Source organism: Theropithecus gelada, chromosome 8, assembly GCF_003255815.1.
Source record: "Theropithecus gelada isolate Dixy chromosome 8, Tgel_1.0, whole genome shotgun sequence".
Classification (NCBI taxonomy): domain Eukaryota; kingdom Metazoa; phylum Chordata; class Mammalia; order Primates; family Cercopithecidae; genus Theropithecus; species Theropithecus gelada.
Window position 1 is genome coordinate 3,401,952 of NC_037676.1, and position 144,179 is coordinate 3,546,130.

The window sequence follows — 144,179 nt, forward strand, 5'->3', positions numbered from 1 at the left end:
CACATCATGGGTAAAACTTGAAAGGAGTCTGAATGAAAGGCATACGGGGGCTGGGTATGGTGGCTCATGCCTGTAATCCCAGCACTTTGGGAGGCTGAGATGGGAGGATCGCTTGAGGCCAGGAGTTCGAGACCAGCCTGGTCAACATAGCAAGACCCCATCTCTACAAAAGAAAAAAAAAATTATAAATTAAAAAAAGGAAAAGAAAGAAAGGCATACAGGAGTTTTTTTGTAGTAGTCTTGCAACTTCTCTATACATTTGAAATTGTTTCAAAGTAATCTTTTTAAAGTTGAGACAGATTAATAATTATAGATTACATCTTATAGATTATAAAGATGATGTAAGTATATGTCAAGTACATTTCAGAGTGCCTCAAAGTGCAGTCTGTAGACAGATGTTGGTCTGCAAACGGTTACCCTGCCACATCAAGAGGAGAAGCTTGCACCATAAAGTGTGTGAACCGCCTCACCAAGCACACTGTAGTTTGGCAGACAGGATTTTAGTGCTTGAGTTTCTCCATGAAGAAAGCAGTATGTTGATTTACAGCTTGCACCAAGCTCCTCAAGCATCAGAGACCCACACTTTGAGTAGCGCTGGTGTAAACGACAATTAATCATGAGTTGAACTTCATAAAGGGGCATGTTAAATTGGAGCATTCTCTCCGGTGAGAGTCACAGTTAAAAAATAGTCCTAATCGTATGACCCTCAGGATCCCAGTTCAGAACATACTCATGAAGGCATTTTGAATGAAAAAGATGGACTTGGCATGCACATGACCCAGAATGGACCACAAATCAGCCCAATAACCTCGTGGACCTTTTTGTTCAAGATTATTTCTATCTATCGGCATCTTTACAGTCCTCAGAGGAGGAGGATGCCTCCCACACTCCCTTAGTTCATCGCTGATTCTTCACCAAATGAACACCAGTGAGACTCTTGCAATAGAGAAGAAAAAGTAATTAAGACTCATTAATGTTTAAATGAGTTAGTACAGAGGAAAAGCTGTTTCACACAACTTCAGGAAAATATCTCTTCGTCCTAAAAGAGATATTTCTTCAAGTGCTGGTGCCCAGCAAACTGGAAAACAAATGTCAGCACATAATTTTTTTTTTTTTTTTTTAGAGCTGGGGTCTTGCTATGTCACCTAGGCTGGAGTATAGTGACTATTCACAGGCATGATCATCACACACTACAGTGTTAAACTCTGGGCTTAAGCCATCCTCCTGCCTCAGTCTCCCAAGTAGCTGGGACCACAGGCACATGCCACCATGCCTGGCTTGTACTTGATTTTTTTTTAAAGTTCTTGGCCATGTGTTTCTTAACAATTATCTTTGAAAATAATCATTGTTGGCACGTTCTTCTCATGCAATTGGAGACAGTTCTTCCTGCTAGTTTCACATTTTACCTTTCTGGTGGGTTCTATTTGCCCATTCCACACTGACATAAGCATTTTTTCCCCTTTCCTTTTTTTATTTTTATTTTTTTAACTTCCTGTGTTATGCACCAAACCATACTGCTCTGCTCCTGTTGCCAAGAACTTATGTCGCCAGCGTGAATAAGATCACCTGCTCTGTGCGTTGCAGTTCAGAGTGGCAGGGAGTTCAAGATCCAGTGGCTTCGGGGTAGCACTCCAGGCTGGTATATATGGCCTTTGGGACCATCCGAGTCTACCAGCAGGAAGGAAGATTAAAGAAATTGGCAGGATCTTCAGCGTCAGCCAACATTATCAGCAACTGCCGCACATTCGGGAAGAACATCAACGCCCCTACTTTGACCCACACGAATCGATCGTCCTTGCTGCACCAGTTCTTCTGTAGCACCTGGAAGTGCTGCCAAACAAGGGGCTGACTGCCCGGGGTCGGCTGTTCCAGCCGGCATTGTTTGTCCTGGGTCTCCAGAAACTGTCTCATCAGCACTAAATCTGCAAATAGGAGTAACATACAGCTGGACAGAGCTCTGGAGGGGCAGAGAGGTTGTCAGGGACTCCCCAGAAGCGCTGAAAAATGGATCGTCTTGCTGCAGGTGTGGCAGCTGCCAAGGCAGTCAGAGCCCTTGGGATAGAGCCACATCGGAGGGACCTTTTTCATTTTCAAACTTTAAAAAAGCATGGTGTTTCTTGATGTAGGTTCTCCATCGTGTGGCTTCTGCCTATTCCCATAGCACATCCCCTGCTGGCCACTGCCACACACTGTAGACGCCCACCAGTGCCAAGTTACTCCACGGGCCCCACACACCGCATGCTGTTTCCCACCTCCCTGCTCTGCTCATAAAATTCCTTCTGCCCTGTTGACTAGAGGCAGTGCCCAGCATGGAGTAGCCACCCAGGCATGATTATGGAACTGAGCTGATGAGACTTCAGGTCCCTTCTCTTCATGTGGAGTCTCGCTCTGTCTTCCAGGCTGGAGTGCAGTAGCGTGATCTCGGCTCACTTGTCTCCCAAGTTCAGGCAATTCTCCTGCCTCAGCCTCCTGAGTAGCTGGGACTACCGGCATGTGCCACCACACCCGGCTAATTTTTTTGTATTGTTTTTAGTAGAGAAGGAGTTCACCATGTTGGTCAGGCTGGTCTCAAACTCCTGACCTCTAGTGATCTGCCCGCCTTGGCCTCCCAAACTGCTGGGATTACAGGTGTGAGCCACCACACCAGGCCTGCCCACTCTTTAAGGCTTCTCCTTGGTCCATTTCCTATAGACGTGAGATCTGACCTGTCTCAGCATAGGCTAAGCCTATCCCAGAGGCACAGATGCTGATCAGAATTGTAAGCTGGAGAAAATAACAATTTGCATTAGATTAACCAACAACATGAATATAGCTTCTAGAAATATCTCAGATAATGAATGAGATTGCCTCATTCAAATTACAAAAATATCCAGGGTGTGACAATATCTATTTCTGTTAACATAATGGTCCTTAGTTGCTATGGTAATCTTCTCCATTGACCCGACTCTAGCGGATGAGGTTATCAAGGCCCTATCACTTCCCAGCATCAAAGCAATCTTCTAATCTGCCATACAAACTAGGGCACTTTTGAAGGTCAGAAGGATTGCTATTTATAATACACCAATGCGACAGGTATAAATAAGACAGTTCCTGGCAAATTGAGATACATGGCGACATTTCCTATCAGACTTTAAAGTATCTCACATAAATAGATCCTCAACAAGTGTTTGCTGGATGAATATATTTGTTTTTTCCTCCCTTGCTGTAATTTAAGTTTCTGAAGAACAGAGGTGGCCGGGTGTGGTGGCTCATGCTTGTAATCCCAGCACTTTGAGAGGCCGAGGCGGGTCAATTACCTGAGGTCAGGAGATCGAGACTATCCTGGCTAACACGGTGAAACCCCGTCTCTACTAAAAATACAAAAAACTAGCCGGGCGTGGTGGCGGGCGCCTGTAGTCTCAGCTACTCGGGAGGCTGAGGCGGGAGAATCGCTTGAACCCGGGAAGCAGAGCTTGCAGTAAGCCAAGATCACGCCACTGCACTCCAGCCTGGGAGTACAGCGAGACTCCGTCTCAAAAAAAAAAAAAAAAAAAAAAAGGATAAAAGAAAAAAAAAAGAACAGAAGCAGTGTCTAATGTTTCTTCTAGATTACTCATAACAATGGATATATCATAGCCACTCAAAAATATCTGTTAACTATCTTATGATGAGATGTTCTTTCCAAGTGAAAATTCTCTATGGGTAACCGGAAATACAAGAATAGAACTTTGCAGAGAAGTTAAAGCTAGAATATTTGGGTAGGTCTTTAGAGAGGATATAGGGTTAGTTGGGAATAGAAACCCTCCCAAGATACTATAGACACCTAAGAAAAATCAGTGAAGACCTGAAATATATCCATAGGAGGATGAGAGCCTCCTGTTGTTTGCTGAGCTAGAGCAAGATAGAAGTCATGAGCTTTTACTAATCATTGTATTTTATAGCATGGGAAAGGGGAAGAGAAGACTAATAAAATGGCTAATTTTAGGTAACATCAAGCTTTGGCAATAATACTTGAATGCAATAGAATAAAAAGACAGCGGGGTGCAGTGGCTCACGCCTGTAATCCCAGCACTTTAGGAGGCCACGGCAGGCAGATTGTTGGAGCCCAGGAGTTTGAGACCAGCCTGGGCAACATGGTGAAACTCTATCTCTACAAAAAAAATTTAAAAAATTACCTGGGCATGTTGGTGCATGCCTGTGGTCCCTCCCAACTACTCGGGAGGCTGAGGTGGGAGGATCACTTGAGCTTGGGAGGTCAAGGCTGCAGTGAGCCGAGATCATGCCACTGCACTCCAGCCTGGGCGACAGAGTGAGACCCTGTCTCAAAAATTAAAAAATAAAAAAGAACAGGCCGGGCGCGGTGGCTCAAGCCTGTAATCCCAGCACTTTGGGAGGCCGAGACGGGCGGATCACGAGGTCAGGAGATCGAGACCATCCTGGCTAACACGGTGAAACTCCATCTCCACTAAAAAATACAAAAAACTAGCCGGGCGAGTTGGCGGACGCCTGTGGTCCCAGCTACTCGGGAGGCTGAGGCAGGAGAATGGCGTGAACCCGGGAGGCGGAGCTTGCAGTGAGCTGAGATCCGGCCACTGCACTCCAGCCTGGGCGACAGAGCGAGACTCCGTCTCAAAAAAAAAAAAAAAAAAGAACAAAAAAGAATAAAAAGATAGACTCTTACATAGTTGACTCAGGAAAGAACTGTGGAGCAGCAGTGACTCCTACTGCCTCATTTTACGGCTGAGAGAATTAAGGCCCAGGGAAGTTAAATGACATCCAATTACCTGTTCCCCTTCTGGAAAATTCTTGCTGTGAGAATTTGACATTTGATTAGCCATGGGTGAGACTTTAGAAGTTCTGGGAAAACTTCAGTCTGCATTCCAAGGTATGGCTGTAGTTTTGCCCCTTTAGATTAGAAAGTGGAAACTTTTGAAGTTTTGCCAAGCTAAGGGCCTTCTTCTCTTTGTTTGGTGACTCTAACTCCCATGAGGTCTAGGTTAGCAAATGTGGATCTATTCTCACAAGCAGCAGGAGAAGTGGAAAGAGGGAGATGGCAAATGGAAGTCATAAGCAAAAGTGGTGCCACCTGGCCTTCCCATGTGCGAAAATCCAGCCTTCGTCATCACTGGCCCATGGCGTGTAAGATGCTGACGTGTGATTGAGACATCCCCAGAACCAGCTGGAGAGGTCGGTCTCGGAGTAAATTGAGGGCATAAATTTATGACAAACCAGAAAGCTCCATTTTAAGTCCGGTTATAGATTCAGCAGTGGCCAGAAATGTCACTTTTGCAAGGTCACTTTATTTTTGCAAGGGTCTCCTAGTATTTCAAGAATTCTTATTGTCACAAAATTATGGGAAGTAACACCTTGGACATTTGCACTTGGACCACTGCAAGGTTAAATTCCTTCCCCAAAGTTACGCAGCAAGCCTAAAGGAAAGCATATTTTATGCCCATAACTTCATCCTGAAGCCATTTCTGAGATGAGGAAGGTGAATTCTTCCATTGGCTGTGCCCCAAGCTGTCATTCTCAAAAGGACTGCTGTAACACCCTGAGTCTGCCCCATGCCTCTTTCTACGTTACTTTTTTTCCCCAAGCAGGATGATTTTTCCAGCACAATTATTTAAATAAAAATAATACAGGCCAGGTGTGGTGGCTCACACCTGTAATCCCAGCACTTTGGGAGGCCGAGGCGGGTGGGTCACTTAAGGTCAGGAGTACGAGACCAGCCTGGCCAAGATGGTGAAACCCCGTCTCTACTAAAAATACAAAAATTAGCCAGGCACAGTGGTGGGCGCCTGTAATCCCAGCTACTCGGGTGACTGAGGCAGGGGAATCACTCGAACCCGGGAGGCAGAGGTTGCAGTGAGCCGAGATCGTGCCACTGCACTCTAGCCTGGGTGACAGAGTGAGACTCTATCTCAGTAATAATAATAATAATAAATAATAAGACAAGGTGGAGATGAGGGAGGGGAGGTGTGAACCCTTAGAGATTCCAGAAACTGACAAGTTTCTTGTGCCAGGAAGGCACTAGTAAGAGCCTTAGTTTAATTTACTTAATGAAAACTTATGGATTGATGAATTCTTGGGAGAAGAGGCCCTGTGTCCAATCCACTGTGCTGTTAATATAGGGCTAGGCGTGGTACGGAAGCGGCGTCATGGAAACTGAGTTCTGCAAGGGAGTTGTAAATGGAAACAACCTTTTCCGCCCACCTTGGACAGATGAGGCAGGGAGATAATTTTGGTAGGTGGGAAAGATAAGCCGCCCAACTCCAGAGCACAGGCTCCCAAGATGGATGACTATCATACCCTTGAATTTTCTCCCTTTGTAGGAATCAAGAAACCCTTATGATTGAGGAAAAAAAAAGAAAAAAATGTGACCCGGCCAGGATTAAGGCACTCCTAAGGAATGGCAGGCCAGCAGCACGGACTGAAACATGATAGATCTGGGGGAAGCGGGGTTAGATGGAGTCAGAGATCAGGAGAACACCACATTAAGAACCAGAGATCCTGGCTTTATTGGAGTTTCATTACTGGAAAATATCTGGGAATTAAAGATATCAGTGATACCATGGATACTCTAAGATTCATGGTCCACAAGCAAAATTTTGCTGAGAGATTTATTTCTGGTTCCTGGCCACCAGGAACTAACCATAGAATTAGGCTAAGTAATTTCAGGAAGAGATCTCAGTTCATTCTCACTTACTGAGGAGCAAGTAGAGGTAAAGACAGGGACAGTGAATTGCCCAAGATCACACAGGGGGTTAGCAACAACAGGGACCCACAGTCAGATCTCATGACTCTCAGATAAAAGCAGATCTTCCACATCCACAGGACTCCCTCCCTCTGGAGCCCCGCGCACTGCAGGGGTCTCTTGGATGTGGATATTCCCCCAACGCAAGGGAATCAGAAGGGTAAATATTCAGGGTGTGTATTTACATGACCATGAACCATGCTACTTTTTGTCTATGGGGAAGAAGGAATAAAACCTGTATCTACCCCATTCTTATAAGAAAAGGGGCCTTCAAGTCAGGCAGAAGTAGATTTCAGTCCTGCTTCCAAACACACTCAGCTGTGTGACTGAGAGACAACTCACTCGATCCCTTTAGGTCTCACTCATTGATTTGCAAAATGAGAACCGTACTTGCCCCTAATGTAAAGGTTTGGGGGAAGGCCAAATGAGATAATGTATATGGAACATTTAGCACTGGGCCTTGCAAAGAATATATAAGCAACTATTATTACAGTTGACCCTTGAATAATGTGAAAGTTAGGGATGCTGACCCCTGCCATGCAGTCAAAAATCTGCATATAACTCAAAAACTGAACTACTAATAGCTGACTTTTGACTGGAAACCTTGCCAATAATATAAACAGTCAATTAGCATATATTTGTATATGTATTATATACTATATTCTTATAATAAAGTAAGCTAGGGAAAAGAAAATGTTATTAAGAAAATCATCAGGAGAAGAAAATACATTTACGACACTCTACTGTACGTACTGATACCGTAAGTTTCCATTGCCTGTTCACAAGATGAATAATCTGTCTGAAATGGTGGCAATCACAGCTGCAGAGCTCAATCTATGGTACATATCAAGCAAGTCAACTTTTTCTTGTCATGTCGTGACTTTTCTCTGTTTCTTGGGAGCACTTCCAGTGTCACTAGGGGCACTCAATATGGATCTCATGATATTATTCAAGGTTTATGGTATTACACTAAAAAGAGTGAGAAAGTTTGAAACATTGCAAGCATTACCAAAATGTGACACAGAGACACAAAGTGAGCATGTGCATTTGGAGAAATGGTGATGATAGTCTTGTTTGATGCAGGGTTGCCACAAACTTTCATTTTGTAAAAAATTCAGTATCCACAAAGCGCAATAAAACAAGGTACGCTTATATTGGGAAGCTCTGTTATTTGGTCCATACACATACATAACTGTTATGTCTTTCTGATAAGTTGATACTTTTATCATTATGAAATGTCCCTCCTTATCTCTGGTAATAATTTTAGTTTCAAAGTCAACTGCATCTGATATTATTGCCACCCAGTCTTCTCATGTTTATTGTTTGTATAGTGTATCTTTCTTTTTCTATTCTATCCTTTTACTTTACCTTTACTTTCAGTCTACTGTTTTTATATTTACAGTGTAACTCTTATAGGCAGTGTTCATTTAGGTCTACCTTTTTTATCCATTAAGACCATCTCTGCCTTTTAATTGGAATGCATAGTCTATAAATATTTAATATAATTATTGTTATGGTTGGATTTAAGCCTACTATTTTCTATTTGTTTTCTGTTGGTCTTATCTGTGTTTTATTCCTCTGTTCCTCCTTTCTTACATTTTTTTGGGTTAACTGTAGATTTTAGAATTTTATTTTAATGCATCCATTGGCTTATTTATGACTATTTGCATTAGATTTTAGTGATTATTCTAGGGATTAATATATACACCCTTAACTTTCTTATTTACTTAGGGCTACTTTTGCACCACTTTACATGAAATATATAAATCTTGCACTTGTACAGGTCCCTTTATTCTTTTTGATATAGTTTTCATGTATCTAGATACATTTTACCAATATCCATATACATCTACATATATTAGAAACAATGTCTTAATTTTTGCTTTAAATAGTTATGTGTATTTCAAAGAAATTAAAGGGGAACAGTCTTTTCATGTTCACCCAAATACTTAACATTTCTTATGCTCTTCATTCCGCCTTGAAATTCCAAGTTGCTATGTACTATGGTCTGAATGTTTGTGTCTCCCTAAGATTCATATGTTGAAAAAACCCTAAGGTGATGGAATTAGGAAGTGGGACCTTTGGGAGGTGATTAGGCCATGAGGATGTGACCCTCATAAATAGGATTAGTGCCTTTATAAAAGAGGCCCGAGGAAGCTCAGTTGCCTCTTTCACCATGTGAAGATATAACAAGAAGACATCATCTGTCAAGCAGAAAGTGGGCCCTCGCCACACACCAAATCTGCTGACACTTTTAGCTTCCCAGTCCCCAGAATTTTAAGAAATAAATTTCTGTTTACAAGCTACCCAGTTTATGTTATTTTGCTGTACCAGCCTCAATGGGTTAAGATGTTATGTGATAACTTTTCCGTTATTCTAAAGAACTTACATCGTAGTATTTCTCAGAGTTTAGTTCTGCCAGTAATTAATTATCTTAGATTTTGTGTATCTGAAAAATGTCTTCATTTCACTTTCATTCTTGAAGAATGTTTTTACTGGATATAGATATTCCGGGTTGAGAGTATTTTTCTTTTATACTTTAAAGATGTTACTCCACTGTCTTCTTCTGTCTGTTTCTGCACAGAAATCAGTGATAACTGACATTGTTGCTCTCTATTGTAAACTTTGTTTTCTTTAGCTGCTTTCAAGATTTTCTTTTTGCCTTTGGTTGTTAGTAATTTGACGGTTACTTAATTGATAAATGTTGTGTATGTTCTGATTGTTCCACTGACCAGCCATCCCCCAGTCTCCCTCCCTCTCCTCAGTCCTCCCTATTCCCTGGGACATAACGATATTGAAATTAGGCCAATTAACAAAATTGTTATTGTTAACAACTTCAATAACGATATTGAAATTAGGCCAATTAATAATATTACAATGGTTTCTAAGTGTTCATGTGAAAGGAAGAGTCACACATCTCTCACTTTAAATCAAAAGATAGGAATGATTAAGCTTAGTGAGGAAGCCATGTTGAAAGCTGACATAGGCCTAAAGCTAGGCCTCTTGCTCCAGTTAGCCAAGCTGTGAATGCAAAGGCAAGGTTCCTGAAGAAAATTGAAAGTGCTACTCCAGGGAACGCATGAATGATAAGAAAGTGAAAGAGCCTTATTGCTGATATGGAGAAATTTTTAGTGGTCTGGTTAGAAGATGAAACCAACTACAACATTCTCTTAAGCCAAAACCTAACCCACAGCAAGACCCTAACTCTCCTCAATTCTGTGAAGGCTGAGAAAGGTCAGGGAGCTACAGAAGAAAAGTTGGAAGCTACGGGGGGTAGTTCATGAAGTTTAAGAAAATAAGCCATCTCCATAATACAGAAGTGTAAGAGGAAGCAGCAAGTGTCGATATAGAAGTTACAGAGAGTTATCCAGAAGATCTAGCTAACATAATTGATGAAGGTTGCTACAGTCAACAACTGGTTTTTGATGTAGAAGACATAGCTTTTCACTGGAAGAAGATGCCATCTAGAACTTCCATAGCTAGAGAGGAGACATCAATGCCTGGCTTCATAGGAGGGGCTGACTCTTTTATGAGGGGCTAATCCAGCGGGTAAATTTTAGTTGAAGCCAATGCTCATTGACCATTCTTAAAATGCTAGGGTCCTTAAGAACTACACTAAACCTACTCTGCCTGTGCTCTATAAAGAGAACAAAGAAACCCAGAAGATAGCACATCTGTTTACAGCATGGTTTACTGAATATTTCAAGCCCATTATTGAGAACCATTGCTCCAAAAAAAAAGTTTTCTTCCAAAATCGGACTGCTCATTGACAATACACCTAGTGACCCGGGAGCAGTGACGGAGATGCACGGGAGATTAACGCCGTTTCATGCCTGCTAACACAGTATCCATGCTGCAGCCCATGAATCAAGGAGTAATTTCAGATTTCAAGTTTTATTTAAGAGATACATTTTGTAAGGCTGTAGCTGCCGTAGATACTGATTCCTGTGATAGAGCTGGGCTAAGTAAATTAAGAACCTTCTGGAAAAGATTTGCCATTTAAGATGCCATTATGTGGTCTTGTGTGTCATGGGAGGAGGCCAAAAAACATTTTTAATTTTTTGTTTTTTTAATAAATATTTTTGGAGACAGGGTATCACTCTGTCACCAGGCTGCAGTGAAGTGACACAATCATAGCTCACTACAGCCTCGAACTCCTGACTCCTGGCCTCAAAGAATCCCATCTCAGTTCCCCAAGTAGCTGGGCCTATAGGCATGCATCCAAAATAGACACATTAATGGGGATTTGGAAGAAGTTGATTCCAGCCATCATGAATGACTTTGAGAGGGTCAGGACTTTGGTGGAGGAAGTCAATGCAGAGGTGGTGGGAATAGCAAGAGAACTCGAATTGGAAGTGGAGCCTGAAGATATAACTGAAGTGCTGCAATCTCATGATAAAACTTCAACAAATGAGGAGTTGCTTCTTATGGATGAGCGATGAAAGTGGTTTATTGAAATGGAATCTACTCCTGTTGAAGATGCCGTGAACATTCCTGAAACAACAATGAAGGATTTAGAATATTACCTAAGCCTAGCTGACACAGCAGCGGCAGGATTTGAGAGGATTGACTCTAATTTCGAAAGAGGTTCTACCATGGGTAAAATGCTATTAAACAGCATCACAAGCTACAGAGAAATCTTTTGTGAAAGCAAGAGTCAATCAATGCAGCAAATATCACTATTGTCTTATTTTCATAAATAGCCACAGCCACTCTAATCTTTAGCAACCACCACCTTGCTAAGTTAGCAGCCATCAACATTGAGGCAAGACTCTTCACCAGCAAAAAGATTATGACTTGCTAAAGGCTTGGATAATTGTTAGCAATTTTTTAGCAATAAAGTATTTTTATTTTTATTTATTTATTTTTTGAGACGGAGTCTCACTCTGTCACCCAGGCTAGAGTGCAGTGGCATAATCTCAGCTTACTGCAACTTCTGCCTCACAGGTTCAAGCAATTCTCTCGCCTGAGGTTCCTGAGAAGCTGGGATTACAGGCACCCGCCACCACACCCTACTAATTTTTATATTTTTAGTAGACACGGGGTTTCACCATGTTGGTCAGGCTGGTCTCGAACTCCTGACCTCAAGCGACCCACCCGCCTTGGCCTCCGGAAGTGCTGGGATTACAGGCATGAGCCACCACACCCAGCCTGAAGTATTTTTAAATTAAGATGATAAGTACATCTTTTTTTAGATGAGTGCTATTGAACACTTAATAGACTTTAGTATAAAGATAACTTTTTTTTTTTTTGAGACAAAGTCTCACTCTGTCTTACAGGCTAGAGTGCAGTGGCGCGATCTCAGCTCACTGCAAGTTCCGCCTCCTGGGTTCACGGCATTCTCCTGCCTCAACCTCCCAAGTAGCTGGGACTACAGGTCCTGCCACCACGCCTGGCTAATTTTTTGTATTTTTAGTAGAAATGGGGTTTCACCTTGTTAGCCAGGATGGTCTCGATCTCCTGACCTTGTGATCTGCCCGCCTTGGCCTCCCAAAGATAACTTTTATGTGCACTAGGAAACCAAAATATTCAGGCGATTTGCTTTATTGCAATACTTGCTTTATTTATTTATTTTTATTTTTTATTTTTAGATGGAGTCTCACTCTGTCACTCAGACTGGAGTGCAGTGGCATCATCTTGGCTCATTGCAACCTCTGCTTCCCAGGTTCAAGGGATTCTCCTGCCTTAGCATCCCAAGTAACTGGGATTAGAGGCGCCCACCACCGTGCCCGGCTGATTTTTGTATTTTTAGTAGAGATAGGGTTTCACCATTTTGGTCAGGTTGGCCTCGAACTCCTGACCTTAAATGATCTGCCCACCTCAGCCTCCCAGAGTGCTGGGATTACACGTGTGAGCCACTGTGCCCAGCCTATACTTGCTTTATTGCAGTGGTCTGGAACTGAACCTGCAATATCTCCAAGGTATGTCTGTACATAACATCAGAAAGTTGTATGGGACATTCGATGATTCTATATGGCAGAGAAGATGATAGGAAGTAAACTGTCAGTGGAGGGAGAATGGAGGTACTGGGTTCAGGTAAGCACTTGTGTGGCATTTCACCTCCCCCAACAGTGGAAAGTCTGGCTTATTCCTCTGACCTTTACGAACAAGACATTCCTATGTCCTTAGACATTCTTTAGTAAAATGACTTCTACAACAACCTGGGCATCATATGGAAGGGCTTCATCAGAGCAGGTGAGTTACCTTATATATGATAACCAACAGTGCTATGAATTTGGGCTCAACAGACTTTCTTGAGATCTTTGAGAACTTGCCTGCCATTGTGCCACATGCTATGAATCTTCTGCCTTCGAATAGCTTAAAATATATTTGGGGAGATAAGTCAGAAAGACATAAAAACAATTCCTAACACTATAAGGCACCACTGAAGTTTCAAATAATCCATTCAGATACAAAGTCACCAGGGAAAGAGAGCATTTAAGAATGGTAGGATTTAGAAAGGAATGCGGTTCGGGACTCCAGGGGTGGGTGTGCCGTGAGCAAAAGAAGACAATAATCTTGATGATCTTGGCTTCCCAGGAAACAGAGAGCATGGGACACTGGCTGGAGGGCAGCTTCATAGAATCATCCCGCCCTTCAGATGAAAGAAGCAGATGAAGACCTAAGATTATTGTTGGCTTCCTCTTTTGCCATTCATAAAACAATATACATGTTCGAATAGAAGCTTTGCAAACAATGATCGGGACTGTTGGCCAGATGTACTGTACAGGAGGTGGGAGAAAAGCAGCAATCCCTCCTAGCCCCAAGCAGGGAATGTATTATTTTATGCCAAGTAGAGCTCCCAAAATAGTGTAAAAAGCCAAGATCTCTGCTGTTGGTGTGATGAATTTCCCAGGCAGGGGAGAGCAGACGGGTTCTTTCCTTCTCTCTAAAACAAAGGAGAATGGTTCGGCCCCAAGCAGTAGCAAGCAGGGGATAAATATTTACTGGCAATTTAAGGAAACAAGGGATGATGTTGCTCTGTCCCACCCAATGGAGTTGCTTCTCTTTACTTGATGTTCTCTCAGTACTTTGTACACAGTTTCTACCTCCCTATGAGGCACTTGTGTCTCTAACGTCTTGGGATTTTTCTTCTCATCCTTTTGGATGTGGGTGTCTCACTACCATATGATTATAAGCACCCTAGAGGCAGGAGCTACTTCCTCTTCCCCTTCAAGTGCCCCTGAGGTTCAGGATACTGCAATGCAATGAGCAAGTGTACAGTTAATGTGCCTGTATAGTTAATCAAATGAATCTGGACAGAGCTGCTTTCTCTGCAGCTTTTACTAGGCAGACCGCCACGTGTAGGCTAACTGGGAACAGGCTGAGATAACCAAGTGTCCCACAGGAACTCTGGAAGAAGAGGCCACTGATAACCTGGCCCTGCTCTGTTGTTCCGTGTCTATGACTGTGAGAGCACAACAGGTTTTTCCTCTCTCACTACAGAAATTCCACGGTGCCCAGTGGCCCTGCTGTGTTGTTCCGTGTCTATGACTGTGAGAGCACAACAGATTTTTCCTCTCTCACTACAAAAATTCCACGGCGCCAGAGAGGAGGCCTTGGCTTGAGACAGAGCTAGCTTTGTAAAAAGTATATAGTGGGACACAGAGGATATTTTGTTAAAAAAGAGAATACCATAGAAGGGGCAGAACTAAGCAAAAACGATACCACTTCACTATAAAGAACATTTTTCTAATCTATCATTTGAATGCAAAAGCTACAAATAGTTTATTGAGTGTCTGTATCTACAAAGCACAAAGGTAGGGGCTGGCATAGGAAACTGCTGAAAGCTTGAAGTTTAACTTTGAAGAATGAGTAGGATTGGATTTCCAGGCCTGGCAATATGATCAACTAAGAAGGTTTCAACAAAAATGTTTTTAAATGCACAGATGAGCTCTCAAGAAAGAAAATTACATCTCTGTTTCCAAAAATGCAGAGAGAAGTTTAAAAGAAAGAGCCCGGAAAAAACATGAGTGACATGATAACTTCTGTAGGGGAGAGGATGAAAGAATGAGCATTATAAAACATGTGGCCTGGGGTGGTGCTTCTCAAACTGTAAGGTACACAGGAATCATCTGTGAATCTTGCTAAGATAAAAATTCTGATTCTGCAGTGGGGACTAAGAGTCTGTATTTCTGACAGCCCACAACATGCTGCTTCTGTGGCTGCTGGTTCAGGGACCACACTAGGGATCTATGTAGCATCGCGTCTTAAAGCCAACATTGAGACTACATGTTAACCTCAGCAGGGCTTTGAGCCTGATAAAACCATGGAGCTGGCAACTGAAATTCCTGCATTAAGCTGGAACCCTGCTAGAGCTGCCTCCTTGGTTATAAGATCAACTGGAAAAATCTACCCATCAGTACCAAGGTATTACAAGAAAGTTTTTTCTGTTTCTGGGTGGAGAAATAAGGTCTCTCTTGAAAAATGGGAACTCTAGGCCTATACCTTGCATGGATGAAGGATTCAAATTTATTTATTTGGCCTAGGAACCTGTAAGTTCAGGAACTAACATAAGAAAACAAACAAACAAACAAACGAAACAGGTCTTAGGGCTGGGCGTGGTGGCTCATGCCTGTAATCCCAGCACTTTTTGAGAGGCCAAAGCGGGTTGATCACTTGAGGTCCCAGGAGTTCGAGACTAGACTGGCCAACATGGTGAAACCCTGATTCCAGCTTGAACCTGGCAGGTGGAGGTTGCAGTGAGCCAAGATTGCACCACTGCACTCCATTCTGGGTGACAGAGCAAAACCCTGTCTCAAAAAAACAACAACAAACAAACAAACAAACAAAAAAAAAAACAGGTCTTAGTTAAGTGATACCCATAGAGTCCCTGGCAGAAATAGAGATAATAACATTAGAAGGATATTCTCACCACCCATGCCACAAGAAATTTTTACACACACACAATGTATATTAGAGCACAAATTGAAAATTACAAAATACATAAGGCAACAATTCACCATTCATTCACCAAGAATGAGCAGACAAAATAAACAGGAGAATTAGACTTGATAGAACAGAATGGCAATTAGAAAGAGAATATGAAAGAAAAACGCTTGAAATGATTAAATACATATCTAAAAAAAACAAAACCCCAAGAAGAGAACAAGGCACTAGGAAAGTAGAAAAAAAAAATTTTAAAAAAGAATATTAATGAATAAATCTCATCACTGAGATTAAAATGCAGGGCACAGCGTAACTGCAGATCAGCAAAACTGAGTAGCAAATATGGGAATTGCAAAATAGATCATTGTCATCTGTGATTGTAAAATATATGCACAGATTAATTACCCTCTGCAGCCAGAGAGATAAAGAGATAGAAAATATTACAGCATGTTAAGAGAAACGGAAGATGAAGAGTCAACATTCACTGGATTTGAGCTTTGAGAAAATGAATAAGAATTCATACTTGAAGATGTTAGTCCCAGGCAGGACAGAGGAAACCAAATCTATTCCAAGAAGCCTTATAGTGAAGCTACTGAACACACACACACACACACACACACACACACACGCAATTTAAAAAACCTTAAAAACAGACAAGGGAAAAAGGGAGAGAGAGAGAGGAAAAAAAACAGAAGGGAAGAGAGAAGGAAGCAATGAGAGAAAAAGATTACCCAAAGCATAACAATTTGCCTGACAAAAGGTTTCTCAATGGCAGCAACGGATACCAGATGATGGTGGAATAATATTTCCAACTGCTAGTGGAAAGTAATTTTAATCTAGAAACTATAGAGGGCTAAACTATTAAATAAGTGTAGAGATGAAACAAAAATATATTCAGATTAAGGCTGGGTGTGGTGGCTCACACCTGTAATCCCAGCATTTTGGGAGGCAAGGTGGGTGGATCACTTGAGGTCAGGAGTTCGAGACCAGCCTGGCCAAAATGGTGAAACCCGTCTCTACTAAAAATACAAAAATTAGCTGGGCATGGTGGTGGGTGCCTGTAATCCCAGCTACTCGGGAGGCTGAGGCATGAGAATCGCTTGAACCCAGGAGGCGCAGGTTGCAGTGAGCCAAGATTGTGCTACTGCACTCCAGCCTGGGCAACAGAGAAAGGCTCCATCTCTCTCTATATATATGCGTATATATACAAATTAAGACTAAGATAATATACTATTCACAGCCCCTCTGTGAAAAAGAGTATATTTTCTAAAGAAGAAAATTGAACCCAACTGGAAAGAGTAAGATACAAGAAGCACTGGAATCTTAATCAAAAGCAACACAACAATAAATGTGCAAAATAAGGGTTGGGGCAGTGGTCTCGGGGATTTGTTTCACTTTTCCACAGACTTAGGGGCAGGGGATGGTTTGGGGATGAAACTGCTCCACCTCAGATCATCAGGCATTAGATTTTCATAAGCAGCGTGTAGCCTAGATCCCTCGCATGTACAGTTCACAATAAGGCTCAGGCTCCTATGAGAATCGAATGCTGCTGCTGATCTGACAGGAGGCAGAGCTCAGGCAATAATGCGAGTGATGGGAAGCGGGTATCAACACAGATGAAGCTTCTGCCTGCTGCTCACCTCCTGCCCTGCGACCCACTTCCTAATAGGCCATGAACCAGTACCAGTCCATGGCCTGGGGCTGGGGGATCCCTGAGTTAGGGGACTTGGAGGGCTTTTCTGGTGAAATAAATAGTTGAATTGCATACACTTTGACCTTCAAGAGACTCTGTACTATCTGAGGCTGGATGTGAGCCTGGCTCTAGCAGAGGGCTCCTTTGGTGACTAAGTGTGAAATAAAGATGTTAAGGTGGATGCTTAATTCTCTGACCCTGCTGCACTTTTTTCTTAGAACTTTTCATTACCTGGCATGGTACACTGTGCTTTGTTTCTTGACTTTCTCTCCTACCATAATCTAAATTATATGACGAGTTGGACATGACGGTGAATGCCTGTAACCCCAGCTACTTGGGAGGCAGAGGTGGGAGGATTGCCTGAGCCCAGGAGTTGGAGGCTGGAGTAAGCAATGATTGTACCACTACACTCTAGCCTGGGCAACAGAGCAAGACCCTGTCTCTAAGAAATAAATAAATAAATTCTATGAGGGCAAGGACTTTGTCTATTGTGTTCCCTGGCCTGGCACATAATTAGTGCTTACATATGATTGAACACAAGAAAGGGAAAAAATTGTGCAGGGCTTCAAATGTATGGGGTGCAGACTTCCTTCTATGGGGAACAGGTGGGACGAGACTAAGGAAAGTAACCAGCATTTCTGAGTGTCCACCAGGTCCTGGGCTATACACACAACACACTATCTTATTTTGCATGGATTGTGGAATAGCTAAAAGCATATATTAGTTATCGAAATGAACTGGACTTCCAATCTGATTTAAAACACAAGCCGAGAATATTTTATTAATCTCAACTCATTGTTTATAGATATTACTATGTATTTCCAAGGGAGATGTGAGCTTTGAGCTTATGTCTAATGCAATATCATGTGTCTAACTGAGGCCGTGGAGATAAGATCCTGCTCTGTGTTCCTGCTAAAGCTTTCACACTCTGGCATGGCCACACTCAACACCACTTAATGATCTAGTCATTCCAGTTTTCTAACCCCTGCCTGGATAGACCCCAGGCCGCAAAAACCCTGAAATTCCGGTTCTAACAACAAATCACCGAAAATCAGAAGGCCCTACCTTGAGCTCACAGCCAGCTCCACTTCCTTGAAGATGGGGGCTGCTCATGCTCTGTGTTCTCAATGGCACCAGGAAGATACCCTCCTGGGGCCCCTTGAGGTTAACTGTCCGGAGCAGACAGGTCGAAGCCAGAGAGACTCTCAAATTCTGATGCCTCTACCCCACCCACCCCCACAAGCAAACTGCAGCCAGTTTCAGATGTACCCTGACCAGAATAGTTCTTTCCGTGAATGGCGGCAGACACTGTGTCCTCAGTCAAAGTCCCGATGGCATGAGGGTGACCCTGTACACACAGGATCAAAGGCAAAGAACAAGAAGTATTCCCAGTCCTCACCTACAGCCAACATGCGACCTAAGAAGACCTTTTGAAGAACAGGCTGAGCGGCCAGGCAGCCATATAGAAAACTGCTAGCTGTCTATCTGGAGGCTGATGGAACAATCACGACCTGTCCTCATGGAGAAGCATCCAAGGCGTGGCCCCATGTCCCTGCCACGCTGCATTGTCTCTTTCTCCAATGGAGTCTTGGGTACTCTTCCTTTCTGCCTTTTCTGGTATTTTCAATCTCCACCTTCACCACTTGCTTTTTTCCCCAGGGTTGAAACAAGCTCACAAATGAACACATAAATAAACCCTTCCTCTTTCCTCCGTACATCTCCTTACTCTGTCATCACCCACTCTCCCTGAATTTGTGCCCGAAACAACCCCTGCTGCTGATGGCTTCCAACAGCAGGCCAGTCGACTTATCCAAGGGTCCTTTCTTCTTCCTTTCAACATAACTTTAAAGAAGTCTTTTGTCCTAGGTAGCATGCTCTAGAAGTACAAGGAGTACATCTTAGACTTCTTGTTAACCTTGAACTTTGTCCACAGCAGGTGATCACAATTGCTAGAAGGAAGGGATGGAGAGAAAAAGGGATTGATTCAGAAAATGATGTCAAAGGAGTGAGTCTCTGAACTTGTAGATCTTGAAGAAATTGTAAAGGATCTGATTTCAGACGCAGTGGAAGCTGCAAGAACAATGTGGTTTCGAATTCTGCTGTCTCATTATCCTGGGTTGATTCAGCTGGCTGGGCGGGGGCCCTCTTTTCTCTCTAGGAGCTCTAGCTGCCCTTCCAAGCCCCTCTTCTGGCCGGGCATTCCCCAGCCTGCAGCGGAGGTCACAGCAGATCCTACCGTATTTAGAGAAGCAGGAAATGCAAGCTTGAATCTTATTCCATGTTCTCAAGAGAGTGAGATATTGGCAAGCACCTGTTTTCTTAGCACTGAGAAAAGGGATCAGGGATTGGTGAGTAGAAGACACTAGTTCAGGTAATGAAGGACTTTTGCTCTCATTTTGACAAGATGAAAACCACACCATAATTTATGAACCACGCAGGCAACTTTTAATCACCACGATTACTGAGACAGGCAAGGGCAGTGTTGACAGGAGTGTGGGGGAGAGCTTCCTGGAGGAGGTGAGGTGGAAGCTTGTCCTGGTGCAATGTGCAGTGTGGGAACAATGTCCAAGAACCATGGTCTGCAGGTCTGTGGCATGGCCTAAAGGCTTTGAAAGGCCCCAGAGGACAAAAGCATGTGTCAAAGCTGCAGATACTTTGCAGTTCCTTTCAAACAGCCCCCAGGATGGGGATGGAGTCAGCAGGATGGGGATGGAGTCATCCCATTAAACGGAGAAGAGAGGTTTGGAGATGTGGAGACCAGGCTTTTGCACACCAGGGACAAAGCATGAGTGCAGCTTGTGATAAGAACTGATTTCTTCCTGGCCCGGGTCACTCCTGCTTTTGGTGATAGTTTCCATTTAAAAGTGAATTCCTATGAAAGGAGTGCTGGGGCCTGCCCTGTTCCTGCGACCCAGGGTGCAGCAAACACTGAAAAAGGGCTGACATGCATGGATGCCTCTGGCGATAGCAGTGGTTATATTTAGTCCTGAGCTCAAGTTAAACATGGGGCCTCCTGCAATATGTATGAAGAGAGCACCAAGAGCAAACACAAGTGCAGGGCCAGTAAAAATAAAAGAGCAAAGTGCAAGACTCGAAAGAATAAATAGGCACAGGCGCTGGCCCCGAGATATGCCAGGTGGGTGGAGCCAGTCACCGTGGACAGGGCCAGGAGAGGCGGTGTCCCCAGTGTCACCACAGAGGGGCCCCTTCCCATTGTCAAGTGCTCATAGTGAGCACAATGAATCCTTCAGGGCCTCCTGCCTTTACCATCCACTCTCCAGCTGCGTGCTTAAGAAGAGGCTGTGAAATGATCCCCCGGGTCCCGGTTTCTTCATCTATAAAAGGAGGGGACTGAGCCACAAGAAACCCAAATTCCTCTCCTGCTTTAGGATTTTTCCAACTCACCTTACTAGCTGCCTGGAAAGGCGCGAGGCTGAAAGACACCTGCTTTGTTCTCCAAACACTGTTGACATAGTGACCCAACTGTTAGTTATCTTGACCTCGTCCTTTAAGGGATCAATTGAGCAAAGAGCCAAAGAACCCACTTTTGTTTTCCTTTTCAGGACTAGAGCTGATCTACTTTCAAGTTTAACAGCTCAGCTCCTAAAGGAAAATCTGACTCTCTATGTAGCAGCAATACGCTGGGCTGGCAGCCTCTTATGGCACCTTGGAGCATATTAGAAAAAGTTGCTCTCTCCAGGTAGGCAGAGTCCTGAGGGCCCCCAGCTTGGAAAGGGGAGCTCAAGCTGCATCTCATCACCTCCCCACCCCAACCCTCTCCACTTACCCCTTGTCCGGCGCTTCTGTGGGGCAGAACCTACACAGTCCTACACCTTAATACAGCAGTTGGCTGTAAGTCAAAGTCAGGAAGGTTTATTTTCTTGATGCCTGTTCCTTGCTCACAGGGTCTCTTTTTCATGTCCACTCTACGGCCTGCACTCCTCTGCTTTTTGTTTCATGTACTCTCCTTTTCTCTGATGTGTCATCTCCATACATGTAAGCATGAAGTTGGTGCAAAAATAATTACTTCCAATGGCAAAAGCTGCAATTATTTTTGCACTAACCTAATAATAGCGTGATAACACACAGATTCACAAAACAGGTCATACTTTTATTCACCACTCTAGGCTGTATCTTCCTGAAAGTCAGGGACACAGTTTATCTGAGCCAAATGCTTGACTCATAGTGGATATTCAGTAAATACTGTTGAATGAATGAAGAACAATCTCCCAGTGGTTCTAAATTGCCTTTGAATCACGGATTTCTTTGAAATCTGATGAAAGCCAGGGTGATATGATTTGGCTCTGTGTCCCCACCCAAATCTCATCTCGAATTGTAATCCCCATGGGGAGGGGCCTCGTGGGAGGTGATTGGATCATGGAGGTGGTTTCCCCCATGCTGTTCTCGTGATAGTAAGTGAGTTCTCACGAGATCTGATGGTTTACAAGTGTGGCACTTCCCCTGCATCTTGCCACGTGCCTCGCTTCCCCTTCTCCTTCTGCCAAAATTGTAAGTTTCCCGAGGCCACCCCAGCCATGTGGAACTGCGAGTCGATTAAACCTCTTTTCTTCATTAGCTACCCAGTATCAGGTAGTTCTTTACAACAGTTTGAAAAGGTACTAATACACAGGGATATTTTCTCACAAATGAACATGTACAAACATACAAAATTTTGCACACAGTTTGGGAAGGATCACCAACTCCTAGCAGGAAGGGATTTAGATTTTAAGCCAGGATAAAAAGGTATGATCCCTTAAAAAAAAAAGGGGGGGGGGGGGGGGGCAAGGGGTGGGGGACTAGAAAAATGAACTAGGACCTGACCCTCACCAAGAATCTAATGTTTCACTGGGTAACAGGTCTGTCATCTTCTTTAATCCTTAGAACCACCCTTTAAATAGGCATTACTATCTTCATTCTACCTCAGAGAAAATGAGGTTTCAATAGCTTTTCCATTGTGAAACATCAGACCGAATATTCAATCCAAGTCTCTTTTACCTGCAAACTCATGTTCTCTCTGCTATGTCATTCTGCTTCCAAATATTACAAATTCTCAGGATTCTATAGTCAATTCCCATTTATTGTGTTTTGATGGATGAGGTCCTGTAAAAAAAACTACCATCTAAACCAAGCAAACAAATACATTTTAAATACAGTCATATATTTTAGATCAGACAACTTTATAAAGGATTCCTATGGAGTTTTAAGAAAATCTATAAAATGATTGCCAAATGTACCTTGCACATTATATTTTCCTTAGATTCTTAGACTAAGAGTAAAGCAAAATGAAACCAACATCTCAGCTAATCAGAATGCCCCTCCCTGGCACCTGTGACTAGGTTAATGTGCTTCTGTCCATGCTGAAAGAAAGCAAAACAAAAGATAAGCGTCTTGACTTTAGCATACATTGACTCATTCATTTATACCATGGATAGAAACACAAGCTGTAAGGTCAGAAAGACTTAGGTTTGAGTTCTATCCTTTTCGCTAGTTGTTAAGAGACCTTAAGCAAGCTACTTAACTTTGAAAAGCCTTAGCTTCCTCATTTTAAATGAGGATATTCACGGTACCTATTTCAGAGGAATTATTGAAGGGGTTAATGAATAACGCACTTAAAGTTCATAGCGCAATGCTTGACTTGTAGTAAATGTGCAGTAACTGTTAGCTACAATTTTTCTTCTTTACTATCTTGGTCTTCATTGATGTGGTTCTGCAATGAGCTGACATGAACAGTACGGTGGCTCTGAGGTTCAACAGAACTGGTTGTTCACCACATGACTGAGCAATTCCACTCACAGTTGTCTACCCCAAAAAAATGAAAGCATATATCCACACCAATATTGTTAGCAAAGATTGCAGCATTATTCATAATAACCAAAAAGTAGAAACAACCCCAAAGGTCCATTGATAGATGAATGGATAAATAAACTGGTGTATCATACAATGGAATGTTCTTCAATAGTAAAGAGCATGAAAGCCACGTGAAAAAGAGTATAGTATATGATTATTTATTTATTTATTTATTTATTTATTTATTTATTTTTGAGAGTGTCCTGCTCTGTTGCCCAGGCTGGATTGCAGTGATACCATCACAGCTCACTGCCACCTTGACCTCCCAGGCTCAGCTGATTCTCCCATCTCAGTTTCCTGAGTAGTTGGGATCACAGGCATGTACCACCACACCTGGCTAATTTTTTTATTTTTTGTAAAGACAAGGTCTCATTATGTTGCCCAGGCTGGTCTTGAACTCCCGGGCTCAAGCAAACCTCCTGACTCCCTAAGTGCTGGGATTACAGGCATGAGCCACTGTGCCTAGCCCTGTATGATGATTTATACAAAATTCTGAAAAAGTTGAACTAATCAGTAGCATTGGAGTTCAATTCTTGCTTGGGGAGAAGGAAGAAGGGAGCACAAGAACTCTTTGTTGGTGGATGGATATGTTCACCATATTGTGGTGATGGTTTTATGGGTATATACAGATGTTAAAACTTACCAAATTGTGGCCAGATGTGGTGGCTCACGCCTGTAATCCTAGCACTTTGGGAGGCCGAGGCGGGTGGATCATTTGAGGTCAGGAGTTCGAGACCAGCCCGGCCCAAATGGTGAAACCCTGTCTCTACTAAAAATAAAAAAATTAGCCGGGTGTGGTGGAGGGCGCCTATAATCCCAGCTACTCAGGAAGCTGAGGCAGCAGAATCACTTGAGCCGGGGAGGCGGAGGTTGCAGTGAGCCGAGATCGCACCACTGCACTCCAGTCTGAGTGACAGAATGAGAGCCTGTCTCAAACAATTAAAAAAAAAAAAAACTTACCAACTTGTATATTTCAAATATGTGCAATTTACTGTTCGTCAATTATACCTCAATAAAGCTGTTAAACACTTTTTTCTATTTCTTTATTAAAATTTTAAAATTTCAATAGGTTTTTGGGGAACAGGTGGTGTTTGGTTACATGAATAAGGTCTTTCGTGGTGACTTCCACGATTTTGGTGCACCCATCACCCAAGCAGTGTACACTGTACCCGATGTGTAGTCTTTTATCCCTCACCTCCCTCCCAACCATTCCCTGGAGTCCCCAAAGCCCACTGTATCATTCTTTTTGTTACTGTTGTTGAGATGGAGACTCACTCATTCTGTCACCCAGGCCAGAGTGCAGTGGAGTGATCTCGGTTCACTGCAATCTCTGCCTCCTGGGTTCAAGCGATTCTTGCTTTGGCCTCCCAAGTAGCTGAGATTACAGGCATGCACCAACATGCCCAGCTAATTTTTTTTTTCTTTTTTTTTTGAGATGGAGTTTCGCTTTTGTTGCCCAGGATGGAGAGCAAAGGCACCATCTTGGCTCACTGCAACCTCTACCTCCTGGGTTCAGGCAATTCTCCTGTCTCAGCCTCTCAAGCAGTAGAGATTACAGCTCAAGCCACCACACCCAGCTAATTTTTTGTATTTTTAGTTGAGATGGGGTTTCACCATCTTGGGCCAGGCTGGTCTCAAACTCCTGACCTCAGGTGATCCACCTGCCTCGGCCTCCCAAAGTGCTGGGATTACAGGCGTGAGCCACTGCGCCTGGCCAATTTTTTGTATTTTTAGTAGAGACAGGGTTTCACCATTTTTGCCAGGCTGGTCTCATATTCCTGACCACAAGTGATCCACCCACCTCGGCCTCCCAAAGTGCTGGAATTACAGGCGTGAGCCACCGTGCCCAGACCATTGTATCATTCTCATGTCTTTGCATCCTCATAGTTTAGCTCCCACTTAGGAGTGAGAACATACGATGTTTGGTTCTCCATTCCTGAGTTACTTCATTTAGAATAATGGTCTCCAATTCTACCCAGGTTGCTGCAAATGTCATTATTGCATTTCTTTTTATGGCTGAGTAGTATTCCATGGTATATATATACCACAATTTCTTTATCCACTCTTTGATTGATAGGCATTTGGGTTGTTAAGCAATTTTTAAATTAAAAAAAAAAAATTAAACTTCTGCAATGGCTTTTATTGCCTTCAGAATAAAATCCACATTCTTTATGATGTAGTATATAGTGCTTCTTTATGTCTTTTCTTCTTTCTTCCTTTCTTTCTTTTAAAAGTCTCTTAACTGCCTACTAAATGATAAATTACTTTTTTTTTTTTTTTTTTTTGACAGAGTCTCACTCTGTCACCTAGGCTGGAGTGCAGTGGCACAATCTCGGCTCACTACAACTTCTGCCTCCCTGGTTCAAGTGACTCTCCAGCCTCAGCCTCCTGAGTAGCTGGGAATATAGGCGCATGCCACCGTGTCTGGCTAATTTTTGTATTTTTAGTAGAGACCAGTTTTTACCATGTTGACCAGGCTGGTCTCGAATTCAACCTGTGATCCTCAGGTGATCCACCTACCTCAGCCTCCTGAAGTGTTGGGATTACAGTCATGAGCCACTACTCTCGGCCCTAAATGATAAATTATTTCTGAAGAGAGGCCCTGTTTGTTTGGTTTACCACTGGGTCCCCAGTACCAAATGCAATGCCTAGCACAAAGACACTCAACTGTTAATGAGTGAATATGAAACAGAAAATCATGAAGGGCCAAAGAGCAATATAAAAAACATAAAAAATAGGTAGCATATGAGAGCGGGGAGAAAGGGCTGGGTATCGAATAGTCACAAAAGGCTTCATGGGGAGGCACACACAAAGGGTCCTGAAGGATGGAGAGGGTGTCAATGGGAAGATAGAAGAAAGGGGGACTTCCAGAGGAAGCAGGAGAGCTAAAAGAGTAAAGGCAGACAGGGAGTGCGTCCGTTTGGGACCTGGGTAGGAAAGTTGCTTCATCTAGAGAGTGAAGAGCCCTGACTCCCATCATAAAGGCAATATTTAGGATCTGCAGGATGGGCGCGTGAGACTGAAGAAAAGAAGAATGTCAGGAGAAAGTCAGACAGAAAATGGGAACAGAGGCTGAGCACAGTGACTCATGCCTGTAATCCCACATTTTGGGAGGCTGAGGCGGGAGGATTGCTTAAGTCCAAAAGTTTGAGGCTGCAGGGAGCCATGATCATGCAATTCCAGCCTGGGTGACAGAATGAGATTCTGTCTCAAAAAAAAAAAAAAAAAAGAAGATGGCAATAGAAGTGAAGAGATGGACATTTCATTTCATGGAACGGGACTTCGGATCACTTAGGACTCTTCTCAAAGCATGCCTGAAATGTACAATCCACATCAGGCAGCTGGACCACGCTTCCGAGGTCAGCCCCAAGTCACCACTCCTCCCTTCTGATCATCCTCACAGTGACACCTTCCACAATCTAGCAGTGACCTTGTCCAAGTTCTTTCATGGTCCCTCTCCTGTGACTACCTCCATGGGAAAGAAAGCGTTGCTTCTGGGGTACTTAGCCCTGGTTTCAGGCTTGAGAGAAGGCCAATCCGTTGAAGAACCAAGGGTAGGTGTCCTCAGACACCCCTTGTTTTGATGCCATACTCTTCCCCAGCCTCAAATATCCTGGGAGCCGGGGCTGGACTTGCCGGCACCTCTTTATAAACTCAGCAGGAAACTCTTAGAGGGCCTGGCTTTGTTTTGAAAGGAGAAGAGAGGAAGCAAAGCAACTGAAAAGGCACTGTTGACTTTTCATGCAATGCTAAAGCCAAATAGAGTGTGTTTGCTCTGCGCTGAATGCCACGCAATGGAGAGTTTGTACTTGAACCTCATGAATGGCCCAAAGTAAACGTCCTCTCTACCTCAGGCCCTCAGCAATACATTTAGACAGTGCTTCACGTTTACCAAGTACTTTCACAGACATTATCTCATTTGATCCTCAGGTCAGCCTCTGATGCAAGGGGGATTATTATGATTTCTATATTCCAGATGACCCAGTGCCCTGCAGCTAGGCGGCGGGGGCTCCCGAAACGTTTCTTTAATGAGGCTAGTAAGGCCAAGTGCCTTGCCCCCGCCACCTCTATAGATGATCCTTAAACACAGAGCAAACTTCTATTATATAAACATCTGTCCCGGACGAGCACAGTATCCTAGCACTTTGGGATGCCAGGGCAAGCAGATGGTTTGAGCCCAGGAGTTCAAGGCCAGCCTGGGCAACATGGTGAAACCCCATTTCTACAAAAAATACAAAAATTAGCTGGGCATTATGGCATGTGCCTGTAGTCACAGCTATTCAGGAGGCTGAGGTGGGAGAATCACCTGAACCCAGGAGGCTTGAGCCCAGGAGGTTGAGGCTGCACTAAGCCATTATCAGGCTACTGCACTCCAGCCTGGGTTTCAGAGTGAGATCCCATCTCAAAAACAAACAAACAAACAAACAAACAAACAACAACAACAAAGAAGTGTCCCATGGATTTGGGCATCTCGTGGCCACCGCCCCTGTATTTGAATTTGCAGTGCTGAACTCCTCACCATTACAGAGTTAGGTTTTAATAAGAGGTAGCCCTCTAGGGACTTCAAGTGGGGAGAGGGAGGCAGAAGGGGAAGGATTGAAAAAATACCTATTGGGTACCATGTTGACAATTTGGGTGATGGGTTTAACAGAAACCCAATCTATTCAGTAGAACCCCAGTGTCACCCAACACACCCACATAACAAACCTGCACATGTACTCCCTGAATCTAAAATTTAAAAGTGTTTTCAAAGAGGTAGCACTCATGAAGCCCTACAGTGTGCCAGATGCTCTCATGCAGCATCTCATTTAGTCTTCACACCAGTCCTAAGAAAGCAGGTTATACAATCCTCATCTTGCAGCTGATGGAAGTAAAGCTGTTACAAAGTAGGAAAACCGCAGGATTCACATCCCACCTTCTGGTTCTAAAGCCCATTCTCTTTCCATTGTGCATTATGGTTTTTAAGCTGAGAATTAATTATCTCAGGATCCTTCCTACCACCCATTTTAGGACTCTTCCAATCCCCATAACACATATACACACTAGCTATATAAAAGGATTAGGTTTAAAAAAAAAAAAAAGAAAAATCTCTCCAACCTTAATATTTGTCTGAGCCTTTAAATTTAGCAAAACACTTCAGGGTTTCCTGTCTTCAGACAGACTGCCATTGTTAAGTGTCAGGGAAGGGCCTGTCCTATAGGAGATGAAATACCTTGTAATCCCCAAAGCAGTGAACTCCAGCAGGAACTCACATTGTAAAACAGACCAAATAATGAGAAACACATTTACGTTCCTCAACTAGCACACAGAGAAGAGAGAAAGGAGATGTGTCTTTGTTCTGAGCAGTTGGGTTGCTGGAAACTCATCATCCATCAACACACAGGACGCAGAGAAGGAGAGGGAACAGAGCCAAGCTCTCTCCCTGTGCGCAGAGCAAACAGGTGGGGCAGATGGTGGGGAGGATTTTCGCCTCATCAAAGAGGTCCGTGGATTGAAAAGTCTGAGACTCAGCCCTTGCAGCAATTGCAGAGAGAGGGATTGCGAGGCAAATATCAATGCTTCACTCTTGGAGAGGCTTCTGGAATGCTGCCTGGGTCTGCACTGAGAATGAGGGCACAATCCTCTGCCCCTTGAGGAGACTCTGCTGGTTGCTTGGATTTGTCCTGAGAGTCCACGACAATTCTCATGCTCATATTGTAATATGCTATTATTTTAGAAATTGGAGCTTGTTGAGAAACACTGTAGCTAATTTTTCAATTGTCCTCAATGCTTTGTCTGCTATTTGTATTTGATACTATTCTCCAGCAAAGCTTTTAAATTGCTAATAATCACTACTATCCTTGTTATTATGAAACAATTAGTTTATAACAAGTATTAGTAATTGTTGAAGCCAGCTGATTGGTGTATGGGATACCACAATAAAAAACAAAAATAAAAAAGAAGTTTCCTTTATCTGCTTTTGAATGATAAATGACACTTTAAGCACACGGACATCTTCCCGTAAAAGTCACACCTAGCTCTTCCATTGACAAAATAATTATTTTAAAGTCTTGGCCAGGCATGATGGCTCACGCCTGTAATCCCAGCACTTTGGGAGGCCGAGGCGGGTGGATTGTCTGAGGTCAGGAGTTCGAGACCAGCCTGGACAATGTGGTGAAACCCTGTCTCTACTAAAAATACAACAACAAAAAAAAAATTAGCTGGGATTGGTGGTGTGTGCCTGTAATCCCAGCTACTCGGGAGGCTGAGGCAGGAGAATTGCTAGAATCAGGAGGCGGAGGTTGCAGTGAGCTGAGATTGAGCCACTGCACTCCAGCCTGCGTGACAGAGTACAACTCCATCTCAAAAATAAATAAATAAATAAATAAATAAATAGCCTTAAGCTGTTTTACAAACTTTCTTACTTTCTTCTTCTTCTTCTTTTTTTTTTGAGACTAGGTCTTCCCTTCCAAAAATATTATCCAGGTGTACGCATATACCTGTGTGTATATTTGTTACGGGTTGAACTGCATCCCCCGCAAAATTCACATATTAAAGTTTCAACCCCCAGTACTTCAGAAAGTGACTGTACTTCAAGCTTGTCCAACCCGAGGCCCTTGGGCCACGTGCAGCCCAGGACGGCTTTGAATGTGGCCCAACACAGGTTCATAAACTTTCCTAAAACATTAAGAGATTTTCTAAGCTCATCAGCTTTCATTAATGTTAGTGTATTTTATGTGTGACCCGAGATAATTCTTCTTCTTCCAAGAGAAGAAGCCCAGAGAAGCCAAAAGACTGGACACCCCTGCTGTATTTGGAGACCTGGTCTTTCAAAAGGTGATTAAGCTAAAATGAAGTAATAGGGTGGGACTTGATCTAATATGACTGATGTCCTTATAAAAAGGGGATATTTGGAGACAGACACACTCACACGGGGAAAGTAGCACGTGAACATGAAGGCAACCATTAGAGTGATGCGCCCACAAGCCAAGGAATGCCAAAGACTCCCAGCAAACCACCAGAAGCCAGGAGACAGGCCTGAACAGATTCTCCCTCCCAGCCCTCAGAAGGAACCAACCCTGCCAAAACCTTGGTCTCAGACTTTCAGTCTCCAGAACTGTAAGCGAATACAATTCTGGGACTTAAGAAGCCACTCTGTCTGTTACTTACTTATGGCAGTCCTAGGAAACTAAGACAAAACACATCTCTAAAAATATAAATCACCAGTTTTCAAGAACTCAGAGACAGGCCTGAACAGATTCTCCCTCCCAGCCCTCAGAAGGAACCAACGCTGCCAAAACCTTGGTCTCAGACTTCCAGTCTCCAGAACTGTAAGCGAATACAATTCTGGGACTTAAGAAGCCACTCGGTCTGTTACTTAGTTATGGCAGTCCTAGGAAACTAAGACAAAATACATCTCTAAAAATATAAATCACCAGTTCTCAAGAACTCAGGGTATGAAGAAATAGACGTCTGAATCTTGTCCAAGTGGTAAACCACTGCTTGCAGCCCTGGTTCCTTCCTGCTCTCAGCGCTGTCAGCTCACAGTCATCATGCATCCTAAGAGGTTGATATGTGTGAGAAAGACCGAAGGAAAAAAATTCTTCATTTGATGTCCGTAATCTTCAGTGATGTCCCCTATCTGTTTACCCATGACAAGAGCAAATCTTAGTTCATGACATCTTCACCTACTTAACCAATGAACCAGTCTGTGGCTATAAACAAGATATTTGCTCATTCCAGCCTGGACTCAGAGGTGAGCCTGACCACAGGCCATGTGTGCAGTGGTGTAGACGGGAAGATTCTGAACAGAACGAGAAGCCAACACCCCTCCAAATCCTCTCCAAATAAAGGTCTTCACACTTAAAGATCCTTCACACTGTGGGGATCCCATCACTGAAACACATACACAGCCGCAGCACAGTGGTTCAGGCCTGTAATCTCAGCACTTCGGGAAGCCAAGCCGGGCAGATTGTTTGAGCCCAGGAGTTTGAGACCAGCCTGGGAAACATGGCAAAACCCTGTCTCTACAAAAACAACAAAAATTAGCCAGGTGTGGTGGCATGTGCCTGTAGTCCTAGCTACTTGGGAGGCTGAGGTAGGAGGATCACTTGAACCCAGGAGGTGGAGGTTGCAGTGTGCTGAGATTGCACCACTGCACTCCAGCCTGAGTGACAGAGTGAGACCCTGTCTCAAAACAACAACAACAAAAACACATACACACACTTCAGTGTGAGTGCTGAAAGCTCTTTCCAACACCCCAAAATTCACAATTTTGTTACTGGGTCTTTTTAGAGGGCATTTAGGAATGTCTGTCTCTTTAAAATATGTGGATGGATTCTGAAATACTATTGTAAATCCAGAAACTTAACCTGACTCCCAAATGTACATTTCACATTTTTGGAAACTGGGAATAATTTGTTCTTAAGTGCTGTCATATGCTAACCAGACACACGCTTTCCCTTGGGATTCTTTTGGAAAACTCTCATAACATTAGACCTTGACCTAAGAACCACTGTCAAATTTATCTTCCCTGATGGATTCATTTATAGAAAGGCAAAGTTCAGACTTCTGTGTTTGACATTGAAATGCAAAATAAGCAAAACATTTTTATTTGAGCACAAGACCACCAAACAATAGGAAGAACTCTTTTTTTTTTTGAGACAGAGTCTCGCTCTGTCGTCCAGGCTAGAGTGCAGTGATGCAACCTCCTCCACATGCTGGGTTCAAGCAATTCTCCTGCCTCAGCCTCCCAAGTAACTGGGATTACAGCTGCCTGCCACCATACCCAGCTAATTTTTGTATTTTTAGTAGAGACAGGGTCTCACCATGTTGTCCAGGCTGGTCTTGAACTCCTGACCTCAAGTGATCCACCTGCCTCGGCCTCCCAAAGTGCTGGGATTACAGGTGTGAGTCACCATGCCCGGCCAAGAATTCTTTCTTGTGGTGTTGTTTTCTAACTTTCTTGCCTGTGTTGATTAAGTTAGATGCTGAAGAAGGGCCGGCCAACAGGGAGATAAAATGCATTGTCTGGGTGTTCTCAAATAATTAACTTGCAGCATTATTTTAAACTTATGCATAAAGGAAATAGGGGAACACATATGTGTAAATATAAAGAACCTTGATTTTTGGAAAAAATGATTTACAGAAGATCATTGCTGTTCCTTGCTGAATTCTGAACTTAAATGTAATTTTTTAGCTCCTTAAATGCTATTAGAAATAATATTACACACCATAAAAAGTTTATAAAATACAGAAAATAAATACTATCCCAAATTTCATCACTCAAAAACAGCTTGGAATATTTCTTTCCTGTCTTACTCTCTTCTCAAGCCTCTCAAATTGCAATTATACTAGGAAGTTCATTGTTTTATTTTGTGGTGGTTGTTTTTTGATCTTGTGTCTTTCCTCCACTTATCATTACTTTGAAACCACTTTCTTGTTTCACCTATTTCTTTTCTAAAGCACAGTCTATAACTGAGTACGTAGTTTTATCTATAGAGGAGGACCCCAGAGAGAGATTCCTTTCTCATTTCTTTGCTTTTGTCCTATTTAAACTTTTAACCATGTGCATGTGTTACTTTTTCCATTTAAAAATGAATACTCCTAAAACATCATCTTCATTGACTGGAATTCCACCATATTCTACTTCATTTTCCACCCTTGGTCATGTAGATTTTTTTTCCAATATTTTACCATAATAAATAAGCTAGAGTAAGTACCCTTAACATAGATCTTCATCTGCATTGCTGATTATTTCCTTTGGCTGGATTCCTAGAACTAGAATGATTGGGTCAACCAATGAGAACTTTGAAAGGCTTTTACATCACTGGACAAACAGAACAAGTTGGCACCAATGTGTCCCCCCACCAGCAAAATGCACCTGAGCTCACCATACACCTCTGTCCGCCCCTCTTCCTTTCCTCTCTCACAGCACATCAGGACGAAGCAGTGGAGTTTCTGGATAATTGGGTCAAGCAAGTGTCCTAGGTCCTTGGATTAGGTTTGCTTACAAGGAGAAGGTGGGATTTTCAATATTGGCTCTTGGTGCCTGTCTGTGTCTCCCGGTTGCACATCCGCACATGTGCAGATTGGAAACATGGCACAGTGAGACTGATGACAATCCAAAAAAAAATGCAAGTGTGATCTCATCTCGGCCGTCATCCTTGCTTTGCAAGTAGCACATCCTCTTTGCCAACGGTCGAGTCAGGAGCCGTTCTCTTGGGTAATTTCAGGGAATCTGTCTCATTGTTCACATTCACATCCTCCTCCTCCCAATCTTATTTCCATTCCCACCAGCAAAATGCACCTGAACCCATCTTGCCACACCTTTCATTTCTTCACTGAAGAGCGAAGCGGACTCTCCCACCTAATCCTTCTATTTTTCTTAATGGTGTAAAACAACAAAAACCCAAAGCATCGCTCCCGCTACCCAAACCTCGTCATTTGGTGCAGCTGGTGAAGAAGAGGCAGGGAGAAGAACAAAGGACTGGAATCTGTGGACTCCGGGCAGGAATTTGATGGTGACCAGGAGTGGAGTTCTGAAGGCAGAGCCAGGAGTCTCCACTCAGAGCCAGAGGGGCTCCTCTCTCCTTCCTCCTCACAGGGCATTTTCTTCCCTCTGAAGTTTGCATCATCTAGGGACCACAGTGAACCACCCTCGTGTCCAAGTCATCCTCAGAAAAGGAAGAAGAATCTTAAGTTCCCCAGTGGAAAGAGATCCAGGCTGGGTGTGGTATCTCACATCTATAATTCCAGCACTTGGGGATGAAAAGGCAGGAAGCCCACTCGAAGCCAGTAGTTCAAGACTAGCCTGGGCAACATAGCAAGACCCCCATCTCTATTTATAAATATTTTAAAAATTAAATAAACTAAATTAAAGGTGAGAATGGTCTGGAATATGCCAGAATCAACTTTCTCCTTGGCCTATATGTTTTACAGGCAACAAAGAAGCACAGGTGAGAGAAACTCAGTGAAGAAGGGGAAAGATGAGAGTGAGGTGGGAACCGTGTTATTTCCCTAATCTACTTGAGGAAACCAAGCCTTAGTGATGGCGAATAGCTTGCCAAACATCACACAGTGAGGAAGTGGTTGAGCTACAGTGCTGTCCTAAGTCTGGCTAACTCTACAGCCAAGGCCACTACATAAGACTGTACGTGCTAACCCTGCGGCTTAGGAACTAAGGTCATGCTGCTCTCCAGGGTAGGAGGAGCACGTAGTGAACGTATTAACTCACCCGCATGACCTGATCAGGGAATGTGCTTGGCCTGTTCTGCAGGGACACTCATTGTCTCTTCCCTGGTTAAACCCTCCAGCATGCTGTGATCCAAAGGGAATGACGTGCATGTGAGCAATGAGGTGAATTCTCTGAAATTACCCAGGAGAACAGCTCCTGACTCTGCTGGTGAAAAGGAGGTGTGCTGCTTTCAAACAAAGGATGACTGCCCAGCAGCCAGCTGAGCCCACAACTTGCACTTGTCGAATGGGCATTGCTCCCCCTCTGCGCCATCTCTCCCACCACTTATAAATGGGTGGATGGGTAACACACAGAGAGACACTCACTGTTAATCTCCCAGCAGTTTACACAAATTTCCGCTTGCATCACATGTCAAATTTCCTTCCCATACAAGCTGTGGTTTGCTAGTCCCCACTCCTGGTCCTTTCCTCTTTCTCTTTAATGATAATAAGAATGTCGAGAGCTTTAGCAGAATGGGCACAACTTGGGCTAATGCAATATAGTAAATGCAATTTCAGTGACATTAGTTTAATGTTTAATTGTAAAGAAAGTAGGAAATTGAGTCACTGAATGCCTAATTTGACCTGAATTATTCAGAAAACACGTTAATTTTTTTTTTCTTTTATTTATAGAGGCTCAGACACAGAACAAATGCATGCACTGGTGTTAAATGCAGAGAAATGCAGAACGTCTGAAATGAGTTCTGCTTTCTTTGGGGTCAGAAGGCCTCTTTTTTGAACTGACCTCAACCCTGTTGAGTTTATTACCTTTCGTGGCCATGAGGATCAGAAATCAGCAATGATTTCATAAGTAACTTCTCATGAAACCACACACCGCAGCATGAGTCACAAACGTAGCTCTGTGTACCTGTAGGCGTATATACCATTTTTTAAAAATCTGCCAGGAATGGGATGATTAACTGGACCCATTTTGCCTGGGATTTTTCCTATTTGTACTGAAAGTCTTGTATCCTGGGAAATCCTTCAGTTCCAGGCATACTGGGGTGATTGACCATCCTACCCAGGAAATGAGGAAGAAGCAAGGGGTCCTTAATGTGTTGTCCCTACCAGAATCTGCCTCTTTCCCTTTCTGCAAAAGTAGGGAACCTGCAACCTTTGTGGGGCCTGGTGCTCCCACCCAGCTGCATGGGAAGGACATTTATGTCAACTTGAGCAGAAGGTAGGGATCCAAATTTATCTATTTAAATATGTTGTTACATCTCCAAACTAAGATGTCTGTATATGCAGGTGCATTAAAATACATATAATTACACAAGTAATACATGATCACTGGAGAAAAATTAAAAATAAAAATAAGGGCAGGGTGCAGTGGCTCAAGCCTGTAATCCCAGCACTTTAGGAGGCCGAGGTGGGCCTAAGGTCAGGAGTTCAAGACCAGCCTGGCCAACATGTTGAAACCCTGTCTCTACTAGAAATACAAAAAAAAAAAAAAAAATTAGCCAGGTATGGTGGCATGCACCTGTAATCCCCAGCTACTAGGGAGGCTGAGGCAGGAGAATGGCTTTAACTCAGGAGGCAGAGATTGCAGTGAGCCAAGATCGCTCCATTGTACTCCAGACTGGGCAACAGGAGCGAAACTCCATCTCAAAAATAAATAAATATAAATATAATTTAAAAATAAATAAAAATAAGATGATGGTGGGGGACAAGGGGAGGCAGAGCATTAGGACAAATACCTAGTGCATGTGGGGCTTAAAACCTAGAAGATGGGTTGGTGGGTGCAGCAAACCACCATGGCACATGTATATCTATGTAACAAACCTGCACATTCTGCACGTGTATCCCAGAACTTAAAGTAAAATTCAAAAAAATTAAAAAAAAAAAAAAAAAGATGAGAGGGTGAGAAGGATGTCAAAGTTACTCATAATCCTACCGCCCAGCACTAACTAGGTTCAAACCAGTTAAAATTTTGAGAATTTACCTGTGTACTCTTCTAGATTATAATGTAGGCATATAAATGGGTATACATAATAGTAGGCCCATTGCAGGAAAATAGACAAAATAATGTTTTGACACTGTTGCTCACTCAACAGTATGAGTATTTATCCATGCCAATATGTAAATTTTTACAACATCATGTTAACGGCCACATAATATTTCCATAACATATGTATATCACAGTTAACCACACTGATTAGGTAGGACATTTAGGCTGCTTTTCATTTTTTACTGTTATAAACAGTGCTGCAACCAACAGGCTTGTTGCTATATCATTGAACACATCCTTACTTATTTTGTTACAGTGCATTCTTAGGAGTGAAATTGTGGGTCAAACAGAATGAATTGGTTGGTTGGTTGGCTGGTCTTGAGACAGGGTATCACTGTGACCCAGGCTGGAGTGCAGTGGTGTGATCTCAGCTTGCTGCAGCCTCGACCTCCCTGGCTCAAGAGATCCTCCCACCTCAGCCTCCAGAGTAGCTTGGGACTGCAGGCGCACACCACCGCACCCACCTAGTTTTTGTATTTTTTGTAGAGACAGGGTTTTGTCATATTACCCAGGCTGGTCTCAAACTTCTGGGCTTAAGTTATCCTTCCACCTCAGTCTCCCGAGTAGCTGGGACCAAATGTGCAGGCCACCATGCCCAGCTAACTTTTGGTATTTTTGTAGCGTTGGTGGTCTCACCATCTTGTCCAGGTTGGTCCTGAACTCCTGGGCTCAAGCAGTATGTCCACCTTGGCCTCCCAAAGTTGTGGGACTACAGGTGTGAGCCACCACACCTGGCCCACTATCCCCATTTTTTTAGCATTCATGGTAAATGCCGCAGTCTAGACAAACAAATTAGGACTTGAAAGAGGACTAGAGTTATTTCCTAATAGGAGGATAACATTCTCTTTTCTGTGATTCCTCCTGGTTGCTCAAGAGATTATCTTCTAGATACACACAAACCAATACATGCGTGCTCTTGCACACACTTTAAGAAAAGCATCTTGATCAAATAAGAGTTTGTTAAATTTGTCCTCAGCATGAAGACTGCCGTTAACAAGTTAGAAACAACCTGCTGTTCTGTCTCTCACAGACCTCAGCTAAGGAAAGACCGCCATTTTATGGACACCAAACCCAACAGCCACACTTTGTTATAAATTAGTGTCACATATTCCTGTTTAGTTCTTATTGACTCCTCCTCTAATGTTTACTGTCTCATCATTTAGAGTGAATCTAAATCAGGGGCCCCAAACTTTCTCTGTTAAGGGCTAGATAGTACATATTGTAGGCTTTGTGGATCATTATGGTCTCTATCATAACCATGACGCTCTACTAGCTTAGTACACATGCAGAGAGAGGCAATACATAAATGAATGAGCGCAGCTGTGTGCCAATAAAACTTTATTTATAAAAACAAGTGGTAGGGCCGGGCGCGGTGTCTCAGGCCCATAATTCCAGCACTTTGGGAGGCTGAGGCGGGTGATCACTTGAGGTCAGGGGTTCAAGACCAGCCTGGCCAACATGGTGAAATCCTGTCTCTACTGAAAATACAAAAATTAGCCAGGCATGGAAGTACAAGCCTGTAATCCCAGCTACTCGGGAGGTTGAGGCAGGAGAATCGCTTGAACCCAGGAGGCAGAGTTTGCAGTGAGTCGAGATCATGTCACTGCAGTCTGGCCTGGGTGACAGAGAGAGACATTGTCTCAAAACAACAAAACAAACAAACAAACAAAACAAAACAAAAAAAGCAGTGGGCACAGAATGTAGCCCTCAGGCTGGAATTTGCTGACGTAAATCACCTACAGTTCGTTAAAACACACATTACTAGGCCCCGCCCCCCAAGTTTCTGATTCACGAGGTCTTGGGAATAGGTCCAAGAATCTGAATTTATAGAAGTTTCTAGGTTATGTTGATGCTGTTGGTTGGTGGGCTGCAGGGGGATGCACGGAGGATTACGTTTTGGGAACGACTGCTATAGTACATAAACCTGTACTTAACAAATTATCATATTCATACAAATCACAACATTTTTCTCCTGAGTGACTGAAGCGCTTGTGTACATTTCTCCTCTTAGGCTTCTTAAAAGGTTAGAAAGATCAGCTTTTGTATCAGTCCAGCTATCTAGTAAAAGTCAGTGGAATCCCTCCAGCTAGTGTGTAAAGGAAGGGCTTTATTAATGTAGTTAGGGTACTCACAAACTCCTTGGAAAAAGCCGGAGGAATATTTTCCTGGGTCATCCTCCAGGAGCAGCCCCCAGAATGCCACTGCACAGCTGACCTGACGGCGTGCACCCAACTCCTCCCGCTTCCTCCAAGCCCAAGTTCTAGTCAAAATCTTGCGCCAAGAGGGTCTGATTTTCAAAACTGAAGTTGAGTGTCTGAGCTGTGGAGTTAAGGGAGGTTGGAAAATGCATATTTGGGGATTTGATGTCGGGCAGGCAGGCAACTACACAATGATGAAAATGTGGGGCAAGGAATGTTCAGATTTGGGGCAGCCACTGTCCATACAATTCCACTACTGGGAAAGGAAAGGTACAGTGAGAAGTAGAAAGTTACAAAGCAATAATGCTCCGGCTCTCTGGAATTTATTTCAAAATAATGGGGTTGGAATAGACAAAAATGTGGTGGAATAGATGAGGCAGTATTCTTTGAGACAGGGTCTCACTGTTGCCCAGGCTGGAGAGCAGTGATGCCATCCATGAAAGCTCACTGCTGCAACCTCAAACTCCTAGGCTCAAGTGATCCTCCTGCCTCAGCCTCCCAAGTAGCTAGGACTACAGGTGCGCACCACCACACCAGGCTAAATTAAAACAAAACAAAAAACAATTGTACAGACAGGGTCTTGCTATGTTGACCTGGCTGGTCTTGAACTCCTGGATTCAAGTGATCCTCCTGCCTCAGCCTCCCAAAGTACTAGGATTACAGGCATGAACCCCTGTGCCAAGCATGAAGCAGTATTCTTCCCACATCCCACCTTTTTTTTTCACATGGGCCATGCAAAACTCTGTATCATTTCAATTTTAGTATATGTGCTCCCAAAGTGAGCATGATGAGGCTGTATTGATTATGAGTTGATGACTGCTGAGGCTGGATACTGAGTACATGGAGGTTCATTGCACTGTTCTCTCTTCTTTGGTATATGTTTAAATTTTTCCTTAATAAAGAAATAAAAATTCATAAGGCATCAAAAACAGAAAGAAAAAGAATGGAGATAAACATCAATTTCTGACCCCTAGAGGGTACACTTTCTCTTATTATGGTATGCTTTCTCTAGGGAGCATATACCACATAATAAAAGATCTTTGGATTGGAGTTACCATCAGAGCGCAGCCATTGTTTTAGCAACATTCCCAAAGGAATAAAAGAAGTAATGTTTTTCACTGAAAGTAGGTCAAGGGATTATTACCACAGTCATTGACTTTGCTTCCCCCCCACCCCCCCGACAAATGCGCAGTGACCACTTGTTACATTCAATGGAGTGATAAAAGCTCCGATTGGCTGGGCTTTTCTAGGGTTACCAGCAAATAAAAAATGCAGGGTCTCAGTTAAAATTAAATTTCAGATAAACAGCAAATACATTTTTTCAGTATACTTGTGTCCCATGCAATATTGAGGAAATGCTTATGCTAAAAATTTACTTGATGTTTACCTGAAGTTCACACTAAAGTGAGTATTCCATATTTTATCTAGCAACCCTACTTTTAGGACTTACAAAATTTAGGATATTCCATCCTCCCCACTTTTCTCCAATGCATTTCATGCCTTAGTTCACCCCAAACTAACCAGACTGGACTCTTATAATTATGACTCTCTGGGTATCTCATCATTCACTTTCCCTATGTTTCTACAAAAGCTTTCTCCCAGAACTTAGATAGGTTCAAGGTGGACTTTCTGTCTGACCTTCTGGCCCCTGAAGGGAAATGGGGAAGGAGAAAAGCCATTTGCCTAAGAGTTCCCAAGCAGGTACCTAGTCTCTAAGATGAGGATCCCAGATGTAGGTGCCTATCCATTTCTTTCAATATCCTTTCAACACAGCAGAGATTAAGACCCCCAAGAAGTACAGATCATTCCTGCTGTTGCATCTTTTACACAGATATGGACTTCAAAGGAAACAGAAAGAAAGATTTCATGCCAGAAAGCAGGAGATACCTTCTCATTCAGCTTAACTCTCATTTTGTCAATGTCGTTTTCAGATTATTAACATCAGATGATCAAGGTTCCATGGCAGAGAAGCCCTTCCGTCTTTTCCTGCCTACTGGTGACTTGGCAACTCATTAGCATCTCTACTGGAAGTGAGCCAGAGGAAGGAAGTGATAAAACACCATGAGTCAACATGTTACTTGCCAGAAATTCTGGTAAAAGGAGTAAGAGGAAGACAAAGAAAACAAGAGTCTGAGGACATTGTGGGGGTCTCCATTCTCCTTCCCCTCTAAACCAGGCTCATAGTGGACCTCTCCTGATGGAAGGTTCTAGAGAAAGACTAAATTCCACTTCTTGGAGTCGTAAGAAATATCTACCATTCATGCTTTCCATTCTACTCTGAGGTTAAACAAATATTAGCGTTCTAATGGGGTGGGGGGATACAGTGACTTTAAAAGGTGGCTGCAGGATGACTGAGATGAAGGCAGAATTCTTCATACAGAGAGAACAACTTTTGTTCAGAAAAACAATATTAATGGGTATAGTTGGTCTTCCAGTGCAGGCTAATGACAAGTCTAGACATAGAATAATTAAATTGCTTGTTCTCCATAAGAAATGGGAGTTGTGGGGGTTCCCTCTCTTGGCTTTGGAGCACCCCTCCCTTTGTCTCTGTACAGGGGAGCTTCTTCTGTCTTTCCTCCCCCTTCTTTCTTGCTTATTAAACTCCCTGCTCCTTAAAACAAAAGAAGAAGAGGAAGAAGAGGAAGAAGAAGAAGAAGAAGAAGAAGGAGGAGGAGGAGGAGGAGGAGGAGGAGGAGGAGGAGGAGACAGAGAGGGAGGGAGGGAGGGAGGGAGGAAGGAAGGAAGGAAGGAAGAAAGAAAGGGGAGTTGTTTTAAGTATTCCCCTTAGGTAGGGAAGACAAGACAGGAATTTTGAGAGCCCTGAAAGAAAGAGAGTGAAGAAATGGGTAGCAGAGGGGAAGACAGATCCCAGGGAACATATCAGGAGAAGGATGGCCGGAAAGAAAATGGCTGAGCTGGCAATGCCTGAGGGATTCCAGCATCCACTTTAAAAAATAATAATTTATTGTGGGAAATTTCAAGTACATACAAAAGTAACCAGACTAGTATAAAGAACCTCAATGCACCCTTGGCAGCTTCAACAATTATTAATGCACAGCCAATCTGATTTCATCTAAAATGCCCCACTCACTCACCTTTCTCCCATGGATTATCTTGAAAGAAACTCCAGTGATATTGTTTGGCTCTGTGTCCCCACCCAAATCTCATCTCAAATTGTAATCGCCATGTGTCAATGGAGGGTCCTGGTGGGAGGTGATTGGATCACGGGGTGGTTTCCTTCAGGCTGTTCTCATGATAGTGAGTGAGTTCTCATGAGATGTGATGGTCTTTATAAATGACAGCTTCCCCGGCTTTCTCTCTCACCTGCTTCCATGTAAGATGTGCCTTGCTTCCCCTTCACCTTCCACCATGATTGTTAAGTTTCCTGAGGCCTCCCCAGCCATGAGGAACTATAAGTCAATTAAACCTCTTTTGTTGGGTGACAGAGTGAGACTCTGTCTCAAAAAAAAAAAACAAAAACAAAAACAAAAACAACCTCTTTTGTTTATAAATTACCCAGTCTCAAATAGTATCTTGATAGCAGTGTGAGACTGGACTAATAAATCCAGGTAGCACATTTTATCAGTGAACATTTCAGTATAGCATTAAATCTTAAGTAGTAGCCAATTCTGGGCTGTGCTGTCTGCACTGGTGCCCCCTGCCCCCCATTTAGCTGATATCTGCACTAAATGCTTGTTCCTGCAGAAGCCAAGTGAGTGGTGCTTTGGGGGAGGGGGAAATGAAGAAGTGGCCAAGGTCTACACTGATGATGATTCCACACTCAGAGCTCTGAGCTGCTAGAACCCAAAGACACATCTAGAAAACAAGAGACAACGGGGAATAAGGCAACAGCAAGGTGGAACAGGTGAACATGAACCTGGTGAAAACCTGCTGGAAGATCAGGGCAGGGGTGCTGCACTTCACAAAGGTATGCAGTGTGGCCTCAGGAACTGGAGAGGCGTCGGGGCCTCTCTGCCTCATCTCTCCTCGGCAGCCTTGCATATGTGCTGTTCGTGTCTCTCTCTGCTAACTGGCTCTTACTGCCAGGCTGCAAGGAGAAATGTCACTGTCACTCAGAGGCCAGACTCATCACAAGTCATCCTGTCAGGACATCACATGAACATGGACACCAGAGGCTCCTAGACACTCACAGGGCACATCTATTCAGGCTACTTGGGTTATACAGTTGAGAAAGTAAACGGACTTTGATCTGAGGAATGCAAGTCCTTTTAAATTATCAGGCCCAGGGAGACATTAAAATGAGACAGCAATCACGTCCTATTCTTAAAACTGCTTTCTATTGCCACAAGTAGCTGTAAGGTAACCTAATAATGCCACATTGAGCACTATAACCACACCCTATAGCCTAACAATGTATAGCCAATCACTAATCAATGTTATTCCTGTAAGCCAGTTCCTGACAAACAACTTTGTATCAGCCTACTCCCCGTCCTGACAACTTTTTTTTTGTCTTTAAAAATCTGCTTGTGGGCCGGGCACAGTGGCTCACACCTGTAATCACAGCACTCTGGGAGGCCAAGGCTGGAGGATTGCTTGAGCCTAGGAGTTTGAGACCAGCCTGGGCAACGTGGTGAAACCTTGCGTCTACAAAAAATACAAAAATTATACAGGCCTGGTGGTGTGTGCCTGTAGTCTTAGCTACTCTGGAGGCTGAGGTGGGAGGATCATCTGAGCCTGGGGAGGTCAAGGCTGCAGTTAGCCAGGATCCACTGCACTCCAGCCTGGATGACAGTGAGACCCTGTCTCAAAAAACAAACAAACCTGCTTGTAGCAAAGATCGAATGGAATTCATATCCAAGGCTAGTTGGGTCTGAGTCTTCTCAGCAGCTGTCCTCACTTTGACTAAACTATTCCAATTATATTTTAGGCCTCAGCTTCTTTCTTTTAGATCGACACAGTCATTTGAACTTTAGCAACCTCTTTTTTTGCTAGCCTATTCTGGACACATTTTCAATGAGAGTCACAACCAACACTTTTGCATTATTCAAAATAGCTTCAAGAAACCAGGAACCCTTCACACATATTTGTTTCCTTCTTTAGAACAATGCATTTGTTTAGAGATAATGAAAACAGTCTATAGCTGAACTCATGTTAGTGTTTTCCAGAATCAAATGGTCACAGGAACTCAAAGCTCTTTTCTGGAGATCAGGGGCTACCCTTGCCTTCAGTGCTTCATCATCTGCTCTCAACGTTTGCTACTCCTCCCCATTGTTCCACCCTTTCATGAAAGGCCTACTGTCAGCAATGTTCAGTAAATAGCCTTTTTTACAAAAGCGTCATTTCTTTCTCATATTAAAATTCCATAATAAATCTTTTTTCCCCTCCCAATGAGTTTTTCTGACACCCATAAAGAATTTTCCTTTCAACGTCCTGTCTTCTTGCCTTCTCTACTCAAAGCTTTACTTGACACCTGCCTTCCAGGTAAGCCAACACCCCTTAGAGCTCATAATCTTGCCAGGTTAGTCTTTAAATTTTTTTATCCTGATAAAATCTTTGCTTACTCAGCACTAGTAGCAATTCTCTCCTCTGAGAATTGAGGTTTGCGTCCTTGTTAATGATCCCATAATGCCCCTGTAGTCTCTGTAGGACAAGGGCCCCACCAAAAAAAAAAAAGAAAAAACATAATCTTCTCTTAGAGTCTTGCTTCTCAGACTTTGAGCATGCAGCAGACACCTGGAAGGCTTTGTTCTAACAAAGTCTGCTGGACCCCACCCTGGAGTCACTGATTCAGCAGGTCTGGGTGGACCTGAGAATATGCATTTATATGCGCAGATGAAAATGACTTGGTCTCTGGCTTCTACAAGGCTGCAGTCTAATGGACAAAACCCTCTTTTGATCTGGGTAGCACTTCAGAATTTGAAAATCTCTGTCATATTTATTAGACTTAAAAAACATCCTCACAACAGTGTGAGGGGAAGTGGAGTCTGCACTTTGGGTTAAAAAACCTGAGTTTGAATTCCAGCCTTACAAGTATTAGCTCTATGGTTATGGTCAAGTTGCTTAAACTCTCAAAGCCTGAGTTATCTGTGAAATGGGAATACTGCTCTCCCAGGTAGGTAATACTTTTGTTTGTAAAAATACTGTATGAACTAAAAAAAAAAAAAAAAAAAAAAAAAGCTATACAGATACCGAATTAGATAAAAGATAGGGTGGTAGGGCAGGTGTGGTGGCTCACACTTGTATTCCCAGCATTTTGAAAGGCCGACGTGGGTGGATTGCTTGAGGTCAGGAGTCCGGGACCAGCCTGACCAACATGGTGAAACCCTGTCTCTACTAAAAATACAAAAATTAGCCAGTTGTGGTGGCGCATGCATGTAGTCCCAGCTACTCAGGAGGCGGAGGCAGGAGAATCACTTGAACCCAGGAGGTGGAGGTTGTTGCAGTGAGCCGAGATCACGCCACTGCATTCCAGGCTGGCTGACAAAGCGAGACTCTCTCAAAAGAAAAAGAAAAAAGAAAAGAAGATAGGCTGGATCAGTGTCAGAAAGACCATGAGAGTGTTATGGGAACACAGGAAGAAAGCAGTGCATTCCCCTGGCATAAAGAAAGGTTGGATGGGGTTGGTGTTGGGGCTCAGAAAACAATTCCTCAAATATGCTACTTTGGACTTCAAACTGAGAGTACCTGGGGAGTAGCAAATGCAGAGAAGAGCTTTCTGTAGTCCTCTCTTATCTGACTAAGGGAAGTTCCTCCAGAGGAATGCAATCATCAGGCAGGGAAGATTAACTCAGGAAAGGAGACTAAAGGTCTGACCTCTTGCTCAGAGAGAATTTTACCATAGGCTACCAATGTATTCCTCTGAGGGCTGCTGCCTGAGACACTTTTTCTGCATTATAAGCAGATAAAGCAGCCTTTGTTCACAGTTTATTTCTGCCCCTCTCCCTCCCACATCTCATCACCACCACCCTCCAGGAGCCCCCAGCCCCTATTTTTTTCTGTGGAGTATAAAAGCTTCAGTCAACTGGTCCTCCTCTGAGTCACAGTTTGTGTGGCTCCTGTGCACATGCACACATAATAAATTTGTATGCCTTTTCTCCTATTAATCTGTCTATTGTTGGTTTCTTCCAGAGACTCAAATTATTGAACCTTCAGAAGGTAAAAGGAAAGTTCCCTTTGCCTCTACATAGGTTTCATGAAACAGGTGGAATTTTTCCTGCGCCCTAAAGGTTTTCAACAGTCAGGGAATTAAGCAGGGAAGGAATGTGGCAGGGAAATGCACGCCACATTTAAGAACTGGAGAACATGGGAAAATTATTAATCTGATGATATGGCTGAAAAAGAAGCGTAAAACCACAGAAAGCTTTGAATACCAGGAAAAGGAGTTTCAGCATACTTCAGTAGGTAATGGGTAGCTAATCAACGTTTTGACCAGCAGATAAGTAACACTGGTATGTGTATGAGGTAGATTGGAAGGGGAAGAGCACGGAGGCAGTGAAAGCTGTGAAGTCCACATTCTTTAACAGCTCTCTCTACCTCCCCTTTGGCTTTATTCCGATCTCCCCACCTTCCACTGGCGTGGCCTTACAATAAATCCATATCTTCTAAATCATCAACTCTGCCCCAGAGAGCTCCTTCAAAGGTGGGGCAGCTCTCCTGCGGTCCTAGCCCTGCCTTCTGCAGCACTACAGGAGAACACACATCCCTGCTTCCTCCTAAAGATTCTTGGCAGCCCTCTTGTCCTCATTCAGATTTCTCTTCTTGTTAAATATGCCTGGTTTTTCAGCCATTTCTCACTGAAGTGGCTTTTCCACCATTCCAGTTAGACTTCTCTGGATATTATGTAGTTTTTCCCATAGAAAGAGAAGCACATGGTATTATCAAAGGCATTGGATAATTTAAGCAAACAAACTCTTGATGGGCAAATAAGAACTTAATCCCCCACCCACCTCTTTTCCTTACTGGGTAAAATTGGGAGTACTTGAGAGAAAGTCAAGTTCAAGGCCCAAATGAATTCTCACTTGTCTATGGTATCATTTACACATTGGCACCTTGGTCATATTTAAATCCTTCATCTCATTCTGACTTGGCTTTGCTTTGACTTACAGACGAACCCTAGATGTTGTGTATCTTTCCCTTAGGGAATTTTATGGATGCCAGTCCCGTAATTTATACCCTCTCTTCTGTACCGTAGTTTTAGGGGACAAAACTGTGTATGCATGGCTTGCTTGTATTTTTTCCTTCAGATTTTCTTTTTTCTGGCTGGGCACAGTGGCTCACACCTGTAATCCCAACACTTTGGGAGGCCAAGGTAGGAGGATCACTTGAGCCCAGGAGTTTGAGACCAGCCTGGGCAATAAGTGAGCCCTCGTCTCTACAAAACAACAACAGCAAAAATTAGCTGGGCATGGAGGAATACACCCATAGTCCCAGCTACGTGGGAGGCTGAGGCAGGAGGATCACTTGAATCCAGGAGATTGAGGCTGCAGTGAGCCATGATTGTGCCACTGCACTCCAGCCTCGTGACAGAGTGAGACCCTGTCTCAAAAAAAAAAAAAAAAAAAAAGCCAAGTGCAGTGGCTTACTGCTGTAATCCCAACACTTTGAGAGGTTGAGGCAGGAGGATGGCTTGAGCCCAAGAGTTCAAATCCAGCCTGGTCATATGGCAAGACCTTGTCTCTATAAAAAATAATAATAAATAAAATTTTTTTAAGATTATTTTTCTCAGGCCGGGTGCAGTGGCTCACGCCTGTAATCCCAGCACTTTGGGAGGCCGAGGCAGGCAGATCACAAGGTCAGGAGATCGAGACCATCCTGGCTAACACGGTGAAACTCCGTCTCTACTAAAAATACAAAAAATTAGCTGGGCGCGGGGGCGGGTGCCTGTAGTCCCAGCTACTCAGGAGGCTGAGGCAGGAGAATGGCGTGAACCCAGGAGGCGGAGCTTGCAGTGAGCCGAGATTGCCACTGCACTCCAGCCTGGGCGACACAGCAAGACTCCGTCTCAAACAAACAAACAAAAAAAAAGATTATTTTTCTCCTTCACTATACTAGTTAACCCCTGGGTGATCATTACATTTTATTTCTTCAGTTCATTTTCATTTCTCCCTGAGCCTGAAGGGTTAATCTGTCTGTGGTTGATGTGTGCACACCGTGGGGATTCTTTGTGGCTTTCCTAAGCCCACTGTAAGTCTCTTTGGAAGCAACAACAACAACAAAATGCATGGCTAATAAATTTCCACTTCTAATAATAGGGTCAGTGCTATTCCATGTAAAGACCATGTTCATAATGAAAACAAAGCATTGCAAAAAAAAAAAAAAAAAAGAACGCCATGTTTAGCATGCGATATTAACCTAATGTTTACATGGAAGCTCTTAAAAGTGAATGTCTTTAGCTGTGTTATTATTACTGTACACAAACTCCTCAGTAATCTCTCATCAGTCTCCAAACCCTGAAAATATTTCCCAAAATGTGTCTGCCTCCTTTCCTCATAGCATACAACACATGTATCCAAGGAAAACTAAGGACAGACTGGGTTTTTGGTTTGTGTGGTTTTTGGTTTGCTTGCAAAAGTGAAAAGGTCTGTCTGGGCTCAGCTGATAAAACAAGATGTTTTGGTTTGATAAGATTTTTCTTCCGTGTTGCTTGGTGTGGAGACAGACTCAGATTCATTTAGAAAACATTTTTTATTGACTGTGACTCATTAGAAAGAATGTCATGTGCTGGCATTTCATCACTGAACAGGGAATCTTGGCCATATAGGGCCTTTGGCTCAGAGAGGATTCAGGAAAGGAATAATGGGCTTCCACGGGACCAGAGGAATGTAAGTAAACACGTGGTGCCCAGTGCTCTTCTGTGTCACCTCACTGTGGTGCTGGTGGGGGCAGGCTTGCTCTTGTGACACTGAAGATTAAAACCACACCAGACCACACCAGGAGATGCTGCTTTTCCCTTAGAAGGACTGACAACCTAAGAGGACGATGTACTCTATTAATTAAGGTTTTAGGAATTTGGAAATTTTTAAAAAGGAAATATGACAGGAAGTTCCCATATACATGCAGGCACAATAAATATAAAATACTGGCCAGGCGTGGTGGCTCACACCTGTAATCCCAGAAACTTTGCAAGCCCAAGGTGGGAGGATCACTTCAGTCCAGGAGTTTGAGACCAGCCTGGGCAACAAAGTGAGATCTCAGCTCTACAAAAAATCAAAAAATTAGCTGGGCATAATAGTATGTACCTGTAGTCTCAGCTACTCAGGAGGCTGAGGCCAGAGAATTGCTTGAGCTCAGGAGGTCAAGGCTGCCATGAACCATGTTCTTGCCACTGCACTCCAGCCTGGGTGACAGAGCAAGACCTTGCTTCAAAAATAAAAACTTAAATTTAAATTTAAAAATATGGATCAGGTGCAGTGGCTCATGCCTATAATCCCAGCACTTTGGGAGGCCAAGGAGGGCAGATCACTTGAGGTCAGGAGTTAAAGTCCAGTCTGGCCAACTTGGTGAAACTCCATCTCCACTGAAAAAAAAAAAAAAATTAGCCAGGCATGGTGGCGAGTGCCCGTAATCCAGGCTACTTGGGAGTCTGAGGCAGGAGAATCACTTGAACCTGGGAGGCGGAGGTTGCAGTAGGCTGAGATTGCACCACTGTGCTCCAGGATGGGCAACAGAGCAAGACCATGTCTCAAAAAAACAAAAACGAAAAAATAACACACACAAAAAAATATGGCTGGGTGCAGTGGTTTATACACCTGTAATCCCAGCACTTTGGGAAGCCAAGGCAGGAAGATTGCTTGAGCCTGGGAGTTCAAGACCAGCTTGGGCAACATAGCAAGACCTCTGTAGAGCATAAAAATTAAAAAATAAATTTTAAAAATAATAAATACAATTTTTATAAAGTACAATGTTTACTTAGTAATGGTGTTTTATAAGGTGTTTTATAGGATTTGACTTTTTTTTTTTTTTTTTTTTTTTTTTTTTTGAGGCGGAGTCTCGCTCTGTCGCCCAGGCTGGAGTGCAGTGGCGCGATCTCGGCTCACTGCAAGCTCCGCCTCCCGGGTTCCCGCCATTCTCCTGCCTCAGCCTCCCAAGTAGCTGGGACTACAGGCGCCGCCACCACGCCCGGCTAATTTTTTTGTATTTTTAGTAGAGACGGGGTTTCATTGTGTTAGCCAGGATGGTCACGATCTCCTGACCTCGTGATCCACCCGTCTCGGCCTCCCAAAGTGCTGGGATTACAGGCTTGAGCCACCGCGCCCGGCCTAGGATTTGACTTTTTTTATGAAGTTAGTTGTGAATAAGTAAAAGACTCTAAACAAAAGGCGTACTGGATTCTATGTAGTTTCATGTCAGTCTTTAGAGTCCTGATTGCATAGAGAAAGATTAATTGAAATATGTTTAAGCCTATTTAAGAAATAAGAGGCTTTCTAATATCAGAAGAATATAATTATTTCATACCAGGAGAATATAATTATTTCATACCAGAAGAATATAATTTATCAGCGACATTTTAAAATTATTTTTCTCCCTCCTGCACACTGATTCAGCAACATTTTTTAAAGCCTGAGTTAATGCCTCTTCAAAACAATATTTGAATATGGAATGGTTAAAAATTGAACTGGAAAACCAAAAGAAAAATCACCAAAATTCTACTTGTTATTTTATGAAAATCTTACTTCACTGATCTCCTTTACAATGCTTTATTTGCTAACCTGTCCATGAGTAACCTCCCTACAGACACCCCAAACTCTGCCTTCTCTCATGCTTCCCCTTCTTGGAAGTATTTGCGATAAGTTGAGATACTTTACTAAGAGTGGACAATACCCTTCAATAAAGAAGTCTCCACTTCAATAACAAATAGTGCCTTACATCTTTGGGACGATTTGACAGATTAATGCTACTATGGGGTGGTTAAGACACTGCCTTCTGCAAAGATAAATAATGTTGATTCACTGCGCTTCCAAAATCAAGGACCAAGCCGAAGGCATGAGGCCGGGTGATAAAGTTTATGGCTGAGAAGGCAACCAAGATTCAAACTGACTGACAGCAGAAGCCAGATGAAGGATTATGCATTTGTTCCTTGATGAGTGTGGTGAATAAACATAAAAAACTCCCAAAGGCCAGCAGAGTAGAAGAGGGGTGTAAATTAAAGAAAACCACAGAGCGAAAATACAATGAGCAGCTAGACCACACAACGGTTTTGTACTTCAGAGGAGGCCGAAAGATGCACGCCTATAGGTGGAACTGAATGCAGGGGTGCGAGGCTGAGGAGGTCCTCGAGGCTGAGTCAAGACCTGCAGTTCACCCGAGCACACTCGGTGCTGACGCTGACCCTAACCCTCCACTTCTCTCTCTGAGGCTGCTTCTGTCGGGAGCGGGGCAGAGGGTCACTCTGTTCCTTAGTGCAGTGGCATTGGCTGAAGGGCAGAGCACACGTCAAGATGAAGCTCTGGTGAAGAATTGATCAAAAATAGTGGCAGAGTGAGATGGAAATTTACATCAAAGGGCTGATTTATGAAGGCTTCAAAGACTTAAAAAAAAAAAAAGAACGTAGATTAGTTGCTGCTGAGGGCTGGAGGGGACAGAGATAGAGGCGGCAATGGAAGGATCCTTCAGGTTTCTTCTTGAGGTGATTAAATATTCTGAAATCGACTGTTAAAGCTCTTTTGGAATTTGTCTAGCAGGTTTTCACTGCAAAACCCCCACAGTAAAAAACAGAAAGAAAAAATTATCCTAAAATTGGTTGTGGTAATGGTGGCATATATGCTGTGAATAGGCTTTAAAATATTGGAATGTACACTTCAAATGAGTGAATTGTATGGTATGTGAATTATATATCAATAAAGCTTTATAAAATAATAATAAAAACCTTCAAGTCACTAGAAAGGAGAGTCAATGTGGTATGAAAACAAGACTCAACACACCAACCTCAGAGGGCTATGAGGTAAAGTCAAAGATCACTGACTCCCTCAAAAGGAAAGCTATTATCAAATGCTAGGGAAAGAACTACAGGAAAACTAAATCATGGTATTCCGGTATTTCATTTCCACTTGGGAGAATTCTGCCTCTCTGTCATTTTGCATGTGTGTATGTGTGTGACAGGGTCTTGCTCTGTCACCCAGGCTGGAATGCAGTGGTGCAATCTTCGCTCACTGCAGCCTCAACCTCCCAGGTTCAAATGATCCTCCCACCTCAGCCTCCCAGGTAGACGAGACTACAGGCACGCACCACCACGCTTGCTAATTTTGTTTGTCTTTTGCAGAGACGAGGCCTCACTGTGTCACTCAAGCTGGTCTTGAACTCCTGGATTCAAGCAATCCTCCCACCTTGGTCTCCCAAAATGCTGGGGTTAGAGGCATGAGCCACTGCACCCAGTCTTTCTCTGTCATTCTATTTCCAAAGTTGAATCACCTTGCCCTGTTGGAGCTCAAAAACTAAGGGTGTGATGAAGGTGTTACAGTTTGAACTCTTTCAAGGAAGGCATCGGCCATAGAGTGAGCCGCAGGAGGACTTTTCCTGTTTCCCTGCAAAATGGGGTACCGTGTTAAAGGAGTCAATTATCCTGTCCTATCTGGAGAAAACATTCCTCAGATGAATGAACTGGAAACTGAAAACTGGAAAAGGTGATTTTATTTCTTTTTGTAATTAGGACATCATTTATAAGACTTATAGTTCTTGGATGTTCCCCAAATTTCTCACATAGAGCTGGCATTACTAGAACTTTAAATACGTGCTGCTTTTAATTATATTGAATTCCACTGAGGGAGCGTAAAGGTTAGGCATTTTGTGATGGGTGTGCATTCTACTTCCAAATGTAATAACTAGAATAGAAATTCCAGGAAAGGAAAAGGAGTTATCAAACACTGAAGCTGCTTGGAGAAATGGCTTCGTCGAGTTAGCTGGTTATCATTAGATTTATTACAGTGGTTAGGAAAAACTGACCTCGTAGATGTCTCTAACAATGCCATCGTCTGCTTAGAACACTGCCCTGCATTAGACAGCTGTAAACACAAGAACGTTCCCTCGCGAGCTCAATAACCTTAGCAACAGTTCTCTTTCCAAACAGGCCAAGAAAGATGTGTTGCTTTGGGAAACTGGAAAATCAACAGACCAAAACACCCAGAAGAACTGGGTGGAGAGAAGCTAGAGCCCGTTCACTCTGCAGTCTCTGTGAGTGACAGCAGCCATGGGTGCCCTTGGAAGTCTCTGTCCCAGCTCCCAACCCTGCCACCCCGGGGCCTCCACCACAATTCCCTGCCCGGCCCTGCACACACGGGCTGCAAAAATGGTGAGGAGAAAGGAGATTTCAGATGAATTCATCCCCAAGTTACAAACATGGTTCATGGAACTTTAGTAAAAATTATTTTAAAATTTTTACTTTGATCTATAGACATGCGACTTGAACCAGATTCTTTCAGATGCCAAATGTTCTCTTTCTGTGTGCATTTGCAAGGATGGCCTCCACTGCTGAAGTGGGCTAATTGATCCTTATGAGCAATGAGTCCTGTGTGTGTTCATTAAGAATGTTCCGTGGATGAATAAGTAGCTGGGAAATGAGTCAATCAATTTCTTCCTTTCTGTTCCATACTAGTAGTTCTGAACCTGCCAATGTGTCCCAAATATAACTAGGTATCTTTAGAGTCCTTTTTGTTTTTCTTGAGACAAGGTCTTGTTCTGTTGCCCAGGCTGGAGCTCAGTGGTGGGATCATAGCTCACTGCAGCCTTGAACTCCTGGGCTCAAGCCATCCTCTGGCCTCAGCCTCCCACAGGCCTACGATTATAGGTTTGAGCCACCACACCCTGCTTCTTCAGAGTACTTCATTTTTATACATACATGTTATTTCTTTTTTATTGTTGTTTTTCTTTAATAGTCTTTTTACTTTTGGTTTGGTGTTTTTGTTTTTTTTCTTTGAGACAGAGTCTCACTCTGTCACCCGGGTTGGAGTGTAGTGGTGCAATCTCAGCTCACTGCAACTTCTGCCTCCCAGGTTCAAGTGATTCTCCTGCCTCAGCCTCCTGAGTAGCTGGGATTACAGGTGCCCACCACCACACCCAGCTAAGTTTTATATTTTTAGTAGAGGCAGGGTTTCACTATGTTGGCCAGGCTAGTCTCCAACTCCTGACCTCAGGTGATCCACCCACTTCAGCCTCCCAAAGTGCTGGGATTACAGGTATGAGCCACTTCTACCCGGCCATAATAGTCTTCCTGAAATTAAGCAAAACTAATCAATGTTCAGAATGATTGGAGCAACTTTCTAAAACCTGCAAATTCCTCTGTGGACTTACAATAGTTAAAACACTCAAGGAGGAAATAACATGTTCAATAGTGTAATCATTTCCTTCTCTATGATTCTTCCTGCTCCCACATTTGTAAAGTAGTACTTTACTTTTTTAATTTACCTATTTATTTAATAATTTCAACTTTTATTCCAGATTCAGTGGGTACATGTGACGGTCTGTTACATATGTATATTGCATGATGCTGAGATATGAATGATCTTGTCACTTAGGTGGCAAACATTAGAGTAATTTAAAAGTGCTATTTGAGTGAAATCATTGTCTTCTGTACTCTCGTCTTGAGCAAAAGAAACCATTCTGATTGCCTAACTTGTTTATACTTCTCAAAATACTTTCATACGTGTGTGATGCCCATAACTAAGAGAGGGTGATACAGTCCCCTTTAATCCATCCAGCATTGCCAGGGAAGATTACCAAGGAGGTATTGACATAAAAGGAATGTTACCACACCTTTCAAAAATCTGTCGGAATAACAATCTTTCTAAAATACATTGCAACAAAGAAATGTAAATTAAAATATGAGTGCTTTTAAAAAATTTTCCTATCATACTAATCAAGATTTTAAAAACTATCATACTCGGCTTCAGAGAGGATTCAAGGGAAAAGATCCTCCTAGACGTTCCTAATGGGAGAGTGAATTCTGACATTTTGGGAAGGTGATTTGAGAATATAGATCCAGATGTTCAACCCGTTAACCCCACAATCCTTTTGTCCTTTTAATAAATATTAAAAGTGGCTGGTGTGGTGGCTCATGCCTGTAATCCTAGCACTTTGGGAGGCCGAGGTGGGAGGATGGCTTGAGCCCAGGAGTTTGAGACCAGCCTGGGCAACACAGCGAGACCCTCATCTCTATAAAAAACAAAAAGATTAGCCGAGCGTTGTGGTGCACACCTGTAGTCCCAGCTACCAGGGAGGGCTGAGGCAAGAGGATTGCTTGAGCCAGGGAAGTCAAGGCTGCAGTGAGCCATGATTGCACCACTACTCCAGGCTGGGTGGCAGAGACCCTGTCTCAAAAACTAATAATAAAATTAAAAAATTTTAAAAAGTGTGCCAACCACTGTCCGGTCACTCAAGGTACGCAGGTGAACAACAAAAGCCAGCTCTCTGCTCTCAGGAAGCTTACATTCTAATGAAGAGAGAGTAAGACAATACATGTGTACACAGATAAAGAAAGAAGATAAATTCAGACAATGCATTCTAGGAAGAGAAGCAAGCATGGATATGAGGACCCTAAAGGTGAGGGAGAAGGTTGCTTTGCTTGGTGCTCAATAAAGACCCCTCTGGCGAATGGCCAGTACTCCCACCAATCCAGCCTCCACTCAGCATTCATAAGAGAGCCACTAGCCAGGCGTCGTGGCACACACCTGTAGTTCCAGCTACTAGGGGAGGCTGAGGCAGGAGGATCACTTGAGCCCAGAGGTTCCAGCCTGCAGTGAGCTATGATCGTGCCACTGCACTGCAGCCTGGGTAACAGAATGAGATCCTGTCTCCGAAAAGAAGAGAGAAAGAAAGAGAGCCTTTACTAAAAGCAAACCCTGAAACCTAACCTAATTTCCCCAAGGGCAGGACAGCCACATGAGGTGCGAGGGAAGTCGTTGGGCGAGGTTTCCAGAAACGCTTCCTTAAATCTGAGACAGTCTCAGGTCAACTGTATATAATACTATTTTAGATACATCTGAGAAAATTTGAATTTAAAAAGAAGTTGGGCCGGGCGCGGTGGCTCAAGCCTGTAATCCCAGCACTTTGGGAGGCCGAGATGGGCGGATCACGAGGTCAGGAGATCGAGACCATCCTGGCTAACACGGTGAAACCCCGTCTCTACTAAAAATACAAAAAACTAGCCGGGCGAGGTGGCAGGCGCCTGTAGTCCCAGCTACTCGGGAGGCTGAGGCAGGAGAATGGCGGGAACCCGGGAGGCGGAGCTTGCAGTGAGCTGAGATCCGGCCACTGTACTCCAGCCTGGGCGACAGAGCGAGACTCCGTCTCAAAAAAAAAAAAAAAAAAAAAAAAAAAAGAAGTTAAGGGCAAGGAGAAAAGCAATTCTGGATTAGATGTTGCTCTGAAACTATATGTTCTCTGCTTCCTCCACGTTTTTAGCCATAAAGCTTTGAGTGAAATTGTTCAAGGTTTAGTGGAAACTTCTTGCTTGGGGAAAGGAGACTGTTGAGGGAAGAATGTTATATATTATTTGTGTGTGGCCGGGTGCGGTGGCTCACGCCTGTAATCCCAGCACTTTGGGAGGCTGAGGCGGGCGGATCATGAGGTCAGGAGATCAAGACCATCTTGGCTAACACGTGAAACCCCGTCTCTACTAAAAAATACAAAAAATTAGCCGGGCATGGTGGTGGGAGCCTGTAGTCCCAGCTATTTGGGAGGCTGAGGCAGGAGAATGGTGTTAACCCAGGAGGCAGAGCTTGCAGTGAGCAGAGATAGCGCCACTGCACTCCAGCCAACAGAGTGAGACTCTGTCTCAAAAAAAAAAAAATTTGTGTGTGTATATGTGTGTGTGTGTGTGTGTATTTGCAGCATAACTCTCTGTGCTCATATGTATGGGAAAACTGTAGAATAAGTGAAAGAAGCAAAATGAGATAGAAAAACCTGCTGGGGCAGGAGTTTGTTGACTTGGAGACCTGTCCCGGTTCTGCTCAGACTAGCTGTGTAATCTTGAAATCATTCAGTGAATACCGTGGAATGCAGCTTCTTTAAAACTTGAGGAAATGGGACTGGATCATCTGTAAGGCCTTATCCATGTTATGGAAGGTCTTGTCACCTTTTTTTTCTTTTTTTGAGACAGGGTCTCACTCTGTTGCTCAGGCTGGATTGCAATGGTGCGATCTTGGCTCACTGCAGCCTTGAGGTCCTGGGCTCAAGGGATCCTCTCACCTAAGTCTCCTCAGTAGCTAGGACAATAGGTGCATGCCATCATGCCCAGCTAATTTTTGCATCTTTTGTAAAGATGGGGTTTTACCATGTTGCCCAGGCTAGGTCACCTTTCTTTTTTCCCTCCTACCATTGACATTGCACACACACACACACACACACACACACACACACGTGCGCACACAGGTTAAAAATGAAATCCCACCATGACCTTTATAATAAACAAATGCACAGAGCAGGAAAATTCCAGTCATAAAATAATGGACTCTTGATATCTAGAAAACTTAATACAGATTTCAGGCTGATACAGGAATGTGTATACAGTCTTTGAGTATAACATGCTTCATGTGTATGAATGATGTACCCTGTAGCTAAATCAACAATGGGGGCTTATATTTGTATAGGTCTTTAGTGTTCACAAAACAATTTTATGTCATAACACTTGCAATTTTGGAGACTCATGCGATTTTTAGAAACAGGTAGGGCAATGAGAATGATTTCCCTTTTACTGAGGCTTAGAAGCGTAAAATGGCTTGGCCAGGTTTATGCAGCAATGGGCAGCCATCAAATCTTCTCCCAGTTCATGGGCATTTATTCCCATCTGCCACGTTGCAAGGCAGCTGGAATGACTGCCACCATTCATGCTTCCTTCACCGCTCACTCCACTGCAGCTCAGCTGAGGCCACTGAGAACATCAGAACAGTGAGGCAATGTGATCACCAACTTTCCCAAAATAGAAGCCACCACAGAGATAAACCAGTCAACTGTTTCCTTCTCAACTCACCCGCTTGTCACATTTTATTCTCTGCAGTGGGGTCTGCCAGACCTCTTATTTCTTCCTTTCTTTTAAATTTCAGGTAAGAAACTAGAATACTTAAAATGTTAAATCCCTTCCTTTAAAAACAATGACCGGCACTCATAACTGAACACTCCTTGAAAATATCCTGCATTTTTCACAAAGTCATGCATCTGATTCCTTTCTGCCAATAATTTGTCACCCTCCTTCACCGTGCCCAACAACCCAACAAAGGCCAGGTGAACATGAAATCGAATCACTGCCAGTGTTGGCGACTTCAAAAGTCATCAGGTGCTCACTGGTTGCTCTGAAAAGCCATCTTTGCATTGTGCCCATTTTATTGGCAGAGTCCTCAAACTCTTGTTTTCTTGTTATCCAACGCATGGGATCATCAGGGAGCCTGCTGTGTCACAGACGTCCATCTGTGGACACTAACTCTGAGATGACCACCAACCACTTAAAGGAGAAGCAGCAAGTTGCGCAGGTGGAGAAAGGGGAAGAGATGCCCCTGCTAGTGGGAACCCCAGTGAAGAAAATGGGGAGATGAGGCTGACGAAGAAGAGGACAAAGAAGAGGAAGAAGGTGGGGAGGAAGGGCAGGAGGAAGAAGGTGGAGGTGAGGAAGAGGGTGGAGATGAATGAAGAAGCTAAGGCCCCTGGTGGCAAGATAAAGAAGATGGTGGTGTTGATATTGCGAAGCAGAAGATGAGGAGGATAACCAGACAGCAGAAAAGTCAAAGAAAAAAAAAGCGGCCGTGACCTATTCACCCTCCACTTCCTGTCTCAGAAACTAAACATGGTCACCTTGGAGAGAGAGGCCCAGCCACTGCAGATAGCGCCACCTGCTGGTGACACACTCTCCACCACCCGCCCAAAACCACAACATGAGTTTGCAACAGGAGAGGAAAAAAGAATCAAAACTTCTAAGGCCCTGCCTTTTTTTTTTTTTTAAGTAATTTTAAAAGGGAGATTTGTTAGTATTTTTGAGTTTCCTTTTATATTTTTGCACATATTGTCAGGAGTCCGCCATTTTTAATGATCTCAGGTGATCAAACCAGCCTCCTGAGCATCTTCTGTCCGACTTCTGACTTTACTTGTGCTGTGACCAAGTTCGTTATCACCTCAAAGGACAAAAGAAAACTCATAGAAGAAGCAAAAACAATTAAACAATCTTATTCTGAGCATTCCACTAACTTTTTTTGTACATGCATTTAGCTGTACTACAGATGGTTGGTTTGTATGAGACGGTTAAAAAGGCTAAAGATAAAAGATGTATTTATTTATTTACTTATTTGTCTATGAAGTTGCTATTTATTTTATTTTTTTGGTCTATTTCACGGATGTGGGAAACAATGTTGTCCAACGATGAACTAGAATTTTATTATTCTGAGTTGTTCTAACAACAGCAAAAAAGACATCATGCATAAATCTTGTATAAGATCCACATGTGGTTACCAAGATAGGAAATAACTATCCTAATTCAATTAAGTAAAGTTAAACAGAAGACGATACTTTCAGGGATCATTTCTATAGTTCCCTACTAGAGAAGTTTCTCTAAACGTGTAGAGAAAAAAATGTTAAACAGTAATATATGAAGATCATCAAAGAATGGACCAAACGCCACAATGTCATTATCATTTTTATTCATCATCTCATTAACATGGATAAAACAATTGCCCCTTCTGAGTTCTCAAGGCAGGGATTAGCTATCATGCCCTTCATACCTGAAGCAAGCCCCATGAGTAAATGTGTCTCTGGTTCAACTCTGGAAATGCTCAGACATTAGTTAAGGGACGATGGGGCACAGAGCAACCTATGAGGTCTTAAATAGAAACTGTCCGTGGCTCCACCCTTTCTCTCGGCGCACATTCACTCCATCAGGAAATCACATCAGCTCTGCCAGATTCCGGGATCTTTTCACTCACCAGCCCCAGGGCCACGTGAGGGCTCTGGGTAATTTGCAGCAGTCTGTCTGCTCTGCCCTCTCCTCCAACTCCTGCCTTTGACCCCCTGCAGTCTGTTTTGAATGCAGCAGCCAGCCAGAGCTACTCTTTTCAAACGCCAGACAGATCTCATCACTCTTGTGGCTGAAAACCTTCTGGTCCTCCCATTTCACCCTTAGGAAAGCCCAAATGCTTGCAATGGCCCCCAAGGCCCTATGAGATCCACTCCTTGGACTTCTCTGGCATCAACTCCTAGTCCTCCGATTGCTTGCCCTGTTTTGGCCATCCTGGTTTCCTACTGTTCTTCCCCATGGTTGGTGCCTCTGCCAGATGCAGTGTCCCCAGGCAGCTCCCATGGCTCTCTCACCTCCTTGCTGGGCTCTGTCCTGACCGCACTTTACATCTGCAGCAGGTTTCAACCTCCAGTTTTCTCCAAACCACCCCAACCCTTGATGCTCATTTTCCTAAAGCAATGAACATCTTTTAATTTATTTGACAACAGACTTAATGATGTTTACTTTCCTCCTGTCCTCACCAGAATGTACAGTCCATAAAAAGAAAAATTTATGTCTTTTTCACTGTGCCTAAGTGTCTGGCTCATAGAGAGCCCATAAAAAATATCTGATGAATCAGCAAATGACTAGATTCCTAACACTTGTTTTGCAAACCACAAATTAGTTAACAACTGTGATTTCTAAACTTGGACCTCAAAAGTGATGGAGTCTGTGAGCTACGTGCTGGGTCTTCTAGGTGGCGATTGGAGTTGTTGCCAATCCCTGGTGGGTTTCATTCTGCAATTACAAGTTGTATGAGGCAGCACAGCCCAGAGCTGGGCAAAGCACCTGAAAAAAATAAGTGGCTAACACGTACACAGGAGCCAGGCACAGTGGCTCACGTCAGTAATCCCAGCACTTTGGAAGGCTGAAGCAGGAGGATCACTTGAACCCAAGAGGTCAAGGCTACAGTGAGCAGTGATTGCGCCACCATACTCCAGCCTGGGCGACAGAGCGAGACCCTGTCTCAAACAAAACAAAAAACAAAAAAAAAACAGGCCAGTGTGGTGACTCAGGCTTGTAATCCTAGCACTTTGGGAGGCCGAGGCAGGCAGATCACTTGAGGTCAGGAGTTTGAGATCAGCCTGGCCAACATGGCAAAACCCTATCTCTATAAAAAACACAAAAATTAGCCAGGTATGGTGGTGCCCCCTGTAGTTCCAGCTACTTGGGAGGCTGAGGCAGAAGAATCACTTGAACTTGGAAGACAGAGGTTACAGTGAGCCGAGATCTCACCACTGCACTCTAGTCTGGGTGCACAGCAACACTTTGTCTCAAAAAACCAACAGACAATTACATGGGGAAAGTGTTCCTGTGTAATTGATGGAATAGTCAAAATTGACGGGTAATCCAAAGTGTTTGATTACATCAAAAGTAATCAGGGAAGTATTTATCAAATCAATACAACCATTTTTCAGCTACTACGTTGGTAAAAGTTTTTAAAAACTATAATAATGCTGGCAAAGGAACGAAAAAAATGTACCTTTAGACCTTGCCTTTTAGAAAACAGAGCCCTCTGCAAAGTTATTTGAAAAATGGACCAAAAGCCTTAAGATGTTCAGGAATTAATTTGTGGGAATTTACCCTAAATTTGGAAACATCTTTATGGACAAATATTTTATTTACAGATGCCTTTATAAAAGCCAAACTTGAAAGCAACCTATATGACTGGCCATAGAACATGGTTAAGTGAACTATACATGGCTCATTACCTCGATCCTGTTTTTAGTGACTCATTAATAGTTTAACAATGTAGGAAAGTCCTAATGTGATGCTATATAACCCCTTACCCCAACAGATTAGGGGAAAAAGGTCAAATAGCAACAGAGGTAGGAGCAGGACAGAGCTGGTGCTCCTGCATTCTCTGACTTCAGGGAGTGCCCCATCCATCTGATCCCAAATCCCCGAAGACAGTGTCTTCCGCTTCCGGCGGAGCTGGGCATCACAGCTCCAAGGCCCAAAAACCTTTCCATTTCCCAACTCTTCTTCACCATGCCTCCTCTAAGCTCCAGGAACCCATAGCACATAGGCACCCTGTGAGATCTCAGAGCTTCTGAGGAACGTGTATGAATTAGGATCCAGAGTAACAATGTTGGAGCTCAGAAAGTGATGCCCCAAAGTGAAGGCCTTAGGAGTGAAGTTTCTCTCTGACCTTCCCCTGCCTTTCTGTCTCTTGTCCCTCATTCTTCCCTGAGGCAAGCCATAGAAACTGGTAATCCTCTTCCCCAAGGCGGGCCATAGAAACCAGAACCCCTTTCCCTCAAAGCCTTAAAAATATTCCTCTCTTGGCCAGCCTGGCCAACATGGCAAAACCCCATCTGTACTAAATATACAAAAAATTAGCCAGGCATGGTGGTAGGCACCTGTAATCCCAGCTACTTGGGAGGTTGAGGCACCAGAATGGCTTGAACCAGGGAGGCAGAGGTTGCAGTGAGCCAAGATTGCACTACTGCACTCCAGCCTGGGCAACAAAAAAAAACATTACTCTTACCTTCCCCCACATTTCAATGTATCAGCTGCTCATAAATAAAGCCCCTCATTCCAGAGGGGGTCCTGCCCTACACCAAGGAAGAAGAAATGCTGCAACCCAGAGGCCAACAAGAATCTGAACAGGCAAGCCTGGCTAGGTCTCCCTATTCAGTTTATTACCATCAGCTCTGTTAAATCAAGTCTCCTAAAGCTCTCTCCTTACATATATTTTTTTTTTTGACACGGAGTCTCGCTCTGTCGCCCAGGCTGGAGTGCAGTGGCCAGATCTCGGCTCACTGCAAGCTCCACCTCCCAGGTTTACGCCATTCTCCTGCCTCAGCCTCCCAAGTAGCTGGGACTACAGGTGTCCGCCACCTCGCCCGGCTGGTTTTTTGTATTTTTTAAATAGAGACAGGGTTTCACCGTGTTAGCCAGGATGGTCTCGATCTCCTGACCTCGTGATCCGCCCGTCTCGGCCTCCCAAAGTGCTGGGATTACAGGCTTGAGCCACTGCGTCCGGCCTCTCCTTACATATTTTAAGTTTGACCTAAAGTACCTCATGAACTATACCTGAATGGAGTTGTAAACAGACTGTAGTTTACTCTTGTGCCAATCACCGAGTTTTGGCCAATCAAATGTGGCCAACTGTTTAAATTGCATTCAAATAAGGCAAACACTAAGCTATAACCAATCTTCCTGTGTCTCTGTGCCTCACTTCCATTTTCTGTATGTCACTTTCTTTTTTCTGTCCACAAATCTTCCACCACGGGGCTGTGCTGGAGTCTCTGAGCCTCCTCTGGCTCAGGCGGCTGCTGATTCGCGAATTGTTGTTTCCTCAATTAAACTCTGTGAAATTTAATTCAGCTGAAGTTTTTCTTGTAACAGTTTATACCCTTTTTGTCCAATCACATTTCTATTTATTATGTGTTTATTTAATTTATTTATTTATTATTTATTTTTGACACAGAGTCTTGCTTTGTCACCCAGGCTGGAGTGCAATGGCGCGATCTCTGCTCACTGCAGCCTCGACATCCCGGGTTCAAGCGATTCTTCTGCTTCAGCCTCCTGAGTAGCTGGGATTACAGTTGCCCGCCGCCACCGCGCCTGGCTAATTTTTGTATTTTTAGTAGAAATGGGGATTTGCCATGTTGGCCAGCCTGGTCTCAAACTCCTGGCCTCAAGTGATCCGCCCCCCTTGGCCTCCCAAAGTGCTGGGATGATAGGCGTGGGCTATGGTGCCTGGCCCAATCACATTTCTACATGGCTGTCCCTGCTTCCTTGACCCTAAATGTAAACATGGATAGGTTACTCTGGGTCTTTGGGTCTTTATCCTGAAGCCTCTTGTGCCACATAAAACGATGATCAAATGCATTTATTGTGCTGTTTCCTTGGTAACCTGTCTTTTGTTGTAGGGGTGTCAGCCATAAGCCTTACGATGGGGAGGAAAGGGATCACTCCCTTTCTGACTCCACAATCCTCACTTCAGTTACATAATGAATAGAAACAAAAATGTAAGAATAGAAGTATGAAAAAGAGAAGAAATGTATTTGTAGAAAAGGAAAGCTGAATCCCACAAAAAAGTGCAACAGAATAGGATTAAATGGGTACATAACTGATGTGTTTTGATGCGGATCATTTAGCCCTCACAACTGTTTTCTAATGGGAGCCCGCCATACAGATAAGTCCAAAAATAGGTTATTTAAAATGTGCTCTAAAACACCATTCCCACTACAGTTTATATCACCTTTGATGTACTCAATCCCATGATGTTACTTTTACATGGTAAGAGAGTTGGACCAGCTGTGGGGAATTTCAGCAGAATAAATCACAAATCTGATCAACTTCATATGTGAATGTGGAAATGGGAGTTGGTTATCACACCCCGTAGCCTATCAGGCCTTAGAACTCTGCGTGCCGCAGGGTGTGGTTTAGCCACCTATCACAGATATACTTCCTTTCACTTCCAAACAATCTGTTGAATGCCACGAAAGAAAGGAAGAAAGCAGAGAAATAGAAATACTATACTCTGTTATCAATGATTTCAACGTGGTTCTCTGGAGGCAATAGAGGACTTGGCTACTTTTCAGAAGAGAATTCTTACAATCAGTTCCTCCAAAGTTGTTATGGTTTCAACGTCAATTCTCTAACATTCACTGGGTGTCCTACAGTTCAGTTCTGGTACTATCTGGAGTTACCGTCATGTCCCACAAATTAAGGGCTCAGTTCCATAAAACGTCCAGGGCCAGTGGGGTCCCCAGGCTACCTGCACTTCTACCTGGCTGACTATAAATTCAGGAGTTTCCATGACTGCATCAGGTTCATTAATAGACTAGAGTGACTCATAGAACTCAACAAAGCACTGTATTGATGATTCATGTACAGTTTCCTATAAAGGATACGACTCAAGAACAGCCAAATGGAAGAGACACATAGGATGAGGTATGGGGCTAGTGGCTGGGGTGTGGAGCTTCCGTTCCCTCTCTGGGCATGCCATCCTCACAGGACATCATGAGCTCACCAACCCAGAAGCTCCTGGAAGCTTGTTGCTCAAGAGTTTTTATTGAGGCGTTATGACTTAGGCATCATCAGTTAAATCATTAGCCATTGGCTGGGCGCGGTGGCTCTTGCCTATAATCCCGGTACTTTGGGAGGCCAAGGCAGGCGGATCACTTGAGGTCAGGAGTTCGAGACCAGCGTGGCCATCATGGCGAAACCCCAACTCTACTAAAAATACAAAAATTAGTCAGGTGTGGTGGTGTGCGCCTGTGATCCCAGCTACTCAGGAGGGTGAGGCAGGGGAACCGCTTGAACCCAGGAGGCAGAGGTTGCAGTGTGCTGAGATTGTGCCATTGCACTCCAGCCTGGGGGACAGAGCAAGACTCTGTCTCAAACAGAAACAAAAACAAAAATAAATAAATAAATAAATCATTAGCCACTAGTGATCGAACTCAATCTCCAGTTCTCCTCTTCTCTCCAGCAGTTGAGGGGTGGAGCCCAAAGTTCCCACCCTCTAATCATAAGCTTGGTCTTTGTAGTGTGGCCAGCCTCTCTCTTGAAACTGTTTAAGGACCCACCCTGACTCGCCTCAATAGCATAAACTTAGTTATGATCAGAAAGGATTAATGAATAACAAAAGACATTCCAACCACTCAGAAATTTCCAAGGGTCTTTGATGCTCAGTGCCAGGAGTCAGGGATAAAGACCAAACCTATTTTTTATTACACCATAGTTCTGAAATGTGTTTTCTGGGTAAATCTCTTTATTGCAGTTTCCTTAAATGTATCCCGAAGCTAACATATTTAACCTCTTTGCCAACTGTGACCCAGTTCTGTGTGCAAAAGATGCCCCTTCATATATGTGCACTTAGCGTGTTCCTTGATTCGTTCACTGATAATAGTGGTATATGCTGCTTACCCAGAATGCTGCTGGTGTCAGTGTCAGTACATTGCCAGAATCCCAGAAGACTCAGTGCTCTAGGAGAGTTCAACCAATTAGCACAAGAATAGAAGGTGACTGTTCTCACACTAGTGGAGTTTGTCCAGTTCTTTTGGTAGCAAGAGACACCTGACTCAATTTTGCTTAAAGAGGATTTATTGGAGCGGGGTGGGGGAAGTCTATCTAATCCTATACATGGACACGGAAGAATGGAAGAAAGCAGAGAACTAGAACACAGAGAGAGACAAAAACGCTGCCAGGAAGGGTACTAGGAGCAGTAGCTGAAACTCACAGAGAACATCCCATAGAGAACAAGCCCCAAGTTTTAGCCTCGTGCAGACCAGTGTAACAAGAGCTAACACAAATAGGTCAATACAATAATGGCTAACATTTATTGAGTGGTTATTATTCACTAAACACTATTTTAAGCACTTTATAAACATTAATTCTTTCATTTCTCACCATGACCCTATGAGATCTGGGCTGGCATGCCCCTGTTTAACAGAGCAAGGTCACTTATTTAGTGGCATGGCATCTGAGCCTGGGGTCTCAATCCTTACACCATACTCACTCTCTAAGGATGGCTAGAAAATGACTCTGCAGCTACAGTCTGAATTTTAAGCAATTATGGTCAAAATGACCGAAAATTCTCATAAGTGAGTGCATTCACTTGAGAAAATAAAGTGATCATTCAAACTCATACTTAAGGAAAATGTATAACTAATAGGACACTTACCAAGATCTAAATGTACAAACTCAGAAGAACAAAAGAAGTGGTTCTAGGCAGGACCAAGAGGAAGGCACTTCCCTTAGTTGTGCTTCTTTTTTTTTTTTCTTTGAGACAGGGTCTCAACTCTGTCACCCAGACTGGAGTGCAGTGGCGCAGTCTCGGCTCACTGCAACCTCTGCCTCCTGGGTTCAAGTGATCCTTCCACCTCAGCCTCCCAAGTAGCTGGAACTACAGGCGCACGCTACCACGCTCAGCTAATTTTTGTGTTTTTAGTAGAGATGTAAGTTTCACCATGTTGGCTGGACTGGTCTCGAACTCCTGACCTCAAGCAATCTGCTCGCCTCAGCCTTCCAAAGTGCTGAGATTACAGGCATGAGCCACCATGCCCAGCCCTTAGTTATGCTTCTTAAAAACACCTCCAATTTGAGCATGTTAACAATCTCAGCCCCCTCACCATGTGATGCCCTGAGCCACCTCAGGACTCCACAGAGTCCCCACCAGCAACAAGGCCCTCATCAGACGCAGTCCCTCAACTGTGGGCTTCTCAGCCACCATACTGTAAGAAATAAACTCCTTTTCATATGTGTGTGTGTGTGTGTGTGTGTGTGTGTGTATACACACACACACATATATATATAAAAATATATTTAAATGCCTCTGATTCCCTATGGGAAAGTAATATAATTAATACCAGAACTAATATCTATCATACCCACTTTAAATAGTAATTTTGCCAATAACTCCAGTTCATTCCATAGTCCAAGTTTTGTTACTTTCAGCTAATTCTTTCTGCTATCATTTTAAACTCCAGAATAAAGAATCCACCTCCAAAGATCATTAAAGTTCAGTCTCAAAACCAGATGAACCAGCCCAGGCAAAGAAATGAGCCCACTGAAAGAACAATGCCCTAACAAAGCTCATTTCCATCCGAAGGTGCTGCCCTGAGTCACTTTTGCACCCTTCTTATCTCTTTGATCCCCACAACAGAAGAGCAATGGGAATGATACTGTTACTCTTATGGCATAAAGAAGGAAGAGGCCCAGAGTTGCGATGGGATAGACCTAAGTTCCAACAGCTAACAAGTCCTGAAGCTGAGACCAGAATCCAGGCTTCTCCATTCCTTCTGTAACTCTGGCTCATTTTAGTGACAATTTCCCAGATTTTATATTAATAAGCATCAAAGCTCACTGGCTTGGCCTAACCCCTGGTGACTTACCAGGGAGCAGTGAAATGTGAGGACTCAGACAAGAACAGACCTAGAACAGACCTAGAAAATCTTTGTTTTTTGCTTTTTGTTTTCTTAAGACGGAGTTTCACTCTTGTTGCCCAGGCTGGAGCGTAACGGCGCGATCTCAGCTCACTGCAACCTTGACCTCCTAGGTTCAAGTGATTCTCCTGCCTCAGCCTCCCAAGTAGCTGGGATTACAGGCATGCACCATCACGCCCAGCTAATTTTGTATTTTTAGTAGAGACGGGGTTTCACCATGTTGGCCAGGGTGGTCTCGAACTCCTGACCTCAGGTGATCCGCCCACCTCCACCTCCCAAAGAGATAGAATTACAGGCGTGAGCCATTGCACCCAGCCTTGACCTAGAAAATCTAATAGTAAGGTGAAAATAACTGTCTTTTTTTTTTTTTTTTAGCACTTAGAATGTACCAGGCACTCTGTAAAGTGCCTTACATACATTCTACCTCATTTATCCTTAAAACATCACTGTGAGGGGTATAGTATTAGCTCTATCTTACAGACGAGGGAGCCGAAGGTTAATCAGGTTAATTTACCAAGGTAACAGTGAGTAATCCTGTATGATGGGGAGGTGTGTGTTCAGGTCTAGAACTTATCCCAGCCAAGTGAATCAACAGAGACAGGAACTCTGCAGGCTGCCCTTGGCATGGGCTGATGGTCATGCACTCAATTTGCCTTCTCTGGGCATGGCTGTCCACTGTCCCTCTCTCCTCACCTGCGGCGTCTGAATGACCAGGTTATCTCTCCATTGACGTCTTCTCTTTGATACAGAAACCCCATCTGGCCTTGGGGAGGCCTAGTGTTCTTTTCTTTTGAGGGGAGGTGGGGTTGTGGGGGCTACAGGAGGAGGCCTAGTATTCTGATACTTTTCAAAGGGTGTGCTTCTGAGCCATCCCCTGCCTCAATGCAGAAGGATCACCAAGTCAAACGTTGTTTAAATCCTTTACAGTGGGGCACACAATTTAAGAAAAATAATATTTTCATGCAATATTTTTTAAAAGTCAAAGTTAATGCCAAAAAATCCACAAAATTCAAATAAAGACAGGATCCAAAGGTCTACTTGCAGGACTCACCCCACTCCCCTCACCCCAACCTCAGCCCTGTCGGATGCTATCCATATTTCAACACTTGACATTGACATTTTTTTCACCATGAATGTTTTTGCATTAATTTTGCCCTTTTTTTTTGGAGACTGAGTCTCGCTCTCTCGCCCAGGCTGGAGTACGGTGGCGCGATCCCGGCTCACTGCAACCTCTGCCTCCTCAGTTCAAGCGATTCTTTTACCTCAGTCTCCTGAGTAGCTAGGATTACAGGCTCCTGCCACCACACCCGGCATTTTTTTTTTTTTTTGAGACGGAGTCTCGCTCTGTCGCCCAGGCTGGAGTGCAGTGACCGGATCTCAGCTCACTGCAAGCTCCGCCTCCCGGGTTTACGCCATTCTCCTGCCTCAGCCTCCCGAGTAGCTGGGACTACAGGCGCCCACCACCTCGCCCGGCTAGTTTTTTGTATTTTTTAGTAGAGACGGGGTTTCACCGGGTTAGCCAGGATGGTCTCGATCTCCTGACCTCGTGATTCGCCCGTCTTGGCCTCCCAAAGTGCTGGGATTACAGGCTTGAGCCACCGCGCCCGGCCACACCCGGCATTTTTAGTAGCGACAGGGTTTCACCATGTTGGCCAGGCTGGTGTCAAACTCCTGACCTCAGGTGATTCACCCACTTCAGCCTTCCAAAGTGCTGGGATTATAGGCGTGAGCCACTGTGCCTTGCTGCCCTTTGTAAAGATGGCATTCAAACATTATTTATGTTGATGGCTGAGTTTACATCTCACTCACCTCCACCTATCTTGGTCCTGGACTGGGTGCATAAAGAACTGAATGATGGCCGAATGTGATGGCTCACACCTGTAATCCCAGCACTTTGGGAGGCCGAGGTGAGAGGCTTTTTGAGCCCAGGAGTTCAAGACCAGCCTGGGCAACATAGCAAGACCCCCATCTCCACTAATAATAATAATAAAAATAATAGTAATTAGCCAGGGGCACGTACCTGTGGTCCCAGCTACTCGGGAGGCTGAGGCGGGAGGATCACCTGAGCTAAGGAGGTTGAGGCTGCAGAGAACTCTGATTGCACCACTGCACTCCAACCTGGACAACAGAGCAAGATTCTGTCTCAAAAAAAGGACAGAATTATGACAGTGGGCTTTGATTTCCAGTGGACCTTTTTCCCGTGTCCTTCCCTGCCTCCTTCACACATCAACTGTTATCTGCTGGCCCCACCAGAAAAGCGACCAGTGACCGCCTGGTGCACACAGTTTACAGCTGGACAACGCCTCACTCCACCAGGCCCTGGGGGAGATGGAGGAAAGGAAAAGTCTTCTCCGTTTTCCACCAGAGCCGTAGGAGGAGTCTGGCTGTCTTTCTTCTTCTTAAGGACACTTTTTAAACCATCAGTTGAGTAATGTGCCAGGAGGGAAATTCCTATCTTGAACCCTCACATCAGTGCTGACATGTAATTCTAATTATTGAACTCCCATCACTGCTTCTCTAATGCAGTGATTTTCAATCTTTAAAAACACAAATCCCTATGCCCAAGCTGCTCTCAGATCGATGAAGCAAACCAGTGCCTCCAGAGGTGACAGCCCAGCGTCTGCGCTGGTCGCAGCTTCCTCGGTGACTCCAGTATGCAGACAAGGTGGAGAACAGTTGCTTTAGAGAAAGACTGGGTTTTGCTTTTCTTCACTCAGGTGTTGTGGCCCTTCCCAGAGGACAATGGCAGGAAAGGCTGTAGAGTCTGAGGGACCTAGGTTCAATTCCTGGCTTTCCCACTTACTGGCTTTGTGGCCTTGGACAAGATAGTTGACTTCTGTTTCCTCAGCTGTGCTGTGGACATAATAACAGAATCTCCCTCTTGGACTTGTTTGAAGAGATCAAGCCAAAGCATCTGGAACATCTGGCATGGTGCCTGGTGGGCGTGTGTGCACCCGTGCACCCCAACACACAGCGTGCGCAATTAGTATTAGCAGTTATGAATTCCCGTCTTCAAACAAAATGATAGGAAGTCCAATTAATAAACAGGTAAAGGTGGAATTGCTCTGTTTGAAGCGGAGGGTAGGGACAGACGCAAGCCCCACTCTACCTTTCTTTCTTTTTAAGAGACAGGGTCTCCCTCTGTTGCCCAGGCTGGAGTGCAGAGGTGCAATCACAGCTCACTGCAGCCTCAAACTCCTGGGCTCAAACCATCCTCCCATCTCAGCCTCCTGAGTAGCTGGGACTACAGATGTGTACCTGTAGTACAGGCATGTAAAAATTAGCCTGACTAATTTTTTTTTTTTTTTTTTTTTTGAGACGGAGTCTGGCTCTGTAGCCCAGGCTAGAGTGCAGTGGCCGGATCTCAGCTCACTGCAAGCTCCGCCTCCCGGGTTCACGCCATTCTCCGGCCTCAGCCTCCCGAGTAGCTGGGGCTACAGGCGCCCGCCACCCCGCCCGGCTAGTTTTTTGTATTTCTTAGTAGAGACGGGGTTTCACCGTGTTAGCCAGGATGGTCTCGATCTCCTGACCTCGTGATCCACCCGTCTCGGCCTCCCAAAGTGCTGGGATTACAGGCTTGAGCCACCGCGCCCGGCCTAGCCTGACTAATTTTTAAAACATTTTTTATAGAGACAAGGTCTTGCTATGTTGCCCAGGCGGGTCAGGTGACATTTGCTGCTTCCGAACTTCTGCAGCCCGTTTCCCATCTCCTGGTGGCAAGCATCTGCCAGCCAGCTGACTGGCTAGGCCCAGGGACCACTCTGTGGCCACAGGAGTGAGCAGAGCAGGGCTACTTGGCCTACGTGGCTTTCTGGCCGCAGGCTGATGAGTGGAGTAAGCCACCACTAGCTGAGCTCACCACCCACCCGAAAGGCACTGCTATAAACTCCCTGTCCCCAGCTGGATGAATGGCTCTGTTTGGTTTTCAGGTGTGGGATGGTGGCTAGAGGCCGGAACGTGTTTCCTAAGCAGGTGAATATCTAAGTGCCCTGTGCAGGAAGACCCTCGGGGCATGCTGGTGTGGCAAGGAGTGCTCCGTCTGGGAAAGAGCAGCTTGCCCGTTTTCCCTTTTGGGAACAGCTGTGCTTTATTCGTTTCTTGGGCAGTGTTGATTGTTTCTGCCATATGCTAAAACCTAACAGGTCAAAACTCTCAGCCCAGTTCACAGACCTCTGCCAGCCTCTGGCTGATTACGAGGGTGAGGCAGAAGGTGCAGGCTGCAATCAGCGTGAGTGAGATTGGCTCTGCCTGGAGCTCACCTGTGCCACAAAACTGACTGTATTTCCTCTTCCCGGGGGGAGGCCGATGTGGGCCCTGCTTGTGAGAGTGGAGCTTCCACGGCTTCATTTCTTCCCATCAATACAGCATCTTGAATTTCTTTTTTCACAAGGGGATATTCTTTGGACCAAGCTAATAGCTGCATAAACAACTCAACAGTCAAAGTGTTTTTGTTTTTTCCTCCCTGAGCAAGAGCTCATTTCCAGAGTTGTTTGGGGACAAAGTTGATATTTCAAAACTAGCATGTTTAAAGTGTGTCCCTTCATTGTTCTTTAGGGATGCTATTTGAGTAACAGTCATAGTCACTGGGCTCTTTAATTGCAAGTAACAGAAACCAACTTGTGCTGGCCTTAGCCGGAGAGGGGAATTTGTCATAGAAATAAAGGAGCGTCTCATGGAAGCAAGGAGAGGAGTGTGGCCGTGTGCAGCGTGGCCTCAGGAACTGGAGAAGCCTCGGGCCACTCTGCCTTATCTCCTCTAGGCAGCCTCGCATACGTGCTGCTCAGGTCTCTCTCTGCTGATTGGCTCTCACTGCCAGGCTGCAAGGAGAAATGTCACTGTCACTGGGGGGGCGCACTCATCACTGCCACTCAAGAGATGTGCTCAGAAGAATTAGCATCTTTCAGAACTGATTCTCAGGAAAAAGAACCTCATTGGTCAGATTCCATCGGCAACGCCCATGGTGATGGCTGATGGCCCAGTGGGGGTCCTCTCAGTCAAGGTTTCCAGATCTGTCTGAGGATCACAGTTACCTCTGGGAATTTGTTTTTTTAATTTAATTTTTTTAATTATTTTTTTTCTTTAACACAGGCCCAGCTCCACCCCCTAGAATCTCTGAGTGGAGTCTGGGACTCTGTATTAAAAATTCATCTATAAATATGGCCACACGCAGTGGCTCACGCCTGTAATCTTAACACTTTGCAGGGCTGAGGTGGGCGGATCACTTGAGGTCAGGAATTCAAGACCAGCCTGGCCAACATGGTGAAACCCCATCTCTACTAAAAATACAAAAATATTAGCCGGGTGTGGTGATGCATGCCTGTAATCCGAGCTACTCAGGAGGCTGAGGCAGGAGAATCACTTAAACCCAGGAGGTGGAGGCCACAGTGAGCCGAGATTGCACCACTGCACTGGGTGACAGAGTGAGACTCCATCTCAAAAACAAAACAACAACAACAAAAAAAACTCTATAGATTCTGATGATAAATTAGATTTATTTATATTTTAATACAAATAGGGGTCTTGATATGTTACCCAGGCTGATCTCAAATTCCTGGGCTCAACTGATCCTCCTGCCTTGACCTCCCCAGTAGCCGAGATTACAGGCATGAGCCACCATGCCCAGGGTAAATACATTAGATTTGAGAGCCACTGAAACACGGTTTTTGGTATCCATGAATGTTTCTACTAAAGTTTAATGAGAGCCTGCTTGTTAAGCTATCTATTTGTGGAGGCTAGACCTATACGGCTGGAGTGAGCAATTCGTTTCAGTGCAAGTATATGTGAGTGGGATGGGGAAGTCCCTACAGCACTGGCTGCAGAACCAGTCTAGTGGAAATCTGAGAAGCCAGCTCAGGGCTGAATGTAATATTACTACTCTTAAGAGCTTCGTGGTCAGGACTCTAAGACAAGATTTCAGAACAGTTCTCGCCACGTGAAATCTGGCTCAGTGTTAGCCAAGAAGATGCTGCAGGTGTGGCAGGTCAGGGTTAGAGTCAAGGACAGGTTTGGAATCTCTATTTTCACACTGAGGAAAAGGAGAACCCCACTGGGAAAATACCGCCTTGGAGAGTCCAGTGGTGTTCAATGTTCCTGTGTTTTTATTTCTTCAACATGCTGAGTCTGCTGCTTGGTAAAAGATTGCTTCTCTTTCTAATATCATTGATTTGTTCTTTAAGGCTTAGCTTATGTTTCCAACTGAAGGAGCCCTCTTTGACCCCCTAGTCCATTAAGCTTTGCTTCTGCTCCTATACTGTCCTCTGTGTACTTTGGCCACATCATGGATTGTAATTATTTCTCCATCATCTTCAGTTGATGATGGGTAGTTGGCAATTTGGTAACTAGATCTACTTGTAGGGGGGCCAGTGTGAACTCCCCTACTGAACTGACACAGTGATGTGCCTGCTGGCCTGGCCCCTGGCTTCCCCTCTGTTCCTCACATCCTCCTTATTCCCACACCAAAGTCACCTTGCTTCTTTCAACAATCTCAACACCATTCCAGGATCTGGGACCACTTATCCCCTAATCACAGAAAATTGAAGGAGCTCTAGACTTGTTGCCCTGCATCCAGCATGCCGTGCTAACAAGGACATCCTTTCGCACCATGATGAATTTTGAAGATGTTTTATTTGAAGATGTTTTATCTTACTCTATGATTCAGTTATAATTCACTAGGCATGATTCAGATGATATCCCATTTAACTCCTACAACAACCCTATAAAGAGTTTTGTAAGGAAAATTGGGAGCTCATAAAGGTTAAGTAACTTGCTGAGGTCCCACCACCAGCAAGTCTCAGAACTAAGATCTAAACCCAGATCCAATTCCAATCTCTTATAGCCTTAAACACCATGCTACAGGCCTCTTTTGAAACTTACTTTACATTGTGAACTATCTTTCCCTGCTTATGCCTTATTTTCTCAATTAGAATTAAATATTCAGTAAATATTTCTTTGTTGAATATAAACAATACAATTGTGGCCTGTAGTCCCAGCTACTCAGGAGGCTAATTATTCATAATTGAGTCACAAAAGCGTCACAAAAGCTGGGCTTGAAATTGGGTGGTTGGGGGAGGGTGCTGCATACACAGGTTTCTCCCTGATATATCACCTACATATCTGAGCCACACAAAAACACACTCGTCGCTCGTCTTAAAGGTGGGAGTTTCAAGAAGACACACGTGTTCTAAAGAATGTCAGAAATGGTTTGCATCAATTATACATGAAGAAGTAGAAATAACACTTTAAAAACAAATCAGAATTATGTACCCCATTCCACAGTCAAGCATGGTTCCAAGGCTAGAAACCCAAAGAGATGTACTTAGACATAAGAATAGAATCAAACACAAGCTATTCCAATGGCAGCGATGAAGCGCCCACAGCCAGGAAGCGCCGCCACACCTTTCTTCTCCAGAGCCTTGCAGACTGCAGAGCGTGCCCCGGGGAACATACGGCGCTGCGCACGGGAGCATGCAGGGTAACTGACTCAAGCAAGTGCAGGTACAGGTTGAGCATCCCTTCTCTGAAATGCTAGGGACCAGAAATGTTTCAGATTTTGAATTTCCTCAGATCTTGGAATATTTGCATTGTATTGATATTTATTCGTTGAGCATCACTAATCTGAAATCATGACAACACTCAAAAAGCTTCAGATTTTGGATCGTTTCTGATTCTTGGACTAGGGATTCTCAACCTGTATTACCTCCTCAAAGCATAAGACTTCCCTCCAGCTTTGTCAGCTAACTTTCATTCTAGATACAAAGACCCATTGCATCCAGGCTTCCTCCACGGGAATAAAGCTCCAGAAGGCCTGCAGTGTGACAAAGGATGCTACCTCCTCATAAGCACCCCCAAAGAACAGGGAACTGGCAGATTCGAGTATAATGGGAAGGTGTTCCCTGACTTGAGTGACACAAGAGTAGGCTGTGTGTTTGCTGGAGGCAGGAGAGGGGTTAGTAGGTGAGGAAATAAACACCTGTTTGTTTCTTAATGTATAAAATTTAAAACACTGGTGACACCTATGAAATCCAGGAAATTGGAACTCAAAAGAGAAGTCAGGGCAATAGATTTTAGGAACCTTTTGCAGAGAAGGGAATAGTTGAAATCTTGTGTGCCACAGGGAGAAATTATCACAGAGTTAGGACCAAGGACACAGCGTATGAAACATTCTGGGTGAGGCATTCTGGCTCTGCAGCCCCCAAGTTCCTTCTCTTCTCTTTACAGAGATTTCTCTTGGCCTTGAGAAATTCCTAATGCTTATCTTATTCTACTGTATCTCATTGCTTTCCCCCGGAGGGTTTGGTTTGTTCTTGCTTTTCCAGTTGCTTGAGGTACACTGTTAGGTTGTTCATTTAAAAATCTCTTGGCCAGGCACAGTGGCTCATGCCTGTAATTCTAGCACTTTGGGAAGCCAAGGCAGGAGGATCACCCAAGGTCAGGAGTTCAAGACTAGCCTGGTCAACATGGTGAAACCATGTCTCTACTAAAAATACAAAATTAGCTGGGCGTGGTAGTGCATGCCTGTAGTCCCAGCAACTCGAGAGGCTGAGGCAAGAGAATCTCCTGAACCCAGCAGGCGGAGGTCGCAGTGAGCTGAGATCACACCACTGCACTCCAGCCTGGGCAACAACAGTGAAACTTGAAAGAGAAGAGAAGAGAAGAGAGAAGACAGAAAAGAGAAAGAGAGAGCGAGAGCGAGAGAGAGAAAGAGAAGGAAATCTCTCTAGTTTTTTAATGTAGCCATGTATTGCTATAAACTTGCCCTCAGTACTGTTTTTGCTATGTCTCATAGGTTTTGGTACATTGTGTTTCTACTTCATTTGTTTCAAGGAAGTTTTAAATCTCATTCTTAATTTCTTCTTTCACCCACTGACCATTCAGGAGCATGTTGTTTAATTTGCATGTGTTTCTTTAGTTTCGAATGTTCCTTGTTATTGATGTTGTTTAATTCCCTTGTGGTCAGATATGATGCTTTATATTATTCCGAGTTTTAGAAAGTTCTTGAGACTTGTTTTGTGTCCTAACCTATGGTCAACCCTGGAGAATGTTCCCTGGGCTGATGAAAAGAATGTGTATGCTGCAACACACCTAATTTTTAAAAGCTCCCCCTCCCACTCTCCTATCAAATCATGAAGTGGGAGAATACAAGGAAGTCATCTGTAGTAAGGAACGTAGGATTTAACACAATTTTTACAACTTCAGGTTTCTTTATATTTTACCTGTTTCTCCTGAATTTCCAGAATCATCACTAATACATTGTTGCTTGGAATTCCCACATTTTTCTCACCAGACACACAGAATGAACAAAAGTCATGCTCGTTGTTCCCCCACTGTACTCTTCATGCATTTCAGGCAGGCTAGCAGAAGTGCAGAGTAATCGCTGAAACACTCAGCGGAGCAAGTGACTGGGGGCTCAGCTGTCTGCACTGAGAACTGTCTCATTACACTATACCTTGTATGCATGCAATTTCAGCAGGGCCCAGGACTGAGTAAGCACTAGACTGAGGAGGGAATAATGCTAACCCAGGTGTTACTGACATTATCAAAGGGCACTCAAAACGCTCGGTGCTGGCAGGCTGACGGAGAGGCTTTTCGACATGAATGAGGCAGGGGCAGGTTTGTGCTCCACTCTTTCTACAAAAGACTCAGCTTGTTTTCTCAGAGCTAAGGAAACCCTAAACAAGAACCGTATCAAATGTGGACTCACACACACACACACACACACTCTATTACTGATGAAAACATTTTACGAACATACAAAAATAACAGAAATTTTCAACACTTCGAACCAGAGGTCTTCATGTGGGATATGTCTCACCCTAGGGCCACCTCGAAACTTTCTAAAGGGTGCCTCAGCAAGGGGAATTTTACAGGATGACCTAATTAATGCGGAATTTAAGGTAATTCTGAGCTTTCATACAGCCCTCTAACAAAAGCAAACCCGTGGCATCCACGCTTTCTTCCGTTCTACAAAACAAAGACACCACTCACCTTCCCAGCCCACTTGGCACTGCTGCCCCAAGGCGGTAGCGAACACAGAGAACAGAGCAGAAGCCTCCTACCCGGAAAGGTCTCAAGTCAGCTTAAGGCTTTAAGGGCTTTGTGACTTTCCCTGTTCTAAACTTCTGTAAAGGGGGATTTAGAAATGGGGATGTTCGGAGACTTGTTAGGATATTCAAAATGTGAATATGTGGTAAAGTGACAGTAATGATTTTTATTGAACAAACTGGCCACTTCCCTCTCCAAGACTCCTGCCAAGAAATAAATCACTCTTGGTGGAGGTCCCACCAGCAAACAGCGGCAAGTATCAGTAAGAAATACTGAATGCTACAGACAGCTTTTCTTCTAAGTCACTTTTTCAACTATTTAAAAACTCATCCACAGCACAATCATTGTTGGACAGTCAAAACAAAAAGAGTTTAGTGATGCTGAGTATTTCAGTTGTACTTGGAATAATTTTCAGGACTATCAGAATTTTCATGATGCACTGAATAAAACCTATAGACAAAACTGATCACAAAAAAGAAAAAAACTGACCACAATCATATTGTGAAATATTTACTCCAAATAGAGTCAAATATCAATTTACTTCATCTTATGAAATGGGAAATATTTACCTCTTAACAGAAAATAAATTAGGTTCTAGATAGCTGCCAGTTAGTTTTTAGCAGGATAGCATTCTATAGGAAAAGCATAATCCTAGTAAAAGTTAATGTTATTTTTTGATTCCTAATTCTAACAAAAGCCAAACATCTTAGTTCAATATACGTACACACCTTTATTGAAAGAGTATCTTGCCTTTTATCAACCTAACTTGCTTCCTAAATAACTTGTTTTTGCCACAGATGACTGTGACTTGTTATAAGTTAAATAAGGGAAATTTTAAGTCTTGACACCTTCACTAAGCATTTACAAAAGGTGTTCTGTGATGGTTTTTAATGATTTTTATAAGTTCAAAATACACTAACATGAATTTTCAAGTCAGACTTTTTTTCTGACAAAGTCAGTAGTTTGATTTGATTCATGAAATGAATATTTTGCTTGATTTCATTATATGATGGACATGTACCACGAATTGAATGACTAAATCTGTAGTTCCAAGGTTTTGATGAAACACATAATAAAAATATATTTAAAGCACTAACTGTACCAAGAGTATTATATCCAAAATGCACAGGTTGGATTTTCCCAACCCTTTAAGAATATACTGAAATAAATAAAGGTTTTCCAGGTTAAAGAGTAACAGATATAATTAATAATCATTTGATAGTCTTGGTAAAGCCCTTTGGGTTTACATCCCTAAATATGAGAATGAGTAAATTCTAAGTAAACACCTCTAAAAGTTAGGCAACTTTCAAAATTCTGTTTTCAACAAAAATAAACAAGAAACTAGTCATGCTGTCAGCTGCAGAATGATTTATCATCCAGATGATAGATGACAATGTGATTTTTTGTCACAGAAATTAAAGAACTGAGTAAAAGGCTTTTAGGTAAAGCTATAGAATTGATGCTGGACCCTCTTTCATTCTAGCAATGTCATTTTAATTCAGCTATATAAACTAATTGTAAAAACATGTCATTAAAGAATTTCCAAAAATTTTAATATATTTATATCTTGATCCATTAGGCAAATGACTGAGTAAATATAGAATTTAACACATCCTTACGGTCACAATAAATAAACAGATCTCCATGCAACGTAGCCTCCACCTCCTGGGCTCAAGCAATCCTCCCACCTCAGCCCACCAAGTAGCTGGGACTACAGGCTTGTGCCACCATGCCTGGCTTAAGTTTTTGAATTTTTTGTAGAAAGAGGGTTTTGACATGTTGCCCAAGCTGGTCTCGAACTTCTGAGCTCAAGAAATCCACCCACCTCAGCCTCCCAAAGTGCTAGGATTACAGGCATGTGCCACTGTGCTCAGTCACATATAGTTTTAAATGTATATACATTTGTTGCAAAGATGTATGACAGTATGATCAATGACTTTCAGGCATAAAAATATAGAGTAAAACCTGATGACGACAAGCTACAAGATGAAAACCAGATGTAGTGGAATTGGTCCCTGTACTCCAGCCCAGAGCCTCTGCTCAAACACAGGAGCTGAAAGCTGTAAGCTTCTCTGAGATGGCAGGTGGTGGTGGTGGCTAGAAAGTGACTGCCTTGTCATCAATGGGGACTTTCTAAGTTTAGTGACTGGTCAGTTAATGATGGTGAAACAGTAAGCTTCACCAAAACTTTATTTCTGCATCTTTGTGCGACAGTACAAACTAAAATATATTTTTTCATTATTCTTGCAATAATATGACCCCACATTTTCACAACTCAATTTTTTGGGGTCCTACCTAGATATTGTGGTGGAGTTTTGCTGTACAGTACTCCCTTATCCACAGGGAATACTTTCCAAGAACCCCAGGATGCCAGAAACCTTGGATAACACCAAACCTGATGTTTTTTCCTATACTTATCTATGATCAGGTTTAATGTATAAATTAGGAAAAGAGATTAATATCAATAACTAGTAAAATAGAACAGTTATAACAATACACTGCAATAAAAGTCATGTGAATGTGCTCTCTCTCAAAATATCTTGTTACTGCACCTTGGATAACTGAAACCATGGAAAGCGGAACCACCGATAAGAGGGGACTACGTAGTACATTAGAATAAAATCTTGTGGGAGAACTGCAACAAAAATACACGTTCCAGGAGAAAGAGGAATTTTAAAAACCTTTATGTATTTTCTATGTAGATAATGGTACTAAATTTCTATGGTATGTAGACTCCACTGATTATATAATGAAGCCTGTTTTGTTTTAAAATGTCAATATTTATACTATGCTGGTATTGTATCTTTTGCCAATATTTAACTTAGGAACACCTCTAAATGTGCAAATAGAGAGTTTCCTTTTAAAACAATATTTTTTAAGTATTAGGGAGTACTTGTGCAAAAGTTTGAAAAATCAGTGCTCAACACAGAACAAAGACAAGCAATAACCTTTTTCAAGGCCAAAGATACTTGGAGCAGACTTTTTTTTTTTTTAATCAGCAATGTACAGACTGAACTACCAGGAAGGACAGCTTAACATTTGTTTGCTTTTCCTGGCACCTAGAGGGAAAGTCAAGCATAGACAGGGATTACACATTTCTACTGGAGATAGAGCCTGTAAAAATTTATTTATGGTGCACAGTAACAGAAAAGGGGATAGCTCATATCGGTAACTCTGCCAAAGCAGCAACTCATTCATCACAGCAGTCAAGACTTATGCTACCTTTTGCAATTTCAGGAATAGGTACTAACCTTGGAGGATATATTTTACCATCACTAATTATTTTTAACTAAGCACCCATTGTGTGTTAGGTTCTTGAGATACAAGAAAGAAAATGTGCCTGAATAATTTCCACTCCTGTTGGGGAAACAGAAGAAACCCCAACAACACAGTACAAATGAATCTCTGCAGCACAAATGAAGGACCCAATGAATACAACAAAAGTGCAGTGAACGAATAGAGGGAGTTGTTGAAAAAGGTCCGGGTCGTCTGGGAAGGAGAAGGCTGAAATCAGAGCAGGTCTTTAACAAAACAGAATCAAGAGGATAAGACTGATGGGCTAACTTCCTGGGGACAGAAGTAGGATGGTGCACATGCAATTCAATTATGATGGTGAGGCGAATAACTATTACCCCAGAGCAGATGGCTACTATAAAAGTTGGTAGATGGAAATCGGACTGTGAAGGGTCTTATATGCCAACAGAGAGCTGAGTTTCATCCCATCAGAAATGGGAAGGTTTCTGAGATCAGTGTGCAAAGCAACATTTTAGGAAGGTTTTTTAATGACAGTGGTATATAGGAAGAGACAGCAAGAGAGAAGTCAGTTAAATTTTAGCAATAGTCTGTGTAGCAATGATGAAAACAGGGGTGAGGATAAAGTGACTGGAAAATAAAGGACATTGTGCTAAAAGGGGGAAGGAGGGACCATGAGTTTCATGGTTTCAATCCTATGTGACTGTGATAATCGTGGTCCCACAGACAAAAATAAATCCAAAGGGAAAACAGGTCTATGTTCAAAGATGCAGAGATGGCAAGCAAGAATGGACACTTGAAAGGGAAGGCTCAACCTCTCCCTTCCATCAATCTGCCATTACCAGTGATGGTGTGCCACACTAAACTAGCAAGCAGAAAATCATAAGCTTTCTCCTCTTCTGTTCTTTTACTCAATTAAATAGAAAAAAAAGGACTTGTATTCTAAACTTGTTCTTGATCATACTATATACAGGCATACCTCAGAGATACTGCAGGTTCAGTTCCAGACCACTGCAATAAAGGGAGTATCACAATAAAGCAACTCACACAAATGTTTTGGCTCCCCAATACATATAAAAGTTACATTTAAACAATAGTCTATGAAGTGTGCAAAAGCATTATGTCTAAAAAATACATATACACCTGCAAGATTAAATTTCTAGAAAAAGCTAACAATCATGAGTGTTCAGAAAGTCATAATCTTTTTGCTGGTGTAGGATCTTGCCTCAATGTTGAGGGCAACTGAGTGATCAGGGTGGTAGGTGATGAAGATGGGAGTGGCTGTAGCAGTTTCTCAAAATGAGACAACGATGAAATTTGCTCCATCAACTGATCTTTGTGCTTTCACAAAAGATTTCTCTTTATCATGCTATTTGATAGCATTCTATCCACAGTAGAACTTCTTTCAAAATTAGAGTCAATCCTCTCAAACACTGCCACTGGTTTATCAATTAAGCTTATGTAATATTCTAAATCCTTTGCTGTCATTTCAAGAATGTTCACAGCATCTTCACCAGGAATAGATTCCATGTCAATAAATCACTTTCTTTGCCTATCTATAAGAAGTAATTCCTCAAGTTTTATCATGAGGTGGCAGCAATTCAGTCACATCTTCACTTCTAGTTCTCTTGGTATTTCCACCACATCAACAGTGACTTCTTCCACTGAAGTCTTGGGCCCCTAAAAGTCATCCACGAGGACTAAAATCAGCTTCTTGCAAATTCCTGTTAAGGTTGCTACCTTTACCTCCTCTCACAAATCACAAATGCTTGTAATGGCATTCAGAATGGTGAATCCTTTCCAGAAGGTTTTCAACTGACTTTGCCTAGATCCATCAGAAGAATCACTACCTATGCTAACTACAGCCTTATGAAATGTATTTATTAAATAATAAGACTTGAAAGCCAGAACTACTACTTGATCCATGGGTTGCGGAATGGGATATTGTTTGTAGGCATTAAAACCAACATTAATCTCCTTATACAACTCCATCAGAGCTCTTGGATGACCAGATGCATTGTCAATGATCAGTCATCTTTTGAAAAATTTTTTTTTCCTGAGCACTAAGTCTCAACAGCAGGCTTCAAATATTAAGTAAACAATGTTGTAAACAGATGTGCTGTCACTCAGGCTTTGCCGTTCCCTTTATAGAGCACAGGCAGAGTAGATTTAGCATAAGGGCCCTAGGATTTTCAGAATGGTTAATGAACACTGGCTTCAACGTAAAGTCCCCAGCTACATTAGCTCCTAACAAGAATCAGCCTGTCCTCTGAAGCTTTGAAGCCAAGCACTGACTTCTTTCCAGCTATCAAAGTCCTAGATGTTATCTTCTTCTAATAGGCTATTTCATCTACATTGAAAACCTGTTGTCTGGTGTGGCCACCTTCATCAATTATCTTAGCCAGATCTTCCAGATAACTTGCTATAACTTCTACATCAGCACTTGCTGCTTTACCTTGCACTTTTATTTTATGGAGACAGCTTCTTTCCTTAAATTTCATGAGCCAATCTCTGCTGGCTTCCAGTTTTTCTTCTGCAGCTTCCTCACCTCCCTCAACCCTCACAGAATATGAGTTACAGTCTTGCTCTAGATTAGGCTTTGGCTTAAGGAAATGTTGCGGTTTGATGTTTTATCCAAACCACTAAAACTTTCTCCATATCAGCAGTAAGGCTGTTTTGCTTTCTTATCACTTGTGTGCTCACTGGAGCAGCACTTTTAATTTCCTTCAATAACTTTTCCTTTGGATTTACAACTTGGCCAATTTGGATCAAGAGGCATAGTTTTCAGCCCGTCTTAGCTTTTGACATGCCTTCCTCTCTAAGCTTAATCATTTCTAGTTTTTGATTTAAAGTGGAAGACATGTGACTCCTCCTTTCACTTGAACACTTACAGGCCACTGTAGGCTTACTAACTGGCCTAATTTCAATATTATGTCTCAGGGAATAGGTAGGTCTGGAGAGGGAGCGATGGGGAAAACACAGACATTTATCAATTAAGTTTGTTGTCTTATATGGGTGTGGTTTGTGGTGCCCCAAAACAACCATGATAGTAACATCAAAGGTCACTAATTACAAGTCACCCTAAGAGAGATAATAATAATCAAAAAGTTTGAAATATAGGGAGAATTACCAGAATGTAAGACACATGAAGTGAGCAATGCTGTTGGGAAAATGACACCAATAGACTTTTTCCACACAGGATTCACACAAACCTTCAGTATGTTAAAAAAAAGAAAGAAAAGAAAATAGTATCTGTAAAGTACAATAAAGAGAAGTGCAATAAAAAGAAGCATGCCTTGTGGCTCCACAATGATTGAGCAGTATTCATCCTAAAACAAATCTAATGAAACTTAACTTGAGAACATTCATTTGCAAGTAGAAAAGCAGATCTGGTTTAAAGCCTCAGGCATCAGCCCCTTACCCAAGTCTTGGTAAGGAATCCAGAAAAACAATTACTTCCACCTCTTAATCCATCCGTCAGGCTTAAGCCCTTTAGCCTGTGTCATTATAAACTCAAGACACTAACATTTCTCATCTCAAGAACACTGGGGAAATTTTAAAGCAAAAATCCTTCTCCTTCTCCACTTATCCCCATCTCCAAAAAACCTCAGAGCTGGTTACATTAGAAGTTAAAAATACTTTATATTGCTTCAAAGAATGAACATCAAATTATCTGATTTGCAGCATTTAGTAAAACCGCATTGAAAATGTCTAGTTTAAACTGTAGCAGAAAGATGTTTATTCTACCTAGGACAACCTATCTGTTCCTGGAATATCAGGTTAAGCCAAAGTCTACGAGGGGAGGCAGCATACATAGCACAGGGGTAAAGAGCAGTGGCTCAAGTCAGACTGCCAGAGTCTACAGCTCCCACAACTTAAACTTTGGCAAGTTAACTACTCTGGACCTAATTTTCCCACCTGTACACTGGAGAGAAGGCCTCTCTCCCTCACCAGATTCTTATTAAACAATGGGGTAAAGTACTTAACAGTGTCAATAAATGTTTGGTGCAAGTATCATCATTGCACCTTAACATTCAGCTCTAGGCTCTCATGTTATCAGTCCCATTTCTTGTTTGTTGATGCAACTTACATATTGCATTCGATAAGAGAGGTAAGGGTAGGCAAACTTTCTCTGTAAAGGGCCAGACGGTATTTTTGGCCTTGCTGGCCAGATGGTACCACTGATGCAGCTATTCAACTCTGCCATTGTAGCACAAAAGTGGTCAGAGATGACATGAAAACAAATGAGAATGGTAGTTCTTTCCAAAACTTTATTCAGAGAAACTAAAATTTCGTGTAATTTTCATATTATACAAAATACTATTTTGAGCCATTAACAAATATAAAAACCATAGTTTGTAGGCCATACAAAAACAGGCAGCAGGCCAGATTTGGCCCAGGGGTGGCAGTTTGCTGACCCCTGCTCTAGATTAACAAATTTATTGGCTTTGGAAGCTCTGTGGGGCAGGGAGGCTTGAAATACAGGTTGGTGGTGCAGAAGAAAGAGGAAATTGCTAAGTGTAACAGAAAAAAGATGTAAGGCTGTCCTTTATTTATCAACGCTGGATTCAACTATGTGCAAAACATTTTATCATATGTCGCTGGAATCAAAGATGCAGAAGTCACAGTCTCTGGTCTCAAGGAGCTTATACTTCTCCATGGTAGCTTAGAAATGGAAAGTCTTCCTTCAGAGTACAATACATCCTTCCCAGACTTTTACAATGCACCTGTGTGTGCTCATCTGTGAGGCAGGTAGTTTCTCTGGCACCTCTACCTACAGCTGAGGCCAAACACGCATTATTATCTTGACCACCTGTGCTTCTTCCCCTCCCCCATAATCCTACTACCAGTTTTTCTCCTGGTCTCCAAATTATTGTTTTGTATTATCATTTTGGGGATAATACTTGGGGTGATATACTAAAAGTCAACTGGTCCCATCTTTTAAAAAATTACCATTTTCATTAGTCTTCAGAGATACCCTCTCTCTTTTAATAGGTAACATGCTTGTGACTCCTGTGTTTTTTTGTTTCAATCCAGGCAGAAACTTCTCCCTAGGAGGCAGGATAAACAGCTCTATCTCAAGGCAACAAAGACACGTCACAAAAACATTTTTTTCAGAGCAAATGTTAAATACTTGATCCAAAAGAACACAAATAAAGACGAAATATAATGCTCTATTATATTTTTCAGTTGGTTATAAAGATCGTGGATTCGAAAAAAATCAGCAGAAATCCACTATGTCAATGTCAGAGCAAATGAAGCATAGAATAAAAATTAACATAGCTAATAATTAATAAATTGTAAATACTATTAATAAGTAACAATAATAGAGTATACTAATATTGTTTTCGTGGGGATACCAGAAAGACATCCATCTCTTACGTGTTTCCTTGTACAAAATTGTACTATTTGTCTTTGAAAGACAACACAATAAAAGTCAGAGTAAAAAGCAGTACTCTCAATGTTTAGTATAATCGCATCAGAAAAATCCCAAATCAAATTGGAGGAGAGGACAGAGACTCAACAGAGGAATTAAAATGGGTTAAGACAGTAAAAATCTATGGCTGAGCGCAGAGGCTCACATCCGTAGGAGGACAAAGTGGGCAAATCACTTGAGGTCAGGAGTTCGAGACCAGCCTGACCAACGTGGTGAAACCCCCATCTCTACTAAAAAAACAAAAATTAAGCAGGTGTGGTAGCGCGCGCCTGTAACCCCAGCTCCTCAGGAGGCTGAGGCAAGAGGATCTCACCTGAGCCCAGGAGGCGGAGGTTGCAGTGAGCCAAGATCACACCACTGCACGCCAGCCTGGCAGACGAGCAAAACCTATCTCGAACAACAACAAAACATAGGGTACTGAGAGCTTATAATGTTGAAGGTCTTAAAAAGAAATACAACATAAGCTTGTTGGTACTTGGCAAAACGGAAAATAGGCAAAGAAATTAGCAGATAGAGCTAAAACAAAACCGGAAACGTAGTATTTCCTTGTCATCATCAGATTTTCCAATTGCAGTTTCAGCTATTCCTGTGCGACTCTGGAAGTGCTGAGAGGCAATTAGAGTTCTGCTAGAGCATGGATTTGAATTCCACAGTAGGATGGCTATATGGAAAAAATCACCTAAAGAGTGTCTAGATCTCCTGCCATCTGTGATTTGCTATTTTCTACTCCTTTGCCCTGGCACAGTAAGGATTTGTAGGAAATTCTTTACGACATTCATTAATACTTTACAGTTTATCATACAGTGCTATCTGGGATTCACAAACATCTCAGCATATATCTGTCTTATCCTAAGAGTTAACTGTATAAACTTAAAGCACTTAGATTTCCTTATTTTACTATAATCTGTAACAGTTTATCTAGGAACACCACACACTCATGCCTTCTGTTATTTACACATTATTCTTTATGACACTGATTATATGACTACTGCTCAAAAGCAGAAATTTATTGGCTTAAGAAATCTACCGCCCTGGGTCAGGCGCGGTGGCTCACGCCTGTAATCCCAGCACTTTGGGAGGCCAAGGTGGGTGGATCACGAGGTCAGGGGTTCGAGACCAGCCTGACCAACATGGTGAAACCCCATCTCTACTAAAAATACAAAAATTAGCTGGGCGTGGTGGCGGGAGCCTGTTAATCCCAGCTACTCAGGAGGCTGAGGCAGGACAATTGCTTGAACCCGGGAGGCGGAGGTTGCAGTGAGCCGAGATCGCGCCACTGCACTCCAGCCTGGGCAAAAGAATGAGACTACATCTTAAAAAAAAAAAAAAGAAAAGAAAAAGAAATCTACCGCCCTATGTAGGTAATTCCCACACCAAGCAAAACGTCTACTTTCCTGCTTTTCACCCTATATATCAGGTTTGGAAACCTTTGAGGAAATTCATTTGATTATAAAATATAAATCTTCAGAATAAAGTAGCATCACAATTTTTATTAAAAGGTAAAAGGCAGGAAGCAAGCAATGTCAATGAAATCAAGAAAAATTGTCCCCTGAAATCAAGAAAAATTCAATTCTGAAAATACATGGGTTTAGCCTCTAGATAAGAGTTCTACCCTATCAAGTCGAAATGCATATTTTTGTTTTTAGATTTAGTTAAGAATAACTCAACAGTTAGCAGCCACTTACTATGTAAAATCAGAAAAAAGTATTTTATTGACTAACTTCACTGGTGGCCAATGAAGTTTTTTAATAACAAAAACATAATATGTGGTAGAAAGTATTGACTTTATTAACCTCACTTATGATATTGAATACAAAGTAAAATTAGGTGGTGACCCTTAATTTTCAGTCTATTTCAAAGCATGGTCCCTCAGATTGAAGAATTAAGGCATATATATGTCAAAAAAGGAAGGAGAATCAAACAACCAAATCCAAAAAGACGCCAGTGATTTATGTATTATGAAGTTTGAGCTACAGCCCTTATGATAGTCCTTTCAGTATTTTCTTCCAAGTTCTCATTAATTCCTTCAGTAACTGAATTTTTAACCAGATCCTATAATCGATCACAATTCTTCCAATTATGAGTTGAAAAGAAACACAGGCAAATATGTATACCAAGTACCTTATGAAATTCATCACATACATGGTGAACTTCATATATAAACTCTGAAAAATCAAAAGGACTATGATATTCTTGAAATCCAAAGGCTAGATAAGACCTACTTTCCAATCACTTCTGCATTTTAAGATATGGTTTCATCTAGTGATGTTAATAAAGAAATACATTACATATTTTAACACCAGTATGATATGACATTCAAGAGAACAGCCAATGAGATTTTGCATTTTAAAACCAAAGAAAATATAGTGAACACCTTAAATTATAAAAGTCAGTTCAAGGCAGGAACTGTTACTGTGTAACGAATACTGCTCTTATCAAAAGTGCTGGTGACAGAATTCAGTACGCCTTCCTGCAAAATCTGTTCACATACATCTATCTATCTCTATCACCTGTAATAAGATCTTAAATGTTTTAAGGTGCTTAAAGTTTGCACTATAGGACTAATTCAATGAGATTCATCTGCTACCTCTTCATAGCAACTTCAATTGGAATGATCCACACACAAAACGGCTGTTACTTTCTAAAATGTGGCATTTGTGGCGGTGGAGTGCCCTCTATTGGTAAGGAAGAGGACACACTCATTAGCTGTCCTGCATGTATTTTCTCGTTGATTCGGAGTTCACACCCATCCTGAAGCATTCGAACTGCTATTCGGGCGATATTCTTAGAGTCATCAAGACCACAGTGAGGCCGCCCATCATAATCCATTCCTAATTTTTCAAGCATTATTGTCAGTTTGGTTTGGCTTCTAGGAACCTGAAAAATAAACAGCTTAGTAAATAATTCTTTGGTGTTCTAAACTGTAATATAAGCCACAGTTAAGCTGAAAAATAGGAACTGAAAATTAGCACAAATAGCTAAATAAAGCTAGGCAAAGGGCAATACCCCCAGTCAAATAAGGCAAATAAAAAACTCAGGCCTGGCAATGTGGCTCAAAGCCTGTAATCTCAGCACTTTGGGAGGCCAAGATGGGCAGATCACTTGAGGTCAGGAGTTTGAGACCAGCCTGGCCAATATGGTGAAACCCCATCTCTTCTAAAAATACAAAAAAATTAGCTGGGTGAGGTGGTGCACATCTGTAATCCCAGCTACTCTGGAGGCTGAGGCAGGAGAACTGCCTGAACCTGGGAGGCGGAGGCTGCAGTGAGCTCAAATCAAGCCATTGCACTCCAGCCTGAACAACAGAGCGAGACTCCATCGGGGAAAATAAAAGAAAAAAAAAAAAAACCTCAAATTTTCAGAGTTCTAAAATATGATCTTAGAGTTTTAGCTGAAAATACAGACCGAATCCTCAGACATCTGAAACCTCTGCAGTTTTAAAATTTAAAAATAATTTATTAAAGGGAATGTATTGTTCAGGACATGTAAGTTGAATCTACCTTTCTAAACCAAATTAGTTATTTTACATGGTATTTTTCTATCATCTTTTACTTTACTTGACTGATTTCTTAGATAAAAAGACTAGCCTTTTGGGATGGCTAAAGATAATGAAGATTAAGAATGAAAGATGATGTCGTGTGATGTTTTTCAAGTTATTTAAAACCTGTTCCTTGATAAACTAAAAAAAAAAAAAAAAAAAACTCACACTCCCCAAATTCCAATATGCACCTCCACTTTTAAGAATTATTGGCTGGGTGTGGTAGCTCAAGCCTGTATTCCCAGCACTTTGGGAGGCCAAGGAAGGTGGATCACCTGAGGTCAGGAGTTCGAGACCAGCCTGGTCAACACGGTGAAACCCCATCTCTACTAAGAATATAAAAATTATCTGGGTATGGTGGTGTACACCTGTAATCCCAGCTACTCAAGAGGCTGAGGCAGAAGAATCCCTTGAACCCGGGAGGCAGAGGTTACAGTGAGCTGAGATCACTCCACTGCACTCCAGCCTGGGCATCAGAGTGAGGTTCCATCTCAAAAAACAAAAACAAACAAAACAAAAAAAATTGTTATATTTTGGATCTCAGCTTCTTCATCCATAAAATGGGACTAACGGTTCTACTATTTACTCATAGGGTTACTGGGATAATCACAAAGCAAATCATGTAAAATATCCATAATTATCTTAAGCTGTTATACTGCAATATATCTTGTACCTTCCACTAATTATCACTTGGAAAATGCACTTCTAAAAATAACTTTTCCAAAATACTGGATAACTTAGATGGAAGGGACAAATTACTGGAAATACACAACTTACCAATAATTGAATTACAAAGAAACAGAAAATCTGAATAGACCTATACCTAGGAAGGAGACTGAATCAATAACTGAAAACCTCTAACAAAGAAAAGCTCTGAACCAGATTACTTCACTGCTGAATTCTAGCAAATATTTAAAGAATTAGAACAAAGTCTCCTCAAACTACCACAAAAAAACTGAAGAAGAAATACTTCCCAACTCATTCCATTAAGGTCAGCATCACGTTGATGCAAAAGCCTGACAAAGACCTCATGAGGAAAGAAAATTACAGATTGCCGGGCGCGGTGGCTCAAGCCTGTAATCCCAGCACTTTGGGAGGCCGAGATGGGCGGATCACGAGGTCAGGAGATCGAGACCATCCTGGCTAACACGGTGAAACCCCGTCTCTACTAAAAATACAAAAAACTAGCCGGGCGAGGTGGCGGGCGCCTGCAGTCCCAGCTACTCGGGAGGCTGAGGCAGGAGAATGGCGTGAACCCGGGAGGCGGAGCTTGCAGTGAGCTGAGATCCGGCCACTGTACTCCAGCCTGGGCGGCAGAGCAAGACTCCGTCTCAAAAAAAAAAAAAAAAAAAAAAAAAAAAAAAAAAAAAGAAAATTACAGATCAGTATCCCCTATGAATATCATGACGCAATAATCCTTGACAAAATATAAGCAAACCTAAATCAGCAACATATTAAAATAATTATGTGCCATGACCAAGCCGGATTTTATCCTGAAATGCAAGGATGGCTCAACATTTAAAAAACAATGTTAACACAACCATTAACAGAAGGAAGGAGTATAGTAATTGAAAGACAGTGGTGTTAGCATTAAGATAGACATATAAACTAATAAAACAGAATAGAGTCTAGAAATAAACCTTCACAAATACACTGAATCAATGGGGAAAACAACGGCCTTTTCAACAAATAGTGTTGGGAAAACTGAATATCTACGTGCAAAAGAATGAAGTTGGACCCTTATCTTACACCATATACCAAAATTAACTAAAATTGATGGAAGACCTAAATGTAAGACATACAATTATAAAACTCTTAGAAGAAAACCTATGGAAAAGGCTTTATGACAATGGATTGGATAATGATTTCCTGGATGTCACCAAAACACAGGCAACAAAAGAAAAAATAAAGTGGACTTCATCAACATTAAAAACCTTATTACTAAAGACATTATCAGTAGAGTGAAATGGCAACCCATGGAACAGAAGATACATTTGCAAGAATATATCTGATAAGGAATTAATATCCCGAATAAAGAACTCCTACAACTCAAAACATCATGATACCTCACATTTAGTAAATGAGGAAAGAACCTGAATAGACATTTCTCCAAACATGATATGCCAATGGCTAATAATCACATGAAAAGATGCTCAACGTCACTATTAGGGAAATACAAATCAAAACCAAAATGAGATACCACTTCACACCTATTAGAATGGCCATAAACAAACACATACACACACACACACACACCAGAAAATAACAAGCATTGACAGGGATATGGAGAATGTAGTACTTTGTGCATTGCTGGTGGGAATGTAAAATGGTACAGCCACTGTGCGAAACAATGTGGAGATTCCTCGAAAAAATTAAACATAGGATGAGCACATGATTCAGCTTCTGGTTACACAGGAAAAAGAATGATATTTGTACACCCATGTTCATAACAGCACTAGTCATGATTGCCAAAACATGGAAGTAACTTAAATGTCCATCAAACGATCAATGGATTTTTTTTTTTTAATGTGGTACAGGTTACGTATTCCTCATCTGAAATGCTTGGGACCAGAAATGCTTTGGATTTGAAATGTTTTGGATTTTGAAATATTAAATGTTTACATCACACCACTTTTGCATCCCTCATCTGAAAATCCAAAAATCCAAAACCTGAAATGCTACAATGAGAACTTCCTTTGACTACAATGTCAGTGCTCAAAAAGTTTCAGATTTTGGAGCATTTCAGATATTGAATTTTGGGATTAGGGATACTCAGCCCGTAAATACATACAATGAATTCTTATTCTGCCTCAGAAAGGTAGAATTCTGACACGATACAATATGAACTTTAAAGACATTATGCTCAGTGAAATATGCCAGTCACAACAGATCAAACACTGTATGCTTCTACTTATAAGAGGTATATAGATAAGCCAAACTGAGAGAGACAGAAAGAATGATGATTGCCAGGAGTTGGCGGGAAGGGGAAGTTCAATAGGCACAGAGTTTCAGTTTCAGAATATGAGAGTTCTGGAGAACGATGTGGTGACGGTCGTGCAATGTGAATGTACTTAATGCCACTGAACTGTTGTGCACTTAACAATGATTGGGAGCGTTTTTAAGTGAACAGCAAGTGTTATACAGGGTGAACATCCCTAATCCCAAAAACCCAAAATCTGAAATGCTCCAAAATCGGAAACTTTTTCAGCGCCAACGTAACATCACAAGTGGAAGATTCCACACCTCATGTGATGGTTCCCAGTCAAAACACAGGTACATGACGCACAATTAATTTGTGTGTGACTAAGAAAGCGATTGCTTATTGGCAGCATCAGGAATGATACCAAACCACCAGACTGTCCGTATCAGTGGCTGAGACAGTGACAATTTTGCTTTCTAATGGTTCAATGTACATACACTGTTTCATCCACAAAGTTGTATGAAACTTAATTTCAGGCTATGAGGTATATACGAAACAAAAATGAATTTCATATTTAGACTTGGGTCCTATCTCCAAGATATCTCATTATGTATATGCAAATATTCCATAATCTAAAAAAAAAACCAAATCTGAAACATTTCTTCTGGTCCCAATAATTTCCAATTAGGGATACTCATTATACACAATACTTCAACCTGTATTATGTATATTTTACCATCAAAAAAAAAAAAAGATTAAAATGAAAAGTCCTAGATAATGCCTGAAAAAGAGTTACTAACTTTATTAAACAAAGGCCAGTCACTTCATCATGTTTTTAAAAATGATGTGAAAATCTGGACAAAGAACAAACCAACCTCTTACTTCCTCTGGCTTAGCAAGGAAAACTTCTCCATCAGGTGTCTGAGTTGAAAGGTGAACAATAGGAAAACAAAAAGGCCAGATTTTGCTGAGCAGTTTGAAGAAGGGCTGCAAAACGTAGCCTCCTTATAGACATTTTTCATCACATGAACCAGCTGAACAAGTCCCTATCAGAAGCTGGAGAAAATGTTTGACTTCAAGTGACAAGATTCTTGCATTTCAAAGGTAATGGAGTATGTCTTTGGAAATAATCACGTTATAACAGAAAACCTTAAAACGTCCACCTTTTGCTTGGGTTTGGTATCAACTGAGGAAAGCTATTTGAAAGTCTCAAGTCTAACTGAGTACAATCTGGAAAAACTGTAGGAGAAAATTAAGTATTTTTCCTCCCTTTCAACACCAGAGTATGATGAGGTAAGGGATCCTTTCTCTCAATCTCTGTTCAGCCTGAGAATCCGACTTTAAGAAAAGAGCTTTATAGGTACAATCTGACTGCACACCGGAGATGAGACTTCATGCTCTGCCCCTAGAAAAGTTGTGGATTTCTGCAAACATAGTATCCTGTCATTCATTTGAAAGCAGTAACATTTCACTGTAGTTTCAACTTTCTACATGTGTAAGCAGGGTTTTTTGTGTTTAACACACATGAAGAGCAAAGGCAGAAATTGTCTAATTTCCAAAGAAAATGAATTCATGTGAGCTTATCTTAAATTCAACCCAGAATTAAGTATTTGTAAAGGGAGGGAAAAAAACAGATTTTACAGGAAGGAGGTATATTTCATCCTTTCCTTTTACTTCAACAACAGTATTTTAATGCGTATACATAGGCCTATAAAGACATAAAGAAGGCTGGGCGTGGTGGCTCATGCCTGTAATCCTAGCACTTCAGGAAGCCGAGGGGGGCGAAGTCAGGAGTTCAAAACCAGCCCGGCCAACATAGTGAAACCCAGTCTCTACTAAAAATACAAAAAAATTAGCCAGACATGGTGGCAGGCACCTGTAATCTCAGCTACTTGAGAGGCTGAGGCAGGAGAATTGCCTGAACCCAGGAGGCGGAGGTTGCAGTGAACTGAAATCACACCACTGCACTCCAGTCTGGATGCCAGAGTGATACTCCATCTCAAAAAAAAAGAAAGAAAGAAAGAAACAGCTGTAAAATTTGGAAACGCTAAGCCCACATTTGCACCTGATATGCCAGGCACAAAGAAGTTTGGGTTTTCCCTCCAAAATCTTGTATAAAAATGTGTCTTAGACCATATTTTCATTCATATTACTTCCGCCTACTTTTAGAAAAACCAAGTCCCATTTTAGCCTAAGCCAATTATTTCACAGAAATAATTGTGAAATTATTACAGTTACTACCTTTTAAATTTATGAAAGAGATTAAGCTCCAAGTTTAATTACCCATTTCCACCCTTTGCCCCCAAGAAAGGTTGGATAAAATGTCATTCTTGGCTGGGCGCGATGGCTCACGCCTGTAATCCCAGCACTTTGGGTGGCCAAGGGGGGCGGATCACAATGTTGGGACTTCAACACCAGCCTGGCCAATATGGTGAAACCACATCTCTACTAAAAAACACAAAAAAATCAGCCAGGCGTGGTGGTGCACGCCTGTAATCGCAGCTACTCGGGAGGCTGAGGCAGGAGAACTGCTTGAACCCAGGAGGTGGAGGTTGCAGTGAGCTGAGATCGCACCACTGCACTCCAGCCTGGGTGACAGAGTAAGACTCTGTCTCAAAAAAATTTTTTAAAAAAGGTCATTTTTATTTTTAAAAAAACAAAAATGTTTTGAGACATACCAAATACCTTATTAGCATTATAGACAACAGAAACTTGTGACGGAGAGTTTTATTTAAGTCTTAGATAAGATTAAAAAAAAAAAAAGGAAACGTTAAGTTTCTACTTATACAACTAATTGCATTATAGTTACCTATTATGAAGAGGGGAAAACCACACACAAAAAAAGAGTAGGCTAACAAACTGGCCAAAATAAACAGGTCCACAAAGAGAAACCAGTGTTTACTCAAAAAAGCAGGGAGCATTTTATTGCCTTATAATATCTACAACTTTCTGATTACACTAATATACTGTGAGCTGTAGATTTATGCATACCTGACTGAAAATTATTTTAAGGTTTATTAATTCTTAATAATAAAAATTATTCCATCTGGGACTTGTAGCAAAAAAAGAACCTAAAGGGGATCGAGCTTCTCAAATGGAGTATAAATTGACATGAAATACAGAAGACAGCGACATCTCTGAAACCACATTCCAGGATACGATTACAAAATCCAGATAAGGGGAAACATAACACGATAAATGACTCAGTTTCTTTAAAGAATAAAATAAAATTGCTAGGGAAGAAAAAGAAGAGATTAAAAAAACTAAAGAGACATATTAAGATATCACACATATCAATGACTAAAAAACTTAAGAGACATATTAACCAACTACAAATCTGTGAAGCTTATTCTGATCTGATTCAACACACAAAAGGTAAAAGAAAATATTTATGACTATTTGATGAAGGAATTACTGCTAATTTTTTAAGATGTGACAATGGTATGGTAGCTGTGTTTCTAAGAAAATGACCCTTAGCTTTTGGAGCTTTGTAATGAAATTTTTACAGACAACATCGTATCTGACTTCTGCTTCAAAATAATAAGGAAGAGGAAAGTGGGTGGGGATACACATGAAACAAGACTGACCATGAGTTTGTAATTGTTGAACCTGGGTCATGAGGACTCATTATACCTATTTCTGTATGTTTGAAATTTTCCAGAACACAATTTTTAAAAAAATTCACAAAATGAGTTCAAAAAAAAAAAAAAAGATCCACAAAAGGCCAGGTGCGGTGGCTCACGCCTATAATCCCAGCACTTTGGGAGGCCAAGGCAGGTAGCTCGAGACCAGCCTGGCCAACATGGTGAAACCCTGTCTCTACTGAAAATACAAAATTAGCCATGTGTGGGGACGGGCGCCTGTAGTCCCAGCTACTTGGGAAGCTGAGACAGGAGAACTGCTTGAACCTGGGAGACAGAGGTTGCAGTGAGCCAAGATAGCGCTACTCCACTCTAACCTGGGCAACAAAATGAGACTCCATCTCAAAGACAAATAAACAAAAAATGCACATAAAAAAGTTATCAAATATAACTAAAGGACTAGCATCCAAAGTAAAAATCTATAAACCAGTAAAAAACACCAGTGACGAAAGAATAGACTACCATTTTTTTTTAAATGGTCAGAAATTTAAACAAGGGGTTTACAAAAACGCAATCCAGATAGGTAATACCTCAATGAGATGGTATCACACACCCACCAAATTTAAAAAACATTTAAAATGTCTGATAATATCAATGCTGGCAAAAACTTACAGCAACTATAAACTCACAGTGCTGATAAGAGTGCAAACTGGTACAACTCCATTGGAAAACTATTTTTGCATTATCTAGCAATGTCAATGATGTACGTATCCCATGACCCAGCAACTGGACTCCTAGGTTTATATCCCAGAAAAATCAGTGCACAAAGACACCAGGGGACGTGCCGAAGAATGCTTATAACAGTATCTTCATAGAAGCCCCAAATAAAAACCACCCAAATGGCCAAAGTAGAACAGATAAACAAATCTGGTATAATCACACAATGGAAATAATAGCAATAAAGTGAATGAACTGTAGTGACATACATGATGTGGATGGATTTCAAGCATAATATTGAGAAAAATAAATAAATAAATAATATAGCCAGTATAACACTAATTATATCGTGCTCAAAGCCAGACAAAACTATATAGTATAAGGATATACATTTAAATATTAAAGCTATAAGGAATGATAAGAAAATGATTACCATGAAAGGATGAATTAGGGTTAACTCCATGAGGAAGGAAGGGAGTTAAGTGGGTGGAAGTTACAAGGGTATTTGCTTTATAACAATCTGCAAAACTCTACTTTCTGTATGCATACTTCTCAGTTTTAAAAGACTGTTAAAACAGAAGAGTCTGTAAGGAAAAGCACCTTTTCTCATGAAACTACTTTAGAACATCCTTCTCCAAAATGAAACCGTAAGGGAGAAAAATGACAACATAGGATCTAAAGAATGAAGGAGAATCAAAGGAAATCCCCTAAGATGATTTTAAAAGAAGCCTGAAGAACTAATAGTTCAGATTAGAACAGGATTAAAGGCTCCAGGAAGACAGTCTGCAAAGGAAAAAAAGAGGAAAAAAGAAAATCTGACAGACTACGTGAGTGTTTTCAGTCATAAGCAGTGACCTACAGTTTGAATGGAGAGTAAGGGGATAAGTAAACAACGCCAGAAGTAAATTATTACACCTAGAGGAAAGTTGTGAACACTGACTGCTCTGACTGAAAGGTAATAGAGCTATAGTAGAAAGATGCAGGAAGGGAAGGACATGCAGGAGTGGTAGCTTAGTCAAGCTCAATCTTCATCTTTCATTGCAGGAATTCAACAGGTCACAAACGGAAAAGTCAAGAAGTAGTATAAGCATGAAACTTAGAAATACAAAGGTAAATATCTGGGGGGGGAAAAAAAAAAAAGAGCTTTACAAAAGTTGAAAGTGTTTGCCTCAGAACAGGAACCAGTTCTGGTGAAGGCTATGGCCGAATACTGACATTCATTGTAAGTCTTGCAATAATATTTTAAACATTTACACCACACACACATATTAACTTTGATAAATGTAAAGTAAAATTAAAATCCAGTGGGGAGCATTTGCTCCACAAACGATCCACATACTGACTGCCCCTACAGTTTCAAACTTGTCAGGTATATATAGTTACCCTATTTAAATAAAGTTAACAGGCTGAATGAGAAAAAGGCTTATCTAATTTGAACATAACTAATTTGGAATCTGGAGAGTAAGAACTAATTATATAGCCTTTTTCCATGAAAAACACCTGGAAAATTACAACTTAACGTACATGCAAAATTTAACAAATTTATGAAGAACCATATAATTATTAAATATAGAAATTTTACCTTGTAAAAGTTTCCATATGACTTCCGAATATTGATCCACTTTTTAGCAAAAGGAGGGTATTTGAGCCTGCTGAGTTGGCACTGAATGTTCAAGAATTTACTCATATCCCAAGAACTATAAATCAAAAAAAAGACAAAAACTTGATGAAATAAATGGTATACTATTCTTACAAATGAGTATTTTAAATCTTTTACTGATGTCAACTTTCTCATATTCACACGTAACATTAACCTGACAAAATTAACCTTGCTTCCTACAAAATACTAATTCAAAATAAAGCTTTAAAAAACAAAGAAGTCGGATATATTAAATTTTGCTCACAAACTAATTCCTATTAGGCTCATCTTGATTGTTTTTATGGTTCTGGGCAGGCTTCTATCTTGCTGAGTATTATGCTAAGCTTACTTTTAATGCCAGACTTAGCAAAGTAAGTTGACAGTGTGCTTTGAAACAATACCAAAAACAAAAAAATGGAAGAGACAAAAGTAGCTGGTATCAAACGGTTAAAATACAATTTTTTTCTGCTACAACATGTTTCTATAACACTAACCAATTTATTGTAGTTAAGGACAATACTGATTGTGTAATACGGAAATTGTGTTGGTTCACATGTGGTTGTTCTTAAGCAAGGAGAGTCAGAATAATAGCAGTGGAAATTATAAACTTCAGCAGGAAATAAAAAAGCCCTCAATTCAACTGCTATACCGGGAACAGGACATAATCCTTTGCATTTTCTTATAATAATGTCGACTATATTATAAGAAAATTAAAAACAAGTTTATGTCCCCAGGATACTAGTGCTTCTGTGCAATTTTAATATACTTTGACGCAACCTTACCTTCCCTTAGTTGCTTGCCTGGGCTGTGTCCAAATTATTTATGGAGACTCCAATGATTGGTTTTTGTTAGTGCTCTAGTTACAAAATTGCATAGGTTTTGAGTGATCTGTCCCAGAAAATGACACTTTAACAGAACTGCATATACTATATTACAGCAGAAACACCTGTATACTTTAGCAGAGCACTGCTCATTCATGTTTAAAATCAGTAATAGATTTCTAAAGGGGTCCATAAACATTTTTCCAAACTTAACAGTTATGATGTGATTAAATTCAATGCTCTTCTCCTATCATATGTGAGGATCTCTAAACTCTCTATGTTGGTGACATCTCAAGGATAGAGGATAATCTGTACAGTTTGAAACAAATTGTTTAGGACGTTCTTTTCAACCTTAATGGCCTTAAGGTATAGGAGTTGCCCTGGCACAATGTCTGTCATCTATGTTTTAATTTTTCTAATCTTCCCATTTAGCTTTTCATTTAACAAATGCTTTTTGGGCATACACTTTAAGCTCACCACTAAGGTAAGCATTATGGAAGATTATCAGGCAGCAAAAGTCCTTCTCTGAAAGAATTTTAAATTTCCTTGCAAAAGTAAGTCTGATGTATGTACATAGATTACGTATCAGAATATATGGTCAGATGTCAACATGAATGGTACATATCATAGAAGTTATAAGGTTTCAAGGAAAAAAGATCAATGGGGTTGTCAGGGTAAAACACAAGATGGGCTTTGAAAAATGATAAAGAAGTTGTCGAGAAGAGACTCTCCCAGTAGAGAGGGAAGCATACGTAAGTACACAGAGAAAGGATAAACCATGTGAATTCCTGGGCCAGTCTGACTGAAGAGGATTAATGGCAGGTGAATTAGATTAAACGGGTAAGGTGGGATGCGATGAAAGGGCCTTCAACGCCAAGCTCAAGAGTCTGGACTTTTTGAGCAAGGAAGTGTCATGATAAAAACAGAGTTGTAGGAAAGTCTTTTTAGCTTTACATATTGATCTTTCTGTAGTGTTCTAGTCCTGGATTGAACTGTGACCACTGCTTTCCTCCTCTCTTCCATCCTTAGGTGAAAGGAAAAACACTATCCCCTGTGGGGTGAGACTCTAGGGTCTTCAATAATAGTTTGTGGTTATTCTAAAAGTTAAATAAATTAGGGTATCTTTAATCTTTAAAAAGTAGATACAAAAAATAATCTTCCTAAATACTTACCCATCTGTTAAAATTGAATATTTATACTTTGTTCCTAATTCCTTCAATTTCATCCAGTCAATTACTTTTTTTAGCACCTGAGGGAAGGTATCAGCTCTGTCTACCTGATCCTGAGGATATAAAAGTAAAATATACAAAAATCAGGGCTGTAGCTTCACGTAGTCCTACAAAATACCCAGACCTAAGTTGGAGGGAAAGAAACAGTATGAGAAAGGCTGATGCTTTAAATTCATGATTTCCTTGGCTTAGCTCCACCTAAAGTTTCATTTTTAAGAAATTTTAAAAATTTCATAACCAAGTACCAGGGACGACTTTCAACTGAAATGTATAATCCTCCCAAAATTAAGATTTAAGATCATCCCCAGTCGTTGGTTCTCTTTTTATAGGCCTCAACATAGTGGCTTACTGGATTTCTAGAGGCGGGAAAAGAGCAATCTCTTCTAAGTTGAAAGCCACAGCTCCTTAAGTGTCTTCCCATCTCAGGTCTCACAATTTTCCACGCATACTACATATTGCTGCCAGATTGATCTTCCTAAAACGTAAATCGGGTCCACCCTATCACTCTCATATTTAAATCTTCCAACCACTCTCCAAGGCTTTCAGGATAAATAGATGCACAAGACCCTTCAGGATCTGGATTGCCTCTGCCTATCTGGACCATTTCTTACCAGCCCATACACATCTGAACCATCCTGAACTACCTGTAGTCCTGCCAGTCCCCACCTGAAATGCCCAGCCATTCTTCTCTGCCTACCTACCTTTCATGACTCAGCCCAAGTTCGTCAACTTGAGGATGTTTTTCCCCAGGACAGTCTTCTATTCCCTCTGTCATATATGGAAGCCCTTTTCCTAGATGTCCACAACACCCCAATAAAACATTGACTTATCAGGCCTACTGTGACCACTGGACAGACACACATCTATATACACATAAAGATACATATGAATCCTGGCATATATTATAGTAGGCACTCAAACACATGTGGAGTGAATGAACGAACCAACTAAATGAAAAAAGTGCCTACCACATTAGAATACAACCAAAAATCAGAGACCTAAAAATGCATGAAACAAGCTGGGTGTGGTGGCTTATGCCTGTAATTCCAGCACTTTGCAGGGGCCGAGGCAAGCTTGAGGTCAGGAGTTCAAGACCAGCTTGGCCAACACAGTGAAACCAGTCTCTACTAAAAAAAAAAAAAAAAAATTAGCCGGGCATGGAGGTGTATGCCTATAGTCTCAGCTACTTGGGAGACTGAGGCAGGTGAATCGCTTGAACCTGGGAGGCAGAGGTTGCAGTGAGCCAAGATCGTGCCACTGCACTCCAGCCTGGGCAACAGAGTGAGACTCCATCTCAAAAAAATAAAAATAAAAAATAAATGCAACATATAAAGTCAGGTTGTAAACAGATACACTCTAAAACTTATCTCTGGCTGGGCATGGTGGCTCACGTCTGTAATCCCAGCACTTTGGGAGGCCGAGGCAGGAGGATCACTTAAGGTTAGGTGTTTGAGACCAGCCTGGCCAATATGGCAAAACCGTGTCTCTACTAAAAATACAAAAATTAGCCCAGTGTGGTAGCAACGTGCCTGTAGTCCCAGTTACTCAGGAGGTTGAGGCAGGAGAACTGCTTGAGCCCAGGAGGCAGAGGCTGCAGTGAGCCGAGGTCATGCCACTGCACTCGAGCCTGGGTGACAGAGTGAGACTGTCTCAAAAATAAAAATAAAATAAATAAATAAATAAATAAATAAAATTTATCTCCAAGTTCAGTATGGTAACAATTTGCTGATGCTTCATTTTACAAATGAAATCTTTAGATTCATCACTACAACTCTTTAAGAGGAAAGGCTGAGGAAAACGTTACCAGGTGTAAAATTTGCTGTTTTTTTTTTTTTTTTAATTATTACAACACGAAACATCTTTACCAAGCAAGGTATTAAATTGTTTACAACAATAATAATTTTTTAAAACTATGTATAAAATAAATCCCTAATTTTTTTTTTTTTTTTTTTTTTGAGACGGAGTCTCGCTCTGTCGCCCAGGCTGGAGTGCAGTGGCCAGATCTCAGCTCACTGCAAGCTCCACCTCCCGGGTTTATGCCATTCTCCTGCCTCAGCCTCCCGAGTAGCTGGGACTACAGGCGCCCGCCACCTCGCCCGGCTAGTTTTTTGTATTTTTTAGTAGAGACGGGGTTTCACCGTGTTAGCCAGGATGGTCTCGATCTCCTGACCTCGTGATTCGCCCGTCTCGGCCTCCCAAAGTGCTGGGATTACAGGCTTGAGCCACCGCACCCGGCGTAAATCCCTAATTTCAAAAACTCTTTCAAACTCTAGAAAGAAGAACTTAGAATTATAACCTGAGTAATTCCAGTAAGACTGATGCAGAAATCAGACAGCTGCGTGTTAATCTCTGGTCTTACATACTGCTGAAATGTGTCTTCCTGCAAGGGAAGGATAGCAAGTTAAAGTAATTTATATGACTTAAGATACACGATACATGATACATGAAGAATTCATTACAGCAGGTTGTAATTTTATAGGATCTCATAGCATAAACCTTTCTAGTTTTTAAAGATAATTCCCCATACCAAAAGCACTCTTATTTTTTAAATTAAAAAATCATTTGGTTCATAATTAATGCCAGCCTTCAGTTATAATAAATTAGCTTTAAACTATTGCTCTCATTTACTCCTGAATAGTCTTTATTTTCATATAAAAATCCAATGGAACTAAATTCTAAATAGTCAAAATTTAACTGTTAACAACATATACGTAGTTTAAGAGTTGCTAACACAGTGTACCTGTAGCAATGTTGAACCTTTTCAAGAAGCTTTCACGATGGTCTTTTTTTTTTTTTGAGATGGAGTCTCGCTCTGTTGCCCAGGCTGGAGTGCACTGGCACGATCTCGGCTCACTGCAAGCTCCGCCTCCTGGGTTCATGTCATTCTCCTGCCTCAACCTCCCAAGCAGCTGGGACTACAGGTGCCTGCCACCACGCCCGGCTAATTTTTTGTATTTTCAGTAGAGACTGGGTTTCACTGTGTTAGCCAGGATGGTCTCCACCTCCTGACACGATGGTCTTATTTTATGCTCACAACTCCATAAACTAAGTGAGGCCAGTATTGTTATCAGGCTCCAATCTCTAAGTGCTTTTTCCTCTAGCCCAGTAATGCCTCCCTAACCAGAACACACTGAGTCACTTTTGAGAAATTAAGCACAATTTTAAACGCTAAAGATTTAAAGGCAGCAACTGTTAATCCTAGGTAGCAGAGAAAATGACAAAAAATATTCTTTACGGCAGAAGATTTAAAAATTAAGAAAAGAAAAGATTGTATTTCCTAAGAATAAATTCTTTCTACATATCTATTAAGCTATAAATGGTTGTAAAGAATTGTAAATGAGCAACAGTAAAGAACACACACCTGAGGCCAGATGTGGTGACTAATACCTGTAATCCCAGCACTTTGTGAGGCCAAAGCCGGGGTGGGGGGGGATCACTTGAGGTCAGGAGTTCAAGACCAGCCTGGCCAAAGTGGTGAAACCTATCTCTACTAAAAATACAAAAATTAGCTGGGCGAGGTGGCACGCACGTATGGTCCCAACTACTGAGGCTGAGGTGGGCTAATCGCTTGAACCCAGGAGGTAGAGGTTGCAGTGAGCCAAGATTGAGTCACTGGTCTCCAGCCTGGGTGACAGAGCAAGACTCCATCTCAAAAAAAAAAAAAAAAAAAGAATAATTGAACTTCAAAAGTTAGACACTCTTTACTTACCAGACATATTGCAAAATTCCACTTAACTGAGTATCACAGATAAATTAAGTCTATATCCTTTTAAAATCACTATTTATCATTTTAAATGACATTCTTTCAAAAATACATTGCAACTTCCCTTATAATTACAATTCGGTAGTACTAAATAACAGATATTACTAAAATGTTATTATTCACTATTAAAAACTTTTAACAGAAAAATGCTAGAGAGAACTATGCATTCATTGGCCAAATCTTTAATCATCACTTAAATAAATTATGTAAGTTAAAAGGTCATAAGGGTTAAAACTAAAGGAACCTAGATGCCTGTAATCCCAGCTACTCAGGAAGATGAAGCAGGAGACTCACTTGAGCAAGCAAAGGAAAAGCAGAGCAGTAAGGGGGGTCAGAAACATGGGTATAGGCCACACTCTTTAACAGGATAAACAAATAGGCTTTATTTAGAGGTAAGATTTAAGGAAGGACCGGAAGGAAAAATGAGCGGGAGGGAGAGAAGGAGAAAAACATCGGTCAGCAAGACTTCTGGGTAAGAAAATTGGAGCTAAAGTCCTGGCAAGTAATGGGATAAAGCAAGCCTGGCATTTTTGAGAATGAGCAAGTAGGTCAGTATGCCTGGAGAGGAGTGAGTTAAGGAAGAGAGTAGTAAGACAGGAAACAATCAGAGGAAACAACAGGCCAGGGCATGTAAGGAATATGGGTTGTACTCTGAGTTAAATGAGGAGCCAGTGTAGGGTTTTGAGCAGAGGGGTGAAATGATCTGACTTATATTGGATTACTCTGGCAGCTTTGTTGAGAACTGGCTGTAGGATGACACGGACAGAAACACAAAGACCAGTTAGATGGCAAATGCAGTAAGTCACATAAATGATAGGGGCTCAGAATGAAGTCACAGCAATTCAGTTAAGTGACTGGGTTCTGGATATATTTTGAAGGCAGAGCCAAACAGGAATCATTGATGGCCTGGATGTGAGAGAAACAGGAGTCAAAGATGACTCCAAAGTTTTTGAACTGAGCAATTAGAAGGATTCTAATTACAAAAAGCTGCCATCACCCAAGCTACAGGAGGCTAAAGATAGAATGGGCTGGAGGTAAGTTCAACAGGTTGAGACATCTAAATAGAGATATCAAGTAAGCAATCTGGATTTGGAACAGAGGTACGAGTTTGAAATATGTATTTGAAAGTCACCAGCATAGAGATAGCTTCTGAAAGCTATGGAACTAGATAAGATCATCAAGCGAGAGGATGTAAGCTAAGAAGAGGAGCTAGGATTGAGACCTGGGACATCTGATACGGCGAAGCTGGGAAGGAAATGAGGAACCCAGCCAAGAAAACTGCAAATAGGGAAGGCGAAGCTGGGAAGGAAATGAGGAACCAGCCAAGAAAACTGCAAATAGGGAATCCAGTAGCGCTAGAGAAAAATCAAGCAGAACAAGTTATACCTGAAGAAAATGCTCCAAGGAAAAAGTATTCAAACCAGCAATGCAGTGTTAATTATTTTTTTTTAAAGTGAGAATTGCTCACACCTGTAATCCTACCACTTGGGGAAGCTGAGGCAGGTGGATTGCCTGAGCTCAGGAGTTCGAAACCAGCCTGGGCAACATGGTGAAACCTTGTCTCTACTAAAATACAAAAAGTTAGCTGGGTGTGGTGACACGCACCTGTATTCCCAGCTACTTAGGAGGCTGAGGCACGAGAGCTGCTCGAACTTGGGAGGCGGAGGTTACAGTGAGCTGGGTTCACACCACTGCACTCAAGCCTGGGTTCAAGACTCGATCTCAAAATAGAAAAAAAAAAAGTGAGAATGTTCAATTTTGCCAAGATTTAGGGTAAAGGTCAAAGATGATGTTGATGAGTGATATCAGTGGAATGATGGGATTGAATACATAGTTTAAACTTTATTGAATGTAAACCCACAATGGTATGAATTTGAGAGAATGGAAGAAAAGGAAAGCGATACATATATAAGTACATATAACTTATGTGAAGAATTTTCCCGAAAAGAGGAACAAAGAAATGGGGTAGCTGGCAGCGCAGTGGGATGAAGAGAAGGTTTTTTATGGTGTGAAAAAAATAACATATTTGTGTGTAGTGGGACCAATACAGACGAAAGCTGTAAATCATAACGTCCAAATGCGGGAGACCTGCTACAGTAACATCCTCGAATAAGACAGAAGTAAAATCTAGTGACTTATGCAAGATTATTTGCCTTCACAGCTGCCATTTTTCCTTCTAATTTACTGACCTTCAATCTGCTTTGCATGAGAAAATTACAGAAAGACTAATTAAGACTATAAAAGAGATTTTTAATAGCACTAAGAATAACCTATGCATTTTAATTCACAAAGCCTTTTTATACTTACTCCCAAGTGGGTTGGTAGCAACTGAGGATATCATAGAAGTGACTTTTGGAAAGATGAGACGTTAGGATATTCTTGCCCAGATTTTATAAGGCAAGCAGTATTCTTTTAGGGAATTCCTACTATGACTTTCTGAACTAATAATGCACTGACAAGTATCTAAAGCACACATACCATTTGGCTTAGAAACCAGGGCTATATGAGTCATTTCACCCTTAAACTTTCCACTAGAGAGACAGGTTCAAAAGACATTTTTGTAAATTATCATTCTTAGAGATTAGAGTTCACACTAGGCCACAGCAGTGGTTATCAAGCCTGACTGCATATTAAAACCAACTGAAAAGCTTTAAAAAAATGCTGATTTCAGGGGCCCTATCACAGAACTAAATTAGAATCTCCGGGACTAGGGCCAGGCATCTGTATCATTAGTATTTTATTTTTTTACTTACCAGGAGATTCTGATGTCCACGCCCAGATGTTCTAAGCAAATGGAAAAAAAATTTTAACTTTCGCTACTGCAAAAAGAAAGCAGTAGTATCTAAAATTGCTTTATTATAAAGCTTTTCTATTAATCAAGCTGATATAAAGTTCACAGCAAAGAAAAAACTTACTTTAGAAGTCTAGTTCTAGCTAAACAGCAAGTGAGGTCCTCCACATAACCAGTAAACACCAGAATAGTTGCTGCTAGAAATACAATTAAAATATAAAAATTCACTTACTATTTCTAAAGTATGCGTATTCAGTAAAACAACCGGAAATTCAATTATTTCATGTACAAACTCAGGTGGGTTTCCTTCTTCACAAGTGGCTTCAAAGTCAATAATACAAATGTAGTCATAGTAACTGTCAGCACAATTGCTCTCTTTCAACATCAGCTTCTGCTTCTTATAATAGTTTTTCAGTCTCTTCTTTAGAACATCCTTTACTCCTCTAAGCAGAAGAAGAAGAGTAGTTACACTTAGGTAAATTCTACAGTCAAGAATTAAAATTCTTACCTGCCGGCACTGGGTTGAACACTGACAATTACAGCATAATTTAGCAAATGCTAGCTAAAATAAATGTAAGAAAAGCAAGACTCAAAGCTAAGTTAGCAAAGAAACAATTAAAATAATGTTCATTACAACATTAACATTTTCCTTCACGAGTAGTTTTTTATTTTAGTAGTATATAACAGTATTTTCTCCAACATATACTGGTATTTCAAACCATATACATTGTCAGCATATACCACCAACACAGTCATATTGCCTGATATACTAAGATAACATATATGATACAAACATTGAAATTAATATAAAATTATTCCACTGGCCAAAATATAAACTTAAGAATATAAAAATTTGGGTTAAGTTGAAGATATAGTATTATCTCTTTCCTTTGGCTTTTGTAGGTTAGTCAACTCAAAAGATTCATATGAATATGAAAGCATTATGAGCCTAGCATATAAAGGTGAATGTCTATTGGTTACTTAACAAGGAAAACTAAATTAGAATACACTTTAAGTGAACTGTGTCCAGAGGAACATTATCATACTAGTAGGTTCTTAATTAGAAATAAGTTTCTTAATTTATCATGGGTAGAATATGATTTAGGGGATTTCAATATCACAGGTAGCTTTAAAATATACATTCCACAAATGGGAGTAGTGGGGAGGAGAGAAAGGTCATCCTAACGGTAACAGTGATCAGGTGACTTCATTCTTTAAACAATACATATTTTTCCAAAAAATAAAGTTGCAACCAGCATTCAGGCTTCCTTCAGTGTTATGCAAATGAATCCTATATTGGCCTGCAAATATGAAGTAGAAGTAAAAATAAGAGGATCTAAATTAACTTGTAGTGCCAAGTAAAGTATCATGTTAACTAATTAATGACTATTTAAAAAAACGTTTTAAACTTTTATTTTCCTTTTTTTTTTTTTGAGACAGAGTCTGGCTCTGTTGCCCAGGCTGAAGTGCAGTGGCCGGATCTCAGCTCACTGCAAGCTCTGCCTCCCGGGTTTACGCCATTCTCCTGCCTCAACCTCCCGAGTAGCTGGGACTACAGGCGCCCGCCACCTCGCCTGGCTAGTTTTTTGTAATTTTTTTAGTAGAGACGGGGTTTCACTGTTGTTAGCCAGGATGGTCTCGATCTCCTGACCTTGTGATCCGCCCGCCTCAGCCTCCCAAAGTGCTGGGATTACAGGCTTGAGTCACCGCGCCCGGACTATTTTCCTTTCTAAACTACAATTAAGCAGTGAAAAAAAATCCTACCCACGAAAATAGTAATAATCGACCAGTTAGCTATTTTAAGACAAAATGTCTTAATATTGTTTCTTTGCTTGAGATTTTCCAAATTATCAAGACCTAGGGAGAAAATCCTTAACCTCTTTCATATTAAGGCACTGTGAGTGACCTCTGTGTCATGTGACAGCTTTGGATTAGTTTCTTTTTTTTATTTTTGTTGGGGGGTGGGAGGTGTGATGGGGGAGAGACTACATTTACCAGAGTTGTCTGCAAAGCTAATGGAAGGACAAACATATAACTAGTTGCTCTGGATAGAAACCTGCTATCTTTAACATCTCCTTTGCTCTTCCAAATATTCACCATATTTGCCAATTCCAACTGAGAAAAATATTCAGAACATGATTCTCTTTAATTCTTTCTGCCATGGCTCTCATTAGCTTTGTGGAGTACAGCAAATGCCTCCATTACCACAACCCTTCAATTCATTCTTTACCTTACTTGAGAACTCAGCACTAATGCCAATTTTCTGCTTAAATATCTTCAGTGGCTCCCTTCTGCTTACAAGGTAAAATGCAGACTTCAACATAGAGTTCCTTCACAACTTGGCTACAACCTATCATTTCAGTACCACTCTCAAATGTTCCTGAGGTATACTGTGTACTGCAGACAAAACATACTATAAGTCATGGCTTCCACCAGCTGGATGGCTCACGTCTATCATCTCAGCACTTTGGGAGGTGGGTGGATCACTTGAGTTGGAGTTCGAGACCAGGCTGGGCAACATGGAGAAACCCTATCTCCAATAAAAATACAAAAATTAGCCAGGCATGGTGGCGCATGCCTGTAATCCCAGTTACTCGGGAGGCTGAGGCACGAGAATCGCTTGAACCCCGGAGTCGGAGGTTGCAGTGAGCTGAGATCACACCACTGCACTCCAGCCTGGGCGACAGAGCGAGACTCTGTCTCAAAAAAATAAAAAAACTTTAAAAGTCATGTTCTCAGTATGTGTGGTACACTTTTATGTCCTATAACTTTGGTTGCACAACAGCTGAAGAAAAGGCAAGATCATGTTGCAGAAACCATAAAACTGGAATTAGAAAAGCTTCTATGTTATTTTTTTGTCTAAAATACCCTCCCTCCCTTTTCTGTTTGGCACAATTCAAATGTCATCTTTCTGAATCCCTGAGAAATATTCTCCTCTGGACCCTCATGCTGTACCTGGCCAGACCTCCAACACAGCATTGGCCACTCTGTATTGTGATGATTTCTTTGTGTGTTTTCCCAAAAGACTGAGATTGTCAAAGTGGGGAACAGATCTGTATTTACCTTTATAACTTCAATGCCTAGTGCAGTAGTTAGAATTCAATACAGGCTTGTTGAATACATGTATAAACATACATCTACATCTCTAGCTCCCATGCAAGCCAGGAGTAAGCAACTGATCTTCACACCTGGGAAGGACAAAAATTTTGCTCGGAAAATCTTCTGTAGGCTACAAGCTGTACCTTCATAACAGAAAGAATCGGGGAATTAGGAATCAAAAATTTCTTCATACATTATGATGTAGACAATCTAGAAATATATTTGTGCTCTTCTGAAGAGTGATGAAACTCTAAAGAGGAAGACTACTACTTTTAAGAGAATTAAGATTCAGAGATGCCTTGAAAAAGTAAGAGTTTTCACCTATTCATACAGGCAACTTTTTTTCTTGATGCCTGGCAGTTCTACTGTTTATCAAAAATCTATGTATTTTTCTGGACTCCAAAAGCCATTCCTGCCCCATGGCCCAAGTCAACGTAAAGTGATTTATTTGTTTCATAAAAAATTACTAAAAACTTAGGTATGTGTATATCTCATTAAAATACACACACAGTTGACTAAGTTGCCTTGTTTTCTCACTCAATATACAGTTAAACATAATGCATACCATCACTGTACATTATTTTTTAGAAACTAAATCAAAACAAAAAATATTCCTGGTAAGTGAATGATGTTTTTCGTTTAGCGTACCTGGTTTCAAACAAACTCTTTTTATAAAAAATACAAATGGCAAAAAGAAAATAAAAAAGAAAAATACTCAATCTCACTAATATAACTATCCATCATTTAAATGAGCAACTAAAAAAATAAAAAACACACTTGTTATAATGAGACAGATACTCCTATACATTGCCGGAAGGTCATTAAAACATTCATAGACTTTGATTCAGCAGTCCTATCATCTAGAAGATGGACAAAAATAATCAGAGTTGCACATAAAAAATGTTAATTATGGTGTTTTTGAATTGTTAATAGGGTCATGTCATTATGGTAGGATTACAGACGATTTTTAATATTTCAATGTTTTCAAGACTTTCTAAAATCAGTATGTACTACTTTTATAATTTTATAAGTTATTTTTAATTACCTGGTTTCAAGCTTGAATTCTGAAAGCTTAGCTCTGAGTTCTTCCTTACTCATTCTATTAATACAGCCATTCGTAATAGCAATCTCTTTGTAAACTGGGTCACTGAAGTCACTCACACTGGAGGTAATGAACTTGGATCCTTTTGTCTCCTGGCCATCAAATCTATACTGTTGAGTTTCCTACGGGGGAAAAAAAAAAAAAAAAAAAGAGATGTAGTTTATAATTAGTACAAACATCACAGATTTAAAGATTCAAACTTCTGAAGCCTCTTCATGCTACATGTTCAATGAAAAGTGTTCACTGCAGCTCCTAAAGGGAGGAAAGGATAAGAAGAAGGAAGATGTGTCTCCAATACAATTTACCCCACTCTATTATGAGTCATGAGGTTCCTCAAAGGAAACAAAGCTACGTAAAAAGAGGACTGGTGTTGGGAGTCAACACCACCTCAACAGAGAGCCCCAGCTGACTATTTACCAGAAATAGCAGCATGACTTTGGATAGTCACCTATTAGCCTCTGATCTTCAATTTCCTTATCTATAAAATGGCAATTTGGTAAAGGTAAATAGTGTTTGGGCAGAATTATTACAAAGATTAAATGAGATTATATGTATCAGGCTCCTAGACCCACAGTAGCAATTAATAAATGGTAACTATTAATATCACAGACTATACAACAAGCCCTTCACAAACAATATGCTAGTATTTACAAATGAACCCATTTTTAAATGAACTTTTACATTACACATGTACAATAACTTCTGATAATTGTTTAACCTGACTTCATTTCACAAAGTTAACAAATATCGCCCAACATAAAAACAAAATGGACTGCAAATCTAATCACAGCTTCCTAGTACTCAAAGCAAAGGAAATGTATTTCATTTCAAAACTTAACGTTTTCCAAAATTTATACTTATGTCAGTTAAACAGAAGCAGCACAGAATTATAAATCTTTTCATAAATAAAAATCTGTTAAGAAAAAACCATGACTCAATTCTACTTTCTCCACAGGCAGTCTCAAATTACTAATATGTTAAGTTCCAAAGATTCATTTATAAGTTATTTTCCACATGCACTATCACAAATATTAGCTATGTTCCAGAATTTTCAAAAATACTTAGTACTTACTGTTAATCCCTATGAAAGCTTGCTACCTCAGTTATAATTTACCACATTGTCCTCATATAAACTTTAATTACAGATCAAGAAAGGATAATCACAAAGAGGCCACAGTCCCTGACTTAGAACTGATCCTGATGGTTCAGGAACTATTTCTTAATCTAAGCTCTCAATTTAATGCAACACACATTTCCTGGAAATGTAATGCTAGGTAAGGTGCCAGAGGCCAGGTGCGGTGGCTCAAGCCTGTAATCTCAGCACTTTGGGAGGCCGAGATGGGCGGATCACGAGGTCAGGAGATCGAGACCATCCTGGCTAACACGGTGAAACCCCGTCTCTACTAAAAAAAAAATACAAAAAACTAGCCGGGCGTGGTGGCGGGCGCCTGTAGTCCCAGCTACTCGGGAGGCTGAGGCAGGAGAATGGCGTGAACCCAGGAGGCGGAGCTTGCAGTGAGCTGAGATCCGGCCACTGTACTCCAGCCTGGGCGACAGAGCGAGACTCCGTCTCAAAACAACAAAAAAAAAGGTGCCAGAGTACTCAAGAGTGACTCACCCATCTCCTTTGAGGAAGAAGTCAGCAGTTCCAATGTGTGAACTGTCCATAAATTAAAGAATAGCCACATTGAGGTTCGTTGTTAACAATGTTAAGAAAAAAAAGTATTGCTAGTTGACCAATAATTCACTTTCAACAATATATTAAATTTACAATAGATATCTCTCTGCTTGATCAGAATTTAATAAAAAATTATCTTTTGACTTTAAATCTACATTGAATTTTAAACTTCATCTTTAGTCAGGTTAAAATTTAGGTCAACATTAAGAAACAGTTTGTCTACCAAAACAGATGTCTCGGTTAATTTAAGTAGATTTTCTCTTTGGACAAATCCTCTTTCTCATTCACTTGTTAATTCTCATCCAAAACTGTAGCTACAAAAATTATTCACAAGTAACACGTAGGCCTCTTCTATAGACGCTATAAATTATGACTTCTATAAAGAAAAATTTGCTTCCTTTCCTAGGTCCAGCTCTAGTTCTCTTCCTTCACTGAAGTTCTAGAGACAGCCAAGGTCCAATCCTCAGAAATCAGTGTCTCCTCCCAAATTTCAGATCTACACTAATGATTCACAAAGAAGGATGCTCAAGTCAATCCACCAAGGAGCACAAAGAAAATATTAAAAACCCTACTTGTATTGTCAATCTGCAGAAACACAAAATTAGTTTACAAAATACTTACATTTGCAACAGCATCCACGCCAGTATCTACATCCATCACGTCACATAGAATACTGACCATATAATGAGAAAAGTGATAGATACCACAATATGCAGAGAAACATTCAGCATCACAGAACTGTAACATTTTGCAATATTCACGTGTTCAATTAAGTGGGTGTATGGTTTATATTATCTCAAATAAGAGAATCTTTTACATTCTGGGATGCGGCCATGAAAATCTTCCATACCAAACACAGGTTTACTATCTTGCAACAAAGCACTTTAACTGTTGTTGAACTGAAAGATGAGTTACATATTTTCTATAACAAAAAGACAGATATTCTAAAATTGCTGTCCTCTTTTTTTTTTTTTGAGACGGAGTCTCGCTCTGTCGCCCAGGCTGGAGTGCAGTGGCCGGATCTCAGCTCACTGCAAGCTCCGCCTCCCGGGTTCACGCCATTCTCCGGCCTCAGCCTCCCGAGTAGCTGGGACTACAGGCGCCCGCCACCTCGCCCGGCTAATTTTCTTGTATTTTTAGTAGAGACGGGGTTTCACCGTGTTAGCCAGGATGGTCTCGATCTCCTGACCTCGTGATCCGCCCGTCTCGGCCTCCCAAAGTGCTGGGATTACAGGCTTGAGCCACCGCGCCCGGCCCTGCTGTCCTCTTCTTACTCGGAAGGGTACGGGAGCTTGATTTTTAACATTTTTTTAAACGAACACAATCTGTTGTTGCAAGATAAAAGAAAATACATTTTAACAGTAAGCTAGAAAGTAACTGCTTGTCAAAAGAAACTTTAGAGAGAACATTTTGAAAACAGAGGTTTTGGAAATGCTTCTATTATTTTGTTGCCAAAAATCGAGGTACTACCTACTAAAAAAAGAAAAGGAAAACCTCTGCACCTGCACACTGAAAAAAAAAACTTAGAAATCTTCTTGATGTTTTATATACTTTATATATACTTTAATAAGTAGGTTCAAATTTCATCAGAGTTCTGATGAAATTTGAACCTACTTATTAAAAATATAAATATGCAATAGCTTCTGTTAGTTTTCAAAGACAACTGGCATTAGACATAATGGAAATTTACCACGTGAATTCAACAAAAAACTTTGCTTGAGATTGAAAAAAACTGTAACATGGCCAGGCACAGTGGTTCATGCCTGTAACCCCAGCACTCAGGGAGGCCCAGGTGGGCAGATCACCTGAGGTCAGGAGCTGGAGACCTGCCTGGCCAACATGGTGAAACCCCATCTCTACTAAAAATACAAAAACTAGCCGGGTGTGGTGGTGGGTTCCTGTAATCCCAGCTACTAGGGAGGCTGAGGCAGGAGAATCACTTGAATCCCGGAAGCGGAGGTTGCAGTGAGCTGAGATCATGCCATTGCACTATAGCCTGGGCAACAAGAATGAAACTCTGTCTCCAAAAAAAGAAAAAAAAAAAAAAAACTGTCATCATTATTATTTTTTGAGACAGGGTCTCACTCTGTCACGATCACAGCTCACTGCAGCCTCCACCCATGGGCTCAGGTGATCCTCCCCACTCAGCCTCCCTAGTGGCTGGGACTGTGAGCGAGCGCAACTACGCCCGGCTCCTTTTTGTAAAAAAAAAAAAAAAAAGTATCATTATTAAGAGCATGTAACGGTAAGTTTTTAACAATTACTACCGTCACTAAAGCCAATTTGGAACAGAAATCTAGGCCTTAAGTAGCTGTAAAAGTGTCAAGACTTTCAAATATAAAGAAGTAGATTCAAACACACTTCTTTTTACTAAAAATAAACTTCGAAATTTATTTTAAAAACCACTTACAGGATGAGACTGACACAATGTATCTCAGGTTGAAGAGGGAGGCAGGTGGAAGAGTGGTTCTTTATGAGAGGGAATGAGCAAGTACTCTTTGAAAGTAACAACTTTAGAAGGAGAAAGATAATTGTAAAGATCCAAAGGAAGTGCATGCAGCGCACAAGGAACATAGAGACACCCTTAACAAGAAAGACCTTCCTTCCAACGTAAAAGAACACAAGGAAGCGAGGGGCACTGGGAACAAAAGGGAAAAACTGTGTGAGATCCAATTAGCAACAGAGGCAGGCACCAGACCCCGCAGAGCAGCAAATCGAAGTTACTAAGGAGGAGAATAAGCCAAATTCATGTTATTACAAAGCTCGTTCTAGCTGCCAGATGGAAATTGATTGTGGACGTAAGGAGCAAGAGTTAGGAGGCCTCTTGCAAATACCCACTTCACGAAGTGCTCAACATGTTTATTATTAGGAAAAGATCAATTTTAGTGTTCAATCACAATCCGCAGCGCTAGTCAACCATTACATTCGTTAAATAAGATAAGTTTCAAGACTGTTCTACAACTTTGCCACTATAACTAGGTTCGACCAATGAGATGTCAAAATTATTAATTCAATAGTACACTATACTATGTTTATATGAGACACCAGTAAATGAGCAAAAGCAGTTAAGACGAAGCTCCACTTAACAGGTAAGAAAGAGGGATGCTGGTGGGTGTTTTAAATTTTTTTTTTAAAGGTATGAAGTGACATACCTAGGGTATATGGTGAGATTTTAAAAAGAGAAAGCCTTGCAAATTACCCATAACGGCTAGATGGAGTGACAACAGCAACCGTCAACATAGAACTAAGTTTAGAGCAGAACTCCCACTTAGAACCTATTCACCCACTATTGACAGAACTGGTCTTGACGATTTCCTCCCTCCCACAGAGTGATTCGGCCCTGATGGGGCTCCAAGACAACCATCCCAGGATAAGGCTAGGGAGCTTGGCGCGGGGGAAGAGGCTGGGGTCCAAGGGCGCGCAGCTGCACCTTCTGCGGGACACCTGAGAAGAAAGGGGTGCCGAGGGCGCTTGGGGCACCGGGCAGCGGGCGCCGACAACCGGGCGCGGGCCGACTCCTCACCTCGGGACTGGGACGCGGCTGCTCCTCCCGGCCCTCCGGCCGCGGCGACTCCAGCAGCACGGGAGTCACGGCCTCGCTGGCAGGCTCTTTACTCTGTGGTTCCTCCATGCCGGCTGCCACGCCAGAGGAGAGCTGCTGGAGCCGGACACTTACTCACTCTCACTCGGCCGAGCCCGAAAGCCTCGCCTTTCTCCGTTGAAAAATTACCGGGCTCGCGTTCCCGCGGCGGCGGCCACACAAACTCCAGCGGCCACCTCCTACTTCCGGGAGCGTGTGGCGTCCAAACGCCGCGCAGGCGCAGTGAGCCGGCGTGCACGGAACGCCAGCGCCGCAGTCCACGGGGGAGGGAGGAAGAACAAGAGGGAGGCGCGCCGGTGAGAAGACGGGGCGTGGCCGGCCGTGGGCGGAACTAGCGCGGGTTGAAGTTGCGCAAGGATCTAGTCCGGACACTAGAGGGTAGCACCGGAACGGATGATCGCGTCAGCTTTTACTGAGAAGAAAAAAGCAGGGTAAGTGGGGAGGTGTCATAGAGAAAGATGTTTTCAACCATAAAAAATAATAAAGCAATTCGCATTTTCCGTAAGGAGTTTCCTAAAACTTACACTTCTCGACAAGAAAAGAAAATGGGTCTGGACTTAGTGTCCCACTGTAAACAATTAGAAAACTGAACAAGATGTAGGAAACAACTCCTCAGACATTGGACAACAGGCAGCTGTGGATTGTTTTACGTGAGAGAAAAGAAACAAAAGGAGCCCTATATCACTCTGCCCTTTTGCCCAGAGGCCATTTCCAGTCTGTGGTGCAGAGAAGGGAAATCAAATGGAAACCTGGGATCTCCCAGGTTGAGAAGACAGGGATTGGAGTTGAGGAAATTGGGGTAAGCCAAGTTGGTTGGAATTTGTGGGACAGAATTCTGGAGAGGAGGGAATTACATGGAAAAAGAGCTTCAGAAATCTGCTTAGGAGTACCTTTGAATCTTTGAGTAAAAAACGTGAAACTCCACAAGGCCAGGAAAGAACAATTATTGGGGAGCAGTACACCAAACAATGATGAGAGCTCACACAGAACTGGGAACCATTTGAGCTCCCAGCAACCAGAGTGAAGAGATTATTGAATACCATGGAACTTGCACTAGAAACCTCAGAAGAGAAACTGCCCTTGCAAAATTATAATTGAGACAGTGAAGGAGATAGGACCTAACCAACTCCATCTTGCTTTTAACCTCCAAGCTATCCTTATTCATTCCTGGGCGTAGGCCAAACTAATATTGGGAGGAACTTAGTGTATAGCTTATAGTTTAAAACAAAGGTGATAGCCGTTTCTCAAAATAAACCCTGTTCTTGAGACTAGACTGCTTTTGTAGGACTAACAAATTAGCCAAAAGATTAGAAATTATGATTTAGGAGCCATGCAGCTGAAGGTTCAAGATTCTAACCCTCTCCAAATTGCTCCTGGCGATAATATCACTATTGTAAAACCTAAGATCATTGCTTGAGATATTTTGCAGGCCCTGCACTTGATGGATCAGCTGGCACCACCCAGATTGATAGAGTGGCTCATCTGATTTTGTGTCCCCCACCCAGGAACTGACTCAGTGCAAGAGGACATCATCGACTCCCTGTGATTTCATCTCCTACCCAACCAATCAGCACTCCTGACTCACTGGCTTCTCACCCACCAAATTATCCTTAAAAACTCTGATCCCCAAATGTTCAAGGAGACTGATTTACATAATAAAACTCGGGTCTCCTGTGCTGCCAGCTCTGCATGAATTACTTTGTCTATTGCAATTTGCCTGTCTTGATAAATCGACTCTGTCTAGGCAGTGAGCAAGATGAAACTCTTGGGCAGTTACAAAAGCGTCATGCCTTAGTGAGATACAATAGCCCTAGACTGCAGGACCCAGAGTATAAGCTACTGTAGACTCTTCAAAAGCCTTAGAACAAGCCCTGAAAGGATCAAACTGCTCTGTAAGTAACCTAATTGCCTGTAAGAACAAAGTCTAATACTCTCTGAAAGACTAAAATCCAGGATTCGACAACATTAAGTTCAAAATGTGAGACATCCAGCCAAAAATTAAGAGACACGCAGCACTTGGGGAGGCTGAGGTGGGAGGATTGCTTGAGCCCAGGAGTTCAAGGCTGCAGTGACCTATGATTGCACCACCGCAACCCAGCCTGGGTGACAGGGTGAGACTCTGTCTCAAAAGAGAGAGAGATAGAGAGGAAGAGAGAGAGAGACTGACCAAGTGGTAAGAAAATATGAAGTTAATAGAAACAAACTCCAGAATGATAAAAATGATGAAATTAACAGACAAGGTTTTTAAACAACTGTTATGAATATGCTCAAAGATTTAAAGGAAGACATAATAGGAGAGAAACTGGAAAGATTTTTGAAAAGAAATCAAATTTCTAGATGGAGGTGAAAAATATTTGAAATAAAAATTTATTTGGATGGGATTGGTAGCACATTAGGCAATGCAGAAAAAAGATTAATGAATTTAAAGACATAGCAACAGAAACGATACAAAATGGCGCACACAGAGAAAAAAAAAAACTGAACATAGCTTCAGTTACCTATAGGCCACTTAAAGAGGCTTAATACTATTGACCTAAAAGGTAGAAGCTGAGGCAAAATTAATATAAGCAGTGTTTATTTGGTCCAGGCTTGAGGATTGCAACCCGGGAGCATAGATTAAAGTCACCCTGAATCCATCTACTCAGAAGATACGCCAATTTGGAAGTTAAGTGAACACTTAGTAACGAATCATAATTGTCTCAAATCTTGCCCATTCTAGATTATTTGCTTTGTTAAATAGGCAATTGAGATAGGGTATAATGCCAATAACAATAATCTTTGATGGGGATAAGTAGTCCTTTCTAACCGTACATACCTCCATCTCAGCTTCTATCTCAAGAAACAATTCTTTTGACTTTGTTTCTTTGATTTCTAGAACTAGTGCAGCAGCATCAAGAAATTTGAACTGTCATAAAGAAAAAGACCAAGAAGAAGAGAATCTAATAAATAGTGAGGCTTTTGTCCATGAAGCCTATGATGAGCAACTGTGCTGGGGAAACTCCAAGAAGTTTCTCTGAGGAAATTGGATTGTAAGACACAATTAAAGAATGTCCCTTCTGAAAAATCCTGGCTAGGTGAAAATAGTCAAAGTCAGTCAAAAAATAGTCAAAAAAAAAAAAAAAAATCCAAGCCAGATGAAAATAGCTACGTGAAAATTACTACCGTGCAGTAACTTATTTTGTCTTTAGACTCTGGTTTGAGCAATTAAAGATTGAACAAGGTGAAACATGCATGAAATAATCAACCTAAAAGGAAGAAGCTGAGGCAAAATTAATATAAGTAGAGAGTTTATTTGGGCCAAACTTGAGGATTGCAATTGTAGATTCAAGTTGCCCTGGGTATACTCAGATTAGTAGTAGCTGCAAGTGAATTTTTAAAGGAAAGAAGAGGCAGTTCCTGGGTTGTTTATCAATAATTTACTGTAAGGCCAGGCGTGGTGGCTCACACCTGTAATCCCAGCAAAAATGCCTTTTGTTTCTAAGCTGTCTCCCATTGCTGCCTGATGCCACGTGTTAGATAATTCAATATGTTTAGGTCTGTATTTGAGCATCCTGCTCTGTTCTCTTGGTCTCTGGTATTTGTTCTTATACCCTTCCCACACTGCTTTCTATTACTCAGCTCTGCAATATGTCTTCATATCTTTAAAACATGTTCCTCCTCTTACTCCTCTTTTTCGATACTGACTTAGCTATTTCTCGATATTTAATCTTTCATGTATACTTTAGGACAAATTTGTTGCTCTTCAAAAAATCCAATCCAATCCAATCCAATCCAAAAAAAAAAAACCCATTAAGATTGAATTCACTTGATTAATTTGAAGAGAAATGACAAATTATCCTCTTGTAATATAGAACTGCTAATTCAGATTGTCTTTTATGATGATCTTTAACATTTCACAATTTTCTCCATAGATATCTTGTACATTCGTAACCAGGAATTCTTAGATACATTATGGGTTTTTTGCCATTATGAATGGTAAATTATTTTATACCATTACATAAAATATTATTGATTTTTAAGTTAAATAAACAAAGAATAAAAGACAACCAGATTAGAAACAAACAAACAAAAAAAGAGCCAGGCACGGCGGTTCACACCTGTAATCCCAGCGCCTTGGAAGGCCGAGGAGGGTGGATCACCTGAGGTTAGGAGTTTGAGACCAGCCTGGCCAACATGGTGAAACCCTGTCTCTACTAAAAATACAAAAATTAGCCAGGCGTAGTGGCGCACACCTGTAGTCCCAGCTACTCAAGAGGCTAAGGCAGGAGAGAATCGCTTGAACGTGGGAGGCAGTGGTTGCAGTGATCCTAGATAGCACCAGTGCACTCCAGCCTGGGTGACAGAGAGAGACTCCATCTCAAAAATGAATAAATAAATTAAATAAACATAATACATCGTCTCTATCACCCTGCGATTCCATTCCTAGGTATTCACTCAGGAAGAGTGAAAGTGAATGTCCAGGTGGAGGCTTGGACATGGGTATTTCCAGCAGCATTATTCATAATAGCTGAAAAATGAAATTAACTCAAATCGCCATCAACAGGTGAATGGATAACTAGAATGTGATGTATCCCTGTAATGGCATAATACTCCTTGATATATAATAAGCATTTTTTTTTTTTTTTTTAAAGAAACAGAACCTCACTCTGTCATGCAGGCTGGAGTGCAGTGGCAGGATCATGACTGCTTTGACCTCTGGGACTCAGGTGATCCTCCCACCTCAGCCACTCGAGTAGCTGGGACTACAGGTATATGCCACCATGTCCAGCTAATTTTTGTATTTTTTGTAGAGATGGAGTTTCACCGTGTTGCCCAGGGTGGTCTTGCACTCCTGAGCTCAAGTGATCCGCCTGGCCAAGCCTCCCAAAGTACTAGGATTACAGGTGTGAGCCACCGTGCCCAGGTAATAATAAACTATTGATACGTGCAATAGTATGGATGAATTTGGAAAAATCTTGAGTGAAAGCCAGATGCGAAAGAAGAGATACTGTAATTCCACTTATATGAAGTTCAAGAATAGGCCAAACTAATCTATGATAATAGAAATTCACAATAGTGACTGCTTCAGCTTGGGGTTAGGGGTTGAGGATTAACTTGAAAGGTACACAATGGAAGTTTCCAGGTCCTGGAAATATTCTACGTCTTAATTGGGATAGTGGTTATGTAATGTATGTATTTATCAAAACACATTGAATTATGCATGTAAGATCTATGCGTTTCACTCTATGTAAGCTTGCCTTTGATATAAAAGAAATTAAAATTTTAAAGACAAAAAATTGGTTTTAATTTCTTTCTTTTTCTTTTTTCTTTTCTTTTTTTTTGAGATGGAGTTTTGCTCTGTCGCCCAGGCTGGAGTGCAGTGCACAATCTTGGCTCACTGCAACCTCCGCCCCCCGGGTTCAAACTATTCTCCCACCTCAGCCTCCCAAGTCACTGGGATTACAGGTGTGCACCACCATGCCCAGCTAATTTTTGTATTTTTAGTAGAGACAGGGTTTCACCATGTTGGCCAGGCTGGTCTCCAACTCCTGATGGTTTTTAATTTCTAAACATTCTTTGTTTATTAATCCCCAGAACATTCTGGATAATTTCTAAACTTTCTTGTAATTTTTAATAGTTTTATTATTCTGTTGCTTTTTTTCTAAAATTATCAAATTCTGCAAATAATCAGTTTTAGCCCTGCCCTTCCTTATACCCCTTATATCTTTTTCTTTTCTTATTACATTGGCCAGGAGACTTTGTAAAATATATATATATATATTATATTTTTTTTTTTTTTTTGAGACGGAGTCTCGTTCTGTCGCCCAGGCTGGAGTGCAGTGGTGCAATCTCTGCTCACTGCAAGCTCCACCGCCTCCTGGGTTCACGCCATTCTCCTGCCTCAGCCTCCCAAGTAACTGGGACTACAGGTGCCCACCCACCACTACGCTCGGCTAATTTTTTTGTATTTTTAGTAGAGACAGGGTTTCACTGTGTTAGCTAGGATGGTCTCAATCTCCTGACCTTGTGATCTGCCTGCCTCGGCCTCCAAAAGTGCTGGGATTATAGGCGTGAGCCACCGCGCCTGGCTGAGACTTTGTAATATATTAATAGTAATGGTGCTGTGCTGATTTCATGGGAAACGTGTATAAAGCTTTTCTATTTAGTTTAATGGTTTCTGCAAGTTACAAAGTCTTTTCCCTCAGTCATTTAAAAACGTTATTTTCTTCCTGTATCCTATGTTTATTTGAAAAGTGTGATGTCGATATGATTCTTACTCTTTTATGGATAATCTGTTCTTTCTCTCTGGAGTCTGCAAATTTTCTTTTTGTCATTGATGTTCTTAAATTTCATTGTAATAGATCTAGGTGAGGATTCTCCTTGTTTTGTATAATAAAAAGCATAATTTTTTGTATTTTTAGTAGAGATGGGGTTTCACCATATTGGCTAAGCTGGTCTTGAACTCCTGACCTCAGGTGATCCACCAGCCTCGGCATCCCAAAGTGCTGGGATTACAGGCGTGAACCACTGTGCCAGGCCATCTCATTTTAGTTTAATCATCTCTTTAAAGACCTAATCTCCTGCCAACTGAAGAATGACAAGGTTCATAAGTATAGAAAAGAGAGCTTTATCCCTCATAAAGGGTTAGGGTTATGCATCCTTGCAGGCTGCCATTCTGATAGGCTGGGAAGTGTAGCCTCCAGCCAGAAGCCAGAAATAGGCACTTTGAGGGAAGGAAGCATAAGACAGGAATGTATGCTGAGCGTAGTGGCCAAATATACATATTTAATAAGCTATAGGAGGAATCATTAATGTTTATGAAAGGAGAAACATGCGTGTGCACTTGAGCTTCATACCTCTTCATGGGTCATATGTACACAAATGGCAGCATTAGCATAATCTGAGTGTGGAGTTTTCAGCCTTCTGACATCAGAAAGTGAAACAGAGGACACGAAAATCCTCTGTGCATCCTCCGTAGATTGGCCAGAGCATCTCCATCATCAACAGTCTCTGATAAGGAAGGTATGCATTGTGAAACTGGTGAGCTGTCATGTAAAAACTGTAAAGAGGAAAGGGAAGTCTCATCATGGCCTCAGACAATTGGCTAACAGCAGTAACAGAGTAAGTCATCTGCTCTTGTCTTCCACAGCTGGTTCCTGCTTACTTCTTAGGAAAGATTCTGGTTAAAGTTTAATAAGGAAGGGGCAGACTGAGACATGTCTGACCTCCTGTCCCGAGACGTCCTGGAACTCTGTTTTAAGGTTTCTCTGGGGTCTTCTTGACTGGAAAGGGGTCCGTTCAGTACAGTAGTTTGGGGGATTTAGGATTTTTTTTTTTTTTGAGATAGAGTCTCACTTTGTCACCCAGACTGGAGTGCAGTAGCACAATCTTGGCTCACTGCAACCTCCACCTCCAGGGTTCAAGCAATTCTCCTGCCTCTACCTCCAGAGTAGCTGGGATTACAGGTATGTGCCCCCATGCCCAACTCATTGTTTTGTATTTTTAGTAGACAAGGATTTCGCCATGTTGCCCAGGCTAGTCTCAAACTCCTGACCTCAAGTGATCTGCCTGCCTTGGCCTCCCAAAGTGCTAAGATTACAGGTGTGAGCCACCACACCTGGCCTTAGGGGATTTAGGATTTTATTTTTATTTCTTACTCCAAATATGGTTACATTCTGAGGTACTGGGGTTAGGTCTTCAACACATAAATTTAGGGGGACACAACTCACCCCATAACATTTGGCATTTACATTATATTTCAGAGCTATCATTTCACATTTGATTTAGTTTATTTCTCATGTTTGGCTTATTCCCTTGCTGGCTTAGGTTCAACGGCCCGTTATCATAACTTATCATAGCTTCTGTGGTCCACTATCATAAATCCCTTGCCAATATCCTCAACTTTTTTCCCTGTTTAAACCCGCCATGATCATAAATCTATTTTCCTTCTTCATACTTTCTCTGAGTTCTGAGAGAGGCCTTAGAGATCATGCAATGGCCAGATCAGTGATGTGAAGAATTAAGGGCCACCTGCTCCACGTGGGTGCTAGTCCTCCTTGGCAGCCGTCAGATTTCTCTACTTGTCTTGTCTTCCCTCTGTCCACAACTTCTGCAGCAAACCTTTTCTGCTCTCACCTCCAACCTCCCATCTCCTTTCCCACGTACTCTCACCAGACAACCTTGCCTCCTGCTTCACAAAGAAAACAGTTTTAGCTTTTTACCGGCAAATCTACCAGCTTACATCTGATCGTGTCTTTAATATGCTGATATTTGGTTCATCATACAGTTTTAACATTAATTTTGATGTATTAAGAGATTGATGCCTGTAGTCCTAGCACTTTGGAAGGCTGAGGCGGGAGGATCACTAGAAGCCAGGGGTTCAGGACCAGCCTGGCCAAGATGGCGTAACTCTGTCTCTACTAAAAATACAAAAATTAACTGACGTGGTGGCGCATGCCTGTAATCCCAGCTACTTGGGAGACTGAGGCACAAGAATCGCTTGAACCTGGGAGGCAGAGGTTGCAGTGAGCTGAGATCACACCACCGCACTCCAGCCTGGGCGACAGAGCAAGACGCTGTCTCAAAAAAAAAAAAAAAATTACAGTAAAGTGTTTATCTTAGTTACTGATTTTTGGGGGATGCCTGCTTAAATTTTGTGCCTGAAGTGAGTACCTCCCTTGTCTCACCTGAGTCCTAGCCCCTCCCCTTTCATCCATTCCTCCCTCCCACCTTCATTTTCTGGGTTGACACCACCACATTCTCCCTCAATTCCCCTCCTTTCCTACCTTCCAGGGAATCTTGAATTTTGTATTATCCACTCTGTTCTGTCTCTTCAATGTTTTCCTCCTCCGTAGACCTTTCCCTTTGGCATTTAAATGAGCTTGACTCAAAATTTTCCAACTTAAAAAGCCCTCCAGCTAAACAAAACACCTCCTTCAACCTCAGAATTCCTATGGCTGCTGCACTATCTTTTCTCCCGCCCTCTTTGGTGCTAAACTTCTTGAAAGAATTGTCTCTTTTTTCACGTATCTACCCACTATTCAACCTACCCTAATTTCCACTGACGTCTACTTCTCCACTGAGGTCACTAGTTATCCCCATGTGGTTAAACCCAATAGCCTCTTATCAAATCTCATCTGACTTACCTTTTAACAGCATCCAGCATTGCTGACTATTCTTGTTTTTTTTTGAGACAGAGTCTTGCTCTGTCGCCCAGGCTGGAGTACAGTGGCGAGATCTTGGCTCACTGCAACCTCTGCCTCCCAGGTTCACACCATTCTCCTGCCTCAGCCTCCCAAGTAGCTGGGAACACCACCACACCTGGATCATTTTTTGTATTTTTTAGTAGAGACGGGGTTTCACTGTGTTAGCCAGGATGGTCTGGATCTCCTGACCTCGTGATCCGCCCGCCTCGGCCTCCCAAAGTGCTGGGATTACAGGCGTGAGCCACCGCGCCCAGCTGACTATTCTTTATTTACTGCAACACTCATTTCCTTAAGGAAATTAAATGATTGGATATAAGAGGGGGAAACAGCAAACTCGCCTGCTTCCTTCCTTTTTCTCTGGCCATTTCTTCTCAATCTCCCTGATCAGTTCCCCCTCTTATATCCAATCATTTAATTCCGGAATTCTTTCAGGACTTGGATCTTAGGCCCTGTTTGTAACTTTTATATTCTTTTCAAAGTATAGATTCTTGCTCTAGGTATTCCATCCATTCATCTAGCTTTATTTACCATCCAGTAGCCAATGACTCCAAAATCTATGTTTCTACCCATGATCTTAATTCAGAGTACCAGAGCCACATAACTACTTGCCTATTCACAAACACCACAAACTTGACATATCCAAAGTGAAATCATCATCTTCCTCCCCAAACCTGCCACTTCTCTGGTGTTTCTGTTTTTCTTTTTTCTTTTCTTTTCTTTTTTTGTTTGTTTGTTTGAGGCAGGATGTCCCTCTGTCGCCCAGGCTGGAGTGCAGTAGCACAATTATCGCTCAAGTGATCCTCCTACCTCAGCCTCCCGAGTAGCTGAGACTACAAGCACTCACCACCACACCCAGCTAATTTTTGTATTTTTTAGTAGAGACGAGGTTTTGCCATATTGTCCAGGCTTGTCTCCAACTCCTGGATTCAAGCAGTCCTCCCACTTTAACCTCCCAAAGTATTGGGATTACAGGCGGGAACCACCGTGTCCAGAGTGGTGGTTCTTTTCTCAGTAAATAACTCCACAACCCATGCAGTTGATTGGGTCAAAAATATGGGCATCACTTTTGACTTTTTTTCCTCTTTACCTTCCTTAATGCCTTCAGGATGATCTGGGTTATATTTCTCTCTCCTGATTTAGCACAAACTACCTTTATTCTCTTTCCATTCTTCTTTTAGTACCTCCACACACCATGCCGGTTCCCATTTCAGAACTTTTCTTAGCTAATTTCATTCATTGTTTAGGTCAGAGGTTCAATTTCCCTTCCTCCAGGATTTTCCCCTCAAACTCCCAGATTTTGTTACATCTCACCCTTTGTGGAATCTGTCTCGTTTCTTGGCATGTTTTGTTTTTTTTAGGATAAAGATTTGAAAATAAGACAAAAAAGGCCAGTGGCAATGGTTCACACCTGTAATCCCAACACTTTGTGAGGCTGAGGCGAGAGGATAACTTGAAGCCAAGAGTTTGAGACCAGCCCGGACATCACAGTGAGACCCCATGTCTACAAAAAATAAAGAGGAAAAAATACAATTAAAATTTGATTGGGAATAAAATAGGCCTTAAATATATGTGACTTAAGTGAGGTAGAAGTTAACATATTTCTCTCTGAGGTTAATATAAAGATATCAAGGACCTAGGGCTTTTCTGTCTTGCAGTTTTATCGTTCCTCGTATGCTGCCCTCACTGCCGTGTTCCAGACACCTCCCCATTCCACACACCGTTCAGTCAATGGAAAGGCAGAAACAGTAAAAGGGAGACTATGTATTTCTCTATAAGGTCACATCCTGAAGTCATGCATATTAATTATGCTTATATTTTGTCCTTTGGAACTTAGTCAAAGGACCACACGTTAGTTGCAAAAGAGCCTGGTGAAAATATTGTCTTGGTTCTGTGGACAATTACCTATGAACAATTGAAAGTCTATCACTATTGAAGAAGGGAAGATCAAATATTAGGACAACTAACACTCTCTGCTACAATTCTGGTGACCCCACATATCCACACACACCCTTGTTCCTACACATAAAACACACTTGCCCTTTCTCTAATGCAGGCAACCCCCAAGTTTCATTCTAAGCGTTACACGATTGTTTAGAAACATTTGTGTGACCTGGTACAAATCATGTTCTATCTAATCTTGATCACAAAAACAAACAAGATCCTCTGCTCTAATCCCAGCACCAGAAGGTGTAGCCTTGCTGACAAGCACAACCCACTGATGGGAAGGCTTACACACATCCAGACCCTTTCATTAAGAATATCGTCCACCAAGGCCTGGCATGGTGGCTCACGCTTGTAATCCTAGCACTTTGGGAGGCCAAGGTGGGCGGATCACCTGAGGTCAGGAGTTTAAGACCAGTCTGGCCAACATGGTGAAACTCCATCTCTACTAAAAATACAAAACTTAGCTGAGCTTGGTGGCAGGTGCCTGTAATCCCAGCTACTCAAGAGACTGAGGCAGGAGAATCGCTTAAACCCAGGAGGCAGAGATTGCAGTGAGCCGAGATCATGCCACTGCACTCCAGCCTGGGCGACAGAGTGAGACTCTGTCTCAGAAAAAAAAAAAAAAAAAAAAAGACAACCAAAGAAAAAAAAAAGAAAAGAAAAAAAACAGAAAAAAGAAATAAAAAACAAAAATAAAAACTTAAAAATATGTCAAAGTTCATTTTGCACATTTTTATGTGTCTTTGTTTAAATAAACATGCTTAAGCCTATATGTTAAAAATTTCAGATTTGTTTTGAAATTGAGTGGAAGAAACTCAATTTTTTTGGCATAAAAAAGAAAATGGACTTTCTAGTATGAAGAATTCCAGATTTATTTTTACCATTTGAATTATAAATGATCAATTTGAGGCTTATCATAATTCAACTGACTCAGACTGAGAAATAAGAAAGGTAAAGCAGGCCCGCGTGGTGGCTCATGCTTGTAATCCCAGCACTTTGGGAAGCTGAGGTGGGTGGATCACCCGAGGTCCGGAATTCGAGACAAGCCTGGCCAACGTAGTGAAACTCTGTCTCTACTAAAAACACAAACATTGGCCAGGTGTGATGAGATGTGCCTGTATATGGGAGGCTGAGGCAGGAGAATCGCCGAAACCCAGGAGACGGAGGTTGCAGCAAGCTGAGATTGTGCCGCCGCACTCCAGCCTGGATGGCCTGGGCGACCTGGGCGACCTGAGCAACAGAGCGAGACTCCATCTCAAAAAAAACAGCAAGCAAACATTAGAAATAGATTAATTTTAAAATATGTGCAATTTCTATTTGTATGTTTGTTCAGCTTCCTAACATCTTCTTTTGTCTCAGAAACTCATAAAGTTATGTTATTTTGGAAAAAAATTATACAATTTTTCTGATTGCAAAAGTCATGCATGTTCAATCAAGAAATTTAAGAAAATGAGTGATGTCTTCCGTCAAGCTTTTAACAGCAACAGAACCAGAAATCAGGCTGTAAAAGAACTTAGTTTCTTGAAATGCCACCAGAGGGTACTCAAACCAAACATTGCTCTATCTGGAGTGTCAGAAACAGGCTTCTGTGCTGCTGGAAGAGCTCACCGGCTATCAGTTTTGGTTTAGTTTGACAACTGATAAGGAGGAATTAAAAATTCCTAGTCAATATAACATGTACTTGAATAAGTGTCCAATTTTTGAAAAGGTTCAGCACTATCCTTTTCGGAACCTAATTACACATTCCTGTAGACAGCAAACATTTAGCGAATACATGTAGGTATTGTGATGGGTGCTATTCATAAAATTAGAATGAAACCTGATCCTGACATTTGAGGATTCATATTTTCTCCGGGGAAAGAGGCATATGTAAACAAATGGATTAGAATCCAATGTGTTATGCACCACACTAAAAATCTTTCGAAGGACAGGATTAATTCTGCTAAAGGCAGACGAGCCAAAAGAATGCTTCCCAGAGGAACTGGACCTTAAAGGAGTAGGCATTTTTGGACTTCCAAGTTAACGTGGTGGATTGAACATGTGCATGTAATATTTTTCTCTCTGGAACCCCATAAAAATAGGAGTTGTTTTGTTTTAAGACCTACACCCACAAGGGCTAGAAGAATAGGAAAGGAGACAACAGCCATGACATTTTGGAAGCTGCAAAACCAATGGGTCAGTGCGAAGCGATTTAACAAACTTGTTTCTCATAACAATATGAGAAAACAAAATCCCAAGATGCCAGTGGGAAAGCTGAGAATCAACCACACTTATACCACAAAATCTTCAAAGGTTGTTAACAATTTACTGTATACTTCAAAATATCTAACAGTGAAATTGAAATGTTCCTAACGCAAAGAAATGCCAGATCCTTCAGATGACGGGTATCCCAATTATCCTGATTGCATCATTACACATTGTATCCTTGTAGCAAAATATCACATATACCCCATAAATATGGGCAACTCTTATACGTCCATAATAAAACAGGAGATGTAACACCGGACAGAGGCAGAGAGAATCCCCAAGATGATGGAGAAAGATCGCGGCATGACAGCTGTGCTCCAGGGGACACTGGTCAGGATAGGAGCAGGGCAATTCAAGAGACAGGCACGTTGAATGCTGTTACCACCAAGATGCCTACTTTATTTAACAGATGAACAGAAGGTTCAATGAATCTGGTCAGATGATGATATGTGATGACTTTGTCTTTTTTTTTTTTTGGAGACAGAGTCTTCCTGTCACTCAGGCTGGAGTGCAGTGGCACAATCTCGGCTCACTGCAACCTCCACTTCCCAGGTTCAAGTGATCCTTGTGCCTCAGCCTCCTGTGTAGCTGGGATTACAGGTGTGCACACCCATACCTGGCTACTTTTTGTATTTTCCGTAGAGACGGGGTTTCATCCTGTTGGTCAGGCTGGTCTCGAACTCCTGGCCTCCAGTGATCTGCCTACCTTGGCCTCTGAAAGTTTTGGGATTACAGGCGCAAGCCACCGCACCCAGCTGCTTACTTTGTCTTGATGAAAACTTGATGAAGTTCCACTTTCCCTTCCAAGTCCTGCTGCTATAGTAGTTGAAGACACTCATTCACCCCACAGAAGTATTGTGCTATGAACTAAGCAACAGCTGGAGATAAAACATGATAAGCTAAGAAAGAGAAAACACACTGTAACTCACTGTGTGTAACCATATTTCTTTTTTTCTTTTTTTTTTTTTTGAGACAGAGTCTCACTCTGTCGCCCAGGCTGGAATGCAGTGACGTGATCTTGGCTCACTGCAACCTCCACCTCCTGGGTTCAAGCGATTCTCCTGCCTCAGCCTCCTGAGTAGCTGGAATTACAGCCGCCTGCCACCATGCCCAGCTAATTTTTGTATTTTTAGTAGAGATGGGGTTTCACCATGTTGGCCAGGCTGGTCTCGATCTCCTGACCTCGTGATCCACCCACCTCGGCCTCACAAAGTGCTGGGATTACAGGCGTGAGCCACCGCACCGTACCTATATTTCTTCTTGATGTTTTGTAATCCACGCCATAGTTCTGTCTGATGCCCTTACACGCCTACATTTCCTAGGACACACATACAGCTTTGCCCACCAATTTCCAAAGGTTTCCCATCAGCAATCAAGCAAGATGAAGCCAGGCTGTGACTTAGAGACCGTTCAGATTACCTGGGAGACTTCATCAAATAGAGACGATTCTGTCCCTCCTCATACAGCTAAGTTTGTGTTTGCATCTTAATTTTCAAAACTAAACAATATGATAGCTAGGCGCATATCCCCTGAAAAATAGATTTTGAAAAGGCAATAAAAAAGAGACACAGTGGGGGCTCCTAATGCACTAAGTTCTATTTCTCAGCGGGGATGACAGGTGCAAAGTGTTTTATTAATAGTAGTATGTTGCTTATATGTTGTTAAAAGTTATTTTGTGTATAATACATTTTACCATTTATAAAAGCACAGAAGAGAAAAACATTATTTGCAAAAAATTATAAGCCTCTACTTTGCTCTCAATAATATAAACTTGTATGCTTTATTAAACCGTGACAAAATAATGAGGAGGAAGTTTCCAGGCAGAGGAGGCAGGGGTATACTTCGGGAAATTTGCAGAAAGGGGAGGAGGCTTGAAGGTACCTGGCAGGGTACTCATGGGGCAAATAATCAAAGATGCAATGGAAGGCAATAGCCTGTACCCAAAAAACATTCGTAGTGCGAGAGCAAGCAAGATTAATGGCACGTCTTGGCAAAGTTTTGAATTAAAATGATAAAAGATTATAGAATTATCCAGGCATAAAAATACTAGAACTCTCTTTTCTTTTTTTCTTTTCTCTTTTCTTTTCTTTTTTTTTTTTTTTTTTTTTTTTTTTGAGATAAGGTCCCACTCTGTCACCCAGGCTAGAGTGCAGTGGCGCAGTCACAACTCGCGGCAGCCTCAACCTCCCAGGCCCAAGCGATCCTCCTGCCTCAGCCTCCGGAGTAGTCGGTACTGCAGGTGTGTGCCACAAGCCCGGCTAATTTTTGTGATTTTTTTAGAGATGGGGCTTCATCATGTTACCCAGGCTGGTCTCAAACCCCTGGCCTCAAGTGATCCGCCTGCCTCAGCCTTTCAAAATCCTGGGATTACAGACATAGTCATCACACCCAGCAAAAACTAGAACTCTTGAAACAAAACATAGGTAGTCCTCAAATTTATCTGAAATACTAAATTCCAGAAGTCAATGATCAACATTTACAACATTTTGAGGGGAAAAGTTTACACTCTAAGAATTTTATTGTCAACCAAGGTATCTGTCATTTGTGATGTAAACAAAAATTCTTAGCTATGCAAGGGCCCATTAAAAAAATGCTTGAATAAGTACTCTAAGCAATTGAAAATTATTACATTTGAAATGAAGATTTCATGATGGAATTTTGTAGGGTTTTATTGAAGGCATTTCTTCACAAAATCACAAAGCTCAATATTATAGAAACCATACGACAATAGCCCTTAACTTTTAGTGTGTGTAAGAATCCTGAGGAACTCCATAATAATGTAGATTCCTGGGGTCCTTATTTCAGGGTTTGACTTTATAGATCTGGGTAGCCTCAGAATCTTCATTTGTACCTTACATTGCAGGGATTCTGAGTAGGTATTAAGACTAACCATATTTTAATGGAAATAGGACAAGATTAAACTGCTAAGTTTCAGACTTAGTGACAAAACCACTGATATTAAGAAAAGGAAAATTTCAAGAATATTTAAATTCTGTAATCAGAAGAAGCACTGTGTATCTAAAACACGATGATATTTTCAACTTACGATGGATTTGTGAGGTCATAACCCCATAGTAAGTCGAGGAGTATCTGTACCTTATCAAATACCAGCACACAGGCTGGACCATTCATTACCCATTCCTGTCTGAATCAACCGTCACTGTGGTAGTCATTAAACAATGACTTTAACTTTTGTTTGTTTGTTTGTTTGTTTTTGAGACAGAGTCTCACTTTGTCGTCCAGGCTGGAGTGCAATGGCACAATCTCGGCTCACTGCAACCTCCACCTCCCGGGTCCAAGTGATTCTCCTGTCTCAGACTCCAGAGTAGCTGGGATTACAGGCATCTGCCACCAAGCCCAGTTAGTTTTTGTATTTTTAGTAGAGACGGGGTTTCACCATGTTGGCCAGGCTGGTCTCAAACTCCTGACTTCAGGTGATCCACCTGCCTCAGCCTACCAAAATGCTGGGATTAGAGATGTGAGCCACCGCGCCCAGCCTTAAATGATGATTTTTCTATTTCCATAATTCCTTCTGTAGTTGACATTCTACTACAAAGAGATGCTTTCCTATGTAATTCCTATGTAAGCAAATGCCTATGAAATTTGCTTTCCTATGTATGTATGTCAGTATGGACTCATGGCTTCCTATTTTATTTGAGGAAATGTAATCCATTTCTATCATTTTTTGGGGGGGGGGGGCGGAGGAGATGACACTTAGATTAACCTAGATTTGGCCAAGGGAGTTTCTTCAAGCTGCTTCCTATGTCCTTTTGACATGTTCCCTTTTTTTTTTTTTTTTTTTTTTTTTAGCATTTTCTTACATTCTTGTGCAACAAACTGTTTCAAGCTCATTCTGTGTTTCCCTTGTCCTGGCCCAGGAATTTGCCAGTTCTCTAAGGAGTCCTGGGTCTTTTAGTGAAGAATAATTTTTTTTTTTTTTTTTTTTTTTGAGGTGGAGTCTCACTCTGTCACCCAGGTTGGAGTGCAGTGGCACAATCTTGGTTCACTACAACCTCCGTCTCTTGGATTCAAGCTATTCTCCTGCCTGTGTCTCCCCAGTAGCTGGGATTACAGGGGTGTGCCACCACTCCTGGCTAATTTTTTAGAAAATTTTTAATAGAGACGGGGTTTCGCCATGTTGGGTTGGCCAGGCTGGTCTCAAACTCCTGACCTCAAATGATCCACCTGCCTCGGCCTCCCAAAATGCTGGGATTACAGGCATGAGCCACCGCGCCTGGCCTAGTGAAGAATACACTCGTTGCTACAGTAGGGTCATTGCTTCTGAGACCCCTCATGAACAGAGATGGAAGACACACACATACACATACTCTATATAAATATTTCCACCTTTGTGTATCTTTTTCTATGTAAATATAAGTTCACGCTGATATCATCAGTTTCAATCCCACACATCAGGGTTTTTCTCAGCCTTTTATATTTGTAATCTCTTCCTCCACAGTAAAATATCTACCTTTAATTAATCTCAGTGTAGTTATTTACTTGCATATTTCAATATTCCTATCATTTTATCTCAGTCTCCGTGGTCCTGTTGTCTCCTTGCACAGCCGTCTTATTTCAGTTTAAATCTCTGCAGGATCTATGACTTGTTGTGTTTATTGAGAGGAAATAACCTCTCAAAATAATTCAGAAGATGCTCAGCTATTAAAAACTTAGCTCTCGGCTGGGAATGGTGGATGTAATGCCTGTAATCCCAGCACTTTGGGAGGCCAAGGCAGGTGGATCACTTGAGGCCAGGAGTTCAAGACTAGCCTGGCCAATATGATGAAACCCCATCTCTACTAAAAAATTACAAAATTTAGCCAGGTGTGGTGGCATACTACAGTAATCCCAGCTACTTGGGAGGCTGAGGCATGAGAATCACTTGAGCCCATGATGCAGAGATCGCAGTGAGCTGATATTGTGCCACTGCACTCCAGCCTAGGGGACAGAGTGAGATGCTGTCTCAAAAAATAAATAAATAAAAATAAAAACTTAGCTCTCATTCAACCTCCTAGAAATGTGACTTTCAGTTACAAATGTGTGATCACACTGTTATAAAACATTGAATTAATTTTTCATTCTACAAAATATGTCGATTGAAAAAAATTGGAATTTGTTTGCTGACATAAATGAACTCACCAGGCTTGTGTTCAGCAATTGATCATTATATGATTATGTCGATTATTTTATTAGTCAGAAAACACCGCGCTCTCTGGGGTTTTGCTTTCTCTTTCAGCCTGCTCAGTGTAAAATGTATTTTTAGCAGATCCAAACACAAACTCAATAGGAAAACTGGTTATATGATATACTTATTAAGTGCTTTCATGATAAAGAAATAATATTATTGCAATTTTAACACCCGTTTGCTGATCAGATCCTTAAAACAGTTCTGTGAGGGTGTGAACGGTGGGGCATGCTTGTAATCCTAGCACTTTGGGGGCCAAGGTGCAAGGATTGCTTGAGGCCAGGAGTTTGAGACCAGCAAGGGCAGCATAGGAAGACCCCATCTCTACAAAAAATTAAACAATTAGCTGGGTGTGGTGGCAGAACCTGTAGTCCCAGCTAACCAGGAGGCTGAGGTGGAAGGATCCCTTTAGTCCAGGAGGTCAAGGCTGCAGTGAGCTATGATCACAACACTGCACTCCAGCATGCGTGACAAAGCAAGGCCCTGTCTCTAAAAACAAAATACAAAACAAAAACAGTTCTGTGAGTTGTCAGGGCAGTTAGGTACTGTGATCCCACTTTATGGAATAAGAAAGTGAGGCTGCAAGAAATCCGTGAGTATCAGTCCAGGCTTTTAAGAGCTGGGAATTGACCGGTCCAATCAGAACTACATTCCCTATTCCAAATCCATCAAACTTTTCAACTTTCAATAGAAGAGAAAGTACAAAGAAAGAGACTGAATTTATATAACAACAAAAAAAATTATGTCTCTCCCAGTCCATGAAAATATTTCAGGTTTAAAAAGCAATAAGCCGGCCAGGCACTATGGCTCACACTTGTAATCCCAGCACTTTGGGAGACCGAGATGGGTGGATCACTTGAGGTTAGGAGTTCGAAACTAGTCTGGCCAATATGACAAAACCACATCCCTACTGAAAATACAAAAGTTAGCCAGGCATGGTGGTGCATGCCTGTAGTCCCAGCTACTCAGGAGGCTGAGGCAGAAGGATCAATTGAGCCTGGGAGGCAGAGGTTGCCGTTAGCTGAGATTGCACCACTGCATTCCAGCCTGGGCGACAGAGTGAAACTGTCTCAAAAAGTAAAGTAAAATGAAATAAGCCTTTTGCTGTAAAAAGTCAGGCTTGGAGGAATGGTTCCAAGCATGTGGACAGCACCACTCAGTTTCCCTACTACACCTGTGGAAGGAAATGTTAGTTGCTGTATTTCCAAATGGGTTGAATATTAACATTTCCGCATTCTCCTTCCCAAGAAACACCATGGCCCTATACACTCACTGCAGCCCCACGTGGGGCAAAATTGCTGCCATCCATATCTTTTTTTTTTTTTTTTTGAGACAGTATCTCACTCTGTCACCCAGGCTGGAGTGCAGTGGCACAATCACAGCTCACTGCAGCCTCTATTTCCTGGGCTCAAGCAATCCTCCCACCTCAGGCTCTGGAGTAGCTGGGAGGAGCCACCACACCTGGCTGGTTTTTGTTTTGTTTTGTTTTTGTTTGTTTTGTAGAGATGGGGGGGGGGTCTCTCTACGTTGCTCAGGCTGGTCTCGAACTCCTGGCCTTAAGCGATCCACTTGCCTCGACCTCACAAAGTGCTGGGATTACAAGCGTGAGCTATTGTGCCCAGCCTTGCCACCCATATCTTTGCTTTCTGTGGCTGAGTTGCAAAGCATCATGAACCTGAAAATAAGAGGTCACAAGTCTACTGCTCTGCTTAAGCTGAATGGCAGCTAATCCATTCCAAATAGATGAAAATCTCTTCTACTCTGAAAATAAGCTAGAAAAGATATCCCACAATATCAAATTCATTAAAGCTCTTTGTGAAAGAAGGATAATGGGTGATCCTTTTGTTTTGGTTCCACTTGCTTATTTCAAACTACCCACATGTTCTGTTTTCTGTTCACAATAGTTAATAATGGCTAATATTTATTGAGCACTGTTCTAAGTGCTCTTCACATATAAAAGATGTAAAAATGAGGCTCCTTCTTTCCCAGTTTGGCTGAGGTATGAGGATAATAGATAATAGATACTAAATACCAAAGTGAGTTTTCACACAGACCACCCCAGAGGGCTTATAAAGTAGGATTTAGTCAAAAACTAGTTACGCAATTTTGGACTACTTCCACTAAGTCAAATACAGTCCTGGCCTGGACACAGTGGCTCATGTCTGTAATTCCAGCATTTTGGGAGGCTGAGGGAGGTGGATCACCTGAGGTCAGGAGTTCAAGACTAGCCTGGCCAACATGGTGAAACCCTGTCTCTACTAAAAATACAAAAATTAGCCAGGCTTGGTGGTGCATGCCTGTAGTCCCAGCTACTCAGGAGGATGAGGCAGGAGAACAGCTTGCACCTGGGCAGCAGAGACTGCAGTGAGCCAAGATCATGCCATTGCACTCCAGCCTGGGCAACAGAGCAAGACTCCATCTCAAACAAACAAAAACAAAAAAGAAATACAGTCCTGCAGTGAATAATGACATTTCAGTCAATGATATACTGTGCATACGTTGATGGTCCCAAAATATTATAATATCATAGTTGTACTATACCTTTTTTAATGTTCAGATATACTTAGATATACAAATACTAAGACTATGGCAATCGCTTACAGTTTTCAGTGCAATCGCATGCTGTGCAGGTTCGTAGCCTGGGAGCAATAGGCTGTCCCACGTGGCCTAGGTGTGTCGTAGGCTAGACCATCTATGTTTGTGTGCGTGCACTCTATGATTTTCGCACAATGATGAGATCACGTAACAACACATTTCTCAGAAGTATCCCCATCATTAAGTGATACATGGCTATATATTAAAAAGTTGAAATTGAGGGGAAAAAATGGAAGGAACTGTGTCTGGAAAGAGGTGCTGTATGGGTCCTTTGTCACGTGCACCAAAGGGGACCGGTAGGGACGCCTCCTCTTCATGTCGGGTCAAGAGAGACCTCACTAGGACCAACTAGAGCTTGGTTTGTGTCCCCTGCAAGGTGGAAGCACAGTAGACTGCAGTCTGACTTGCATCCAGAGAATCTAGAAGGCAAGAGAGAAGGGCAGTCTAGAAAAGACATTAACAGGGTGAAGGAGAGTTGCTTCAGCACTGAGGTCAGCTTGCACTCCCAAAGTATGTCTTGACAAAAAATTCACATGTGGACCATGAGGGAGAGGAGGATGGCTTGGAGCCTGTTTAAACTCTGGTCAAGAAACGCCTGGAAGAACAGGGGTCTTCGACAGAGATTCTATGCATAGCGGATAGCTACACACACACAGACACACACAGACACACACAGACATACACACACACAGCAAGAGGAAAGCAACCAGGAGCAAATACATTGCCCTCAACATGGGAAGCATAGTAGAAGGTCACGGTGGAATCTGAAGCACCAGGATGAAAAAGTCACCTTCAAACATTTGCCAAACCCAGAAAGTGAGAACATAGCCTACAAGAGTGTGACTTAAGGAGAAGGTTTCTGGCCACACCCTAACCTTTTCTATCCTAACGCAACCTAACCCACTTCAACTGATGAGAAACTGTGGTTATCAAATTGGGATTGCAGGGGTAAGGTGACTAGAAGAGAATCATACCTCCTAAACCTGGCTCCTTAGCAAAAGACCCCAGCTAGGGGGAACTTTCCATAAAACTGGAAGCTTTTATTATTACGTGGGATGTGACATTCTAAATCTAGAAATGAGAGTGTGTTTTGCAACTTAATGTGGTTGTAGAAACTTTTATTACCTAAGGATGGTCAGAAGCATTAGAGAACCACCTGATTTTACATTTAGGAGCAGGAAAAGACTTTCTCCTGCTGAAAAAATTTTAAATAAACAATGAGAAACAAAATAGTGGTGGTTTCTTTTTTTTTTTTCTTTTTCTTTTTCTTTTTTTTTTTTTTTTGAGACGGAGTCTCGCTCTGTAGCCCAGGCTGGAGTGCAGTGGCGCCATCTCGGCTCACTGCAAGCTCCGCCTCCCGGGTTCCCGCAGTTCTCCTGCCTCAGCCTCCCGAGTAGCTGGGACTACAGGCGCCGCCACCTCGCCCGGCTAGTTTTTTGTATTTTTAGTAGAGATGGGGTTTCACCGTGGTCTCGATCTCCTGACCTTGTGATCCGCCCGTCTCGGCCTCCCAAAGTGCTGGGATTACAGGCAAAAATAGTGGTGGTTTCTTATCATGGTCCATGAATATAGCTTATACAACCTTTCAGTCATGTATGAATTATTGTATTTAATCCCCACAGAAGTCCAGTGAGGTAGGTCCATGGTTACTTTCATTTTACAGATGAGGAAATAAAACACAGAGAACTTAAGCAACTTGCCTACGGCCACACAGACAATAAATTGTAAAGCTGGGATTTGACTACAAGGCTTAAATGCATCATAATACAGTAAGAACATTTTAAAATATATTTTCTGTCTTTGTTCCACGTTCCAGAGAAATTCCCTCCCTACTCGATACTTGTTTTGTGATGAGAATGCCTCTATTTGCATGATCCTAATAGTGTGAAATTAGGTGATTCTTTATTAACCTTAAAGCAACCATTAATAGTGGATGCTCACAACAGTTCTGAATGATAAAGAGAACAGAGATAATAATTATTATTCCCCTTATACAGATGGGAAATGTGTATTCCCTTCTTGTCCTTTCAGGAAAACTGAAAGCAGAAAGAGAATTAATTCAGGGGATGTTGACAAAGGTGTAGGGTATGCTAGAAGAGCAAGAGAGAGAAGAGGGGTATTACCCAGAGGTCAGAAGCTGCAGCAGTCCCCGAGCTGGAGCTGCTGAATGTCTGGAGATGTCCCCACTGCTGGGGAACAGAAGCCAACCCTGTGTCTCCACTGGAGCCTCAGATGTTTCTCGGGCCCCCTGTTGTATACAGTCACTGGTACTGCTGCCACTGGAGCCAGAAGTAGGATGGCTTCTCCCTGTCTCCCACCTGCTCCTCTTCCCCTGGAGTTAGGGAACATAGGCAATGTCACAAAGGAAAGCAGAGAAAGTTGGGAGTTTGGTAGAGAACCAGCAGACATTGTGGCTTGGAGGCAAATGAAGATTTGTTGATAACTAGAGTTAGGGGCAGTCAGGACTAGAAGCCAGGTGTGAAGTTCTGGAGGCCCCAAGACCACTTTCACTTCAGACACTAACTGCAGGGTCAGGGATCCTCAAGACCACCCACAGATTTGATAATTTGTTAGAAGGACTCACAGAACTCACTGAAAGTTGTTATACTCACAGTTGTGGCTTATCACAGTGAAAGAATGCAAATTTAAATCAGCTGAGGGGGCCGGGCGTGGTGGCTCACGCCTGTAATCCCAGCACTTTGGGAGGCCAAGGCGGGCAGATCACCTGAGGTCAGGAGTCCGAGACCAGCCTGGCCAACATGGTGACACTTCATCTCTACCAACATACAAAAAAATTAGCCAGATGTGCTGGTGGAGGCACTTGCTTGTAATTCTAGCTACTTGGGAGGCTGAGGCAGGAGAATTGCTTGAACCTGGGAGGCAGAGGTTACAGTGAGCCAAGATTGCGCCACTGCACTCCAGCCTGGGCAACAAGAGTGAAACTCTGTCTCTAAATAAATAAATAAACTGAGGGAAGAGACATGTGGGGAAGAGTCCAGGAAAGCTCCAAGTGCAAAGCTTCCAGTTGTTCTTTCCCAATGGAGAACTAACTCAGCCGTGATGTGTTAGGATATATATGAATTGCCACCCAGGGACGCTCACCTGAGCCTCGGTGTCCACAGTTTTTACTGGGGTTCTGTCACATCGACATGGTTAGTTTGCAGCCCCTCTAGAGGCTGAGCTGGAGCCGTGTGGCCCAAAGCCTGTGTTATCGATTGCATTGTTAGCATAGGTTATGGACTTGTTCCAAAGTCCTCAGGTGAACATTCTTATCAGGCAGGATATTTCAGCGGTTTAGAGATTATCTCCCAGGAGCTGAGGGCAAAGGCCAGGCCCCTGTGTGGGCAAAGTTAATCCTATCCTGCATACAAGGTCTTCCCCCTCTCAACTTGGTGGTGCTTTCACTACTCTTGAGCTCTGTATTTGATCCTCAAAGCCCCTTTATAGCATAGCTGAGGGAAGCAAAAACATAACTTCAAAAATAATTCTATCAACTTTGCAAGGCATACAATATAAAGTAATTTCAAGTATAAAGTGTATTTTCAATTAGCATATGAGTTCATTTTTATATAATCTGTAGGAATATTTAAAATACATAGAAACATTTAGTTTTTTTCCTGTGTAACAACTGATACATACTATTCATTTAAATCAGGCTGGGCACCGTGGCTCACACCTGTAATCCCAGCACTTTGGGAGGCTGAGACAGGTGGATCATTTGAGGTCGGGAGTTCAATACCAGCCTGGCCAACATGGCAAAACCCTATCTCTACTAAAAATACAAAAATTAGCCAGGCATGGTGGCACACGCCTGTAATCCCAGCTACTCAGGAGGCCGAGGCATGATCACTTGAACCCGGGATGTGGAAGTTGCAGTGAGCCGAGATGGCACCACTGCACTCCAGCTAACAGAGTGAGACTCCATCCAGAATAATTAATTAATTAAGTCACAAAAGCATGATTTATAAACAAATTAATTCAAGAAGAGTATATAATATTTAGCCTTAGGATCAAACATATATTAAAATCTGGTTTAAAATTTAAAATTGCATACTACTGTATAAACAGATTGCATTTAGCACGTTAAACATGAAATTGACTTACTATAATTTCCATGTTTGGTTTCTAAGTTATCAATTCAGAGGAAATATTTCAAGCTTCCAAATATAGGTATTTCTGTGCAAACAACATATTTCAGGTGTTAATGTTTACTTTTGATAAATAAGAAATCAAATTAGATTTAATAGGCACCATATTTTCTCTCAATACCTTTTAAAGTACAAGAAGTATTTTCTTGTGCTACATAATACTTTTGCTGAGATGAATACAACATACAAACTGCAAATATCTCCTTGAAATAAATTTGCATAATTATTATCATTTTAATAATCCTCAACAAGTTGTTGGATTTTGACATCTTTTTTTTTTTTTTTTTTTGAGACGGAGTCTCGCTCTGTCACCCAGGCTGGACTGCAGTGGCCGGAACTCAGCTCACTGCAAGCTCCGCCTCCCGGGTTCACGCCATTCTCCGGCCTCAGCCTCCCGAGTAGCTGGGACTACAGGCGCCCACCACCTCGCCCGGCTAGTTTTTTGTATTTCTTAATAGAGACGGGGTTTCACCGTGTTAGCCAGGATGGTCTCGATCTCCTGACCTCGTGATCCGCCCGTCTCGGCCTCCCAAAGTGCTGGGATTACAGGCTTGAGCCACCGCGCCCGGCCGGATTTTGACATCTTTATACTTGTTACCTTTAATGAATGATGTTGATATAAATTTTAAAACAAGAAAAAGAGAATAGCCAGGCGCGGTGGCTCAAGCCTGTAATCCCAGCACTTTGGGAGGCCGAGACAGGCGGTTGCGAGGTTAGGAGATCGAGACCATCCTGGCTAACACAGTGAAACCCCGTCTCTACTAAAAATACAAAAAATTAGCCGGGAGCGGTGGCGGGCGCGTGTAGTCCCAGCTGCTCGGGAGGCTGAGGCAGGAGAATGGCGTGAACCTGGGAGGCGGAGCTTGCAGTGAGCCAAGATCGTGCCACTGCACTCCAGCCTGGGCGACAGAGCGAGACTCCGTCTCAAAAGAAAGAAAAAAAAAGAAAAAGAGAATAAAATAACTTAAAACTATATGTACAGTTAGAGTATTTTTTAAGCTGCTGTAACAAAAGACCGGAAAATGCATGGCTTAAAGATCATAAAGTTGATTTCTCTCTTATTTAAAGTCTCTAGGTGAGTGGTTTCATTGAGGGTGAGATCTGTTCCACATGTATTCTGAGAGCCAGTTGCTCTGCTATCCCCTAAGACAGAACGACTAGAATAAAGAAACCATGTTGCTTCTTAAGTTTTTTGTGACAAGGTCCCCTTTGACAGTCTGGTGAAGCTTATGGACTCTATCTCAGAATAATTTTTTTCTTTTTATCATTATTATTATTATTTAATAGAGATGAGATTTTGCTATGTTGACCAGGCTGGTCTCAAACTCCTGGCCTCAAGTGATCCTCCCATCTCAGCCTCCCATAGTGGTTGGATTACAGGCGAGAGCCATCATGCCTAGCCTCAGAATAATTATTTCAAAGATGTAAAATAAAATGCATAGGATTATAAAAGATACCAATTATATTGAAATATATTCATCACAATGCATATAAAGCAAATGTGTGAATTACCAATACATTTGCTTCTTTATTAATACATTAAATAGAAAGATCTAGTAGGGTCAAATTGTCTAGTGTCACAATTTCAAACTAGTGAAGAGCACAAATAATATTTTGAGATATCTTCAACTGAAATGTGAAATAAAAATATCTTTCTGTTGGTCACAAAGTTACCTGTACTCTTAATACTGTGGTTACTTTCCTGTATTCATAATTGAAAAATACACTCAATTTCAGTTAAAGTTAAGTTGAAATGAAGACATTTTTTCCCCAATTTAAGTTAATGAACTCACGTGGCTTATATCCCCAAATTCCTTGAGTATTCATAAAACCCTGATTAAGAGCTCCTGGGCTGGGCATGGTGGCTCATGCATTTAATCCCAGCACTTTGGAAGGCTGAGGCAGGCAGATCACTTGAGGTCAGGAGTTGGAGACCAGCCTGGCCAACGTGGCGAAACCCCGTCTCTACTAAAAATACAAAAATTAGCCGGCCGTGGTAGCGCGTGCCTATAATCCCAGCTACTTGGGAAGCTGAGGCAGGAGAATCTCTTGAACACAGGAGGTGGAGGTTGCAGTGAGCTGAGATTGAACCACTGCATTCTAGCCTGGGTGACAGAGCAAGACTCCATCTGGAGGAAAAAAAAAATTGACCTAGGGCTATGAATTAATCTACATGATCAAAGCCAAGCAGCACATATAGCCATTTTCTGATTTAAGAAAGGGAACAGGCCGGGCGCGGTGGCTCAAGCCTGTAATC

General features: G+C 41.9%; 1 protein-coding gene, 1 long non-coding RNA gene and 2 pseudogenes across 3 annotated transcripts; 2 read left to right on the plus strand and 2 right to left on the minus strand.

Annotated features, from left to right (window-relative positions):
* Positions 1–22,896: 22,896 nt before the first annotated feature.
* On the minus strand, positions 22,897–117,531 carry ERI1 (exoribonuclease 1). 2 transcript variants are annotated; one of them, XM_025395044.1, is made up of 8 exons: positions 116,541–117,531; positions 111,283–111,461; positions 107,371–107,581; positions 102,881–102,964; positions 100,528–100,637; positions 98,478–98,592; positions 34,704–34,813; positions 22,897–23,114 (listed from the first exon to the last, which is right to left on the minus strand). In XM_025395044.1, exons 1-7 carry the CDS (start codon positions 116,646–116,648, stop codon positions 34,706–34,708), a joined length of 915 nt encoding a protein of 304 aa, XP_025250829.1. In that variant the 5' UTR covers positions 116,649–117,531; the 3' UTR covers positions 22,897–23,114; positions 34,704–34,705. The 2 variants fall into 2 exon arrangements, with proteins under 2 accessions (XP_025250829.1, XP_025250828.1); XM_025395043.1 differs by lacking the exons at positions 22,897–23,114; positions 34,704–34,813 and adding an exon at positions 87,827–89,016 and having other exon boundaries at positions 116,541–117,030; positions 117,269–117,378.
* On the plus strand, positions 51,190–51,243 carry LOC112630853 (annotated as a pseudogene).
* LOC112630923 lies at positions 59,015–59,098 on the plus strand (annotated as a pseudogene).
* Positions 84,959–87,153, minus strand: LOC112630631. Its single transcript, XR_003120903.1, has 2 exons — positions 86,910–87,153; positions 84,959–86,725 (listed from the first exon to the last, which is right to left on the minus strand). It is a non-coding gene; the product is annotated as an uncharacterized LOC112630631 (long non-coding RNA).
* Positions 117,532–144,179: the final 26,648 nt, after the last annotated feature.

Coding starts and splice junctions, on each gene's coding strand:
- ERI1 (XM_025395043.1), bottom strand. CDS start 116,648: ATGGAGGAACCACAGAGTAAAGAGCCTGCCAGCGAGGCCGTGACTCCC. Junction 111,462..116,540: donor AGCCGCGTCCCAGTCCCGAG/GTGAGGAGTCGG, acceptor TTTCCCCCGTAG/GAAACTCAACAGTATAGATT. Junction 107,582..111,282: donor GAATTCAAGCTTGAAACCAG/GTAATTAAAAAT, acceptor TCTTCTGCTTAG/AGGAGTAAAGGATGTTCTAA.